This window comes from Protomyctophum parallelum, assembly GCF_964188405.1.
Source record: "Protomyctophum parallelum genome assembly, chromosome: 17".
NCBI lineage: Eukaryota > Metazoa > Chordata > Actinopteri > Myctophiformes > Myctophidae > Protomyctophum > Protomyctophum parallelum.
The window spans coordinates 34974188-35103942 of record NC_139719.1 but is presented as its reverse complement, the minus strand read 5'-3'; the positions used below and the strand labels follow the sequence as shown (position 1 = coordinate 35103942).

Here is a 129755-nt window from a genome sequence, read left to right as displayed (position 1 = left end):
TTGTAGGGTTCAGTTAATGTAAAAAGAAACTTCGTACCACAGGAACCCTCCTGTAGTAACTCTGAGGACCCCTAGGGGTTCCGGAACCCCTGTTGAACACCCCTGGTCTACAGTATTTTAGGCGTATAAAATATATTTAGACAAATCATATCCAACTGCTCAGGGTACCACTAAAACAAATATGGAGTCAAAAATATTCTTGAAAATAGATAATACAAAAAATAAAACATGTATTGTATTATGTATGACCCTAAACTCATATTATGTAGGTGTATAATCTTCTTAGGCCTATGTGCTAAAGGTCAGGTCAAGGTCCCTCTCGCCAAAGTCAAAGTCACCCATTGATGCTGATTGCCAAGCAGGGAGGCTGCGTCCCATTTTTACAGTCTTTGGTATGACTGACTGGCCGGGGATCAAACCCTGACCTCCCACGTATTCCCCTAACCTTTGACATGCAGCTGTTTGTTGTTCAGTTCAGTTCAGTTTTACCCACTGGTGCAAGGATATACATCACATTATTTTCTAACTCAAAATAACTAGAAACCTAGAAACTCCATTCACACTTTTTATAATTCAGCTGTTATTATGTGAACACTCGTTTGAGTAATATTAATGGAGGGGGGTGGGGTGGTTGATCGGATACGTTGGAAGCCTGTTTGATGTTGTCATGAGAGTAAGGATCAGCACTGGTGGAATTCAAAATGACCTTGAATAAAAAGTACAACAGTATTGGCATCAAAATGTACTTAATGTGTACCAAAAGTAAAATTAGCCTATACTCATTATGCAGAATGTCCATTTCTACGTTTTCTAAAATGGTAAATGGTGCATTTATATAGCGCCTTTTATCCAAGGCGCTTTGCATAGATTGTGCATTACATTCACCCACACTCCTAGATGGCGGCGGAAACCATGCAAGGCACCAACATGCACATCAGGAGCAATCAGGGGTTCAGAGTCTTGCTCAAGGACACTTCGACACTAACTCTGGGGGAGCCCAAGTTCGAACTGGTAACCTTGTGGTTGCCATCCAGCCACTCTACCTCTACACTACACTTCAATGCAGCCAGATAAGTCAGCCAGTCATACTGTCATGAAAAATATACAAAAAATAAATAAATGACTAGCGTGTGTGTGTGTGTGTCTGTGTGTGTGTGCGTGCGCGCATCTTTGCAGTGGGGGTTCTGAGCACGGGCGGGGGGCGCGGTGGCTTGAGCTGAAGTTGGATCCATAATAACGCATGTGCATGTATTTAAGTCATCAGCTCGTGCACGCCACCTTTTGGTCACACCACCACGACCACACTGCTCTAGAGACAGTGTGTTTGTTACAACAAGCTGTTTGTTTTAATATTAAACACCTCGGAATGCAACTTTTATTGACATGTAGGCCTACATGGAGTAGGCTTCGCAAAACATTTCAAAGTAAAACTTTCCAGCATGTGTCTCCACAGTAAGCTTAATAATAAAAAGTGTGAATGGAGTTTCTAGGTGAAAGTAATTTTTGACGTGCCAATGTCTGCCATTGAGTCCCATTGTAAATTTGAAAGCACTATATTTCTAAAACTATGAAACATTTCAAATATTCCTTTTCAGGCAAACATGTCCACTGTAAGATGAACCTAAGTAGGCTAGAATAGGGTTGGTAGGTTTACGTATGTAGGACTAGTAGCATGCCAAAGTTTGTGCTATTGCCATAGAGAATGCATTGGGCGTTTAAGTTAAATAACTCAGAAACTATAAAACATTTCAAAGTAAAACTTTCCAGCATGTGTCTCCACAGTAAGCTGAATAATAAAAAGTGTGAATGGAGTTTCTAGGTGAAAGTAATTTTTGACGTGCCAATGTCTGCCATTGAGCCCCATTGTAAATTTGAAAGCACTATATTTATAAAACTATGAAACATTTCAAAGATTCCTTTTCAGGCAAACATGTCCACCGTAAGATGAACCTAAGTAGGGTAGAATGGTGTTGGTAGGTTTAAGTATGTAGGACTAGTAGTTTTTCATCATTTTTGACCATGGGCTATATAGCCCATAGTTTTTTTTAATAAAAAAAATAATAATCCTCGTTTTTCATCATTTTTGAGGATTTGAAAAAAATGAAAAAACGATGGGCAAACGGCGTGCTATAGTATGCCGTACAATATGGGCTATAGCCCATGTTCAAAAATGATGAAAAACTAGGTTAACTTTTTTTTTCAAAATTTCAAAAAACGATGGGCTATAACCCATCGTTTTTTTTTTCTTCATTTTTTTCAAAACCTCAAAAATGATGAAAAACGGCGTGCTATATTATGCCGTATGGTATGGGCTATAGCCCATGTTCAAAAATGATGAAAAACGAGGTTAACTTTTTTTTTCAAAATTTCAAAAAACGATGGGCTATAACCCATGTTTTTTTTTTCTTCATTTTTTTCAAAACCTCAAAAATGATGAAAAACGGCGTGCTATATTATGCCGTATGGTATGGGCTATAGCCCATGTTCAAAAATGATGAAAAACGAGGTTAACTTTTTTTTTCAAAATTTCAAAAAACGATGGGCTATAACCCATGTTTTTTTTTTTCTTCATTTTTTTCAAAACCTCAAAAATGATGAAAAACGGTGTGCTATATTATGCCGTATGGTATGGGCTATAGCCCATGTTCAAAAATGATGAAAAACGAGGTTAACTTTTTTTTTCAAAATTTAAAAAAACGATGGGCTATAACCCATGTTTTTTTTTTCTTCATTTTTTTCAAAACCTCAAAAATGATGAAAAACGGTGTGCTATATTATGCCGTATGGTATGGGCTATAGCCCATGTTCAAAAATGATGAAAAACGAGGTTAACTTTTTTTTTCAAAATTAAAAAAAACGATGGGCTATAACCCATGTTTTTTTTTTCTTCATTTTTTTCAAAACCTCAAAAATGATGAAAAACGGCGTGCTATATTATGCCGTATGGTATGGGCTATAGCCCATGTTCAAAAATGATGAAAAACGAGGTTAACTTTTTTTTTCAAAATTTCAAAAAACGATGGGCTATAACCCATGTTTTTTTGGTTTTTTGTTTTTTTTCAAAACCTCAAAAATGATGAAAAACGGCGTGCTATATTATGCCGTATGGTATGGGCTATAGCCCATGTTCAAAAATGATGAAAAACGAGGTTAACTTTTTTTTTCAAAATTTCAAAAAACGATGGGCTATAACCCATGTTTTTTTGTTTTTTTTCAAAACCTCAAAAATGATGAAAAACGGCGTGCTATATTATGCCGTATGGTATGGGCTATAGCCCATGTTCAAAAATGATGAAAAACGAGGTTAACTTTTTTTTTCAAAATTTCAAAAAACGATGGGCTATAACCCATGTTTTTTTTTTTTCATTTTTTTCAAAACCTCAAAAATGATGAAAAACGGCATGCTATATTATGCCGTATGGTATGGGCTATAGCCCATGTTCAAAAATGATGAAAAACGAGGTTAACTTTTTTTTTCAAATTTTCAAAAAACGATGGGCTATAACCCATGTTTTTTTTTTCTTCACTTTTTTTCAAAACCTCAAAAATGATGAAAAACGGCGTGCTATATTATGCCGTATGGTATGGGCTATAGCCCATGTTCAAAAATGATGAAAAACGAGGTTAACTTTTTTTTCAAAATTTCAAAAAACGATGGGCTATAACCCATGTTTTTTTTTTTCTTCATTTTTTTCAAAACCTCAAAAATGATGAAAAACGGTGTGCTATATTATGCCGTATGGTATGGGCTATAGCCCATGTTCAAAAATGATGAAAAACGAGGTTAACTTTTTTTTTCAAAATTAAAAAAAACGATGGGCTATAACCCATGTTTTTTTTTTCTTCATTTTTTTCAAAACCTCAAAAATGATGAAAAACGGTGTGCTATATTATGCCGTATGGTATGGGCTATAGCCCATGTTCAAAAATGATGAAAAACGAGGTTAACTTTTTTTTTCAAAATTAAAAAAAACGATGGGCTATAACCCATGTTTTTTTTTCTTCATTTTTTTCAAAACCTCAAAAATGATGAAAAACGGCGTGCTATATTATGCCGTATGGTATGGGCTATAGCCCATGTTCAAAAATGATGAAAAACGAGGTTAACTTTTTTTTTCAAAATTTCAAAAAACGATGGGCTATAACCCATGTTTTTTTGGTTTTTTGTTTTTTTTCAAAACCTCAAAAATGATGAAAAACGGCGTGCTATATTATGCCGTATGGTATGGGCTATAGCCCATGTTCAAAAATGATGAAAAACGAGGTTAATTTTTTTTTCAAAATTTCAAAAAACGATGGGCTATAACCCATGTTTTTTTTTTTCTTCATTTTTTTCAAAACCTCAAAAATGATGAAAAACGGTGTGCTATATTATGCCGTATGGTATGGGCTATAGCCCATGTTCAAAAATGATGAAAAACGAGGTTAACTTTTTTTTTCAAAATAAAAAAAAACGATGGGCTATAACCCATGTTTTTTTTTTCTTCATTTTTTTCAAAACCTCAAAAATGATGAAAAACGGCGTGCTATATTATGCCGTATGGTATGGGCTATAGCCCATGTTCAAAAATGATGAAAAACGAGGTTAACTTTTTTTTTCAAAATTTCAAAAAACGATGGGCTATAACCCATGTTTTTTTGGTTTTTTGTTTTTTTTCAAAACCTCAAAAATGATGAAAAACGGCGTGCTATATTATGTCGTATGGTATGGGCTATAGCCCATGTTCAAAAATGATGAAAAACGAGGTTAACTTTTTTTTTCAAAATTTCAAAAAACGATGGGCTATAACCCATGTTTTTTTTTTTCTTCATTTTTTTCAAAACCTCAAAAATGATGAAAAACGGCGTGCTATATTATGCCGTATGGTATGGGCTATAGCCCATGTTCAAAAATGATGAAAAACGAGGTTAACTTTTTTTTTCAAAATTTCAAAAAACGATGGGCTATAACCCATGTTTTTTTTTCTTCATTTTTTTCAAAACCTCAAAAATGATGAAAAACGGCGTGCTATATTATGCCGTATGGTATGGGCTATAGCCCATGTTCAAAAATGATGAAAAACGAGGTTAACTTTTTTTTTCAAAATTTAAAAAAACGATGGGCTATAACCCATGTTTTTTTTTTCTTCATTTTTTTCAAAACCTCAAAAATGATGAAAAACGGTGTGCTATATTATGCCGTATGGTATGGGCTATAGCCCATGTTCAAAAATGATGAAAAACGAGGTTAACTTTTTTTTTCAAAATTTCAAAAAACGATGGGCTATAACCCATGTTTTTTTTTTTCTTAATTTTTTTCAAAACCTCAAAAATGATGAAAAACGGTGTGCTATATTATGCCGTATGGTATGGGCTATAGCCCATGTTCAAAAATGATGAAAAACGAGGTTAACTTTTTTTTTCAAAATTAAAAAAAACGATGGGCTATAACCCATGTTTTTTTTTTTCTTCATTTTTTTCAAAACCTCAAAAATGATGAAAAACGGTGTGCTATATTATGCCGTATGGTATGGGCTATAGCCCATATTCAAAAATGATGAAAAACGAGGTTAACTTTTTTTTTCAAAATAAAAAAAAACGATGGGCTATAACCCATGTTTTTTTTTTTCTTCATTTTTTTCAAAACCTCAAAAATGATGAAAAACGGTGTGCTATATTATGCCGTATGGTATGGGCTATAGCCCATGTTCAAAAATGATGAAAAACGAGGTTAACTTTTTTTTTCAAAATAAAAAAAAAACGATGGGCTATAACCCATGTTTTTTTTTTTCTTCATTTTTTTCAAAACCTCAAAAATGATGAAAAACGGTGTGCTATATTATGCCGTATGGTATGGGCTATAGCCCATGTTCAAAAATGATGAAAAACGAGGTTAACTTTTTTTTTCAAAATAAAAAAAAACGATGGGCTATAACCCATGTTTTTTTTTTCTTCATTTTTTTCAAAACCTCAAAAATGATGAAAAACGGCGTGCTATATTATGCCGTATGGTATGGGCTATAGCCCATGTTCAAAAATGATGAAAAACGAGGTTAACTTTTTTTTTCAAAATTTCAAAAAACGATGGGCTATAACCCATGTTTTTTTTTTTCTTAATTTTTTTCAAAACCTCAAAAATGATGAAAAACGGTGTGCTATATTATGCCGTATGGTATGGGCTATAGCCCATGTTCAAAAATGATGAAAAACGAGGTTAACTTTTTTTTTCAAAATTAAAAAAAACGATGGGCTATAACCCATGTTTTTTTTTTCTTCATTTTTTTCAAAACCTCAAAAATGATGAAAAACGGCGTGCTATATTATGCCGTATGGTATGGGCTATAGCCCATGTTCAAAAATGATGAAAAACGAGGTTAACTTTTTTTTTCAAAATTTCAAAAAACGATGGGCTATAACCCATGTTTTTTTGTTTTTTTGTTTTTTTTCAAAACCTCAAAAATGATGAAAAACGGCGTGCTATATTATGTCGTATGGTATGGGCTATAGCCCATGTTCAAAAATGATGAAAAACGAGGTTAACTTTTTTTTTCAAAATTTCAAAAAACGATGGGCTATAACCCATGTTTTTTTTTTTCTTCATTTTTTTCAAAACCTCAAAAATGATGAAAAACGGTGTGCTATATTATGCCGTATGGTATGGGCTATAGCCCATGTTCAAAAATGATGAAAAACGAGGTTAACTTTTTTTTTCAAAATAAAAATAAAACGATGGGCTATAACCCATGTTTTTTTTTTTCTTCATTTTTTTCAAAACCTCAAAAATGATGAAAAACGGTGTGCTATATTATGCCGTATGGTATGGGCTATAGCCCATGTTCAAAAATGATGAAAAACGAGGTTAACTTTTTTTTTCAAAATAAAAAAAAACGATGGGCTATAACCCATGTTTTTTTTTTCTTCATTTTTTTCAAAACCTCAAAAATGATGAAAAACGGCGTGCTATATTATGCCGTATGGTATGGGCTATAGCCCATGTTCAAAAATGATGAAAAACGAGGTTAACTTTTTTTTTCAAAATTTCAAAAAACGATGGGCTATAACCCATGTTTTTTTTTTTCTTAATTTTTTTCAAAACCTCAAAAATGATGAAAAACGGTGTGCTATATTATGCCGTATGGTATGGGCTATAGCCCATGTTCAAAAATGATGAAAAACGAGGTTAACTTTTTTTTTCAAAATTAAAAAAAACGATGGGCTATAACCCATGTTTTTTTTTTCTTCATTTTTTTCAAAACCTCAAAAATGATGAAAAACGGCGTGCTATATTATGCCGTATGGTATGGGCTATAGCCCATGTTCAAAAATGATGAAAAACGAGGTTAACTTTTTTTTTCAAAATTTCAAAAAACGATGGGCTATAACCCATGTTTTTTTGGTTTTTTGTTTTTTTTCAAAACCTCAAAAATGATGAAAAACGGCGTGCTATATTATGTCGTATGGTATGGGCTATAGCCCATGTTCAAAAATGATGAAAAACGAGGTTAACTTTTTTTTTCAAAATTTCAAAAAACGATGGGCTATAACCCATGTTTTTTTTTTTCTTCATTTTTTTCAAAACCTCAAAAATGATGAAAAACGGCGTGCTATATTATGCCGTATGGTATGGGCTATAGCCCATGTTCAAAAATGATGAAAAACGAGGTTAACTTTTTTTTTCAAAATTTCAAAAAACGATGGGCTATAACCCATGTTTTTTTTTCTTCATTTTTTTCAAAACCTCAAAAATGATGAAAAACGGCGTGCTATATTATGCCGTATGGTATGGGCTATAGCCCATGTTCAAAAATGATGAAAAACGAGGTTAACTTTTTTTTTCAAAATTTAAAAAAACGATGGGCTATAACCCATGTTTTTTTTTTCTTCATTTTTTTCAAAACCTCAAAAATGATGAAAAACGGTGTGCTATATTATGCCGTATGGTATGGGCTATAGCCCATGTTCAAAAATGATGAAAAACGAGGTTAACTTTTTTTTTCAAAATTTCAAAAAACGATGGGCTATAACCCATGTTTTTTTTTTTCTTAATTTTTTTCAAAACCTCAAAAATGATGAAAAACGGTGTGCTATATTATGCCGTATGGTATGGGCTATAGCCCATGTTCAAAAATGATGAAAAACGAGGTTAACTTTTTTTTTCAAAATTAAAAAAAACGATGGGCTATAACCCATGTTTTTTTTTTTCTTCATTTTTTTCAAAACCTCAAAAATGATGAAAAACGGTGTGCTATATTATGCCGTATGGTATGGGCTATAGCCCATATTCAAAAATGATGAAAAACGAGGTTAACTTTTTTTTTCAAAATTAAAAAAAACGATGGGCTATAACCCATGTTTTTTTTTTTCTTCATTTTTTTCAAAACCTCAAAAATGATGAAAAACGGTGTGCTATATTATGCCGTATGGTATGGGCTATAGCCCATGTTCAAAAATGATGAAAAACGAGGTTAACTTTTTTTTTCAAAATTAAAAAAAAACGATGGGCTATAACCCATGTTTTTTTTTTTCTTCATTTTTTTCAAAACCTCAAAAATGATGAAAAACGGTGTGCTATATTATGCCGTATGGTATGGGCTATAGCCCATGTTCAAAAATGATGAAAAACAAGGTTAACTTTTTTTTTCAAAATAAAAAAAAACGTTGGGCTATAACCCATGTTTTTTTTTTCTTCATTTTTTTCAAAACCTCAAAAATGATGAAAAACGGTGTGCTATATTATGCCGTATGGTATGGGCTATAGCCCATGTTCAAAAATGATGAAAAACGAGGTTAACTTTTTTTTTCAAAATTTCAAAAAACGATGGGCTATAACCCATGTTTTTTTGGTTTTTTGTTTTTTTTCAAAACCTCAAAAATGATGAAAAACGGCGTGCTATATTATGCCGTATGGTATGGGCTATAGCCCATGTTCAAAAATGATGAAAAACGAGGTTAACTTTTTTTTTCAAAATAAAAAAAAACGATGGGCTATAACCCATGTTTTTTTTTTCTTCATTTTTTTCAAAACCTCAAAAATGATGAAAAACGGCGTGCTATATTATGCCGTATGGTATGGGCTATAGCCCATGTTCAAAAATGATGAAAAACGAGGTTAACTTTTTTTTTCAAAATTAAAAAAAACGATGGGCTATAACCCATGTTTTTTTTTTTCTTCATTTTTTTCAAAACCTCAAAAATGATGAAAAACGGTGTGCTATATTATGCCGTATGGTATGGGCTATAGCCCATGTTCAAAAATGATGAAAAACGAGGTTAACTTTTTTTTTCAAAATTTCAAAAAACGATGGGCTATAACCCATGTTTTTTTTTTTCTTCATTTTTTTCAAAACCTCAAAAATGATGAAAAACGGTGTGCTATATTATGCCGTATGGTATGGGCTATAGCCCATGTTCAAAAATGATGAAAAACGAGGTTAACTTTTTTTTTCAAAATTAAAAAAAACGATGGGCTATAACCCATGTTTTTTTTTTTCTTCATTTTTTTCAAAACCTCAAAAATGATGAAAAACGGTGTGCTATATTATGCCGTATGGTATGGGCTATAGCCCATGTTCAAAAATGATGAAAAACGAGGTTAACTTTTTTTTTCAAAATTAAAAAAAACGATGGGCTATAACCCATGTTTTTTTTTTCTTCATTTTTTTCAAAACCTCAAAAATGATGAAAAACGGCGTGCTATATTATGCCGTATGGTATGGGCTATAGCCCATGTTCAAAAATGATGAAAAACGAGGTTAACTTTTTTTTTCAAAATTTCAAAAAACGATGGGCTATAACCCATGTTTTTTTTGTTTTTTGCTTTTTTTTCAAAACCTCAAAAATGATGAAAAACGGCGTGCTATATTATGCCGTATGGTATGGGCTATAGCCCATGTTCAAAAATGATGAAAAACGAGGTTAACTTTTTTTTTCAAAATTTCAAAAAACGATGGGCTATAACCCATGTTTTTTTTTTTCTTCATTTTTTTCAAAACCTCAAAAATGATGAAAAACGGCGTGCTATATTATGCCGTATGGTATGGGCTATAGCCCATGTTCAAAAATGATGAAAAACGAGGTTAACTTTTTTTTTCAAAATTAAAAAAAACGATGGGCTATAACCCATGTTTTTTTTTTCTTCATTTTTTTCAAAACCTCAAAAATGATGAAAAACGGCGTGCTATATTATGCCGTATGGTATGGGCTATAGCCCATGTTCAAAAATGATGAAAAACGAGGTTAACTTTTTTTTTCAAAATTTCAAAAAACGATGGGCTATAACCCATGTTTTTTTGGTTTTTTGGTTTTTTTTCAAAACCTAAAAAATGATGAAAAACGGCGTGCTATATTATGCCGTATGGTATGGGCTATAGCCCATGTTCAAAAATGATGAAAAACGAGGTTAACTTTTTTTTTCAAAATTTCAAAAAACGATGGGCTATAACCCATGTTTTTTTTTTCTTCATTTTTTTCAAAACCTCAAAAATGATGAAAAACGGCGTGCTATATTATGCCGTATGGTATGGGCTATAGCCCATGTTCAAAAATGATGAAAAACGAGGTTAACTTATTTTTCAAAATTTCAAAAAACGATGGGCTATAACCCATGTTATTTTTTTCTTCATTTTTTTCAAAACCTCAAAAATGATGAAAAACGGCGTGCTATATTATGCCGTATGGTATGGGCTATAGCCCATGTTCAAAAATGATGAAAAACGAGGTTAACTTTTTTTTTCAAAATTTCAAAAAACGATGGGCTATAACCCATGTTTTTTTTTTCTTCATTTTTTTCAAAACCTCAAAAATGATGAAAAACGGTGTGCTATATTATGCCGTATGGTATGGGCTATAGCCCATGTTCAAAAATGATGAAAAACGAGGTTAACTTTTTTTTTCAAAATTAAAAAAGACGATGGGCTATAACCCATGTTTTTTTTTTCTTCATTTTTTTCAAAACCTCAAAAATGATGAAAAACGGCGTGCTATATTATGCCGTATGGTATGGGCTATAGCCCATGTTCAAAAATGATGAAAAACGAGGTTAACTTTTTTTTTTTTTTTTCAAAAAACGATGGGCTATAACCCATGTTTTTTTGGTTTTTTGTTTTTTTTCAAAACCTCAAAAATGATGAAAAACGGCGTGCTATATTATGCCGTATGGTATGGGCTATAGCCCATGTTCAAAAATGATGAAAAACGAGGTTAACTTTTTTTTTCAAAATTAAAAAAAACGATGGGCTATAACCCATGTTTTTTTTTTCTTCATTTTTTTCAAAACCTCAAAAATGATGAAAAACGGTGTGCTATATTATGCCGTATGGTATGGGCTATAGCCCATGTTCAAAAATGATGAAAAACGAGGTTAACTTTTTTTTTCAAAATTAAAAAAAACGATGGGCTATAACCCATGTTTTTTTTTTCTTCATTTTTTTCAAAACCTCAAAAATGATGAAAAACGGCGTGCTATATTATGCCGTATGGTATGGGCTATAGCCCATGTTCAAAAATGATGAAAAACGAGGTTAACTTTTTTTTTTTATTATTCAAAAAACGATGGGCTATAACCCATGTTTTTTTGTTTTTTTGTTTTTTTTCAAAACCTCAAAAATGATGAAAAACGGCGTGCTATATTATGCCGTATGGTATGGGCTATAGCCCATGTTCAAAAATGATGAAAAACGAGGTTAACTTTTTTTTTCAAAATTTCAAAAAACGATGGGCTATAACCCATGTTTTTTTGGTTTTTTGTTTTTTTTCAAAACCTCAAAAATGATGAAAAACGGCGTGCTATATTATGCCGTATGGTATGGGCTATAGCCCATGTTCAAAAATGATGAAAAACGAGGTTAACTTTTTTTTTCAAAATTTCAAAAAACGATGGGCTATAACCCATGTTTTTTTTTTTCTTCATTTTTTTCAAAACCTCAAAAATGATGAAAAACGGTGTGCTATATTATGCCGTATGGTATGGGCTATAGCCCATGTTCAAAAATTATGAAAAACGAGGTTAACTTTTTTTTTCAAAATTAAAAAAAACGATGGGCTATAACCCATGTTTTTTTTTTTCTTCATTTTTTTCAAAACCTCAAAAATGATGAAAAACGGTGTGCTATATTATGCCGTATGGTATGGGCTATAGCCCATGTTCAAAAATGATGAAAAACGAGGTTAACTTTTTTTTTCAAAATTTCAAAAAACGATGGGCTATAACCCATGTTTTTTTTTTCTTCATTTTTTTCAAAACCTCAAAAATGATGAAAAACGGCGTGCTATATTATGCCGTATGGTATGGGCTATAGCCCATGTTCAAAAATGATGAAAAACGAGGTTAACTTTTTTTTTCAAAATTTCAAAAAACGATGGGCTATAACCCATGTTTTTTTGTTTTTTTGTTTTTTTTTCAAAACCTAAAAAATGATGAAAAACGGCGTGCTATATTATGCCGTATGGTATGGGCTATAGCCCATGTTCAAAAATGATGAAAAACGAGGTTAACTTTTTTTTTCAAAATTTCAAAAAACGATGGGCTATAACCCATGTTTTTTTTTTCTTCATTTTTTTCAAAAATGATGAAAAACGGCGTGCTATATTATGCCGTATGGTATGGGCTATAGCCCATGTTCAAAAATGATGAAAAACGAGGTTAACTTATTTTTCAAAATTTCAAAAAACGATGGGCTATAACCCATGTTATTTTTTTCTTCATTTTTTTCAAAACCTCAAAAATGATGAAAAACGGCGTGCTATATTATGCCGTATGGTATGGGCTATAGCCCATGTTCAAAAATGATGAAAAACGAGGTTAACTTTTTTTTTCAAAATTAAAAAAAACGATGGGCTATAACCCATGTTTTTTTTTTCTTCATTTTTTTCAAAACCTCAAAAATGATGAAAAACGGCGTGCTATATTATGCCGTATGGTATGGGCTATAGCCCATGTTCAAAAATGATGAAAAACGAGGTTAACTTTTTTTTTTTAAATTTCAAAAAACGATGGGCTATAACCCATGTTTTTTTGTTTTTTTGTTTTTTTTCAAAACCTCAAAAATGATGAAAAACGGCGTGCTATATTATGCCGTATGGTATGGGCTATAGCCCATGTTCAAAAATGATGAAAAACGAGGTTAACTTTTTTTTTCAAAATTAAAAAAAACGATGGGCTATAACCCATGTTTTTTTTTTCTTCATTTTTTTCAAAACCTCAAAAATGATGAAAAACGGTGTGCTATATTATGCCGTATGGTATGGGCTATAGCCCATGTTTAAAAATGATGAAAAACGAGGTTAACTTTTTTTTTCAAAATTAAAAAAAACGATGGGCTATAACCCATGTTTTTTTTTTCTTCATTTTTTTCAAAACCTCAAAAATGATGAAAAACGGCGTGCTATATTATGCCGTATGGTATGGGCTATAGCCCATGTTCAAAAATGATGAAAAACGAGGTTAACTTTTTTTTTTAAAAAATTCAAAAAACGATGGGCTATAACCCATGTTTTTTTGTTTTTTTGTTTTTTTTCAAAACCTCAAAAATGATGAAAAACGGCGTGCTATATTATGCCGTATGGTATGGGCTATAGCCCATGTTCAAAAATGATGAAAAACGAGGTTAACTATTTTTTTCAAAATTTCAAAAAACGATGGGCTATAACCCATGTTTTTTTGGTTTTTTGTTTTTTTTCAAAACCTCAAAAATGATGAAAAACGGCGTGCTATATTATGCCGTATGGTATGGGCTATAGCCCATGTTCAAAAATGATGAAAAACGAGGTTAACTTTTTTTTTCAAAATTTCAAAAAACGATGGGCTATAACCCATGTTTTTTTTTTTCTTCATTTTTTTCAAAACCTCAAAAATGATGAAAAACGGTGTGCTATATTATGCCGTATGGTATGGGCTATAGCCCATGTTCAAAAATGATGAAAAACGAGGTTAACTTTTTTTTTCAAAATTAAAAAAAAGCGATGGGCTATAACCCATGTTTTTTTTTTTCTTCATTTTTTTCAAAACCTCAAAAATGATGAAAAACGGTGTGCTATATTATGCCGTATGGTATGGGCTATAGCCCATGTTCAAAAATGATGAAAAACGAGGTTAACTTTTTTTTTCAAAATAAAAAAAAACGATGGGCTATAACCCATGTTTTTTTTTTCTTCATTTTTTTCAAAACCTCAAAAATGATGAAAAACGGCGTGCTATATTATGCCGTATGGTATGGGCTATAGCCCATGTTCAAAAATGATGAAAAACGAGGTTAACTTTTTTTTTCAAAATTTCAAAAAACGATGGGCTATAACCCATGTTTTTTTGGTTTTTAGTTTTTTTTCAAAACCTCAAAAATGATGAAAAACGGCGTGCTATATTATGCCGTATGGTATGGGCTATAGCCCATGTTCAAAAATGATGAAAAACGAGGTTAACTTTTTTTTTCAAAATTAAAAAAAACGATGGGCTATAACCCATGTTTTTTTTTTCTTCATTTTTTTCAAAACCTCAAAAATGATGAAAAACGGTGTGCTATATTATGCCGTATGGTATGGGCTATAGCCCATGTTCAAAAATGATGAAAAACGAGGTTAACTTTTTTTTTCAAAATTAAAAAAAACGATGGGCTATAACCCATGTTTTTTTTTTCTTCATTTTTTTCAAAACCTCAAAAATGATGAAAAACGGCGTGCTATATTATGCCGTATGGTATGGGCTATAGCCCATGTTCAAAAATGATGAAAAACGAGGTTAACTTTTTTTTTTTTAAATTCAAAAAACGATGGGCTATAACCCATGTTTTTTTGTTTTTTTGTTTTTTTTCAAAACCTCAAAAATGATGAAAAACGGCGTGCTATATTATGCCGTATGGTATGGGCTATAGCCCATGTTCAAAAATGATGAAAAACGAGGTTAACTTTTTTTTTCAAAATTTCAAAAAACGATGGGCTATAACCCATGTTTTTTTGGTTTTTTGTTTTTTTTCAAAACCTCAAAAATGATGAAAAACGGCGTGCTATATTATGCCGTATGGTATGGGCTATAGCCCATGTTCAAAAATGATGAAAAACGAGGTTAACTTTTTTTTTCAAAATTTCAAAAAACGATGGGCTATAACCCATGTTTTTTTTTTTCTTCATTTTTTTCAAAACCTCAAAAATGATGAAAAACGGTGTGCTATATTATGCCGTATGGTATGGGCTATAGCCCATGTTCAAAAATTATGAAAAACGAGGTTAACTTTTTTTTTCAAAATTAAAAAAAACGATGGGCTATAACCCATGTTTTTTTTTTTCTTCATTTTTTTCAAAACCTCAAAAATGATGAAAAACGGTGTGCTATATTATGCCGTATGGTATGGGCTATAGCCCATGTTCAAAAATGATGAAAAACGAGGTTAACTTTTTTTTTCAAAATTTCAAAAAACGATGGGCTATAACCCATGTTTTTTTTTTCTTCATTTTTTTCAAAACCTCAAAAATGATGAAAAACGGCGTGCTATATTATGCCGTATGGTATGGGCTATAGCCCATGTTCAAAAATGATGAAAAACGAGGTTAACTTTTTTTTTCAAAATTTCAAAAAACGATGGGCTATAACCCATGTTTTTTAGTTTTTTTGTTTTTTTTTCAAAACCTAAAAAATGATGAAAAACGGCGTGCTATATTATGCCGTATGGTATGGGCTATAGCCCATGTTCAAAAATGATGAAAAACGAGGTTAACTTTTTTTTTCAAAATTAAAAAAAACGATGGGCTATAACCCATGTTTTTTTTTTCTTCATTTTTTTCAAAAATGATGAAAAACGGCGTGCTATATTATGCCGTATGGTATGGGCTATAGCCCATGTTCAAAAATGATGAAAAACGAGGTTAACTTATTTTTCAAAATTTCAAAAAACGATGGGCTATAACCCATGTTATTTTTTTCTTCATTTTTTTCAAAACCTCAAAAATGATGAAAAACGGCGTGCTATATTATGCCGTATGGTATGGGCTATAGCCCATGTTCAAAAATGATGAAAAACGAGGTTAACTTTTTTTTTCAAAATTTCAAAAAACGATGGGCTATAACCCATGTTTTTTTTTTTCTTCATTTTTTTCAAAACCTCAAAAATGATGAAAAACGGTGTGCTATATTATGCCGTATGGTATGGGCTATAGCCCATGTTCAAAAATGATGAAAAACGAGGTTAACTTTTTTTTTCAAAATTAAAAAAAACGATGGGCTATAACCCATGTTTTTTTTTTCTTCATTTTTTTCAAAACCTCAAAAATGATGAAAAACGGTGTGCTATATTATGCCGTATGGTATGGGCTATAGCCCATGTTCAAAAATGATGAAAAACGAGGTTAACTTTTTTTTTCAAAATTAAAAAAAACGATGGGCTATAACCCATGTTTTTTTTTTCTTCATTTTTTTCAAAACCTCAAAAATGATGAAAAACGGCGTGCTATATTATGCCGTATGGTATGGGCTATAGCCCATGTTCAAAAATGATGAAAAACGAGGTTAACTTTTTTTTTTTAAATTTCAAAAAACGATGGGCTATAACCCATGTTTTTTTGGTTTTTTGTTTTTTTTCAAAACCTCAAAAATGATGAAAAACGGCGTGCTATATTATGCCGTATGGTATGGGCTATAGCCCATGTTCAAAAATGATGAAAAACGAGGTTAACTTTTTTTTTTTTAATTTCAAAAAACGATGGGCTATAACCCATGTTTTTTTGGTTTTTTGTTTTTTTTCAAAACCTCAAAAATGATGAAAAACGGCGTGCTATATTATGCCGTATGGTATGGGCTATAGCCCATGTTCAAAAATGATGAAAAACGAGGTTAACTTTTTTTTTCAAAATTAAAAAAAACGATGGGCTATAACCCATGTTTTTTTTTTCTTCATTTTTTTCAAAACCTCAAAAATGATGAAAAACGGTGTGCTATATTATGCCGTATGGTATGGGCTATAGCCCATGTTCAAAAATGATGAAAAACGAGGTTAACTTTTTTTTTCAAAATTAAAAAAAACGATGGGCTATAACCCATGTTTTTTTTTTCTTCATTTTTTTCAAAACCTCAAAAATGATGAAAAACGGCGTGCTATATTATGCCGTATGGTATGGGCTATAGCCCATGTTCAAAAATGATGAAAAACGAGGTTAACTTTTTTTTTTTTAAATTCAAAAAACGATGGGCTATAACCCATGTTTTTTTGTTTTTTTGTTTTTTTTCAAAACCTCAAAAATGATGAAAAACGGCGTGCTATATTATGCCGTATGGTATGGGCTATAGCCCATGTTCAAAAATGATGAAAAACGAGGTTAACTATTTTTTTCAAAATTTCAAAAAACGATGGGCTATAACCCATGTTTTTTTGGTTTTTTGTTTTTTTTCAAAACCTCAAAAATGATGAAAAACGGCGTGCTATATTATGCCGTATGGTATGGGCTATAGCCCATGTTCAAAAATGATGAAAAACGAGGTTAACTTTTTTTTTCAAAATTTCAAAAAACGATGGGCTATAACCCATGTTTTTTTTTTTCTTCATTTTTTTCAAAACCTCAAAAATGATGAAAAACGGTGTGCTATATTATGCCGTATGGTATGGGCTATAGCCCATGTTCAAAAATGATGAAAAACGAGGTTAACTTTTTTTTTCAAAATTAAAAAAAAGCGATGGGCTATAACCCATGTTTTTTTTTTTCTTCATTTTTTTCAAAACCTCAAAAATGATGAAAAACGGTGTGCTATATTATGCCGTATGGTATGGGCTATAGCCCATGTTCAAAAATGATGAAAAACGAGGTTAACTTTTTTTTTCAAAATAAAAAAAAACGATGGGCTATAACCCATGTTTTTTTTTTCTTCATTTTTTTCAAAACCTCAAAAATGATGAAAAACGGCGTGCTATATTATGCCGTATGGTATGGGCTATAGCCCATGTTCAAAAATGATGAAAAACGAGGTTAACTTTTTTTTTCAAAATTTCAAAAAACGATGGGCTATAACCCATGTTTTTTTGGTTTTTTGTTTTTTTTCAAAACCTCAAAAATGATGAAAAACGGCGTGCTATATTATGCCGTATGGTATGGGCTATAGCCCATGTTCAAAAATGATGAAAAACGAGGTTAACTTTTTTTTTCAAAATTAAAAAAAACGATGGGCTATAACCCATGTTTTTTTTTTCTTCATTTTTTTCAAAACCTCAAAAATGATGAAAAACGGTGTGCTATATTATGCCGTATGGTATGGGCTATAGCCCATGTTCAAAAATGATGAAAAACGAGGTTAACTTTTTTTTTCAAAATTAAAAAAAACGATGGGCTATAACCCATGTTTTTTTTTTCTTCATTTTTTTCAAAACCTCAAAAATGATGAAAAACGGCGTGCTATATTATGCCGTATGGTATGGGCTATAGCCCATGTTCAAAAATGATGAAAAACGAGGTTAACTTTTTTTTTTTTAAATTCAAAAAACGATGGGCTATAACCCATGTTTTTTTGTTTTTTTGTTTTTTTTCAAAACCTCAAAAATGATGAAAAACGGCGTGCTATATTATGCCGTATGGTATGGGCTATAGCCCATGTTCAAAAATGATGAAAAACGAGGTTAACTTTTTTTTTCAAAATTTCAAAAAACGATGGGCTATAACCCATGTTTTTTTGGTTTTTTGTTTTTTTTCAAAACCTCAAAAATGATGAAAAACGGCGTGCTATATTATGCCGTATGGTATGGGCTATAGCCCATGTTCAAAAATGATGAAAAACGAGGTTAACTTTTTTTTTCAAAATTTCAAAAAACGATGGGCTATAACCCATGTTTTTTTTTTTCTTCATTTTTTTCAAAACCTCAAAAATGATGAAAAACGGTGTGCTATATTATGCCGTATGGTATGGGCTATAGCCCATGTTCAAAAATTATGAAAAACGAGGTTAACTTTTTTTTTCAAAATTAAAAAAAACGATGGGCTATAACCCATGTTTTTTTTTTTCTTCATTTTTTTCAAAACCTCAAAAATGATGAAAAACGGTGTGCTATATTATGCCGTATGGTATGGGCTATAGCCCATGTTCAAAAATGATGAAAAACGAGGTTAACTTTTTTTTTCAAAATTTCAAAAAACGATGGGCTATAACCCATGTTTTTTTTTTCTTCATTTTTTTCAAAACCTCAAAAATGATGAAAAACGGCGTGCTATATTATGCCGTATGGTATGGGCTATAGCCCATGTTCAAAAATGATGAAAAACGAGGTTAACTTTTTTTTTCAAAATTTCAAAAAACGATGGGCTATAACCCATGTTTTTTTGTTTTTTTGTTTTTTTTTCAAAACCTAAAAAATGATGAAAAACGGCGTGCTATATTTTGCCGTATGGTATGGGCTATAGCCCATGTTCAAAAATGATGAAAAACGAGGTTAACTTTTTTTTTCAAAATTTCAAAAAACGATGGGCTATAACCCATGTTTTTTTTTTCTTCATTTTTTTCAAAAATGATGAAAAACGGCGTGCTATATTATGCCGTATGGTATGGGCTATAGCCCATGTTCAAAAATGATGAAAAACGAGGTTAACATATTTTTCAAAATTTCAAAAAACGATGGGCTATAACCCATGTTATTTTTTTCTTCATTTTTTTCAAAACCTCAAAAATGATGAAAAACGGCGTGCTATATTATGCCGTATGGTATGGGCTATAGCCCATGTTCAAAAATGATGAAAAACGAGGTTAACTTTTTTTTTCAAAATTTCAAAAAACGATGGGCTATAACCCATGTTTTTTTTTTTCTTCATTTTTTTCAAAACCTCAAAAATGATGAAAAACGGTGTGCTATATTATGCCGTATGGTATGGGCTATAGCCCATGTTCAAAAATGATGAAAAACGAGGTTAACTTTTTTTTTCAAAATTAAAAAAAACGATGGGCTATAACCCATGTTTTTTTTTTCTTCATTTTTTTCAAAACCTCAAAAATGATGAAAAACGGTGTGCTATATTATGCCGTATGGTATGGGCTATAGCCCATGTTCAAAAATGATGAAAAACGAGGTTAACTTTTTTTTTCAAAATTAAAAAAAACGATGGGCTATAACCCATGTTTTTTTTTTCTTCATTTTTTTCAAAACCTCAAAAATGATGAAAAACGGCGTGCTATATTATGCCGTATGGTATGGGCTATAGCCCATGTTCAAAAATGATGAAAAACGAGGTTAACTTTTTTTTTTTTAATTTCAAAAAACGATGGGCTATAACCCATGTTTTTTTGGTTTTTTGTTTTTTTTCAAAACCTCAAAAATGATGAAAAACGGCGTGCTATATTATGCCGTATGGTATGGGCTATAGCCCATGTTCAAAAATGATGAAAAACGAGGTTAACTTTTTTTTTTTTAATTTCAAAAAACGATGGGCTATAACCCATGTTTTTTTGGTTTTTTGTTTTTTTTCAAAACCTCAAAAATGATGAAAAACGGCGTGCTATATTATGCCGTATGGTATGGGCTATAGCCCATGTTCAAAAATGATGAAAAACGAGGTTAACTTTTTTTTTCAAAATTAAAAAAAACGATGGGCTATAACCCATGTTTTTTTTTTCTTCATTTTTTTCAAAACCTCAAAAATGATGAAAAACGGTGTGCTATATTATGCCGTATGGTATGGGCTATAGCCCATGTTCAAAAATGATGAAAAACGAGGTTAACTTTTTTTTTCAAAATTAAAAAAAACGATGGGCTATAACCCATGTTTTTTTTTTCTTCATTTTTTTCAAAACCTCAAAAATGATGAAAAACGGCGTGCTATATTATGCCGTATGGTATGGGCTATAGCCCATGTTCAAAAATGATGAAAAACGAGGTTAACTTTTTTTTTTTTAAATTCAAAAAACGATGGGCTATAACCCATGTTTTTTTGTTTTTTTGTTTTTTTTCAAAACCTCAAAAATGATGAAAAACGGCGTGCTATATTATGCCGTATGGTATGGGCTATAGCCCATGTTCAAAAATGATGAAAAACGAGGTTAACTATTTTTTTCAAAATTTCAAAAAACGATGGGCTATAACCCATGTTTTTTTGGTTTTTTGTTTTTTTTCAAAACCTCAAAAATGATGAAAAACGGCGTGCTATATTATGCCGTATGGTATGGGCTATAGCCCATGTTCAAAAATGATGAAAAACGAGGTTAACTTTTTTTTTCAAAATTTCAAAAAACGATGGGCTATAACCCATGTTTTTTTTTTTCTTCATTTTTTTCAAAACCTCAAAAATGATGAAAAACGGCGTGCTATATTATGCCGTATGGTATGGGCTATAGCCCATGTTCAAAAATGATGAAAAACGAGGTTAACTTTTTTTTTCAAAATTTCAAAAAACGATGGGCTATAACCCATGTTTTTTTTTTCTTCATTTTTTTCAAAACCTCAAAAATGATGAAAAACGGCGTGCTATATTATGCCGTATGGTATGGGCTATAGCCCATGTTCAAAAATGATGAAAAACGAGGTTAACTTTTTTTTTCAAAATTTCAAAAAACGATGGGCTATAACCCATGTTTTTTTTTTCTTCATTTTTTTCAAAACCTCAAAAATGATGAAAAACGGTGTGCTATATTATGCCGTATGGTATGGGCTATAGCCCATGTTCAAAAATGATGAAAAACGAGGTTAACTTTTTTTTTCAAAATTAAAAAAAACGATGGGCTATAACCCATGTTTTTTTTTTCTTCATTTTTTTCAAAACCTCAAAAATGATGAAAAACGGTGTGCTATATTATGCCGTATGGTATGGGCTATAGCCCATGTTCAAAAATGATGAAAAACGAGGTTAACTTTTTTTTTCAAAATTAAAAAAAACGATGGGCTATAACCCATGTTTTTTTTTTTTCATTTTTTTCAAAACCTCAAAAATGATGAAAAACGGCGTGCTATATTATGCCGTATGGTATGGGCTATAGCCCATGTTCAAAAATGATGAAAAACGAGGTTAACTTTTTTTTTCAAAATTTCAAAAAACGATGGGCTATAACCCATGTTTTTTTGTTTTTTTGTTTTTTTTCAAAACCTAAAAAATGATGAAAAACGGCGTGCTATATTATGCCGTATGGTATGGGCTATAGCCCATGTTCAAAAATGATGAAAAACGAGGTTAACATTTTTTTTCAAAATTTCAAAAAACGATGGGCTATAACCCATGTTTTTTTTTTTTTTCATTTTTTTCAAAACCTCAAAAATGATGAAAAACGGTGTGCTATATTATGCCGTATGGTATGGGCTATAGCCCATGTTCAAAAATGATGAAAAACGAGGTTAACTATTTTTTTCAAAATTAAAAAAAACGATGGGCTATAACCCATGTTTTTTTTTTCTTCATTTTTTTCAAAACCTCAAAAATGATGAAAAACGGCGTGCTATATTATGCCGTATGGTATGGGCTATAGCCCATGTTCAAAAATGATGAAAAACGAGGTTAACTTATTTTTTCAAAATTTAAAAAAACGATGGGCTATAACCCATGTTTTTTTTTTTCTTCATTTTTTTCAAAACCTCAAAAATGATGAAAAACGGTGTGCTATATTATGCCGTATGGTATGGGCTATAGCCCATGTTCAAAAATGATGAAAAACGAGGTTAACTTTTTTTTTCAAAATTTCAAAAAACGATGGGCTATAACCCATGTTTTTTTTTTTCTTCATTTTTTTCAAAACCTCAAAAATGATGAAAAACGGTGTGCTATATTATGCCGTATGGTATGGGCTATAGCCCATGTTCAAAAATGATGAAAAACGAGGTTAACTTTTTTTTTCAAAATAAAAAAAAACGATGGGCTATAACCCATGTTTTTTTTTTCTTCATTTTTTTCAAAACCTCAAAAATGATGAAAAACGGTGTGCTATATTATGCCGTATGGTATGGGCTATAGCCCATGTTCAAAAATGATGAAAAACGAGGTTAACTTTTTTTTTCAAAATTAAAAAAAACGATGGGCTATAACCCATGTTTTTTTTTTCTTCATTTTTTTCAAAACCTCAAAAATGATGAAAAACGGCGTGCTATATTATGCCGTATGGTATGGGCTATAGCCCATGTTCAAAAATGATGAAAAACGAGGTTAACTTTTTTTTTCAAAATTTCAAAAAACGATGGGCTATAACCCATGTTTTTTGGTTTTTTGGTTTTTTTCAAAACCTCAAAAATGATGAAAAACGGCGTGCTATATTATGCCGTATGGTATGGGCTATAGCCCATGTTCAAAAATGATGAAAAACGAGGTTAACTTTTTTTTTCAAAATTTCAAAAAACGATGGGCTATAACCCATGTTTTTTTTTTCTTCATTTTTTTCAAAACCTCAAAAATGATGAAAAACGGCGTGCTATATTATGCCGTATGGTATGGGCTATAGCCCATGTTCAAAAATGATGAAAAACGAGGTTAACTTTTTTTTTCAAAATTTCAAAAAACGATGGGCTATAACCCATGTTTTTTTTTTCTTCATTTTTTTCAAAACCTCAAAAATGATGAAAAACGGTGTGCTATATTATGCCGTATGGTATGGGCTATAGCCCATGTTCAAAAATGATGAAAAACGAGGTTAACTATTTTTTTCAAAATTAAAAAAAACGATGGGCTATAACCCATGTTTTTTTTTTCTTCATTTTTTTCAAAACCTCAAAAATGATGAAAAACGGCGTGCTATATTATGCCGTATGGTATGGGCTATAGCCCATGTTCAAAAATGATGAAAAACGAGGTTAACTTATTTTTTCAAAATTTAAAAAAACGATGGGCTATAACCCATGTTTTTTTTTTTCTTCATTTTTTTCAAAACCTCAAAAATTATGAAAAACGGTGTGCTATATTATGCCGTATGGTATGGGCTATAGCCCATGTTCAAAAATGATGAAAAACAAGGTTAACTTTTTTTTTCAAAATTTCAAAAAACGATGGGCTATAACCCATGTTTTTTTTTTTCTTCATTTTTTTCAAAACCTCAAAAATGATGAAAAACGGTGTGCTATATTATGCCGTATGGTATGGGCTATAGCCCATGTTCAAAAATGATGAAAAACGAGGTTAACTTTTTTTTTCAAAATAAAAAAAAACGATGGGCTATAACCCATGTTTTTTTTTTCTTCATTTTTTTCAAAACCTCAAAAATGATGAAAAACGGTGTGCTATATTATGCCGTATGGTATGGGCTATAGCCCATGTTCAAAAATGATGAAAAACGAGGTTAACTTTTTTTTCAAAATTAAAAAAAACGATGGGCTATAACCCATGTTTTTTTTTTCTTCATTTTTTTCAAAACCTCAAAAATGATGAAAAACGGCGTGCTATATTATGCCGTATGGTATGGGCTATAGCCCATGTTCAAAAATGATGAAAAACGAGGTTAACTTTTTTTTTCAAAATTTCAAAAAACGATGGGCTATAACCCATGTTTTTTGGTTTTTTGTTTTTTTTCAAAACCTCAAAAATGATGAAAAACGGCGTGCTATATTATGCCGTATGGTATGGGCTATAGCCCATGTTCAAAAATGATGAAAAACGAGGTTAACTTTTTTTTTCAAAATTTCAAAAAACGATGGGCTATAACCCATGTTTTTTTTTTTCTTCATTTTTTTCAAAACCTCAAAAATGATGAAAAACGGCGTGCTATATTATGCCGTATGGTATGGGCTATAGCCCATGTTCAAAAATGATGAAAAACGAGGTTAACTTTTTTTTTCAAAATTTCAAAAAACGATGGGCTATAACCCATGTTTTTTTTTCTTCATTTTTTTCAAAACCTCAAAAATGATGAAAAACGGCGTGCTATATTATGCCGTATGGTATGGGCTATAGCCCATGTTCAAAAATGATGAAAAACGAGGTTAACTTTTTTTTTCAAAATTTCAAAAAACGATGGGCTATAACCCATGTTTTTTTTTTCTTCATTTTTTTCAAAACCTCAAAAATGATGAAAAACGGTGTGCTATATTATGCCGTATGGTATGGGCTATAGCCCATGTTCAAAAATGATGAAAAACGAGGTTAACTTTTTTTTTCAAAATTAAAAAAAACGATGGGCTATAACCCATGTTTTTTTTTTCTTCATTTTTTTCAAAACCTCAAAAATGATGAAAAACGGTGTGCTATATTATGCCGTATGGTATGGGCTATAGCCCATGTTCAAAAATGATGAAAAACGAGGTTAACTTTTTTTTTCAAAATTAAAAAAAACGATGGGCTATAACCCATGTTTTTTTTTTCTTCATTTTTTTCAAAACCTCAAAAATGATGAAAAACGGCGTGCTATATTATGCCGTATGGTATGGGCTATAGCCCATGTTCAAAAATGATGAAAAACGAGGTTAACTTTTTTTTTCAAAATTTCAAAAAACGATGGGCTATAACCCATGTTTTTTTGGTTTTTTGTTTTTTTTCAAAACCTAAAAAATGATGAAAAACGGCGTGCTATATTATGCCGTATGGTATGGGCTATAGCCCATGTTCAAAAATGATGAAAAACGAGGTTAACATTTTTTTTCAAAATTTCAAAAAACGATGGGCTATAACCCATGTTTTTTTTTTTTTTCATTTTTTTCAAAACCTCAAAAATGATGAAAAACGGTGTGCTATATTATGCCGTATGGTATGGGCTATAGCCCATGTTCAAAAATGATGAAAAACGAGGTTAACAATTTTTTTCAAAATTAAAAAAAACGATGGGCTATAACCCATGTTTTTTTTTTTCTTCATTTTTTTCAAAACCTCAAAAATGATGAAAAACGGTGTGCTATATTATGCCGTATGGTATGGGCTATAGCCCATGTTCAAAAATGATGAAAAACGAGGTTAACTTTTTTTTTCAAAATAAAAAAAAACGATGGGCTATAACCCATGTTTTTTTTTTCTTCATTTTTTTCAAAACCTCAAAAATGATGAAAAACGGCGTGCTATATTATGCCGTATGGTATGGGCTATAGCCCATGTACAAAAATGATGAAAAACGAGGTTAACTTTTTTTTTCAAAATTTCAAAAAACGATGGGCTATAACCCATGTTTTTTTGGTTTTTTTTTTTTTTCAAAACCTAAAAAATGATGAAAAACGGCGTGCTATATTATGCCGTATGGTATGGGCTATAGCCCATGTTCAAAAATGATGAAAAACGAGGTTAACATTCTTTTTCAAAATTTCAAAAAACGATGGGCTATAACCCATGTTTTTTTTTTTTTCATTTTTTTCAAAACCTCAAAAATGATGAAAAACGGCGTGCTATATTATGCCGTATGGTATGGGCTATAGCCCATGTTCAAAAATGATGAAAAACGAGGTTAACTTTTTTTTTCAAAATTTCAAAAAACGATGGGCTATAACCCATGTTTTTTTGTTTTTTTGTTTTTTTTCAAAACCTCAAAAATGATGAAAAACGGCGTGCTATATTATGCCGTATGGTATGGGCTATAGCCCATGTTCAAAAATGATGAAAAACGAGGTTAACTTTTTTTTTCAAAATTTCAAAAAACGATGGGCTATAACCCATGTTTTTTTGGTTTTTTGTTTTTTTTCAAAACCTAAAAAATGATGAAAAACGGCGTGCTATATTATGCCGTATGGTATGGGCTATAGCCCATGTTCAAAAATGATGAAAAACGAGGTTAACTTTTTTTTTCAAAATTTCAAAAAACGATGGGCTATAACCCATGTTTTTTTTTTTTTCATTTTTTTCAAAACCTCAAAAATGATGAAAAACGGCATGCTATATTATGCCGTATGGTATGGGCTATAAGCCATGTTCAAAAATTATGAAAAACGAGGTTAACTTTTTTTTTCAAAATTTCAAAAAACGATGGGCTATAACCCATGTTTTTTTTTTCTTCATTTTTTTCAAAACCTCAAAAATGATGAAAAACGGCGTGCTATATTATGCCGTATGGTATGGGCTATAGCCCATGTTCAAAAATGATGAAAAACGAGGTTAACTTTTTTTTTCAAAATTTCAAAAAACGATGGGCTATAACCCATGTCTTTTTTTTCTTAATTTTTTTCAAAACCTCAAAAATGATGAAAAACGGCGTGCTATATTATGCCGTACGGTATGGGCTATAGCCCATGTTCAAAAATGATTAAAAACGAGGTTCCTTTTTTTTTCAAAATTTCAAAAAACGATGGGCTATAACCCATGTTTTTTTTTTTTTTCATTTTTTTCAAAACCTAAAAAATGATGAAAAACGGCGTGCTATAGTATGCCGTACGGTATGGGCTATAGCCCATGTTCAAAAATGATGAAAAACAAGGTTAACTTTTTTTTTCAAAATTTCAAAAAACGATGGGCTATAACCCATGTTTTTTTTTCTTCATTTTTTTCAAAACCTCAAAAATGATGAAAAACGGCGTGCTATATTATGCCGTATGGTATGGGCTATAGCCCATGTTCAAAAATGATGAAAAACGAGGTTAACTTTTTTTTTCAAAATTTCAAAAAACGATGGGCTATAACCCATGTCTTTTTTTTCTTAATTTTTTTCAAAACCTCAAAAATGATGAAAAACGGCGTGCTATATTATGCCGTACGGTATGGGCTATAGCCCATGTTCAAAAATGATTAAAAACGAGGTTCCTTTTTTTTTCAAAATTTCAAAAAACGATGGGCTATAACCCATGTTTTTTTTTTTTTTTCATTTTTTTCAAAACCTAAAAAATGATGAAAAACGGCGTGCTATAGTATGCCGTACGGTATGGGCTATAGCCCATGTTCAAAAATGATGAAAAACAAGGTTAACTTTTTTTTTCAAAATTTCAAAAAACGATGGGCTATAACCCATGTTTTTTTTTTCTTCATTTTTTTCAAAACCTCAAAAATGATGAAAAACGGCATGCTATATTATGCCGTATGGTATGGGCTATAGCCCATGTTCAAAAATGATGAAAAACGAGGTTAACTTTTTTTTTCAAAATTTCAAAAAACGATGGGCTATAACCCATGTTTTTTTTTTTCTTCTTTTTTTTCAAAACCTCAAAAATGATGAAAAACGGTGTGCTATATTATGCCGTATGGTATGGGCTATAGCCCATGTTCAAAAATGATGAAAAACGAGGTTAACTTTTTTTTTCAAAATTTAAAAAAACGATGGGCTATAACCCATGTTTTTTTTTTTCTTCATTTTTTTCAAAACCTCAAAAATGATGAAAAACGGTGTGCTATATTATGCCGTATGGTATGGGCTATAGCCCATGTTCAAAAATGATGAAAAACGAGGTTAACTTTTTTTTTCAAAATTAAAAAAAACGATGGGCTATAACCCATGTTTTTTTTTTCTTCATTTTTTTCAAAACCTCAAAAATGATGAAAAACGGCGTGCTATATTATGCCGTATGGTATGGGCTATAGCCCATGTTCAAAAATGATGAAAAACGAGGTTAACTTTTTTTTTCAAAATTTCAAAAAACGATGGGCTATAACCCATGTTTTTTTTTTTCTTCATTTTTTTCAAAACCTCAAAAATGATGAAAAACGGCGTGCTATATTATGCCGTATGGTATGGGCTATAGCCCATGTTCAAAAATGATGAAAAACGAGGTTAACTTTTTTTTTCAAAATTTCAAAAAACGATGGGCTATAACCCATGTTTTTTTTTTCTTCATTTTTTTCAAAACCTCAAAAATGATGAAAAACGGCGTGCTATATTATGCCGTATGGTATGGGCTATAGCCCATGTTCAAAAATGATGAAAAACGAGGTTAACTTTTTTTTTCAAAATTTAAAAAAACGATGGGCTATAACCCATGTTTTTTTTTTTCTTCATTTTTTTCAAAACCTCAAAAATGATGAAAAACGGTGTGCTATATTATGCCGTATGGTATGGGCTATAGCCCATGTTCAAAAATGATGAAAAACGAGGTTAACTTTTTTTTTTTTAAATTTCAAAAAACGATGGGCTATAACCCATGTTTTTTTTTTTCTTCATTTTTTTCAAAACCTCAAAAATGATGAAAAACTGTGTGCTATATTATGCCGTATGGTATGGGCTATAGCCCATGTTCAAAAATGATGAAAAACGAGGTTAACTTTTTTTTTCAAATTAAAAAAAACGATGGGCTATAACCCATGTTTTTTTTTTTCTTCATTTTTTTCAAAACCTCAAAAATGATGAAAAACGGTGTGCTATATTATGCCGTATGGTATGGGCTATAGCCCATGTTCAAAAATGATGAAAAACGAGGTTAACTTTTTTTTTCAAAATTTCAAAAAACGATGGGCTATAACCCATGTTTTTTTTTTCTTCATTTTTTTCAAAACCTCAAAAATGATGAAAAACGGTGTGCTATATTATGCCGTATGGTATGGGCTATAGCCCATGTTCAAAAATGATGAAAAACGAGGTTAACTTTTTTTTTCAAAATTTCAAAAAACGATGGGCTATAACCCATGTTTTTTTTTCTTCATTTTTTTCAAAACCTCAAAAATGATGAAAAACGGCGTGCTATATTATGCCGTATGGTATGGGCTATAGCCCATGTTCAAAAATGATGAAAAACGAGGTTAACTTTTTTTTTCAAAATTTAAAAAAACGATGGGCTATAACCCATGTTTTTTTTTTTCTTCATTTTTTTCAAAACCTCAAAAATTATGAAAAACGGTGTGCTATATTATGCCGTATGGTATGGGCTATAGCCCATGTTCAAAAATTATGAAAAACGAGGTTAACTTTTTTTTTCAAAATTTCAAAAAACGATGGGCTATAACCCATGTTTTTTTTTTTCTTCATTTTTTTCAAAACCTCAAAAATGATGAAAAACGGTGTGCTATATTATGCCGTATGGTATGGGCTATAGCCCATGTTCAAAAATGATGAAAAACGAGGTTAACTTTTTTTTTCAAAATTTCAAAAAACGATGGGCTATAACCCATGTTTTTTTTTTCTTCATTTTTTTCAAAACCTCAAAAATGATGAAAAACGGCGTGCTATATTATGCCGTATGGTATGGGCTATAGCCCATGTTCAAAAATGATGAAAAACGAGGTTAACTTTTTTTTTCAAAATTAAAAAAAACGATGGGCTATAACCCATGTTTTTTTTTTCTTCATTTTTTTCAAAACCTCAAAAATGATGAAAAACGGCGTGCTATATTATGCCGTATGGTATGGGCTATAGCCCATGTTCAAAAATGATGAAAAACGAGGTTAACTTTTTTTTTCAAAATTTCAAAAAACGATGGGCTATAACCCATGTTTTTTTGGTTTTTTGGTTTTTTTCAAAACCTCAAAAATGATGAAAAACGGCGTGCTATATTATGTCGTATGGTATGGGCTATAGCCCATGTTCAAAAATGATGAAAAACGAGGTTAACTTTTTTTTTTAAATTTCAAAAAACGATGGGCTATAACCCATGTTTTTTTTTTTCTTCATTTTTTTCAAAACCTCAAAAATGATGAAAAACGGTGTGCTATATTATGCCGTATGGTATGGGCTATAGCCCATGTTCAAAAATGATGAAAAACGAGGTTAACTTTTTTTTTCAAAATTTAAAAAAACGATGGGCTATAACCCATGTTTTTTTTTTTCTTCATTTTTTTCAAAACCTCAAAAATGATGAAAAACGGTGTGCTATATTATGCCGTATGGTATGGGCTATAGCCCATGTTCAAAAATGATGAAAAACGAGGTTAACTTTTTTTTTCAAAATTAAAAAAAACGATGGGCTATAACCCATGTTTTTTTTTTTCTTCATTTTTTTCAAAACCTCAAAAATGATGAAAAACGGTGTGCTATATTATGCCGTATGGTATGGGCTATAGCCCATGTTCAAAAATGATGAAAAACGAGGTTAACTTTTTTTTTCAAAATAAAAAAAAACGATGGGCTATAACCCATGTTTTTTTTTTTCTTCATTTTTTTCAAAACCTCAAAAATGATGAAAAACGGTGTGCTATATTATGCCGTATGGTATGGGCTATAGCCCATGTTCAAAAATGATGAAAAACGAGGTTAACTTTTTTTTTCAAAATTAAAAAAAACGATGGGCTATAACCCATGTTTTTTTTTTTCTTCATTTTTTTCAAAACCTCAAAAATGATGAAAAACGGTGTGCTATATTATGCCGTATGGTATGGGCTATAGCCCATGTTCAAAAATGATGAAAAACGAGGTTAACTTTTTTTTTCAAAATTAAAAAAAACGATGGGCTATAACCCATGTTTTTTTTTTCTTCATTTTTTTCAAAACCTCAAAAATGATGAAAAACGGCGTGCTATATTATGCCGTATGGTATGGGCTATAGCCCATGTTCAAAAATGATGAAAAACGAGGTTAACTTTTTTTTTCAAAATTTCAAAAAACGATGGGCTATAACCCATGTTTTTTTGTTTTTTTGTTTTTTTTCAAAACCTCAAAAATGATGAAAAACGGCGTGCTATATTATGCCGTATGGTATGGGCTATAGCCCATGTTCAAAAATGATGAAAAACGAGGTTAACTTTTTTTTTCAAAATTTCAAAAAACGATGGGCTATAACCCATGTTTTTTTTTTCCTTCATTTTTTTCAAAACCTCAAAAATGATGAAAAACGGTGTGCTATATTATGCCGTATGGTATGGGCTATAGCCCATGTTCAAAAATGATGAAAAACGAGGTTAACTTTTTTTTTCAAAATTAAAAAAAACGATGGGCTATAACCCATGTTTTTTTTTTTCTTCATTTTTTTCAAAACCTCAAAAATGATGAAAAACGGTGTACTATATTATGCCGTATGGTATGGGCTATAGCCCATGTTCAAAAATGATGAAAAACGAGGTTAACTTTTTTTTTCAAAATTAAAAAAAAACGATGGGCTATAACCCATGTTTTTTTTTTCTTCATTTTTTTCAAAACCTCAAAAATGATGAAAAACGGCGTGCTATATTATGCCGTATGGTATGGGCTATAGCCCATGTTCAAAAATGATGAAAAACGAGGTTAACTTTTTTTTTCAAAATTTCAAAAAACGATGGGCTATAACCCATGTTTTTTTGGTTTTTTGTTTTTTTTCAAAACCTCAAAAATGATGAAAAACGGCGTGCTATATTATGCCGTATGGTATGGGCTATAGCCCATGTTCAAAAATGATGAAAAACGAGGTTAACTTTTTTTTTCAAAATTTCAAAAAACGATGGGCTATAACCCATGTTTTTTTTTTTCTTCATTTTTTTCAAAACCTCAAAAATGATGAAAAACGGCGTGCTATATTATGCCGTATGGTATGGGCTATAGCCCATGTTCAAAAATGATGAAAAACGAGGTTAACTTTTTTTTTCAAAATAAAAAAAAACGATGGGCTATAACCCATGTTTTTTTTTTCTTCATTTTTTTCAAAACCTCAAAAATGATGAAAAACGGCGTGCTATATTATGCCGTATGGTATGGGCTATAGCCCATGTTCAAAAATGATGAAAAACGAGGTTAACTTTTTTTTTCAAAATTTCAAAAAACGATGGGCTATAACCCATGTTTTTTTGGTTTTTTGTTTTTTTTCAAAACCTAAAAAATGATGAAAAACGGCGTGCTATATTATGCCGTATGGTATGGGCTATAGCCCATGTTCAAAAATGATGAAAAACGAGGTTAACTTTTTTTTTCAAAATTTCAAAAAACGATGGGCTATAACCCATGTTTTTTTTTTTTTCATTTTTTTCAAAACCTCAAAAATGATGAAAAACGGCATGCTATATTATGCCGTATGGTATGGGCTATAGCCCATGTTCAAAAATGATGAAAAACGAGGTTAACTTTTTTTTTCAAAATTCCAAAAAATGATGGGCTATAACCCATGTTATTTTTTTCTTCATTTTTTTCAAAACCTCAAAAATGATGAAAAACGGCGTGCTATATTATGCCGTATGGTATGGGCTATAGCCCATGTTCAAAAATGATGAAAAACGAGGTTAACTTTTTTTTTCAAAATTTCAAAAAACGATGGGCTATAACCCATGTTTTTTTTTTCTTCATTTTTTTCAAAACCTCAAAAATGATGAAAAACGGTGTGCTATATTATGCCGTATGGTACGGGCTATAGCCCATGTTCAAAAATGATGAAAAACGAGGTTAACTTTTTTTTTCAAAATTAAAAAAAACGATGGGCTATAACCCATGTTTTTTTTTTCTTCATTTTTTTCAAAACCTCAAAAATGATGAAAAACGGTGTGCTATATTATGCCGTATGGTATGGGCTATAGCCCATGTTCAAAAATGATGAAAAACGAGGTTAACTTTTTTTTTCAAAACTAAAAAAAACGATGGGCTATAACCCATGTTTTTTTTTTTCTTCATTTTTTTCAAAACCTCAAAAATGATGAAAAACGGTGTGCTATATTATGCCGTATGGTATGGGCTATAGCCCATGTTCAAAAATGATGAAAAACGAGGTTAACTTTTTTTTTCAAAATTAAAAAAAACGATGGGCTATAACCCATGTTTTTTTTTTTCTTCATTTTTTTCAAAACCTCAAAAATGATGAAAAACGGTGTGCTATATTATGCCGTATGGTATGGGCTATAGCCCATGTTCAAAAATGATGAAAAACGAGGTTAACTTTTTTTTTCAAAATAAAAAAAAACGATGGGCTATAACCCATGTTTTTTTTTTCTTCATTTTTTTCAAAACCTCAAAAATGATGAAAAACGGCGTGCTATATTATGCCGTATGGTATGGGCTATAGCCCATGTTCAAAAATGATGAAAAACGAGGTTAACTTTTTTTTTCAAAATTTCAAAAAACGATGGGCTATAACCCATGTTTTTTTGGTTTTTTGTTTTTTTTCAAAACCTCAAAAATGATGAAAAACGGCGTGCTATATTATGCCGTATGGTATGGGCTATAGCCCATGTTCAAAAATGATGAAAAACGAGGTTAACTTTTTTTTTCAAAATTTCAAAAAACGATGGGCTATAACCCATGTTTTTTTTTTCTTCATTTTTTTCAAAACCTCAAAAATGATGAAAAACGGCGTGCTATATTATGCCGTATGGTATGGGCTATAGCCCATGTTCAAAAATGATGAAAAACGAGGTTAACTTTTTTTTTCAAATTTTCAAAAAACGATGGGCTATAACCCATGTTTTTTTTTTCTTCATTTTTTTCAAAACCTCAAAAATGATGAAAAACGGTGTGCTATATTATGCCGTATGGTACGGGCTATAGCCCATGTTCAAAAATGATGAAAAACGAGGTTAACTTTTTTTTTCAAAATTAAAAAAAACGATGGGCTATAACCCATGTTTTTTTTTTCTTCATTTTTTTCAAAACCTCAAAAATGATGAAAAACGGTGTGCTATATTATGCCGTATGGTATGGGCTATAGCCCATGTTCAAAAATGATGAAAAACGAGGTTAACTTTTTTTTTCAAAACTAAAAAAAACGATGGGCTATAACCCATGTTTTTTTTTTTCTTCATTTTTTTCAAAACCTCAAAAATGATGAAAAACGGTGTGCTATATTATGCCGTATGGTATGGGCTATAGCCCATGTTCAAAAATGATGAAAAACGAGGTTAACTTTTTTTTTCAAAATTAAAAAAAACGATGGGCTATAACCCATGTTTTTTTTTTTCTTCATTTTTTTCAAAACCTCAAAAATGATGAAAAACGGTGTGCTATATTATGCCGTATGGTATGGGCTATAGCCCATGTTCAAAAATGATGAAAAACGAGGTTAACTTTTTTTTTCAAAATAAAAAAAAACGATGGGCTATAACCCATGTTTTTTTTTTTTTCATTTTTTTCAAAACCTCAAAAATGATGAAAAACGGCGTGCTATATTATGCCGTATGGTATGGGCTATAGCCCATGTTCAAAAATGATGAAAAACGAGGTTAACTTTTTTTTTCAAAATTTCAAAAAACGATGGGCTATAACCCATGTTTTTTTGGTTTTTTGTTTTTTTTCAAAACCTCAAAAATGATGAAAAACGGCGTGCTATATTATGCCGTATGGTATGGGCTATAGCCCATGTTCAAAAATGATGAAAAACGAGGTTAACTTTTTTTTTCAAAATTTCAAAAAACGATGGGCTATAACCCATGTTTTTTTTTTCTTCATTTTTTTCAAAACCTCAAAAATGATGAAAAACGGCGTGCTATATTATGCCGTATGGTATGGGCTATAGCCCATGTTCAAAAATGATGAAAAACGAGGTTAACTTTTTTTTTCAAAATTTCAAAAAACGATGGGCTATAACCCATGTTTTTTTTTTTCTTCATTTTTTTCAAAACCTCAAAAATGATGAAAAACGGTGTGCTATATTATGCCGTATGGTATGGGCTATAGCCCATGTTCAAAAATGATGAAAAACGAGGTTAACTTTTTTTTTCAAAAAAAAAAAAAACGATGGGCTATAACCCATGTTTTTTTTTTTCTTCATTTTTTTCAAAACCTCAAAAATGATGAAAAACGGTGTGCTATATTATGCCGTATGGTATGGGCTATAGCCCATGTTCAAAAATGATGAAAAACGAGGTTAACTTTTTTTTTCAAAATTAAAAAAAACGATGGGCTATAACCCATGTTTTTTTTTTCTTCATTTTTTTCAAAACCTCAAAAATTATGAAAAACGGCGTGCTATATTATGCCGTATGGTATGGGCTATAGCCCATGTTCAAAAATGATGAAAAACGAGGTTAACTTTTTTTTTCAAAATTTCAAAAAACGATGGGCTATAACCCATGTTTTTTTGGTTTTTTGTTTTTTTTCAAAACCAAAAAAATGATGAAAAACGGCGTGCTATATTATGCCGTATGGTATGGGCTATAGCCCATGTTCAAAAATGATGAAAAACGAGGTTAACTTTTTTTTTCAAAATTTCAAAAAACGATGGGCTATAACCCATGTTTTTTTTTTTCTTCATTTTTTTCAAAACCTCAAAAATGATGAAAAACGGCGTGCTATATTATGCCGTATGGTATGGGCTATAGCCCATGTTCAAAAATGATGAAAAACGAGGTTAACTTTTTTTTTCAAAATAAAAAAAAACGATGGGCTATAACCCATGTTTTTTTTTTCTTCATTTTTTTCAAAACCTCAAAAATGATGAAAAACGGCGTGCTATATTATGCCGTATGGTATGGGCTATAGCCCATGTTCAAAAATGATGAAAAACGAGGTTAACTTTTTTTTTCAAAATTTCAAAAAACGATGGGCTATAACCCATGTTTTTTTGGTTTTTTGTTTTTTTTTAAAACCTAAAAAATGATGAAAAACGGCGTGCTATATTATGCCGTATGGTATGGGCTATAGCCCATGTTCAAAAATGATGAAAAACGAGGTTAACTTTTTTTTTCAAAATTTCAAAAAACGATGGGCTATAACCCATGTTTTTTTTTTTTTCATTTTTTTCAAAACCTCAAAAATGATGAAAAACGGCATGCTATATTATGCCGTATGGTATGGGCTATAGCCCATGTTCAAAAATGATGAAAAACGAGGTTAACTTTTTTTTTCAAAATTTCAAAAAACGATGGGCTATAACCCATGTTTTTTTTTTCTTCATTTTTTTCAAAACCTCAAAAATGATGAAAAACGGCGTGCTATATTATGCCGTATGGTATGGGCTATAGCCCATGTTCAAAAATGATGAAAAACGAGGTTAACTTTTTTTTTCAAAATTTCAAAAAACGATGGGCTATAACCCATGTTATTTTTTTCTTCATTTTTTTCAAAACCTCAAAAATGATGAAAAACGGCGTGCTATATTATGCCGTATGGTATGGGCTATAGCCCATGTTCAAAAATGATGAAAAACGAGGTTAACTTTTTTTTTCAAAATTTCAAAAAACGATGGGCTATAACCCATGTTTTTTTTTTTCTTCATTTTTTTCAAAACCTCAAAAATGATGAAAAACGGTGTGCTATATTATGCCGTATGGTATGGGCTATAGCCCATGTTCAAAAATGATGAAAAACGAGGTTAACTTTTTTTTTCAAAATAAAAAAAAACGATGGGCTATAACCCATGTTTTTTTTTTCTTCATTTTTTTCAAAACCTCAAAAATGATGAAAAACGGTGTGCTATATTATGCCGTATGGTATGGGCTATAGCCCATGTTCAAAAATGATGAAAAACGAGGTTAACTTTTTTTTTCAAAATTAAAAAAACGATGGGCTATAACCCATGTTTTTTTTTTCTTCATTTTTTTCAAAACCTCAAAAATGATGAAAAACGGCGTGCTATATTATGCCGTATGGTATGGGCTATAGCCCATGTTCAAAAATGATGAAAAACGAGGTTAACTTTTTTTTTCAAAATTTCAAAAAACGATGGGCTATAACCCATGTTTTTTTGGTTTTTTGTTTTTTTTTCAAAACCTCAAAAATGATGAAAAACGGCGTGCTATATTATGCCGTATGGTATGGGCTATAGCCCATGTTCAAAAATGATGAAAAACGAGGTTAACTTTTTTTTTCAAAATTTCAAAAAACGATGGGCTATAACCCATGTTTTTTTGGTTTTTTGTTTTTTTTCAAAACCTCAAAAATGATGAAAAACGGCGTGCTATATTATGCCGTATGGTATGGGCTATAGCCCATGTTCAAAAATGATGAAAAACGAGGTTAACTTTTTTTTTCAAAATTTCAAAAAACGATGGGCTATAACCCATGTTTTTTTTTTTCTTCATTTTTTTCAAAACCTCAAAAATGATGAAAAACGGTGTGCTATATTATGCCGTATGGTATGGGCTATAGCCCATGTTCAAAAATGATGAAAAACGAGGTTAACTTTTTTTTTCAAAATTAAAAAAAACGATGGGCTATAACCCATGTTTTTTTTTTCTTCATTTTTTTCAAAACCTCAAAAATGATGAAAAACGGTGTGCTATATTATGCAGTATGGTATGGGCTATAGCCCATGTTCAAAAATGATGAAAAACGAGGTTAACTTTTTTTTTCAAAATAAAAAAAAACGATGGGCTATAACCCATGTTTTTTTTTTTCTTCATTTTTTTCAAAACCTCAAAAATGATGAAAAACGGTGTGCTATATTATGCCGTATGGTATGGGCTATAGCCCATGTTCAAAAATGATGAAAAACGAGGTTAACTTTTTTTTTCAAAATTAAAAAAAACGATGGGCTATAACCCATGTTTTTTTTTTCTTCATTTTTTTCAAAACCTCAAAAATGATGAAAAACGGCTTGCTATATTATGCCGTATGGTATGGGCTATAGCCCATGTTCAAAAATGATGAAAAACGAGGTTAACTTTTTTTTTCAAAATTTCAAAAAACGATGGGCTATAACCCATGTTTTTTTGGTTTTTTGGTTTTTTTCAAAACCTCAAAAATGATGAAAAACGGCGTGCTATATTATGCCGTATGGTATGGGCTATAGCCCATGTTCAAAAATGATGAAAAACGAGGTTAACTTTTTTTTTCAAAATTTCAAAAAACGATGGGCTATAACCCATGTTTTTTTTTTCTTCATTTTTTTCAAAACCTCAAAAATGATGAAAAACGGCGTGCTATATTATGCCGTATGGTATGGGCTATAGCCCATGTTCAAAAATGATGAAAAACGAGGTTAACTTTTTTTTTCAAAATTTAAAAAAACGATGGGCTATAACCCATGTTTTTTTTTTTCTTCATTTTTTTCAAAACCTCAAAAATGATGAAAAACGGTGTGCTATATTATGCCGTATGGTATGGGCTATAGCCCATGTTCAAAAATGATGAAAAACGAGGTTAACTTTTTTTTTCAAAATTTCAAAAAACGATGGGCTATAACCCATGTTTTTTTTTTTCTTCATTTTTTTCAAAACCTCAAAAATGATGAAAAACGGTGTGCTATATTATGCCGTATGGTATGGGCTATAGCCCATGTTCAAAAATGATGAAAAACGAGGTTAACTTTTTTTTTCAAAATAAAAAAAAACGATGGGCTATAACCCATGTTTTTTTTTTTCTTCATTTTTTTCAAAACCTCAAAAATGATGAAAAACGGTGTGCTATATTATGCCGTATGGTATGGGCTATAGCCCATGTTCAAAAATGATGAAAAACGAGGTTAACTTTTTTTTTCAAAATTAAAAAAACGATGGGCTATAACCCATGTTTTTTTTTTCTTCATTTTTTTCAAAACCTCAAAAATTATGAAAAACGGCGTGCTATATTATGCCGTATGGTATGGGCTATAGCCCATGTTCAAAAATGATGAAAAACGAGGTTAACTTTTTTTTTCAAAATTTCAAAAAACGATGGGCTATAACCCATGTTTTTTTGGTTTTTTGTTTTTTTTCAAAACCTCAAAAATGATGAAAAACGGCGTGCTATATTATGCCGTATGGTATGGGCTATAGCCCATGTTCAAAAATGATGAAAAACGAGGTTAACTTTTTTTTTCAAAATTTAAAAAAACGATGGGCTATAACCCATGTTTTTTTTTTTCTTCATTTTTTTCAAAACCTCAAAAATGATGAAAAACGGCGTGCTATATTATGCCGTATGGTATGGGCTATAGCCCATGTTCAAAAATGATGAAAAACGAGGTTAACTTTTTTTTTCAAAATAAAAAAAAACGATGGGCTATAACCCATGTTTTTTTTTTCTTCATTTTTTTCAAAACCTCAAAAATGATGAAAAACGGCGTGCTATATTATGCCGTATGGTATGGGCTATAGCCCATGTTCAAAAATGATGAAAAACGAGGTTAACTTTTTTTTTCAAAATTTCAAAAAACGATGGGCTATAACCCATGTTTTTTTGGTTTTTTGTTTTTTTTCAAAACCTAAAAAATGATGAAAAACTGCGTGCTATATTATGCCGTATGGTATGGGCTATAGCCCATGTTCAAAAATGATGAAAAACGAGGTTAACTTTTTTTTTCAAAATTTCAAAAAACGATGGGCTATAACCCATGTTTTTTTTTTTTTCATTTTTTTCAAAACCTCAAAAATGATGAAAAACGGCATGCTATATTATGCCGTATGGTATGGGCTATAGCCCATGTTCAAAAATGATGAAAAACGAGGTTAACTATTTTTTTCAAAATTTCAAAAAACGATGGGCTATAACCCATGTTTTTTTTTTCTTCATTTTTTTCAAAACCTCAAAAATGATGAAAAACGGCGTGCTATATTATGCCGTATGGTATGGGCTATAGCCCATGTTCAAAAATGATGAAAAACGAGGTTAACTTTTTTTTTCAAAATTTCAAAAAACGATGGGCTATAACCCATGTTATTTTTTTCTTCATTTTTTTCAAAACCTCAAAAATGATGAAAAGCGGCGTGCTATATTATGCCGTATGGTATGGGCTATAGCCCATGTTCAAAAATGATGAAAAACGAGGTTAACTTTTTTTTTCAAATTTTCAAAAAACGATGGGCTATAACCCATGTTTTTTTTTTTCTTCATTTTTTTCAAAACCTCAAAAATGATGAAAAACGGTGTGCTATATTATGCCGTATGGTATGGGCTATAGCCCATGTTCAAAAATGATGAAAAACGAGGTTAACTTTTTTTTTCAAAATTAAAAAAAACGATGGGCTATAACCCATGTTTTTTTTTTCTTCATTTTTTTCAAAACCTCAAAAATGATGAAAAACGGTGTGCTATATTATGCCGTATGGTATGGGCTATAGCCCATGTTCAAAAATGATGAAAAACGAGGTTAACTTTTTTTTTCAAAATTAAAAAAACGATGGGCTATAACCCATGTTTTTTTTTTCTTCATTTTTTTCAAAACCTCAAAAATGATGAAAAACGGCGTGCTATATTATGCCGTATGGTATGGGCTATAGCCCATGTTCAAAAATGATGAAAAACGAGGTTAACTTTTTTTTTCAAAATTTCAAAAAACGATGGGCTATAACCCATGTTTTTTTGGTTTTTTGTTTTTTTTCAAAACCTCAAAAATGATGAAAAACGGCGTGCTATATTATGCCGTATGGTATGGGCTATAGCCCATGTTCAAAAATGATGAAAAACGAGGTTAACTTTTTTTTTCAAAATTTCAAAAAACGATGGGCTATAACCCATGTTTTTTTGGTTTTTTGTTTTTTTTCAAAACCTCAAAAATGATGAAAAACGGCGTGCTATATTATGCCGTATGGTATGGGCTATAGCCCATGTTCAAAAATGATGAAAAACGAGGTTAACTTTTTTTTTCAAAATTTCAAAAAACGATGGGCTATAACCCATGTTTTTTTTTTTTCTTCATTTTTTTCAAAACCTCAAAAATGATGAAAAACGGTGTGCTATATTATGCCGTATGGTATGGGCTATAGCCCATGTTCAAAAATGATGAAAAACGAGGTTAACTTTTTTTTTCAAAATTAAAAAAAACGATGGGCTATAACCCATGTTTTTTTTTTCTTCATTTTTTTCAAAACCTCAAAAATGATGAAAAACGGCGTGCTATATTATGCCGTATGGTATGGGCTATAGCCCATGTTCAAAAATGATGAAAAACGAGGTTAACTTTTTTTTTCAAAATTTCAAAAAACGATGGGCTATAACCCATGTTTTTTTGGTTTTTAGTTTTTTTTCAAAACCTCAAAAATGATGAAAAACGGCGTGCTATATTATGCCGTATGGTATGGGCTATAGCCCATGTTCAAAAATGATGAAAAACGAGGTTAACTTTTTTTTTCAAAATTTCAAAAAACGATGGGCTATAACCCATGTTTTTTTTTTTCTTCATTTTTTTCAAAACCTCAAAAATGATGAAAAACGGCGTGCTATATTATGCCGTATGGTATGGGCTATAGCCCATGTTCAAAAATGATGAAAAACGAGGTTAACTTTTTTTTTCAAAATTTCAAAAAACGATGGGCTATAACCCATGTTTTTTTTTTCTTCATTTTTTTCAAAACCTCAAAAATGATGAAAAACGGCGTGCTATATTATGCCGTATGGTATGGGCTATAGCCCATGTTCAAAAATGATGAAAAACGAGGTTAACTTTTTTTTTCAAAATTTCAAAAAACGATGGGCTATAACCCATGTTTTTTTTTTCTTCATTTTTTTCAAAACCTCAAAAATGATGAAAAACGGCGTGCTATATTATGCCGTATGGTATGGGCTATAGCCCATGTTCAAAAATGATGAAAAACGAGGTTAACTTTTTTTTTCAAAATTTAAAAAAACGATGGGCTATAACCCATGTTTTTTTTTTCTTCATTTTTTTCAAAACCTCAAAAATGATGAAAAACGGTGTGCTATATTATGCCGTATGGTATGGGCTATAGCCCATGTTCAAAAATGATGAAAAACGAGGTTAACTTTTTTTTTCAAAATTTCAAAAAACGATGGGCTATAACCCATGTTTTTTTTTTTCTTCATTTTTTTCAAAACCTCAAAAATGATGAAAAACGGTGTGCTATATTATGCCGTATGGTATGGGCTATAGCCCATGTTCAAAAATGATGAAAAACGAGGTTAACTTTTTTTTTCAAAAAAAAAAAAAACGATGGGCTATAACCCATGTTTTTTTTTTTCTTCATTTTTTTCAAAACCTCAAAAATGATGAAAAACGGTGTGCTATATTATGCCGTATGGTATGGGCTATAGCCCATGTTCAAAAATGATGAAAAACGAGGTTAACTTTTTTTTTCAAAATTAAAAAAAACGATGGGCTATAACCCATGTTTTTTTTTTCTTCATTTTTTTCAAAACCTCAAAAATTATGAAAAACGGCGTGCTATATTATGCCGTATGGTATGGGCTATAGCCCATGTTCAAAAATGATGAAAAACGAGGTTAACTTTTTTTTTCAAAATTTCAAAAAACGATGGGCTATAACCCATGTTTTTTTGGTTTTTTGTTTTTTTTCAAAACCTCAAAAATGATGAAAAACGGCGTGCTATATTATGCCGTATGGTATGGGCTATAGCCCATGTTCAAAAATGATGAAAAACGAGGTTAACTTTTTTTTTCAAAATTTCAAAAAACGATGGGCTATAACCCATGTTTTTTTTTTTCTTCATTTTTTTCAAAACCTCAAAAATGATGAAAAACGGCGTGCTATATTATGCCGTATGGTATGGGCTATAGCCCATGTTCAAAAATGATGAAAAACGAGGTTAACTTTTTTTTTCAAAATAAAAAAAAACGATGGGCTATAACCCATGTTTTTTTTTTCTTCATTTTTTTCAAAACCTCAAAAATGATGAAAAACGGCGTGCTATATTATGCCGTATGGTATGGGCTATAGCCCATGTTCAAAAATGATGAAAAACGAGGTTAACTTTTTTTTTCAAAATTTCAAAAAACGATGGGCTATAACCCATGTTTTTTTGGTTTTTTGTTTTTTTTCAAAACCTAAAAAATGATGAAAAACGGCGTGCTATATTATGCCGTATGGTATGGGCTATAGCCCATGTTCAAAAATGATGAAAAACGAGGTTAACTTTTTTTTTCAAAATTTCAAAAAACGATGGGCTATAACCCATGTTTTTTTTTTTTTCATTTTTTTCAAAACCTCAAAAATGATGAAAAACGGCATGCTATATTATGCCGTATGGTATGGGCTATAGCCCATGTTCAAAAATGATGAAAAACGAGGTTAACTTTTTTTTTCAAAATTTCAAAAAACGATGGGCTATAACCCATGTTTTTTTTTTCTTCATTTTTTTCAAAACCTCAAAAATGATGAAAAACGGCGTGCTATATTATGCCGTATGGTATGGGCTATAGCCCATGTTCAAAAATGATGAAAAACGAGGTTAACTTTTTTTTTCAAAATTTCAAAAAACGATGGGCTATAACCCATGTTATTTTTTTCTTCATTTTTTTCAAAACCTCAAAAATGATGAAAAGCGGCGTGCTATATTATGCCGTATGGTATGGGCTATAGCCCATGTTCAAAAATGATGAAAAACGAGGTTAACTTTTTTTTTCAAATTTTCAAAAAACGATGGGCTATAACCCATGTTTTTTTTTTTCTTCATTTTTTTCAAAACCTCAAAAATGATGAAAAACGGTGTGCTATATTATGCCGTATGGTATGGGCTATAGCCCATGTTCAAAAATGATGAAAAACGAGGTTAACTTTTTTTTTCAAAATTAAAAAAAACGATGGGCTATAACCCATGTTTTTTTTTTCTTCATTTTTTTCAAAACCTCAAAAATGATGAAAAACGGTGTGCTATATTATGCCGTATGGTATGGGCTATAGCCCATGTTCAAAAATGATGAAAAACGAGGTTAACTTTTTTTTCAAAATTAAAAAAACGATGGGCTATAACCCATGTTTTTTTTTTCTTCATTTTTTTCAAAACCTCAAAAATGATGAAAAACGGCGTGCTATATTATGCCGTATGGTATGGGCTATAGCCCATGTTCAAAAATGATGAAAAACGAGGTTAACTTTTTTTTTCAAAATTTCAAAAAACGATGGGCTATAACCCATGTTTTTTTGGTTTTTTGTTTTTTTTCAAAACCTCAAAAATGATGAAAAACGGCGTGCTATATTATGCCGTATGGTATGGGCTATAGCCCATGTTCAAAAATGATGAAAAACGAGGTTAACTTTTTTTTTCAAAATTTCAAAAAACGATGGGCTATAACCCATGTTTTTTTGGTTTTTTGTTTTTTTTCAAAACCTCAAAAATGATGAAAAACGGCGTGCTATATTATGCCGTATGGTATGGGCTATAGCCCATGTTCAAAAATGATGAAAAACGAGGTTAACTTTTTTTTTCAAAATTTCAAAAAACGATGGGCTATAACCCATGTTTTTTTTTTTTCTTCATTTTTTTCAAAACCTCAAAAATGATGAAAAACGGTGTGCTATATTATGCCGTATGGTATGGGCTATAGCCCATGTTCAAAAATGATGAAAAACGAGGTTAACTTTTTTTTTCAAAATTAAAAAAAACGATGGGCTATAACCCATGTTTTTTTTTTCTTCATTTTTTTCAAAACCTCAAAAATGATGAAAAACGGCGTGCTATATTATGCCGTATGGTATGGGCTATAGCCCATGTTCAAAAATGATGAAAAACGAGGTTAACTTTTTTTTTCAAAATTTCAAAAAACGATGGGCTATAACCCATGTTTTTTTGGTTTTTAGTTTTTTTTCAAAACCTCAAAAATGATGAAAAACGGCGTGCTATATTATGCCGTATGGTATGGGCTATAGCCCATGTTCAAAAATGATGAAAAACGAGGCTAACTTTTTTTTTCAAAATTTCAAAAAACGATGGGCTATAACCCATGTTTTTTTTTTTCTTCATTTTTTTCAAAACCTCAAAAATGATGAAAAACGGCGTGCTATATTATGCCGTATGGTATGGGCTATAGCCCATGTTCAAAAATGATGAAAAACGAGGTTAACTTTTTTTTTCAAAATTTCAAAAAACGATGGGCTATAACCCATGTTTTTTTTTTCTTCATTTTTTTCAAAACCTCAAAAATGATGAAAAACGGCGTGCTATATTATGCCGTATGGTATGGGCTATAGCCCATGTTCAAAAATGATGAAAAACGAGGTTAACTTTTTTTTTCAAAATTTCAAAAAACGATGGGCTATAACCCATGTTTTTTGGTTTTTTGTTTTTTTTCAAAACCTCAAAAATGATGAAAAACGGCGTGCTATATTATGCCGTATGGTATGGGCTATAGCCCATGTTCAAAAATGATGAAAAACGAGGTTAACTTTTTTTTTCAAAATAAAAAAAAACGATGGGCTATAACCCATGTTTTTTTTTTCTTCATTTTTTTCAAAACCTCAAAAATGATGAAAAACGGCGTGCTATATTATGCCGTATGGTATGGGCTATAGCCCATGTTCAAAAATGATGAAAAACGAGGTTAACTTTTTTTTTCAAAATTTCAAAAAACGATGGGCTATAACCCATGTTTTTTGGTTTTTTGTTTTTTTTCAAAACCTCAAAAATGATGAAAAACGGCGTGCTATATTATGCCGTATGGTATGGGCTATAGCCCATGTTCAAAAATGATGAAAAACGAGGTTAACTTTTTTTTTCAAAATTTCAAAAAACGATGGGCTATAACCCATGTTTTTTTTTTTCTTCATTTTTTTCAAAACCTCAAAAATGATGAAAAACGGCGTGCTATATTATGCCGTATGGTATGGGCTATAGCCCATGTTCAAAAATGATGAAAAACGAGGTTAACTTTTTTTTTCAAAATTTCAAAAAACGATGGGCTATAACCCATGTTTTTTTTTTCTTCATTTTTTTCAAAACCTCAAAAATGATGAAAAACGGCGTGCTATATTATGCCGTATAGCCCATGTTCAAAAATGATGAAAAACGAGGTTAACTTTTTTTTTCAAAATTTCAAAAAACGATGGGCTATAACCCATGTTTTTTTTTTTCTTCATTTTTTTCAAAACCTCAAAAATGATGAAAAACGGTGTGCTATATTATGCCGTATGGTATGGGCTATAGCCCATGTTCAAAAATGATGAAAAACGAGGTTAACTTTTTTTTTCAAAATTAAAAAAAACGATGGGCTATAACCCATGTTTTTTTTTTCTTCATTTTTTTCAAAACCTCAAAAATGATGAAAAACGGTGTGCTATATTATGCCGTATGGTATGGGCTATAGCCCATGTTCAAAAATGATGAAAAACGAGGTTAACTTTTTTTTTCAAAATAAATAAAAACGATGGGCTATAACCCATGTTTTTTTTTTCTTCATTTTTTTCAAAACCTCAAAAATGATGAAAAACGGCGTGCTATATTATGCCGTATGGTATGGGCTATAGCCCATGTTCAAAAATGATGAAAAACGAGGTTAACTTTTTTTTTCAAAATTTCAAAAAACGATGGGCTATAACCCATGTTTTTTTGTTTTTTTGTTTTTTTTCAAAACCTAAAAAATGATGAAAAACGGCGTGCTATATTATGCCGTATGGTATGGGCTATAGCCCATGTTCAAAAATGATGAAAAACGAGGTTAACATTTTTTTTCAAAATTTCAAAAAACGATGGGCTATAACCCATGTTTTTTTTTTTTTCTTTTTTTTCAAAACCTCAAAAATGATGAAAAACGGCATGCTATATTATGCCGTATGGTATGGGCTATAGCCCATGTTCAAAAATGATGAAAAACGAGGTTAACTTTTTTTTTCAAAATTTCAAAAAACGATGGGCTATAACCCATGTTTTTTTTTTCTTCATTTTTTTCAAAACCTCAAAAATGATGAAAAACGGCGTGCTATATTATGCCGTATGGTATGGGCTATAGCCCATGTTCAAAAATGATGAAAATCGAGGTTAACTTTTTTTTTCAAAATTTCAAAAAACGATGGGCTATAACCCATGTTTTTTTTTTCTTCATTTTTTTCAAAACCTCAAAAATGATGAAAAACGGTGTGCTATATTATGCCGTATGGTATGGGCTATAGCCCATGTTCAAAAATGATGAAAAACGAGGTTAACTTTTTTTTTCAAAACTAAAAAAAACGATGGGCTATAACCCATGTTTTTTTTTTCTTCATTTTTTTCAAAACCTCAAAAATGATGAAAAACGGTGTGCTATATTATGCCGTATGGTATGGGCTATAGCCCATGTTCAAAAATGATGAAAAACGAGGTTAACTTTTTTTTTCCAAATTAAAAAAAACGATGGGCTATAACCCATGTTTTTTTTTTCTTCATTTTTTTCAAAACCTCAAAAATGATGAAAAACGGCGTGCTATATTATGCCGTATGGTATGGGCTATAGCCCATGTTCAAAAATGATGAAAAACGAGGTTAACTTTTTTTTTCAAAATTTCAAAAAACGATGGGCTATAACCCATGTTTTTTTGGTTTTTTGTTTTTTTTCAAAACCTCAAAAATGATGAAAAACGGCGTGCTATATTATGCCGTATGGTATGGGCTATAGCCCATGTTCAAAAATGATGAAAAACGAGGTTAACTTTTTTTTTCAAAATTTCAAAAAACGATGGGCTATAACCCATGTTTTTTTGGTTTTTTGTTTTTTTTCAAAACCTCAAAAATGATGAAAAACGGCGTGCTATATTATGCCGTATGGTATGGGCTATAGCCCATGTTCAAAAATGATGAAAAACGAGGTTAACTTTTTTTTTCAAAATTTCAAAAAACGATGGGCTATAACCCATGTTTTTTTTTTCTTCATTTTTTTCAAAACCTCAAAAATGATGAAAAACGGCGTGCTATATTATGCCGTATGGTATGGGCTATAGCCCATGTTCAAAAATGATGAAAAACGAGGTTAACTTTTTTTTTCAAAATTTCAAAAAACGATGGGCTATAACCCATGTCTTTTTTTTCTTAATTTTTTTCAAAACCTCAAAAATGATGAAAAACGGCGTGCTATATTATGCCGTACGGTATGGGCTATAGCCCATGTTCAAAAATGATTAAAAACGAGGTTCCTTTTTTTTTCAAAATTTCAAAAAACGATGGGCTATAACCCATGTTTTTTTTTTTTTTTCATTTTTTTCAAAACCTAAAAAATGATGAAAAACGGCGTGCTATAGTATGCCGTACGGTATGGGCTATAGCCCATGTTCAAAAATGATGAAAAACAAGGTTAACTTTTTTTTTCAAAATTTCAAAAAACGATGGGCTATAACCCATGTTTTTTTTTTCTTCATTTTTTTCAAAACCTCAAAAATGATGAAAAACGGCATGCTATATTATGCCGTATGGTATGGGCTATAGCCCATGTTCAAAAATGATGAAAAACGAGGTTAACTTTTTTTTTCAAAATTTCAAAAAACGATGGGCTATAACCCATGTTTTTTTTTTTTTCATTTTTTTCAAAACCTCAAAAATGATGAAAAACGGTGTGCTATATTATGCCGTATGGTATGGGCTATAGCCCATGTTCAAAAATGATGAAAAACGAGGTTAACTTTTTTTTTCAAAATAAAAAAAAACGATGGGCTATAACCCATGTTTTTTTTTTCTTCATTTTTTTCAAAACCTCAAAAATGATGAAAAACGGCGTGCTATATTATGCCGTATGGTATGGGCTATAGCCCATGTTCAAAAATGATGAAAAACGAGGTTAACTTTTTTTTTCAAAATTTCAAAAAACGATGGGCTATAACCCATGTTTTTTTGTTTTTTTGTTTTTTTTCAAAACCTCAAAAATGATGAAAAACGGCGTGCTATATTATGCCGTATGGTATGGGCTATAGCCCATGTTCAAAAATGATGAAAAACGAGGTTAACTTTTTTTTTCAAAATTTCAAAAAACGATGGGCTATAACCCATGTTTTTTTTTTTTCTTCATTTTTTTCAAAACCTCAAAAATGATGAAAAACGGCGTGCTATATTATGCCGTATGGTATGGGCTATAGCCCATGTTCAAAAATGATGAAAAACGAGGTTAACTCTTTTTTTCAAAATTTCAAAAAACGATGGGCTATAACCCATGTTTTTTTTTTCTTCATTTTTTTCAAAACCTCAAAAATGATGAAAAACGGCGTGCTATATTATGCCGTATGGTATGGGCTATAGCCCATGTTCAAAAATGATGAAAAACGAGGTTAACTTTTTATTTCAAAATTAAAAAAAACGATGGGCTATAACCCATGTTTTCTTTTTCTTCATTTTTTTCAAAACCTCAAAAATGATGAAAAACGGCGTGCTATATTATGCCGTATGGTATGGGCTATAGCCCATGTTCAAAAATGATGAAAAACGAGGTTAACTTTTTTTTTCAAATTTTAAAAATTTCAAATTTTCAAATTTTCAAATTTTTCAAATTTTTTTCTTCATTTTTTTCAAAACCTCAAAAATGATGAAAAACGGCGTGCTATATTATGCCGTATGGTATGGGCTATAGCCCATGTTCAAAAATGATGAAAAACGAGGTTAACTTTTTTTTTCAAAATTAAAAAAAACGATGGGCTATAACCCATGTTTTTTTTTTTCTTCATTTTTTTCAAAACCTCAAAAATGATGAAAAACGGTGTGCTATATTATGCCGTATGGTATGGGCTATAGCCCATGTTCAAAAATGATGAAAAACGAGGTTAACTTTTTTTTTCAAAATTAAAAAAAACGATGGGCTATAACCCATGTTTTTTTTTTCTTCATTTTTTTCAAAACCTCAAAAATGATGAAAAACGGCGTGCTATATTATGCCGTATGGTATGGGCTATAGCCCATGTTCAAAAATGATGAAAAACGAGGTTAACTTTTTTTTTCAAAATTTCAAAAAACGATGGGCTATAACCCATGTTTTTTTTTTTCTTCATTTTTTTCAAAACCTCAAAAATGATGAAAAACGGCGTGCTATATTATGCCGTATGGTATGGGCTATAGCCCATGTTCAAAAATGATGAAAAACGAGGTTAACTTTTTTTTTCAAAATAAAAAAAAACGATGGGCTATAACCCATGTTTTTTTTTTCTTCATTTTTTTCAAAACCTCAAAAATGATGAAAAACGGCGTGCTATATTATGCCGTATGGTATGGGCTATAGCCCATGTTCAAAAATGATGAAAAACGAGGTTAACTTTTTTTTTCAAAATTTCAAAAAACGATGGGCTATAACCCATGTTTTTTTGGTTTTTTGTTTTTTTTCAAAACCTAAAAAATGATGAAAAACGGCGTGCTATATTATGCCGTATGGTATGGGCTATAGCCCATGTTCAAAAATGATGAAAAACGAGGTTAACTTTTTTTTTCAAAATTTCAAAAAACGATGGGCTATAACCCATGTTTTTTTTTTTTTCATTTTTTTCAAAACCTCAAAAATGATGAAAAACGGCATGCTATATTATGCCGTATGGTATGGGCTATAGCCCATGTTCAAAAATGATGAAAAACGAGGTTAACTTTTTTTTTCAAAATTTCAAAAAACGATGGGCTATAACCCATGTTTTTTTTTTCTTCATTTTTTTCAAAACCTCAAAAATGATGAAAAACGGCGTGCTATATTATGCCGTATGGTATGGGCTATAGCCCATGTTCAAAAATGATGAAAAACGAGGTTAACTTTTTTTTTCAAAATTTCAAAAAACGATGGGCTATAACCCATGTTATTTTTTTCTTCATTTTTTTCAAAACCTCAAAAATGATGAAAAGCGGCGTGCTATATTATGCCGTATGGTATGGGCTATAGCCCATGTTCAAAAATGATGAAAAACGAGGTTAACTTTTTTTTTCAAATTTTCAAAAAACGATGGGCTATAACCCATGTTTTTTTTTTTCTTCATTTTTTTCAAAACCTCAAAAATGATGAAAAACGGTGTGCTATATTATGCCGTATGGTATGGGCTATAGCCCATGTTCAAAAATGATGAAAAACGAGGTTAACTTTTTTTTTCAAAATTAAAAAAAACGATGGGCTATAACCCATGTTTTTTTTTTCTTCATTTTTTTCAAAACCTCAAAAATGATGAAAAACGGTGTGCTATATTATGCCGTATGGTATGGGCTATAGCCCATGTTCAAAAATGATGAAAAACGAGGTTAACTTTTTTTTCAAAATTAAAAAAACGATGGGCTATAACCCATGTTTTTTTTTTCTTCATTTTTTTCAAAACCTCAAAAATGATGAAAAACGGCGTGCTATATTATGCCGTATGGTATGGGCTATAGCCCATGTTCAAAAATGATGAAAAACGAGGTTAACTTTTTTTTTCAAAATTTCAAAAAACGATGGGCTATAACCCATGTTTTTTTGGTTTTTTGTTTTTTTTCAAAACCTCAAAAATGATGAAAAACGGCGTGCTATATTATGCCGTATGGTATGGGCTATAGCCCATGTTCAAAAATGATGAAAAACGAGGTTAACTTTTTTTTTCAAAATTTCAAAAAACGATGGGCTATAACCCATGTTTTTTTGGTTTTTTGTTTTTTTTCAAAACCTCAAAAATGATGAAAAACGGCGTGCTATATTATGCCGTATGGTATGGGCTATAGCCCATGTTCAAAAATGATGAAAAACGAGGTTAACTTTTTTTTTCAAAATTTCAAAAAACGATGGGCTATAACCCATGTTTTTTTTTTTTCTTCATTTTTTTCAAAACCTCAAAAATGATGAAAAACGGTGTGCTATATTATGCCGTATGGTATGGGCTATAGCCCATGTTCAAAAATGATGAAAAACGAGGTTAACTTTTTTTTTCAAAATTAAAAAAAACGATGGGCTATAACCCATGTTTTTTTTTTCTTCATTTTTTTCAAAACCTAAAAAATGATGAAAAACGGCGTGCTATATTATGCCGTATGGTATGGGCTATAGCCCATGTTCAAAAATGATGAAAAACGAGGTTAACTTTTTTTTTCAAAATTTCAAAAAACGATGGGCTATAACCCATGTTTTTTTGGTTTTTAGTTTTTTTTCAAAACCTCAAAAATGATGAAAAACGGCGTGCTATATTATGCCGTATGGTATGGGCTATAGCCCATGTTCAAAAATGATGAAAAACGAGGCTAACTTTTTTTTTCAAAATTTCAAAAAACGATGGGCTATAACCCATGTTTTTTTTTTTCTTCATTTTTTTCAAAACCTCAAAAATGATGAAAAACGGCGTGCTATATTATGCCGTATGGTATGGGCTATAGCCCATGTTCAAAAATGATGAAAAACGAGGTTAACTTTTTTTTTCAAAATTTCAAAAAACGATGGGCTATAACCCATGTTTTTTTTTTCTTCATTTTTTTCAAAACCTCAAAAATGATGAAAAACGGCGTGCTATATTATGCCGTATGGTATGGGCTATAGCCCATGTTCAAAAATGATGAAAAACGAGGTTAACTTTTTTTTTCAAAATTTCAAAAAACGATGGGCTATAACCCATGTTTTTTGGTTTTTTGTTTTTTTTCAAAACCTCAAAAATGATGAAAAACGGCGTGCTATATTATGCCGTATGGTATGGGCTATAGCCCATGTTCAAAAATGATGAAAAACGAGGTTAACTTTTTTTTTCAAAATTAAAAAAAACGATGGGCTATAACCCATGTTTTTTTTTTCTTCATTTTTTTCAAAACCTCAAAAATGATGAAAAACGGCGTGCTATATTATGCCGTATGGTATGGGCTATAGCCCATGTTCAAAAATGATGAAAAACGAGGTTAACTTTTTTTTTCAAAATTTCAAAAAACGATGGGCTATAACCCATGTTTTTTGGTTTTTTGTTTTTTTTCAAAACCTCAAAAATGATGAAAAACGGCGTGCTATATTATGCCGTATGGTATGGGCTATAGCCCATGTTCAAAAATGATGAAAAACGAGGTTAACTTTTTTTTTCAAAATTTCAAAAAACGATGGGCTATAACCCATGTTTTTTTTTTTCTTCATTTTTTTCAAAACCTCAAAAATGATGAAAAACGGCGTGCTATATTATGCCGTATGGTATGGGCTATAGCCCATGTTCAAAAATGATGAAAAACGAGGTTAACTTTTTTTTTCAAAATTTCAAAAAACGATGGGCTATAACCCATGTTTTTTTTTTTTCATTTTTTTCAAAACCTCAAAAATGATGAAAAACGGCGCGCTATATTATGCCGTATAGCCCATGTTCAAAAATGATGAAAAACGAGGTTAACTTTTTTTTTCAAAATTAAAAAAAACGATGGGCTATAACCCATGTTTTTTTTTTCTTCATTTTTTTCAAAACCTCAAAAATGATGAAAAACGGTGTGCTATATTATGCCGTATGGTATGGGCTATAGCCCATGTTCAAAAATGATGAAAAACGAGGTTAACTTTTTTTTTCAAAATAAATAAAAACGATGGGCTATAACCCATGTTTTTTTTTTCTTCATTTTTTTCAAAACCTCAAAAATGATGAAAAACGGCGTGCTATATTATGCCGTATGGTATGGGCTATAGCCCATGTTCAAAAATGATGAAAAACGAGGTTAACTTTTTTTTTCAAAATTTCAAAAAACGATGGGCTATAACCCATGTTTTTTTGTTTTTTTGTTTTTTTTCAAAACCTAAAAAATGATGAAAAACGGCGTGCTATATTATGCCGTATGGTATGGGCTATAGCCCATGTTCAAAAATGATGAAAAACGAGGTTAACATTTTTTTTCAAAATTTCAAAAAACGATGGGCTATAACCCATGTTTTTTTTTTTTTCATTTTTTTCAAAACCTCAAAAATGATGAAAAACGGCATGCTATATTATGCCGTATGGTATGGGCTATAGCCCATGTTCAAAAATGATGAAAAACGAGGTTAACTTTTTTTTTCAAAATTTCAAAAAACGATGGGCTATAACCCATGTTTTTTTTTTCTTCATTTTTTTCAAAACCTCAAAAATGATGAAAAACGGCGTGCTATATTATGCCGTATGGTATGGGCTATAGCCCATGTTCAAAAATGATGAAAATCGAGGTTAACTTTTTTTTTCAAAATTTCAAAAAACGATGGGCTATAACCCATGTTTTTTTTTTCTTCATTTTTTTCAAAACCTCAAAAATGATGAAAAACGGTGTGCTATATTATGCCGTATGGTATGGGCTATAGCCCATGTTCAAAAATGATGAAAAACGAGGTTAACTTTTTTTTTCAAAACTAAAAAAAACGATGGGCTATAACCCATGTTTTTTTTTTCTTCATTTTTTTCAAAACCTCAAAAATGATGAAAAACGGTGTGCTATATTATGCCGTATGGTATGGGCTATAGCCCATGTTCAAAAATGATGAAAAACGAGGTTAACTTTTTTTTTCCAAATTAAAAAAAACGATGGGCTATAACCCATGTTTTTTTTTTCTTCATTTTTTTCAAAACCTCAAAAATGATGAAAAACGGCGTGCTATATTATGCCGTATGGTATGGGCTATAGCCCATGTTCAAAAATGATGAAAAACGAGGTTAACTTTTTTTTTCAAAATTTCAAAAAACGATGGGCTATAACCCATGTTTTTTTGGTTTTTTGTTTTTTTTCAAAACCTCAAAAATGATGAAAAACGGCGTGCTATATTATGCCGTATGGTATGGGCTATAGCCCATGTTCAAAAATGATGAAAAACGAGGTTAACTTTTTTTTTCAAAATTTCAAAAAACGATGGGCTATAACCCATGTTTTTTTGGTTTTTTGTTTTTTTTCAAAACCTCAAAAATGATGAAAAACGGCGTGCTATATTATGCCGTATGGTATGGGCTATAGCCCATGTTCAAAAATGATGAAAAACGAGGTTAACTTTTTTTTTCAAAATTTCAAAAAACGATGGGCTATAACCCATGTTTTTTTTTTCTTCATTTTTTTCAAAACCTCAAAAATGATGAAAAACGGCGTGCTATATTATGCCGTATGGTATGGGCTATAGCCCATGTTCAAAAATGATGAAAAACGAGGTTAACTTTTTTTTTCAAAATTTCAAAAAACGATGGGCTATAACCCATGTCTTTTTTTTCTTAATTTTTTTCAAAACCTCAAAAATGATGAAAAACGGCGTGCTATATTATGCCGTACGGTATGGGCTATAGCCCATGTTCAAAAATGATTAAAAACGAGGTTCCTTTTTTTTTCAAAATTTCAAAAAACGATGGGCTATAACCCATGTTTTTTTTTTTTTTTCATTTTTTTCAAAACCTAAAAAATGATGAAAAACGGCGTGCTATAGTATGCCGTACGGTATGGGCTATAGCCCATGTTCAAAAATGATGAAAAACAAGGTTAACTTTTTTTTTCAAAATTTCAAAAAACGATGGGCTATAACCCATGTTTTTTTTTTCTTCATTTTTTTCAAAACCTCAAAAATGATGAAAAACGGCATGCTATATTATGCCGTATGGTATGGGCTATAGCCCATGTTCAAAAATGATGAAAAACGAGGTTAACTTTTTTTTTCAAAATTTCAAAAAACGATGGGCTATAACCCATGTTTTTTTTTTTCTTCATTTTTTTCAAAACCTCAAAAATGATGAAAAACGGTGTGCTATATTATGCCGTATGGTATGGGCTATAGCCCATGTTCAAAAATGATGAAAAACGAGGTTAACTTTTTTTTTCAAAATAAAAAAAAACGATGGGCTATAACCCATGTTTTTTTTTTCTTCATTTTTTTCAAAACCTCAAAAATGATGAAAAACGGCGTGCTATATTATGCCGTATGGTATGGGCTATAGCCCATGTTCAAAAATGATGAAAAACGAGGTTAACTTTTTTTTTCAAAATTTCAAAAAACGATGGGCTATAACCCATGTTTTTTTGTTTTTTTGTTTTTTTTCAAAACCTCAAAAATGATGAAAAACGGCGTGCTATATTATGCCGTATGGTATGGGCTATAGCCCATGTTCAAAAATGATGAAAAACGAGGTTAACTTTTTTTTTCAAAATTTCAAAAAACGATGGGCTATAACCCATGTTTTTTTTTTTTCTTCATTTTTTTCAAAACCTCAAAAATGATGAAAAACGGCGTGCTATATTATGCCGTATGGTATGGGCTATAGCCCATGTTCAAAAATGATGAAAAACGAGGTTAACTCTTTTTTTCAAAATTTCAAAAAACGATGGGCTATAACCCATGTTTTTTTTTTCTTCATTTTTTTCAAAACCTCAAAAATGATGAAAAACGGCGTGCTATATTATGCCGTATGGTATGGGCTATAGCCCATGTTCAAAAATGATGAAAAACGAGGTTAACTTTTTATTTCAAAATTAAAAAAAACGATGGGCTATAACCCATGTTTTCTTTTTCTTCATTTTTTTCAAAACCTCAAAAATGATGAAAAACGGCGTGCTATATTATGCCGTATGGTATGGGCTATAGCCCATGTTCAAAAATGATGAAAAACGAGGTTAACTTTTTTTTTCAAATTTTAAAAAATTCAAATTTTCAAATTTTCAAATTTTTCAAATTTTTTTCTTCATTTTTTTCAAAACCTCAAAAATGATGAAAAACGGCGTGCTATATTATGCCGTATGGTATGGGCTATAGCCCATGTTCAAAAATGATGAAAAACGAGGTTAACTTTTTTTTTCAAAATTAAAAAAAACGATGGGCTATAACCCATGTTTTTTTTTTTCTTCATTTTTTTCAAAACCTCAAAAATGATGAAAAACGGTGTGCTATATTATGCCGTATGGTATGGGCTATAGCCCATGTTCAAAAATGATGAAAAACGAGGTTAACTTTTTTTTTCAAAATTAAAAAAAACGATGGGCTATAACCCATGTTTTTTTTTTCTTCATTTTTTTCAAAACCTCAAAAATGATGAGAAACGGCATGCTATATTATGCCGTATGGTATGGGCTATAGCCCATGTTCAAAAATGATGAAAAACGAGGTTAACTTTTTTTTTCAAAATTTCAAAAAACGATGGGCTATAACCCATGTTTTTTTGGTTTTTAGTTTTTTTTCAAAACCTCAAAAATGATGAAAAACGGCGTGCTATATTATGCCGTATGGTATGGGCTATAGCCCATGTTCAAAAATGATGAAAAACGAGGTTAACTTTTTTTTTCAAAATTTCAAAAAACGATGGGCTATAACCCATGTTTTTTTTTTTTCTTCATTTTTTTCAAAACCTCAAAAATGATGAAAAACGGCGTGCTATATTATGCCGTATGGTATGGGCTATAGCCCATGTTCAAAAATGATGAAAAACGAGGTTAACTCTTTTTTTCAAAATTTCAAAAAACGATGGGCTATAACCCATGTTTTTTTTTTCTTCATTTTTTTCAAAACCTCAAAAATGATGAAAAACGGCGTGCTATATTATGCCGTATGGTATGGGCTATAGCCCATGTTCAAAAATGATGAAAAACGAGGTTAACTTTTTATTTCAAAATTAAAAAAAACGATGGGCTATAACCCATGTTTTCTTTTTCTTCATTTTTTTCAAAACCTCAAAAATGATGAAAAACGGCGTGCTATATTATGCCGTATGGTATGGGCTATAGCCCATGTTCAAAAATGATGAAAAACGAGGTTAACTTTTTTTTTCAAATTTTAAAAATTTCAAATTTTCAAATTTTCAAATTTTTCAAATTTTTTTCTTCATTTTTTTCAAAACCTCAAAAATGATGAAAAACGGCGTGCTATATTATGCCGTATGGTATGGGCTATAGCCCATGTTCAAAAATGATGAAAAACGAGGTTAACTTTTTTTTTCAAAATTAAAAAAAACGATGGGCTATAACCCATGTTTTTTTTTTTCTTCATTTTTTTCAAAACCTCAAAAATGATGAAAAACGGTGTGCTATATTATGCCGTATGGTATGGGCTATAGCCCATGTTCAAAAATGATGAAAAACGAGGTTAACTTTTTTTTTCAAAATTAAAAAAAACGATGGGCTATAACCCATGTTTTTTTTTTCTTCATTTTTTTCAAAACCTCAAAAATGATGAGAAACGGCATGCTATATTATGCCGTATGGTATGGGCTATAGCCCATGTTCAAAAATGATGAAAAACGAGGTTAACTTTTTTTTTCAAAATTTCAAAAAACGATGGGCTATAACCCATGTTTTTTTGGTTTTTAGTTTTTTTTAAAACCTCAAAAATGATGAAAAACGGCGTGCTATATTATGCCGTATGGTATGGGCTATAGCCCATGTTCAAAAATGATGAAAAACGAGGTTAACTTTTTTTTTCAAAATTTCAAAAAACGATGGGCTATAACCCATGTTTTTTTTTTTCTTCATTTTTTTCAAAACCTCAAAAATGATGAAAAACGGCGTGCTATATTATGCCGTATGGTATGGGCTATAGCCCATGTTCAAAAATGATGAAAAACGAGGTTAACTTTTTTTTTCAAAATTTCAAAAAACGATGGGCTATAACCCATGTTTTTTTTTTCTTCATTTTTTTCAAAACCTCAAAAATGATGAAAAACGGCGTGCTATATTATGCCGTATGGTATGGGCTATAGCCCATGTTCAAAAATGATGAAAAACGAGGTTAACTTTTTTTTTCAAAATTTCAAAAAACGATGGGCTATAACCCATGTTTTTTTTTTTCTTCATTTTTTTCAAAACCTCAAAAATGATGAAAAACGGTGTGCTATATTATGCCGTATGGTATGGGCTATAGCCCATGTTCAAAAATGATGAAAAACGAGGTTAACTTTTTTTTTCAAAATTTCAAAAAACGATGGGCTATAACCCATGTTTTTTTTTTTCTTCATTTTTTTCAAAACCTCAAAAATGATGAAAAACGGTGTGCTATATTATGCCGTATGGTATGGGCTATAGCCCATGTTCAAAAATGATGAAAAACGAGGTTAACTTTTTTTTTCAAAATTAAAAAAAAACGATGGGCTATAACCCATGTTTTTTTTTCTTCATTTTTTTCAAAACCTCAAAAATGATGAAAAACGGCGTGCTATATTATGCCGTATGGTATGGGCTATAGCCCATGTTCAAAAATGATGAAAAACGAGGTTAACTTTTTTTTTCAAAATTTCAAAAAACGATGGGCTATAACCCATGTTTTTTGGTTTTTTGTTTTTTTTCAAAACCTCAAAAATGATGAAAAACGGCGTGCTATATTATGCCGTATGGTATGGGCTATAGCCCATGTTCAAAAATGATGAAAAACGAGGTTAACTTTTTTTTTCAAAATTTCAAAAAACGATGGGCTATAACCCATGTTTTTTTTTTTTCTTCATTTTTTTCAAAACCTCAAAAATGATGAAAAACGGCGTGCTATATTATGCCGTATGGTATGGGCTATAGCCCATGTTCAAAAATGATGAAAAACGAGGTTAACTTTTTTTTTCAAAATTTCAAAAAACGATGGGCTATAACCCATGTTTTTTTTTTCTTCATTTTTTTCAAAACCTCAAAAATGATGAAAAACGGCGTGCTATATTATGCCGTATGGTATGGGCTATAGCCCATGTTCAAAAATGATGAAAAACGAGGTTAACTTTTTTTTTCAAAATTTCAAAAAACGATGGGCTATAACCCATGTTTTTTTTTTTCTTCATTTTTTTCAAAACCTCAAAAATGATGAAAAACGGTGTGCTATATTATGCCGTATGGTATGGGCTATAGCCCATGTTCAAAAATGATGAAAAACGAGGTTAACTTTTTTTTTCAAAATAAAAAAAAACGATGGGCTATAACCCATGTTTTTTTTTTCTTCATTTTTTTCAAAACCTCAAAAATGATGAAAAACGGTGTGCTATATTATGCCGTATGGTATGGGCTATAGCCCATGTTCAAAAATGATGAAAAACGAGGTTAACTTTTTTTTTCAAAATTAAAAAAAACGATGGGCTATAACCCATGTTTTTTTTTTCTTCATTTTTTTCAAAACCTCAAAAATGATGAAAAACGGCGTGCTATATTATGCCGTATGGTATGGGCTATAGCCCATGTTCAAAAATGATGAAAAACGAGGTTAACTTTTTTTTTCAAAATTTCAAAAAACGATGGGCTATAACCCATGTTTTTTTGGTTTTTTGTTTTTTTTCAAAACCTAAAAAATGATGAAAAACGGCGTGCTATATTATGCCGTATGGTATGGGCTATAGCCCATGTTCAAAAATGATGAAAAACGAGGTTAACATTTTTTTTCAAAATTTCAAAAAACGATGGGCTATAACCCATGTTTTTTTTTTTTTCATTTTTTTCAAAACCTCAAAAATGATGAAAAACGGCATGCTATATTATGCCGTATGGTATGGGCTATAGCCCATGTTCAAAAATGATGAAAAACGAGGTTAACTTTTTTTTTCAAAATTTCAAAAAACGATGGGCTATAACCCATGTTTTTTTTTTTTCTTCATTTTTTTCAAAACCTCAAAAATGATGAAAAACGGCGTGCTATATTATGCCGTATGGTATGGGCTATAGCCCATGTTCAAAAATGATGAAAAACGAGGTTAACTTTTTTTTTCAAAATTTCAAAAAACGATGGGCTATAACCCATGTTTTTTTTTTCTTCATTTTTTTCAAAACCTCAAAAATGATGAAAAACGGCGTGCTATATTATGCCGTATGGTATGGGCTATAGCCCATGTTCAAAAATGATGAAAAACGAGGTTAACTTTTTTTTTCAAAATTTCAAAAAACGATGGGCTATAACCCATGTTTTTTTTTTTCTTCATTTTTTTCAAAACCTCAAAAATGATGAAAAACGGTGTGCTATATTATGCCGTATGGTATGGGCTATAGCCCATGTTCAAAAATGATGAAAAACGAGGTTAACTTTTTTTTTCAAAATAAAAAAAAACGATGGGCTATAACCCATGTTTTTTTTTTCTTCATTTTTTTCAAAACCTCAAAAATGATGAAAAACGGTGTGCTATATTATGCCGTATGGTATGGGCTATAGCCCATGTTCAAAAATGATGAAAAACGAGGTTAACTTTTTTTTTCAAAATTAAAAAAAACGATGGGCTATAACCCATGTTTTTTTTTTCTTCATTTTTTTCAAAACCTCAAAAATGATGAAAAACGGCGTGCTATATTATGCCGTATGGTATGGGCTATAGCCCATGTTCAAAAATGATGAAAAACGAGGTTAACTTTTTTTTTCAAAATTTCAAAAAACGATGGGCTATAACCCATGTTTTTTTGGTTTTTTGTTTTTTTTCAAAACCTCAAAAATGATGAAAAACGGCGTGCTATATTATGCCGTATGGTATGGGCTATAGCCCATGTTCAAAAATGATGAAAAACGAGGTTAACTTTTTTTTTCAAAATTTCAAAAAACGATGGGCTATAACCCATGTTTTTTTGGTTTTTTGTTTTTTTTCAAAACCTCAAAAATGATGAAAAACGGCATGCTATATTATGCCGTATGGTATGGGCTATAGCCCATGTTCAAAAATGATGAAAAACGAGGTTAACTTTTTTTTTCAAAATTTCAAAAAACGATGGGCTATAACCCATGTTTTTTTTTTCTTCATTTTTTTCAAAACCTCAAAAATGATGAAAAACGGCGTGCTATATTATGCCGTATGGTATGGGCTATAGCCCATGTTCAAAAATGATGAAAAACGAGGTTAACTTTTTTTTTCAAAATTTCAAAAAACGATGGGCTATAACCCATGTCTTTTTTTTCTTAATTCTTTTCAAAACCTCAAAAATGATGAAAAACGGCGTGCTATATCATGCCGTACGGTATGGGCTATAGCCCATGTTCAAAAATGATTAAAAACGAGGTTCCTTTTTTTTCAAAATTTCAAAAAACGATGGGCTATAACCCATGTTTTTTTGTTTTTTTGTTTTTTTTCAAAACCTCAAAAATGATGAAAAACGGCGTGCTATATTATGCCGTATGGTATGGGCTATAGCCCATGTTCAAAAATGATGAAAAACGAGGTTAACTTTTTTTTTCAAAATTTCAAAAAACGATGGGCTATAACCCATGTTTTTTTTTTTCTTAATTTTTTTCAAAACCTCAAAAATGATGAAAAACGGCGTGCTATATTATGCCGTATGGTATGGGCTATAGCCCATGTTCAAAAATGATGAAAAACGAGGTTAACTTTTTTTTTCAAAATTTCAAAAAACGATGGGCTATAACCCATGTTTTTTTTTTCTTCATTTTTTTCAAAACCTCAAAAATGATGAAAAACGGCGTGCTATATTATGCCGTATGGTATGGGCTATAGCCCATGTTCAAAAATGATGAAAAACGAGGTTAACTTTTTTTTTCAAAATTTCAAAAAACGATGGGCTATAACCCATGTTTATTTTTTTCTTCATTTTTTTCAAAACCTCAAAAATGATGAAAAACGGCGTGCTATATTATGCCGTATGGTATGGGCTATAGCCCATGTTCAAAAATGATGAAAAACGAGGTTAACTTTTTATTTCAAAATTAAAAAAAACGATGGGCTATAACCCATGTTTTCTTTTTCTTCATTTTTTTCAAAACCTCAAAAATGATGAAAAACGGCGTGCTATATTATGCCGTATGGTATGGGCTATAGCCCATGTTCAAAAATGATGAAAAACGAGGTTAACTTTTTTTTTCAAATTTTCAAATTTTCAAATTTTCAAATTTTCAAATTTTCAAATTTTCAAATTTTCAAATTTTCAAATTTTTTTCTTCATTTTTTTCAAAACCTCAAAAATGATGAAAAACGGCGTGCTATATTATGCCGTATGGTATGGGCTATAGCCCATGTTCAAAAATGATGAAAAACGAGGTTAACTTTTTTTTTCAAAATTTCTAAAAACGATGGGCTATAACCCATGTTTTTTTGGTTTTTTGTTTTTTTTCAAAACCTCAAAAATTATGAAAAACGGCGTGCTATATTATGCCGTATGGTATGGGCTATAGCCCATGTTCAAAAATGATGAAAAACTAGGTTAACTTTTTTTTTCAAAATTTCAAAAAACGATGAAACGATTTTCATCATTTTTGAGAATTTGAAAAAAAAAAAAAAAAAAAAACGATGGGTCATCGTTTTTTTTTTTTTTTCAAATCCTCAAAAATGATGAAAAACGGCTTGCTATAGTATGCCGTACAGTATGGGCCATAGCCCATGGTCAAAAATGGGATAAAAAACGTCTAAAAATAGACGTCTAAAACACGTCTATTTTTAGACGTGTTTTAGACGTCTATTTTTAGACATTTTTAGACGCTCGTCTAATAGCCCATACTGTACGGCATACTATAGCAAGTCGTTTTTCATCATTTTTGAGGATTTAAAAAAAATGTAAAAAAAAAAACAAAAAACAATGGGTTATAGCCCATCGTTTTTTTTTTTCTTTCACGATTGCGGAGGATTTGAAAAAAGGTGAAAATCGTGGAAAAGCGAAAGGCTATGGTCCATGGTCTCGGAGGGCATACTATAGACAGTATGTGTTTTTTTACGATTTCGGAGGATTTAAAAAAAAGGTGAAAATCACAGAAAAGCTAAAGGCTATAGTCCATAAGGCTGTCCCCAAACATTCAAGGTTCGAATGTTCGCTCGTTAGGGTTGGCACTCGAATCTTAATTAATGGGTTTGAACCATTCGTTTTATTTTTTATTTATTTTTTATTAAAAAAAATATATATTTTTTTTGTATTAACTCGAAAATATATCTCGGCGAGAATGTGATATGAGCATGTCAAAAAAAGTAAGTTTCTAGTGCATTCCTGTCTATGTCTATCTCCTTGTGCTCCAAAATCCCCTGTGCACATTAATTTGGTAATGGCCTGCACTCCCTGCAGCCAATCAGCCAATCAGCAACAAACACACACACACACACACACACACACACACACACACACACACACACGAGTCGTTTTGTTTGTGAGGGAACTGGAAAGCGCTAAACTACATACATACATGTGTCCAGCTTGTTTATGTTTGGTTTCCAACTTTCCATCCATTGTGTGTATAATTCGACTGCGTTGCGCGGCAGCGCGGCCGATCTACAAGCTCACAACGCGTCGTGCTGCGCCGCGTTGTGAGCTTGTAGATCTGCTCTAATTCTGGAGCGCACGCCTGCACGACACTGCGCTGCTCAGAGGGGGAAAACAGGGGGCCCCACGACAGGACGGCCGGGCGTCGTGTGTGTGTGTGTGTGTGTGTGTGTGTGTGTGTGTGTGTGTGTACACACCCCAGCACGATCGCACAATTTGAGAAAAAGGTTAGTTCTCTCTCTCTCTCGCTGCGCTGTAGGCTACGTGTTGCGCTTCCATCGACAGAACCGAAAGTGCTATACTGTACTTCTCCAGTACAGCAGTGCAGAACCGAGAGAGAGTGAGACATTGGATGTAAACTGCGCAGCTAAGAGCGGGGGAGGCGCGCTGTGCGCTCTGATCGAGACGGTTATTTTTTTAATTAATTAGAAACAAATGGTCCGAATGTTCACTCGGAAATTCCTGCCGAAGTTCGAGTCCTAAAATAAGGGCTAGGGTACAGCCTTAATAGTCCATGGTCACAGAGGGCATACTATAGTCCATCGTCTCGGAGCGCATGCTATAGGGTGCCATTTTTCACGATTTCGGAGGATTAAAAAAAAGGTGAAAATATCGGAAAAGTGACAGGCTATAGTCCGTCGTCTCGGAGTGCATGCTATAGGGTACCATTTTTCACGATTTCGGAGGATTTGAACAATAGGTGAAAATCACAGAAAGCGACAGGCTACAGTCCATCGTCTCGGAGTGCATGTTATAGGGTGCCAATTTTCACGATTTCTGAGGATTTTCTTTTTTTAAATATCGGAAAAGCGACAGGCTATATAGTCCATCGTCTCGGAGCACATGATATAGGGTGCCATTTTTCACGATTTCGGAGGATCTGAAAATCTCGGAGTGCATGCTATAGTATAGGGTTTTAAATCATGTAAATACAACACATTGAGCAGGGCACTGCAGGGAGTTGAACCCTGTTCTGGTAAACCAGGAAGTACCATACCAGTGCCTTAGTTAGTTTTGTTGTAATTTACAGGTCCAACAGCAATCACATTCATTACATTTCAACAGTAGTAATTTACCAATTTGGAAACTGCCCATAGATCCGAAGTCCCGTTAGTCCGAACATGCACTGCTTCCGTGCTTGCGGTTAGGTTTAGGTTTGCTCCCGTGCTTGCGGTTAGGTTTAGGTTAGGGTTAGAGATAGGGATAGTAATTTCGGAACAATGAACCTTCTGACTAATGACATGGCACCAGTAATTTCACAATTTACACTTTAGGCAATAATAACAGTAAATAAAATAATAAATCACAAAGCCAACATTGTCAAATTTTCTAAATATTTTAAATGTACTCTTGCTGACCTCTCACGACTAAATCATTAAAATAAGAAGGTTACCATTTTTCACGATTTCGGAGGATTTAAATAAAAGTGCATGTTATAGGGTAATAAATCATGTAAATACAACACATTGAGCAGGGCCTCTGCAGGGAGTTGAACCCCGTTCTGGACAAACCAGGAAGTACCACACCAGTGCCTTAGTTAGATTTGTTGTAATTTACAGGTCCAACTGCAATCACATTCATTATATTTCAACAGTAGTCATTTCACAATTTACACTTTAGGCAATAATAACAGTAAATAAAAGAATAAACCACAAAGCTAACATTGTCAAATTTGCTAAATATTTTGTACTCCGTACTCTTGCTGAGTAACCGGAAGTTACACAGTACACACACACACACACACACACACACACACACACACACACACACACACAGTGGGCCGGGGCACACCTTAGCGCACAGCCGCGGACAGAAGAAGCTGACGCCACAACGTCATTCCGGATTTTTAGACAGCTGGTGGATGGAAAAGAAGCTCCACCTCCGCGGCTGACTGACGCGACGGACAGATTCCCGGAAACGCTCTCCTCCGCGTCAGTCAGCCGCGGGGGTGGAGCTTCTTTTCCATCCACCAGCTGTCTAAAAAGCCGGAATGACGTCGGGCGTCAGCTTCTCCTGTCCGTGGCTGTGCGCTAAGGTGTGCCCCGGCCTACAGTCCCACACATTGATTCGAACTTGGATGGACAGCGGCACGATATACACAGTTTCATTAATGTAAACACGACAATTGCGCGGCACACAAGCACACACGCACACACAGCAACAAAAGCTTGCTTAAAATGCAATTGTAAACACATGCAGCGTCCAACCGTCTGACGTCCACTGCACGTATCATTAGTCACTAGGTGGAGCCATGGCACAGTGGAAATGCAACAGCTACAATATGTGCTCTGAACACATACAGACGTCTGGGTTTCTGATGCTACTCACTCATTTACAAACAAAGCTCACATCACAATATTAATATTAATAATAATAATAATAATAATAAATAAGAACACAACACTAATAACTATAATATCAACATTCAACAGTACAGAGAACAGTACAGTACGCCCTCCCGCTATTGCCTTCTTCCCATTTGCGACGCATCGCATGGCGCTAGGATGAGCGGGCCGAAGGCCTGCGAAATTCTAGTCGTAAACAAGTGTAATGCTTTATGGTGTCGTTCACAGTTAACAGCTTTGTATTGAGTTGTGCTTGAAGAAGGTCAGTAGACCGAAAGCTTGCTAAATAAATACATTGATTGTGCACAGATCTGAGTGTGTGGAGCTTCCCTTTATTTCCCTTTGTGGCTCCAGCACCTCACTTAAGTTTTTTCAGCGGATGAGCGGTGGTTCTTTTTACATTATTGAGTTGTGCTTGAAATGTACTAATTCTCCAATCTGTTAATACATTCTTCAATCAATCAAAAAAGCCCTGCCCACTGTTAACCTTCTCATAGACGTTTGATTGAAATGCATATTACATGAACATAATGTATACATCTGTCAAGTTTTTGTGGTGTCTTTCACCACTTCCGTGTCCAATTATGCCCATATATGGATCTCCCCGATGTCATAGTACTGACATCAGAGACCGATTATAATGGTTACCAGGATTGATCTTGTGTTCCAGTTTGACCCACTTCTAATTTGAGTTAAAGCATCTAATGCCTTAGTTAAACATACATTGGTAGGCCTACTACTCAGGTCCACACACATTTCACAGTCATGTCTGATCAAAGTGCCTTCGACACCAATGTGGTCACCCTCACTAGGTTTGTTTTAGAGGAAGGCAGAAAGGCCCGGGGTACAGGAGAACTGTCCACCCTGCTCAACTCAATCTGCACAGCCGTCAAAGCCATTTCCAATGCGGTCAGGAAGGCTGGCATCGCGAACCTATATGGCATTGCCGGGAGTACTAATGTGTCAGGTGAACAGGTGAAGAAGCTGGATGTGCTGTCTAATGATCTGGTCGTTAACATGATCAAGTCCTCCTTCACATCATGTGTTCTGGTGTCAGAGGAGGACGAGAGAGCCATTATTGTGGAACCAGAACAGCGGGGCAAATACATTGTCTGTTTTGATCCCCTGGATGGCTCATCGAACATCGACTGTCTTGTGTCAATTGGAACAATCTTCGCAATCTACAGAAAGACTACAGACGATGAGCCTTGTGAGAACGATGCCCTTCAGTCTGGCAGAAACATTGTGGCTGCTGGGTACGCTTTATATGGCAGCGCCACGATGATGGTCCTTTCCACTGGTCAAGGCGTGAACTGCTTTATGCTTGATCCAGCCATTGGTGAATTCATTCTGGTGGATCGAGATGTCAGAATTAAGAAGAAGGGAAAGATCTACAGTTTGAATGAAGGATATGCACAGCACTTCTATCCAGATGTAACAGAGTACCTACAGAAGAAGAAATACCCAGAGGACGGCACTGCCCCATATGGTGGCCGGTATATTGGTTCAATGGTAGCTGATGTTCACCGCACTTTAGTGTATGGAGGAATCTTCTTGTATCCCGCTAATGTCAAGAGTCCTCAGGGCAAGCTAAGGCTGCTGTATGAATGCAACCCCATGGCGTTCATTGTTGAGCAGGCAGGAGGATTGGCCACAACAGGAGCCGTGAATGTTCTGGATGTGCAGCCCACCACCATTCACCAGCGAGTCCCTGTGGTCCTGGGTTCCCTGGATGATGTACAGGAGTACATCTCCATATTCAAGAAACATGCCAAGTGAAGCATTCCCCTCTGTTGAACTTAAGCAAAGTCACAACTATGTTCATGTTTGAAGAGGTATTTGTTTTCAGTTGCTGCTATCTGAACAGATCAATGAAGAAGATGGAGATGGCCAGCAGTATAGTCTGCTAACAGTTTCAACCTCATCTAAATATCAGATGTAGTACACTAATACTCTAGTTAATAGTACACTCTGTCAGTGGAGGCTGCACAAACGGTTCATCTGTCCATCTCTCATTTCCTACCTACCGTACAAGATGCGGGTAGAATCAGATCACGGTCACTTCCGGTGAGACAAGTGAATAGTATTGCCTTCATCTTGAACTTGAGATCTCACCACTAACTGATTCTGTCAGTCCTACACACCCACAGAGAGGACCACAAGAGGCCTTCTCCGTCCTGTTCTGACAGGGACCTCCCACATTTCGGCGGATAACACACAAGCATATGGGGCTGCAGCCCAGGGCAACACATAGGGCCTGCATCCTTCCAGCGGTGCCATTAACGCAATAAGACCTGAGGCCAATTCTACAACTGCCTTCTTTCTATATCAGTAGTTCTCACACTTTCTCAGCTCGCAGCATGGCACTTAGCTTGTATATCTGATATTTTTGAATAGCCAATGCCAAAAATGTAAAATGATAGACGATTTGCCTGCATTCTCCTTTTTTCCCCCATCCCATTGTGCCTGATATCATTGATCATGTCGCCTGTATTTGTGTGTATGTTGTGAATTAGATGTCCCATATGCACAGCTCATGTTAATTCTAACCTTCCAGCTGTCTGAGCAGAGGCAACCAATAGCCTATAGTGCCAGGGCACATTTAGGTCCTCAACGAGGGGCACATAGTGATAAGTAATTATAAGTTATTGATAAGTTATTGTGTTTTGAAAGGTAATAATAAGCCTATGTTAAAGGAGGTTCAATCAGGAACCATGTCATGTCATAATGTAGATTTAACCATTTATTGCAACAAATGGAATACAGGTAAACTTGACATGAATGTCTCTGCTCTTAGGATGTTCCCTAATTTTAGCTAAGCAAAACAAGTATACTAGCCCCTCTCGGAACCCTCCATAAACCTTTTCTGAAATGTTGATGTCGCTTTATTGTAGGGTCCCTGTTCATAACTATATTTTCGTATGGGAATTTTGGAACGCGGACATAAATATGCTCTCTAACATCGTATCTGCTGCGTTTGACGGCCTTTTTTAGTTTAAGTTATTCTGAATTCGTGAACTATAAGTACCTATACAAACCTCTGCGAATATCTCCTGTGGCGTGGAAGCCGTTAAGTACTTTGTTTGACCGATTTGGTCACTTTATTTCTTCTTGTTTTTTTACCGTTTATTGTACCGCCTCCCGGTGTGCGGTTGGCTTGTGCGGCTACCTCCCTGCCTCTGATCTGCTCTGTCATAGCTATAGCGCCACTAGCTAGCCAGATAGGCGGTACAATGAGGTGTCAATAAACAAGGAAGGAAGAGAAGAATCAAAGCGACCAAATCGGTCAAACAAACCTAAAAATACTTAACGGCTTCCGCGCCACAGGAGATATTCGCAGCGGCATGTATGGGTACTTATACTTCACATATTCAGAAGCCCTCACACGAAAACATTTCGTCAAAGAGCGCAGACAGGACGTAAACACGGTGTTTATGTTTTATGTATGTCTGCGTACCAGGTGGCAGGATACTGCTGCAACAGGACCCCATGGTCTGTGTCGTCAAAAATGTCAGAAACTTCAGTACCATTGGGTTCTGCTTGGAGGGCTACAAGTATACAAGAGTGGGCCTAAGCAATACTTTGATAGACTGACTTGAGTCACCAGATATTAAATCAGAACTGTTGGCAGAGTTACTTACTGCACGATTCCAGCGTAAGAACTTGGATCCTGACGGGGGAATAAATAAATATAAATACGGAGAACGTGACTTACTTCACACAGGTCATTCAAAAACTGTCATGAACACACCCAAATCAACTCATAATACACACGGGGACTATAAACTTCACGCCCCCAAATGAGACAGCGTCCCCACTTCTGGTCCGTTTCAACTGTGTACTGCAGCTGCCAATGCAATCCCTATGAGAGGCATCATAAAATACCCTAATTTCACTGGTTCATTACTGAGGCTGTAGTAATGTATTTTTTTTGTGTGTTCTAATAAAGTGTCCCATTACTCCCATTATCCCATATGTTTGATTTGTCCTTTTCAATGTCACATACCTGCCATCTCAATATACATCCTACAATGTACAATAATATTATATTATACTATACTCCATCAGTTTGTGAAAAGTGCTAGCATTGTAAATCTCAAGTCAAAGTGGTCGCACGTATATACGTCACGGTTGCATCCCTTGAGGTTTTCAATACCTATATATTTGTTGTATTTCGTTTTATATGCTTTGCTTATGTTTGTTGAAAATGATCTAAACAGCATCTTGCAAGACTATTTACTCATCTGGAGAATTCACTAGGTAGTTGAAAATGTCAGGATGTCAGGATGCAACTATTCAACAAGTTGACAACGATACTAATTAACACACCGTCGGAGCTCCGCGGTAGAACAACATATAGCATATAGTAAGCCCGTGACATGTTCAAAATATAGACATGAATAACAAAGTCAGTCGGGATCGGGATGTATATTGAGAATTCCACTCTTCAAAGTCGGCACTCGTAGCCTCTTAATTTCGCATAGATATATGCTCGTAAAGGCAGTGACGTCCCTTAAAAGCGACAGGTTCTCTGTCTGCCCTTCTACTCTATGGTCTCCCCCTTAGAGTATAGATATACCTATATACTCTATGGTTTGGGGCCACTCACCATTGCAATCCGTCCCAGAATGCACTCTGTTCCTACCCGGGAGGAGTGAATCCGCCTCATGCGCTTTTGAGCAACTCAATGCAAGTGGATGGGAGGAGAACTCGGGTGTCTTCTCTATAGATATGTATACTCTATGGTCTCCCCTCTGCTCCGTTAAGAGTGGCCCTTTAATGTGCATTGTGCAATGATGTCTTGCCTTGTATTTAGGGTTTCTTCCTGCTTAAACCTTGACAGTCAAATGCACCAATGAAAAAAAAAAAGTCTACATAGTCATAGTGTCTAGTAACTAGTAAGAGAAAGCTATAATGGGAATGTAGCTTTTTCATTGCTCATAGGAGTTCTGGTTTTCTCATTTGTTTGTGAATTGTGTTTTTCACTTCCAGGCCAATGTAATTTCAGGGGAACATGATTGTGACCCGTTCCATTCAGGTAAGAATAGAACCAGAGAGTTCCTTACAAACAGTTTAATTACATTGAAACAGCACAGTAACAACAAAACAAAAAAACACCAATGTAAAGAGAGGAGTTTGTGCACTGGTTTCAGTCTTCCCTCTTAACTGAATGAGTCAATGGGGCCACTGTGGTGATGTCCACAGATAGTCCAGTCACTCCAGTGTGCAGAATAGGCTACCTGTGGGCTCTCAGGTGACAGGCTGGTAACAACACTTGGTCCTGCTGCCACACATTTGTTGATGACTGACTTGTCTCTTCACTGAAAAAACAGTCCAGCTCCATTTGAAGAGTTTCATTCCAAAATGGTATTTACAACATTTGAAAAGGGTGACACCTGGTCTTAAAAAAAGATTGACAAATGACGCACACACGCACGCGCGCACACACACACACACACACATGCACACACATTGGTAGAAACAATGGACAATGGTAATTCAGTCCTTGATTGACAAAACAGCAACTCTTTTAGACTGGATCCATCGATGTTCTCAGAATAATGTGTTGTTAAATGACATATCAAAATAGATGCTTAATATTTGGGAGATTAACCTTTAATTTTCAGTGTTGCAGGTTGACCATGATGGGGGCCATGTTGTGAATATGGTCATAAATTATTAGTGGCAGCTTGTGGATATGCATAGCAAGGGGCAATGAAACAACAAAAGCAAAACTACCTCCCCTTGGCCAGCTGGGGCGCCTGATGGAAGGGAAAGGAACTGGCCGGAATAACGAGTTCCTTTCACATGCTACGTCCGGCCGGGGAAACTCTTTCAGGTGAAAAGAAGCAGCTTGGACTCCTCATGCACAGAAGGAAGCATGAGGTCAGTCCGCCCCCCCCCCCCCCCCCCCCCCCAGGTTGGCAGAGGAAGTGTAGCGCCCAGGATTACATTAGATAATTGACACTGGGTGAAACTAATGGGTTGCAAAATCGTGGGATAAAAATTAAGAAAATAAATAAAAAATAAACAACAAAAGCGACTGTGGCAATATGCATTCAGGTTTATAAGTACTGTAGGTGTTCATGAAAACCACTGGAGCCGAGTTATTCCTTACCAGTGTTGGAGACTATTTCTTTCTCTTGTTCATGCTATTCTACAAGTCATACTGTATCTGCTATAGTTCACAATCATGAAACTTCCAGACAGACAAATAACTACATTATTATTCCAGTGTTGAGACTCCCCATATGTGATTATACTTGAGGATAGCCAGTAACTGTAATCACATATACAGTGTAATAAATTGCAATCCCTAGGACCACAGTGGTTTCAAATGCACTCATCAAATGTTGACTAGATCTGAAAGTGGATTTCAGAAGTGGATAAGTAGATCTTGCTCATCTACAGAGTCCCATCATGGAATGTTTGCAGCCTGGTTACTACTGTATTTGTTCAGCGGCACAAGATGCCACCGTGGTGGAGACGTGATGACAAAAGGAAAGACTATAAGTTTATGACCTCTTGTGGTGTTGTGTCTTTTGCCTAATAACCAGTCTGCGAGCATTCTGTCATAAAGCCTCGGTTTTCCACTATTGGACTGCTGGCAGCATATGAGACGGAGTGAAAACCTGGATAATGCTAAAATATGCTGGATAAATTTAATTATGCACTTAAACCATTTCAATGTGCTCTGTATTTGTTTCTAGAAAGCAGGGAGAAAGGCTTCAATTTGTCAAGGTAGCTTGACAAATACACAGTTAATGCTGCCAGCAAAATTGTGTTTGATAAGCTAAGCTATTTACTGTTTGCTAAACATCAACACAAACATTCAAATAAGGCACTCGTGTTATTCATTCATCACAGAATGTGTGTTGGTCAACAGTACAAAATGATCTCTGGGACTACTGCTGTAGGTTTAATAAACCATGCAGAGCCTGCTGGTTGTTAAACCACAAAGTGATACTCAAGGACAGAGCTGAAAGAACAATTAACAATCACAGAGAAAATCAATACTCATTCCTCTGATTAGAGACAAAACAGACATATTAGATTACCAGCAGGAAAAACAACAATAAAAGAATAGAAATATATATGCAAACGGCTTACACAAATTCTGCAGCAGAATAAAACTATAATAAAAATCATTTACAATTTGAACATACCACCTTTTCCAATGTACAACACGGCATTCATCAAAAATACTTTACAATCTCTGAAACAAAACTGTTTAGAATATTGCACTAAAGAAAGGACAATGTCTTGATGAAACTCACTATGGCATTTACAAACAATAAAGTTCCAGAATGAATGAGCCATTCACAAATGGTCCATATGCCACGACACGTGGCACGATATGATCAACAGGCCCAATGTTCTCTTCGCTTGGCCAATGTCAAGAAATTGTGAAACGTTTGGGGTTCAACGTTGAGAGTTCAGTAGTAGCAATGCTGCATCTCTGTCCAGTTAGTGATCCAAAACTTTTTCTGCGGCTCCTCAAGCTGAAAGCCCAGGTTGAACTGGTAGCGCTCAGCCTTGCGGGTTCTCACCCCCTTATGCTTTGGCATGATTCGATAATAGATGGTCCGCTTGAAGAATCCAAGCTGTTAGAACAAGGATTAGGATTAATGAACAGGGAAATATTTGGGATAATACTCTGAATTCATGTGGTCTACAAGTCAGAGGCTGCGGAGGAAAAGTCAAGTTGTGTTAAAAAAAGAATGCATTAGTAGCCGATGAACAGTAGGAATCGAGTTGTGGATTTATGCTGCATTATCTTGCTTACAAAAAAGCAGAACATTAATGGAATCTATGCTCCTGCTGGTGTCCAAACGTCCCCCAGCTGTGCAATAATTATGCTGTCACAATGGCTACAGCTGTCATAGTCAAGCCAGGCTGAAGGTTAAAGAGCAGACAAGCGAGATAGTTAGTGGTGGAGTAAAAGGCACAGTATTAGGCTGAAAAGGAAGCAGAAAGGGTTTCAGTCAGCCAGGACAAGACGACACCGTTAGCAGTAAGGAAGAAGGTTACAGTAGAGTAAGAACGTGAAATCAGTCATTCCCTGCACTTAGCCCCACTACTAATAACTAAGTAACTGTATCCATTTGATGGAGTCAGATATTACCCAGAGACCCTATCGGTGTGTGCCGTAGGCCCCCACGGTAGAGGGGGGACCCGGGGGGGCCTCAGTAGTCTTCGGTAAGCCTCTCTGTCTCAGAGGGCTGGATCTTCATCTCAGCTTTCTGGGCTTTGGCTTCGTACATCTCCCTCCTGCTTGCTCGCCGGAAGAAACCACACTGGGGGAGGAGGACGTGGGGTGGGTTTGGGGGTGGGGGGGATTGGGGGGTTAAATAGGCAGCTCAACGTGGAGGTCGCAGACAGTGACGACTACATGAATATACAATATGTCATTTTGACTTTACACATGCTCTTGAATCTGCAAGTTCTGAATCAACGATCACAGCATGTAGACCTTGTAGCATTTGGACCCTTTTTTAATCAACAAGAATCATGGCGGTGGTAGACGAAAAGGAAAATAATTAGACAGATGTTTTTTTTTCAGGTCTGCAGTTTGTGACGTCCAGCTACCCACCATGGGTAGCCACCACCTCTCTAGGCATAGGATAAATGAGTGAAGGTATTCTTACCTTCCACAGAATGAGGCTGATGACTCCTAACAAGAGGATCCCTGCTACCGCAGCCACTATGACGATCCACAGTGGAACCTCGTAGGGAGTCTCCTCACCCAGCACCGGGTATATTTCCACTTTGAACTGTGGGAGGAAAACAGAAGTCAGTCAGAAGACTGGCAGCATAGTCCTCCTCCTCATCATAGTCATCTTCATCCAGGGTTTGATTTGCTGGGGGATCCATGTCTCTGATTTACCAATGGAACCCTGATGGTCAGCAGTACGCACCTCTCTGTTCACACTGTCCATCTTGATGGTGGGCTTGTCGGTGATCAGCTTCAGCGTGGCCTGACCATTGACCTGTACCCTCCCTGCATTGGGATAGTCCTGGGAACAGACATTAGACTGATTCACTAAACGCTCCACAACCTGTGGAGTCCACAGGTTCACAGGTAAAAGTCTGTATATTTTAAGTTTGACTTCAAATCAGTATCTGAATTATTTCAAACTTATTTTTGTACGCAAATAGTGAAATAGCGGAGTGGGTTATTGGTTTATAAAATAAACGTGCACTGCTCCAGCCTGTGAGCTCTCTGACCTCTAGCAGTGTGCTGTTCCAGACGCGGGACCTGACGATGACCTTGGCTGAGGTGTTCATGTTGAGCAGAGGGCAGGTAAAGGTCACACAACGCGCTGAGCCCAAGGAGCAGTCCTTCAGAAACAATGCATATTAACACAGTCATATTATGAGTGTTCATTTAACCAAATGTAACCTGTAAGGATTGGAAATCAGTGCCATAAAGCTTTGCTACGCACATGTTTTATCTAAAAAGGTGTGATCTACGCAAAGCCATTTCCTTGATTGTAATTAAATTCTACTCAATGTTTCCTAAAGGTTGACAGACAGCAGTTTTAAACTTCCATTCAGTGCTGCACAATTAATCGAAAAAGATCAAGATCTAGATTCACACATATGCAATCTAATTTCAAAGTTTTAAGCAAGAATCATGCAGCACTAGTTGGCTGTCCAATTAATTTGAGTTACTCTTATGTTTTTGTTACAAGAGAGAGAATTTAAGAGAGGTTTAAGTCAAGCACTTTGATGTTGTCTGCTTAAAGCCACAGTAGTAGGCTCCAGGCACCACATTTTGAATGTAGTAATGTTCAGCAAATACAGACTAAAGACAACAATTCTTGTGGAGGATTCACATTTGAGCATGAATCGTGCAGCACTTATTAAGGCAGTGGCCGCCCTCACCAATTTAATGTCTTCTTTTCGATTTGTTGTCAGTGTGATGGCTGCCTGCGGTTCAAGTATATGTGGCTGTACGTTGTTGTCGCCATCGTCCAATGTGATCTGCCGCTTGGGACGCTTGCGCTTGCCCTCGGTCAACTGGAAGACAGGCGGGAGACAAAGGAAAACAAAGAAACACATGACATCACTGGGCTTGGTGCTAAATAATTGCTGGTTTCGATAAAGACATTATGGTCTTCCCAAAATAGCATTTCCACTGTCTATACGTAAGCCAAACTCAGAATGGTTATCTATTTTTGACCCTGTGAGTAAGCGTTCTTGTCTGGCCGAGGTTTTTCCAAATATTATTTCTGAGAGACGGTGGTTTTGGCACAGAGGAGTTTTCACACTGTACGACCTCGTGCACACTGCTCAGCTTACCGCTGTTCACAGTCACTGACCTCAGAACAGCAAGTAGGAACACAAGGGTAAAGAAAGTAGCCAGGGTGGCATAGTACACCCTGTTTGCTCCATTTACATAATGTTGTGTGTTTATTTATTGTGAGCTAGAATTGCGTTTGCAGTTCTTTTGCCATTTCATTTCATTTCCGTTAATTTTAGTTCAGTTCATGGCCAATACACCACAAAGTTGGGTTAGGTCTCCCAACTCTCTTCTAGACAGACAGCATGAACAGCAAGATCAACATTGTTCCAATTTAAAATACTTTTTTTTGCCTTTCAGGGAAATCTTAATTTCTCTTCATCAGAATATAAACTTCACTTACAGTGAGGTGTAGTGGATTGACAACATCATCACCGGGAACACAGTGTGTCTGTGACGTCCCCTTGAAGACGATCTCCGTCAGGTAGAGAAGCCACTTGCCGTTGGTCACCTCGATAGGCCACTCAAACTCCACAGCCAACGTTCCCATGCTACCTAAAGGTAAACCCAACACTTCCACCTGGTGGGAACAAAAGTCATCACAGTCAATAAATTCATGGATGGGATTCACATGCTGTGTGATACAGTAACTTGCAGTGGAGCTTTGCAGATTGCCTTAAGAGATTGTTACGGGTGAATGCTATGCCATCACGGAAGTTAATAATGGTAAATCACACTGGCTGCTAAATCCCTTAACTGACAGGGCTTATGTCTTATAACATGTTGTATCCGTCTGTCCCTAAATAAATCACATTCAAACATCATTTTGCTCTCTTCTGGTTGAACTATATTTCACACTGGCGTGCCTTGTGTGCTTTTGTTCACTTTAATTGCTGGACTGTGTTCTTTTTTTAATGCTTGTTTTTGGCTGCTATTCCTTGGCCAGGTCTGGGGAAAAAAGAGACATCAATGTGACGTCCTAGTCAAATAAAGGTTAACAAAAAAAGAGACCTTGTGCAACGACCGCCAACAGTAGATCTCGTCTGTGAGCTGATGACCAGACCACCAGACGTAGGTCATCAAATAAACCTTCCCTCGTGTGTAATAGTAAATCTCCCCAGAATAAATCTGCTGATTCCAGCCGGCCGGGTGGGGTTGTTGTGGCCACCGTGGCTCTGTGTACCCACGCAGATGCAACATAAAAGCCCTGTTGTAATGTGGTCTGTGGTGGTGGAGGTGACTCACGCTGAAGGTGTACTCCACCAGGCTGCCCACGTCACTGCTGCTGACCATGGCCGACTCCCCCACCACCTCGCCACTGAAGGAGGTCTGCACCGTTGACTTGTCTCTGCAGGGGAGGGAGGAAGCGAGGATGCTTAGATGTTAAGTGTTAAGGGTATTTGACATACACTATTGGTATACACTTTACGGGGGCTGCGCATGTTTTACTTTTACTTTGATGCCAAGCATCATGCGTTATGGACATAGGCTTCTATCATAATTTATTATAGCTATTACTTTATAGTGATTATTCTGTCAATTACTTCTTCTATAATTTAGCAGTTTCTCTGTAATCGGTTTTATATTTTACATATCAACAAATTGATGTGAAGAAAGTAGTCTGAAAGTGTGGTTAACCAATTAAGTCCTGTTTAATAGCCCATCTACAAACTCGTAGATCTGCTATTTCCATTATATATAATTTTTATAATAATACAAAATTGAGGGGAAAAGTGAAAGTTTGACAATTTCCCAATGATTATTAGTGCTTATCAATTATCTTTTCTAAACGATTAAATGCATTGTTCCAGCCTTGTCATTCACGTGAACTTGTGTACTCACATGGAGAAGGAGGTGAGGATGGTGTTCTCAATGAGAAGCGCCACTGGAACAGCCACCAGGTCAAACTGCTCACTCAGACTGAACCAAGCACACACATCATATTAATATCGCTTCCTCAGTCATATTGAGTTATTATTAGTGACAAATATTAGAAACAAATGTAAAAAGAATTGTTGAGATAGAAACTATATCGATGTTGTTCCATTTCCTCACAATTCCCTCCAATCTACAGTAATTTTGTTTTTGTTTCAATATAGTATGCAATCAGGATCAGTCACATACTGCTTGTTGAACCAGAACTGGGACTATAACAGGATTTTTAAAATTACAATCGTACCTCCGGTATTATCTCTACACAGTAGTGTCTGTATGCAGACATGCTTAGTAATACTTACGTGGACAGGAGTAACTGAGATATAATCTCTTGCGTGTCCAGATTGATCTCTGTTGTCTCAAAGATAAGCTGCAGTGCTACCTATCATAATAAAGAGACAGAGACACAAAGGGAGACTGCTCACAAAATATATTTTAAATAATGTTGTTTAAATTAGTTGTAAAGCTGCACTGAAGAGTTTGCTCACGTACGTTTTGGCAGCGCAAGGTTCAATAATTGAGCCGCTGTACAGCATTTGAAACAGGGATGGTGGGCTAATCTCATAACTCTTTAATCCTTTATGATTTAGACCAGGGGTAAGCAACCTTAGGCACGGGTACCAACCAACATGGGCACAGGGATGATCACTGGCACACTGGCATAAGTGTGTGAGAGGATTGTTCTTTTTAGTCAAAGAACAATGTCAATTAAATGTCCCCTCACATGTGCATGCAGATTACATCCTGCACATCATTCTCCATTCATTCAAACTCTGAACTCTGACTGGGGAGGGAGTCTGGGAGAAAGGTGGAGTTAGTGCTCTCAATCTAATGATCATTATATTCTGATGTGATAGAAAAGTAAATTAAGGTTGTTATATCGCAAAGGAAAATATAAGTATTTAATTTTGATGAGGTGTCATAATTATAATTTTTATAATTTATATACTTTTATAAAACTACAATGAAGAACATGAGATGGATGAAAATATATGAGAAACCAAGCCAAACTTAAAGTGGTACTATGTAACTTTCTTCTATGTATAAAGTGTAATTTTGTCCAATCTTATGCTAATACAATATCATTTATACAAATTGGAATATTTTGTCTCCCTGCTCTTCTTTCTTTTTTTGCTTTTTCTGCCTTTATTGATAGGTTGAAAGTAGACTGACAGGACATGGGGAGACAGAGATAGGGGATGACACGCGGCAAAGGCTGTCGGGATCGGGAGTCGAACCCGCGGCACACCGTCAGGCTGGCTCATCAGCCTAGGTGCCCAGACGGTTGAGATAACCGCCCGGGCCTCTCCCTGCTCTTCTGTTGAGACATTTAGATCCTGTGTCTAGGTGAGACGACCTTTGTCACGACCCCGTTTCTGGTTTGACACAAATTGTGACCTGAAGGTCAAGATTCAATTAATCTTGCGAGGCAAGGCTCTATTAGCTCAATGGTAAAAATGTCAGCACTTGCGCAGGAGACCGGGGGTCAAGAGGAAAGTTACATACAGTGCAGCTTTAACTCCAAATCAGGGAAGACAAATCAATAGCATACATTGTAGTGTTGGTGTGCGATTATGAAAATGTACCTTCTCGTTGCCCTTCAACGGGTTGCCCAGTTCACATGTCAACGTACTGTCCTCAGAATGACACTCAATGACATCACTGGGGTCCTACGTATGACAGAAATGAATGAAAAGAGCAGAAAATGTATGTGAACCCAGTGAGTTTTTGTGAGAATGGTGTCAACATAGGCCACTGTAAAGAAAACTAAAACACTTTATCTAAGCATAAACCAAAGGCTTGAGAAGAAACATTAAATGTTTTACAACCAATCAAGGACACAGTTTCTCAAAGTGGGGCTGAGGTCCGTCAGGGTTAATCTCTCTCTCTCTCTCTCTCTCATTAGCAGGCAACAGTGCAGCACTATCTCTCTCTCAGTTTCTGGCACAACAGCGCCCCTACTGGTACTCATAGTCACATAGGGTAACACACACATAGTCACATACATAGTCACATAGGCAGGGCTGCACACAACTTTTTTGGTCTGGTACTCAGAGGAGCACCTGGAGGAGTTACTTAGTGCTCCTAAAATGCGGCGACCCGTCTCACCGGATGGATAAAAGAGGGATGAATAACTTATAGCAAAACAATATTTATTGGATGAGTGGGGACTGGGGAGTCAATGGAGAGTATTGCAACTCTAGTTGCAAATTGCAGCTATAGGTCCATGTGTATTCCAGGCCAGCCCTATATGCATATTCTAATACAAACTTCTTAATACTTCCTACGGATAATATGAGCATCAAAGCAATATTTAGATACTTTAATTTCTTTTTTTAAATAGCCGATCTACTAGCTCACAACGTGTTGCGGAGGTGACACGTTGTGAGCTTGCAGATCAGCTATTTGTTTAACATACGACACGTCGTACGGCAAAGCATACGTCAGGCTTCCCTTTTGTTTTTAGCCGAGGCGACGTACAGTACACAGTCAACACAGAGTCAGACAGTCAGACACACATGGCTCCTCGGTGCAAAATAAACAGTGTACACTACCCGACTTTACGATAATAGTATGTCGGGACACGCTGTTGTCATGTTGATAAGCTTCATGTTGTGCAGCAGCAGTGCCAGTCCGCAATGCTTTGCACTCCTCCCACTCCACTATTGTTATGTTAGTTATTAATTTTTTCAACTACGTGCTCTTTGCTTTTCTCGTGCTTATCAAAAGCTGGGTGACTGAAATTATTTATCCCTGTATAAAAGGTGCAGTTCTTATCGATGCTCACGACATATTTTGCACCACAACTCGCTGCGCTCAGCATTAGTTTGGAGCCAGCCGACATCATCCAACCACTTTTCCGCAAACACACGTTTTCTGTGCGGTTCAGGTGGTGGTTCCGTTTGGCGTCTCTTCGGAGGCGGTGGTGCTGGAACACCAAAATTGTTACTTAATGGCGCTTGCTTCTTGGACATTTTGACGAGAGTTTGGCTGTAATACTGTAAGAATAATGTGTCAGGTAACTTTCTCCGTAGAAAAATCCAGCAGCATTCATGGTTTGGAACCTCCCTCGTTGGAGTAAGAATGCGCTGTGATTGGCCACAATTGGCCAGTGCACTCTCGCAAGACGTGCTGTGATTGGCCAGTAGCCACTTTGAGTGGCAGTCGGTGGGAAATGCTCTCGCCACAGAATCTACTAGTGTGTAATCTGGCCATAATAATCATTCTGGGCGGCCCCAGCTGTTGGTACGCAGAAGCGCTTCCCGGCGCTTGATTGACAGCGCATTTTGAATTTTGACGACGCATGCGCCGTGGCGCACCACTTATGTGCAGCCCTGCACATAGGTTAACACGGACATTGCTGTTCTTTGGAGTGGTTACACCACTCAAAAACTGAAAAGAATGAAAATGCAATAGTTAGTAGATGTACGCTGCCCTCTTGTGGACGTACCTCGGACCTGACACCAGAGTACCGAAGTGTGTCAGGAATGGTGACGTTTAACATAGCCTGGTGTGCGTCCTCGGCCAGCTTCCCTGGAGCAGGATAGTTGGTCACCTTCACCTTCAGCATGATCTTCTTCACGTTGCTGTTGTAGTGCAGTACCTGGCGCTTGTCTTGTCTGAGCATGTGGACAACCGTGCACAAGTAGTCAGCAAGCAGTAGGTTGTATGGAATTATTAACACGAAGCATCATTTACTTTAATCGATTAAGACCTGAGGCTGATTCTACAAATGTCTTCTAAATAAAAAAACAGCTTTCTGAAAACATATGTTCAGTGGTTCTCAAACTCGTTTCATGTCAAGGAGGACCCCCAAAATGATATGTATTTGGCAACAGAAACCCATCTCAAAATATTTTGTTCCAGGAATCCCCTAGAAGTAAATATATGAGTTTAAAATGTTTGCTTAAAAATATGTATATTCAAAGATGTGCACACATTTTGTACGATTTTTCAAAAATAGCAGATCTACAAGTTCATAGTGACGTGCTATGAGCTTGTCTGCTATTTTTGAATAGCCAAATTATGAAATGACCCAGATGCTTTCCCAGATTGAAAAACAATTTTGTTGTTTGCAACAATTTATTGACAATTGAATGAGAGGGGCCTTCTCATGTACCTGGGGTAAACGTCTCCCTCCGCGCTAGCATATTCAGCTGTCAGCTGCAGGTTGCTTGTGCACTTGTTGTCTAAGCCACACTCCCTCAGGAAGTTAATCTGTGGAAGTTAGCAAAACAGTTAACGAGAAAGTCATACCACACACACACACACACACACACACACACACACACACACACACACACACACACACACACACACACACACACACACACACACACACACACACACACACACACACACACACACACACACACACACACACACACACACACACACACACACACACACACGCTATATAAACTCAGCTTTACAGTATATACCTCGGTTCTTGCTGTGAGTTTCTGCTTCTGACTGAGACTTGGGAAAGAATCCAGGTTCTGGAGGGCGCGTCTGGATTTGGGTTTCTGCTCTTGAAGGGACACGTTGAGCGAAAAGACCACAGGCTCCAGCTTGTCCCTCACATTTGCCTGCAGAATCAACCGAGGCTCTTAGTTCACGTCAAAGAAGTGTCTATAGCTATTAGAGTAGGTCAACACTCAAAGGCAACAGATATTGCCTTTCAATCAGTGTTTGCCAGATCTTGCGAAAGAAATAAGCAACTATATGAAAACAAGCCCAAAAGAAGCGACTAACACATGAGCACTTTAAACCTATATACAATGGCTATTTGAACAGTTACAGTGTTTATGTGTGTGTATGTGTGTCTCTGTTCCTTACCGCCACAGTAAGCTGCAGCACCACACATTTAGGTTTGTGGGAGGGCAGGTTCAGGGTGCCTGTGAAAGTGTCATCTTTTTTTTCTGCGAACAGAATACGAGCACTCTTCCTCCTGTCCTTATCTGTCTCCACTGTGTACTTCACCGCTACGGGGGAGATTAAAAAACACAAGAGAGCTGATCTCTGCTGATCTCACACAGGGATCAGATCTTTGTGTTGGTCATAAATCCAGGAGAAACTATTAAAAAACAATTGTGAAAACATTCTTGAAAGAAAATCTCACAACCTCCTTTTGGGTCGTGAGACACACTGATTGAAGTGAGTACACCGAAGAGAAATTAATAAATGGTCAACAACATGTCCACATCGAATGAAGATTGCAGGGATATTACTGTACATGACTTCAGTATACACGTTTACTGTTTTTTTTTACTTTGATTGTTAATACATATCAAGGGAAGTCTTTAAATAACAAGACTTATACACATACCACCTGTGAATATTTAAAAAAGAAAAGGACACTTACTGATATCTTTCATTCATATAGGTAAAGGAGGACACTTACTGATATCTTTCTTTCATATAGGTAAAGGAGGACACTTACTGATATCTTTCTTGAAGTCTTTGTTGCCATTGCTGAGCGTGTAGCTAAAACACAACTTCGCTGTAATACTGCAAGAGACAAAGGACTTCCATTATACAAACAATATAATGGCAATGATATAGGATGTCATTATCGCAGGTTGCAGGATTTCTACTGTATTTCACAATCTACAAATGTAAGATTAGAGGGATATCAAAAAACATTCATCCCACAAATTTGCAATATTTGCAAACGAGATTAACCCATTTTGACCTGAGATCAGATTCTAAAAATGTCTGTTTGAAAATGACAGTTTTCTGAAAAAGCTGTTTCTATGTCAGTCGTTCTTTGATTTTTCAAAAATAGCAGACCTACAAGCTCGTAGCACGCCACTCGGTGGCGCACTATGAGCTTGTAGATCTGCTATTTTTAAAAAGCTAAAGCATAACATAATGCTAACACCAAAAGGGGTTCCCGCCCCAAAATGGGTTAAGTTGCATCCTGTGACTGCAAAAATCATTTTAAAATTACAGCGATGAATATACACGTTTCCAATCCAATCCACTTTATATAGCACATTCAAAACAACAAAACGATCTATGTCCCCGGGATTTCAGCTTTGTGTTTGCACTGTCATTAACTACTACCAAAATTCACAACCAAATTAAATCAGTTCTCCTTTGCCTCCCTGTGTGGTCTGATGAGTTGTGGTGGTGATTTGTTATGTTTCATATTTATTGTAAACACATTTCCCTTTTGAGAAAAGACAGAATAAAAGGAATAATTGAATAGAATAGATGAGAAAAGACAGAATAAAATGAATAATAGAATACAATAGAATATTCTCACCATGCTGGTTTCCCTGGGGTACACTGGTTGACATCCACAATCGATGGTTCTACAGTGAAGTTCTTGAAGAGATGAACAACAGGGCGAGCTCTGAGAAAACAATTTAATGAATTGGGGGAAAAAATAAAAACGTCCCAATTAAATAATGATTTACAGCAGCAATGTACAAAACACATAATATGATACAGTAGATATTTAACATTCCTGGGCTGTGAATATCTTTTCATAACTACTACCTGAGAAGGGCAATGCGGTCATCCAGGGATCCAACTAGGATGTCTGGGTATCGGTTACCATCCATGTCCATCCCTCCGTTGATGGAGTAGCCAAAAGTCTGGAACCCGCCATTTCCCACTGACTTACCCTCAATCACCTGTAGATGGTGACAAAGCCACAGAGGATGAACACCGATAGCTGAATGCAATGTGAGTTTATATCCACCACAGTGAATATCCACCAGGCTCTTACCTGACTTGGCTCCTCCGAGATTCCCTCCCTACTTCCTGTCCATATATAGACTTTTCCTGTATCATGGAAGGGGGCGCCCACAGCAAAATCTATGTAAAAATAGGGATAGTCCTTAGTCAATGAAACAGAATGAAGGCTGCAGGAAAGACTGCAATGGCAGCCTTGTGTAAGCAGTGTGTCTGCCCTCTAGGTGGCACAAGAAAGCTACTCGGAGAATACCACGATTAGTTGCAATTATAACTTCTGAGATAAAAAGAATTGCTGCATTTGTATTAAATAAACGTATAAGATATTGAGGCAGGCAATAATGTGTCTCTTATTATTATGTATACTATTTGTAAGATTAAAAAAATGCATAATGCACTGCTTTGACTGCTGAATATGAACATTTATCACATGCAATACCTTTGTGCGCAAATGCCACATACACTTTTTCCTGTTAAACAAATCATAATCACTGTGTAACTCTAAAATAATTACTTCCTTTCCATAGTGTAGATAGATCCACTGAGTCCACAAGAGTAAAAGAATGTATTAAAGTGTTTTACAATGATGGATAAATCATATCATAAATCCCACACAACTTAGAATAATAACTAAGTAATTGCTTATTTCCCTTACATTCACAATCAGAGCCACACCTCAAAGCATACGACCTGTATTTTTAACATCTGACCTAAAGAAAATGAGTGATTTTTGTTAAATAGTTCTATATTCTCGTTGTAATCAATGCTGTTTCTTCAGTAACGGGAGTCTCTCCCTGTCTCTCCGACTCTTTAGTAAACAGAGAATGCATTTTTAGGTCAGGATACCAATAGAATAGACCATATTCACATGGCCGCCTTTTTTGGCACTTAAATGCTGCGTTTTTTGGGATCACCACTAGATGGCGCATCACTCCAAGATGGCGGCAGCACGTTCTATGTAACACCTCAAACACACACACATGCATGGTCGCGCACGCACGTGTATACATATACATGCATGCGCAACTGCACACACATGCACCCTGACATTCTGAATGAATACGTTACTAATTTCTGCTTTGATCCATTCATAAATATGATAAATAAATCGAGTAGATCAATAGTAGAATAGGATAAAAACAAGTTTTTGTTTTGTACAGCATGATGTTTCTTTGGTGGCAACGGGGTGGCATTTCATTAACTTAATGGCAAGATGGCCCCCATGTGAATATGGTCCATTGTATCCATTCAGGAGAGAGATAGTAAGGTGTTACTATCAGAATATACCACATTTTACAGTGATGGGTTACGTTGATGGAACCGAATGTAAAAAGAAGAAAAAAAGAATAGTGATGATCCCAATCACTTCCATACCTTGGAATCCATCTTGGTTGACATCCCCAATGGCGGCCAGAGCCAAGCCGAAGCCGGAGTCCACAGGGCCTTTCAGCACAATTGTAGCGGTCTTCTGGAAAGATCCGTTCTCATTCATGAAGACGTACACAGCTCCACCCTCGTATTCATTGCGGTCAAAGTAGAACGGAGCGCCCACAATCAGGTCGTTCCAGCTAGAACACACAAAACACACACTGATTAAACACCCACCTTTTGAATTATAAACAATATATAGTTTGTAACTAATCTTATATCTCAGATGCAGTTACAATTTTCTTTACAGATCCTTAACCCATTCTGAACGGGCACCCATTTTGGTGTTGGCATCATATTATGCTTTAGCTATTGAAAAATAGCAGATCTACAAGCTCATAGCGCGCCACCGAGTGGCGCGCTACGAGCTTGTAGGTCTGCTATTTTAGAAAAATCGAAGAACGACTGACATTTTTTTTAATCTGATCTCAGGTCAGAATGGGTTAATAATGAAACTATCAGGATGTAATAGACATTTTTTTTATCTGATCTCAGGTCAGAATGGGTTAAAAATGTGTTGCTCATTACATGCTGGGATAATGCCGTCTTCATATAACATTGAAACAAATATCCAACCAGGGTATTCATGGGTTACAGCAGTGTTTCTCAAAGTGGGGTCGAGAGACCATCAGGGTTCCTTGAGCCCCCTCAAGGAATATAGACCCTTCTTTTACTCTGACAAGTAAGGGTCCATTTTATTTAGTTCCATTCGTACAATCTCAGAGATATGTGGGTCCTTGAAATTAAAACGTTTGAGAACCAATGGTTTACAGGGGAACATCATGATGTCATCATGATGTCATCATGACAGTACCTTATCGAGGCTGCTGAAGAGTAGCAGCCTCCATCCTCTAATCTTTACATCACAGTCATCCATTCCAACACTACAGACCATAGCTACAGAGCACTGATGCATTAAGATCATAAGATACAGATTCACATAACACCAGATTCCACACCACCCCAGGGAGTGCAGTGCCCGGCCTTGAGTTGGTGGGATACACCGTTGTCCAGAACCAGCACAAAAACCTCTGCCCGGGCTCTGGAAGTGGAAGTGTCCGTCAGATGTATTTCCCCCGGTATTTTTTCGACCAATCACGACACTTATTTCATTCACGGAGAATGTAAACTGATTTGTAAAGCATCAACATAATTTTCTTGAGCCGTACTTCCGCCAAAAATTCCGCCAAAAACTAATGATAGCGTCTGCAGCGTAGGTCAGCGTAGGCCCAGCGACAGCGTGCACTGCTCTAGTAATATCAATGTGATATGACTAATGTGGTAACATACTCATCACTGTTGAGGTCGGTGACCGCCAGGCTGCTCCCAAAGTACGAGCCCACTTGTTTTCCAGGGATGACCAGCGCAGGTATTAACCTGGTGCCTTCCTGACTGCCCAGCGTCACGGAGCCCTTTGATTCGTCCCTGGGAGACCCCGTCACCACTGTGTATTCATCACGAATCAGCAACTTCTTCTCCTCCACAACGGCATAACCTGTGAAACCCGACGTTAAGATATTTTAGAACATTATAGGCCAAGTAAGGTTACTACAGTATGTAAAGCTTATTACTACTACTAAGTACATCGATCGGTTCCAATTCGTTTTCTTCTGGGAAAGGGTCATGTCATATGTGACCAATCAGGGAAGGACAACTGTCCAAAGGTTGACTAACAGAAATATCCCGAACTAGATAAAGGGCACAGGTCTCCACCAGAGCAGGGCAGGTTGTGGCCTCCTGGTGGCGCTATAATAGGCCAATGTGAAAAGGGTGCCATTTCTTCTTACGCCTTGGATAGCAATTGTATGATTTGAGGCATTTTGTTCCATAAAAAGGGATTTGCAAAACTCCACCTTCGGCCTGGTGGAGACAATAAAGTAAAATAAGAATATACACACAGAGGGAAGGGTCTCTGTAGTGCAGATATAGCTACCGCCCCACAGTGGGACTAAAGTGATGATTGACAGGGAATCTATACGTTGTTTCCTACTCATTATAAAAGTGGGGGTTCATGTGACACACTATTTATTGAAAATCGAGTGTATAGATAAACAAGTTTGTTCTGGTTCTCCTTCAGTACAATGAGTACATACAGAGAGTGTGTGTGGGGACCGACATTGCAGTTTTTTTGTATATCATACTTTTAATTGTTACCTTCTTTGCACATACAGTGCAGTAACACTAGTAACACATTAAATCTGTGATTGCTCAATGTATTGTAGTTTTTCAACTATGTAGAGTGAGTCAGAGTGTTTATATACATTTATATACATCACTGGATCCATCCCATTCATCGCAGAAGCTAGAGGAGCCAGAAGCTAGAATACATACCCATGTAATTGTCTTTTTTTCCCATCTGTCCAAACTCCTTATTGTTCACGTCCCACTGGCGTTCAGGATCTGGATCTCTCCACGTTACAAGAACATTACCTTTATAAAAGATAAACCACAGAAACAATGTTATTACTTGCTTCCTACAAAATTTACTGCTTTTCCTAGACAGGGAATGATCCTATTGTTAGAGTAATACTATGTAAGCACTGTAGTTTCCGACGGGTGGTAATCCATGTCTGCCAAACCTACCTATTATTTCAAAGTTAAGTCACAAAACACACACTTTTTAGCTTTATAGACTGCATGCTTGCCGTACCTGCACCATACCTGAGGAATTGTTGTTTATTTGGTGATTACTGATTGGATGTGACAATTAATGTTCAGATAACTGGTCTTATGTGGTCAGGTGACTGGTTGGATGGGATGAGCTTACAGAAAACAATAGTTTTGTGTTCTATTTTTTAGCTATAATTTGTTTCTAGTATGCAACATTGAAGATAGAACTGTAAACTGTATCAGTGCAGAATATATAAAGATTAAGTGCATGAAGGAGGAGCTTCTATAAAGGTGTCTCTGTGGGTAACTCTTTGGTGCCCACCTTGCCAGAAGTAGCTTCCTGGAGTGCCCATGTAGATATCGGTGTCGGTCATGCCACCGGAGATGCCCATGTTGCACATGCCTTCCATCTCAAAGTCGTTATTGGGGTTGCACACCCTGGGCTCATCATCCTGCCATATGTCGCCGGGGTCGGACGTCAAGTCATTGCTCCTAATGTAGCACTTTCCCACCATTCGCCGCTGCTTCTCCGAAACTCCATCGATGAGCTTCACATATCGGTGGCCACATGCCTGTACAGCAGATACGGGTGTATTATTTAACATGCTTTTGTGTTTTACAAAATGACCTATGCCAAATGTGGCTACCTCATGTGGCTGCCACTGCACCAGAGTTGTCTCTCTGTAGTTAGACATTGCACTCTGTCCAATCTGACAACTTTCAGACTGAGATCAATGCAATTGAATTGTAATGGCTTTATTTACTTCCTGTATTCACAAAGTCACAAGACTTTCAACAGGCATCCATGCCTGACCTACTGTATGTGGGGAATATATATACTAGTGTAGTTGATATTTCTCCTTTTTGCAATTCGTTATTTATCCTGCGCAGCTGCACTTGAATGCACTGGGGTTGGCTGTGCACACCAGTAGCCTTTTATCAAAGCATTTCAGCATTACATTTCGTACTGCAGCTTGTGACTTTGACACGCAATACCATAGTCTTACTCCAAATAATACAGTATTTGCACCAAGTAACAATTTACTATTCAGACATTTAGCTCTTATCCAGAGCGACTTACAAAGTGCAAGACTGGAGTAAGTGGCATATGAACCCTAATCAACAAACAACAGGGTAAAGCAAATAAAGTAACTAGGATACCAGGTAAACATCAAACCTAGAAAGTTTCTAAACAACATTCTTACATTTGTGTTCAGGCAAAGTGATTGTCTAATCATGCAACAAAATAAACGAGTGGCATTGTTATCTTCTGAAGAAAGTGTAGTATTTAGTACACATTCCATGTTTTATCCCTTACATATTATTTAATTATAATTCATGTTTGCAGGAATAATGTTGGTAAATTAACAACTTAAACGCTGTATGTCATTGACTGGGGTCTGCATGGCAGGGGTCTATACTTGGTGGAAGTTGGTGCCCTCCTTGTTCCCCTCTACAGTACACCATCTCTTCACCGAAAATAGCCTGTCTACAAGCTCACATTAGATTGGCTATTTTCTCTGATTCTTTTTAGGACATGACTATGACACCATATGGATGCTAGGGAGCATGTGGTTAAACATTATCTCACCATCACCCGTCCCTCTGGCGCATCTCTCTGGCTGGCCACTGTCACTCCGAGCCACATGCCCTCTACCATCTCCGACGGTTCGGCTGCAAAAAATGATATACACTATGAGTTGAATGTTGGTGTGATAGGAGAGAAGCATTATGACAGGTTATCAGGGAACAGCGTACAATCTGCATGATAATGGCAATGTGGTTGATCCTGCTCATTCTCCACTCTGACTAATAAAGTATTCAATCAATCAATCAATCAAAGTGTTCAGTACAGTATAAACCTCTTTCTTCTGAACCAAAACAATTATTTCGTCCTGCAATTCAATATACAGAGTAAACTGAGATTGCACAAATGGACCCAAATGGGTTGAACAATTTGGGGAAAATATGTAGGCTAATCAATTTGTTTTGTTAAAGTAGGGTTCCTGTCAATACGGTTCTGCTTTATGATGAAGATTATGAAGTGTGTGCATCACACAGACATTCTGCACTACATCTAGATAGCACAATGCGATACAACTTCAGTTATGTCACACCATCCATAGCCTCTGAAACCCAGACGTTTTTGAAATAGCAGAGCAACTAAAACATTCATCAAGGTTAGGCTCACTTCATGCTTCCTCATAAGACGGTGTCGCTGCCAAAAAATAGCCGATCTATAAGCTAACAACGTGTTTTTTTAGTTGGCCATGCCATCGTATGACATTAGGTATTAGCATGCTCACACTCACAGTCATTGTAAAGGCAATATATCCGTCATGCTCCATTGAAACCCAGATCATGCCCTGGCAAATGTTCACCACAAAAATGCACGTGAGAACACCGACATCAAACATCAAAAGTGACGGAGAATCCCCTTATTATGGTTAAGGCTTTCAACCTCCGGGGGCTCTATTCACCTGCAGGTAGTAAGGTATATCCCTAAATAACCCTCAATTAAGATGGACTACTCTTTCAAGCCTTTTCTTTCTCCATTGAAAGCATGCTGTAGAGAAAGAGTGAGGATGTGCTGGGTAATATTGCGAATATGAAGTGCTTGCGGCTCTTCAGCTGTCGCCCAAACTCTTACGCAGAAATAATTAAAATAAACTGCAGGGGACTTGTGTCTGATATAATTAGACATCTGCAGACATTGGGGAGGAAGTATAAGTGTCTGTAGATGAAAATCTATCAGGTACGAATTGTGGGTCAAATTGTGGTTCAGACTGTCTATCTGGAACGGAAACCATGGACTTCCTTTTTGTGTTTTGTGGCAGGAATTTAATGCGAAAGGCACAATTAATGCCGCTAGGTTTGCTTTTCACTTCCTTGTTTCTTTGGTTGGCTTGATTTGTGTTGTTTTCTTGTTTGTGTTAAATGCTGAGCCTGAAGGTGTGGAGGCCACGATAATTCCATGAGGAAAACCATAGTTCAATGACCTCAGTAGAGAATGTGAATTGGGGAAAGCCACTAAATTGTTTTACTACAAGTCACTCTCAAAGAGAGACATCAAATGCATAAATGCTAAATACATCAAACGTATATCTTCCCTATCGGGTGGAAACCTTGTATGACCAGAAAATGGGGGAAAACTGTGTTCCAATGTACTGTAGTTATCATTTCTTTTCCCACAAGCTCTTATTTTACTCTTTTTTTCATCCCGTGATTTTGCAACCCATTTTTTCACCCGGTGCCAATGCCTAAGCAGTGAAGCCATTGAACGTGTCGTCTCCAACCAGCTCTCTCTCCATCTCTCACAGAACAACCTGCTGGATCCCAACCAGTCCGGATTCAAGAAGGCCCACTCCACAGAAACTGCCCTGCTGGCAGTCACAGAAGCACTACATGCTGCCCAAGCTGCTTCCCACTCTGCAGTACTGATTCTCCTAGACCTATCAGCAGCATTTGACACAGTGAACCACCAGCTGCTCCTAGACACCCTAGCGGAGCTAGGCATCGGTGGAACGGCACTAAAGTGGTTCTCCTCCTACCTCACCGACCGGACCTACCAGGTTTCCTGGAAAGGTCTGTTATCATCCCCCCGAACCCTCCAAACTGGGGTCCCACAGGGATCTGTACTTGGTCCCCTCCTTTTCTCACTGTACACTAAATCCCTTGGCACTATCATCTCTGCTCACAATATATCCTATCACTGCTACGCCGATGACACACAACTGTTCCTATCCTTCCCCCCCTCTACCACTCAGGTGGAAGAGCGCATCACTGCATGCCTGGCTGACATCTCACAGTGGATGTCCTCCAACCATCTCAAGCTGAACCCAGACAAGACTGAGCTTCTCTTCTTCCCAGCTAAGTCCTGCCCTATGCGGGAGCTAACTATTTCCGTAGACAACGCCCTGGTAACGTCTGTCCCAACAGCCAGGAATCTTGGTGTTATCCTGGACAGTCAGCTCTCGTTCAAAGCTCACATCACAGCTGTCACTCGATCCTGTAGGTTCACACTCTATAACATACGACGAATTAGACCGTTCCTCACCCAGGAATCAGCCCAGCTCCTAATCCAGACAACAGTCTTGTCAAAACTCGACTATTGTAACTCCCTCCTTACTGGTCTACCAGCATGTGCACTTAAGCCTCTCCAGCTGATCCAAAATGCGGCAGCTCGCTTGGTCTTCAACCAGCCAAAATTCTCACATGTCTCCCCCCTGCTCCGCTCCCTCCACTGGCTCCCGGTCGCTGCCCGCACAGAATACAAAACTCTGATGCTGGCATTCAAAGCAACCAAAGGTATGGCTCCCCCATATCTTACAAGTATGATTGAACCCTACAAACCCTCCCGCGCACTCAGATCAGCCAACGCAGGGAAGCTGGAAGTACCCTCACTAAAAACGCCGGGACAACGCTCCACACGTCCCAAACTCTTCTCCCTTCTGGCTCCAAAACTGTGGAATGCACTTCCCATTGCAGTCAGAACTGCAGCATCACTCCCAATCTTCCGCCGTAGCCTGAAGACCCACCTTTTCAGACTCCATCATGGCCCATAGCACTTACCCTAAACCCTTAGATAGCATTTCTGTTGGATTATATAGCATTTGATACAGACTTATAGCACGTTATGTAGACAGCACTGTAATTGTATTGTATGTAGTCATAGCACGCCATAGTACACATGTATAGCATAGTAGTAAAGATGTATAGTTTATATGTATAAGTGTATGTATAGTTTCACTATATAGATATTCCACTGTTACTTTCTTAGCTTACGCATGTTTCATGATAAATACTTTCATGTGATGTATTCCCATGCTTTTGTTTTTGCTCAAATGTAAGTCGCTCTGGATTAAGAGCGTCTGCTAAATGCCTAAATTGTAAATTGAAGCTGGCTGCTACTCTCTCTCTGCCAACCTGGGGGGAGCCCCAAACTGCCCAAGCTGAGCTCATGCTTCCTTCAATGCATGAGGAGTGAGAAGGCCACTTCATATCACCTGACAGGGAGAGTTTCCCCGGTATGACCGACATAGTGCATACTTTTCATATTTTGTGACACTGTAGTATGGCGAAGGAGCTATAGCATTAATTTACAAACAAAAACGTAAAAAGTTGAAATATGGAGATACAAGGTTTCCAACAGACAGCAAAGATATACAAAGCGCATTGGACTGCCTTCTCTTTTTAGAAAGAAATAATAACAGTAAGAAAAAGGAAATCCATTCCACATTCAAATCTTGTGACGGCTAATCCCACAGTTTTGCTTTGGTGTAGCACTGCTTACTTGATGTGACCAAGTCCATTCTGGTACAGTCTGTGGTCTCTGTGGAAATAGGACAGGAGTAGACAGCACCGGTCTCGTTGACGTCCTTCAGCGACATGGATTTCTCTTTGGGCGCTCCCACAAGGAGCCTGGAAACACACACACAGAAAGAAGATGGTCAGATTATATTCAGGTTGAATCATTTCCTATGACCTTAGACCACTGTTTCCCAAACAGTGGGTTGGGACCCATTTGTGGGTCGCAAACACATTGTTATGGGTCCCCTTAGTTTTTGTTTCCTATACATTTGGTTTTTAATTATTATTATTATTTCAAAACATTTTCAAAAAACATTCCCAAAAAACGCTAAACTTTTCATGAATTATTGATGTATTTTCTGTAATGTCATGAAGAAATGAAAGAAAAATCTAAGAAATTAGAACAAAAGAATTAGAACAAATATTTAAGAAGTAGTTAAAATAGCCAATTTACAAGCTCACAACGTGGTGCGAAGCGACACATTGTGAGCTTGTAGATCTGCTATTTTCACTAGTTTGGGTCCCGGGTGAATATCTAATTTCTTGTTTGGGTCACGGGCTGAAAGGTTTGTGAACCACTGCCTTAGACAATACAACACATACTACAGAAGACAGAAAGTAGGGTAAGATGCTAGATTATACATACTGTCCTGTGTGGCCACAGGTAATACCATACGGCAAGTCTAAAAAACAGTATAACTGATAGCGTATCTGACTACGGATATTATAACTGTGACCAGTGTTACAAAGAGGCATAGGGGCCTATGGCATGTTGTTCATGTTCACTGTGCAACAGCTTTTTATCTGCAGCGGTATTTTTCAAAGGAACAGGCAGGAACAGTAGGCCGTAATATCCTTTGATGTGTGTGTGTGTGTGTGTGTGTGTGTGTGTGTGTGTAAATTACTAGATAGTTTTGGAGAAGGCGGGCACTGGTTAAAAATTGAATGACAGCCTGGTGACGTGATGTTACTCAGTCTCAGACAGAGAGAGAGAGAGTAGTCACATGACCTGTGAACTAAAAGATGAGAGTGGAGGAGTCGGAGCGTGAACTGTGGCAAGTCTGGGCACCACAACACTCCCTCTCTCTCCCTCACACACATTATACACACGCCAGCACAGGCGTGCGCGCACACACACGCGCGCACACAGAGCACTGAACCCTGTCTTTTGGCCCACTCATCCAGACGCCCTCTACATCAGCACCTTTTAACCATGCTGACGAACTTTGAAGAAAGGGGATTACTCCCTCTACAAGGCTCTAGTCTGTGGTAGAACATAGCCTTTACTGTCAGCACAAGATTTATTAGCCCTTCTTTGTAGGTGGGGAGTGCACCTATTTGAAGTATAGGGGTCTTATGTCTAGCAGCGTTAGCTACTGTAACATGCTAAGTAAAAAAGAAATCAATATAGCAATCTATAATGCTTTGTTACGGTGCGATTGTGTCGAGCACAATTCAAGCAAACTGAGAATGTTTTTGCTTGGCTAATCAAGCGCCGACATAATTACTGGCACAGGAAAATAGGACAGCCAAGTAGCTTGAGGGTGTAGTATAGTGTATAGTGTATAATCCAGGTGGTAAGAGGATAATTTGGCCTGTAGGGCAGAACGCATGATGGGCATAATAGAGAGCACCAAAGTGACGTCAAAAGACACACGACCTGGGTTATAAAGGTATAGACATTTACAGTGTGTGTGTGTGTGTGTGTGTGTGTGTGTGTGTGTGTGTGTGTGTGTGTGTGTGTGTGTGTGTGTGTGTGAAAGAGTAGGAGTTGGAGTGACATGCAGCAAATCGAACTAGGAACACACTGTCAGGCATTAGATGTGGTATGGGTAAGTGAAAATGTCATTTTCAAGTGGAAAATTGCACACAAAAAAAAGAAGGTAAAAACTAGAAAAATGTGTTCCTCAGAGCACAGGTCTCCAACAGTGCAGTTAGCTTATTTTGGGCCAGCAAATTGCAGCAATGTTTCACGGCAATCGGACACTGCGTTCATGAATTGAGGCAATTTATTATATTATTATATATTATTATTATATATTTTCAAAACGGGCCACTCCTGCAAAACAAATCGGACATCCGTCGCGATCACATGACTATAGAGATAATGTGTACCGATTGCCGTGATATTTGGACTGTAATTAAAAAAAACTTGTTTAGCAAAAATCGGCCACCTGGTGGTGCTATTATAGACCGATGTGAGGCCTTGAGGGAGTGTGCATGCAAACTTTCATCCCGATCGGTCCAACAATGCCGGTGATTAGCTGACGGATGGATGGACACACGGACAGACAGGGACAGAAACATCTGCGCCTTTGGCCTGGTGGAGACAATTAGGCGTCAGATAAAAGACTAGGTTGCCTAGAGACGATGCAGCCAATCAGGACGATAGGTTGTCAGAACAGCCAATGAGAAACGTCTCAACTACAGCAACTGGGCGTGAAAGCACTGCAGAGAGAACATTGATCAGCTGTGCTTTAATACACAGCAGCTGGTAAAAACTAGAGATTTCCCGATTCTGTATCGCTATCGGAAAAGTATCGGATCGGCCCTCATTTGGTCGTATCGGATCATATCGGTATCGGCAAATATGCCACCGATCCGACACAGGGGTAAGGAATTGATACTATGGCAGGTAAATATAATGTTGGGGCATGTGGAGTTTGCTTTCAAGTTGCCCAAACTGCAAGTGCACATTTGAGTGAGGAGTCTGCTATTAACAACACCAGATAAAATAAGTCATTTTCTTTTATTTATTATTATAAATAGTATTCTCTGGTATCGGTATCGGCTAACACAGAAATTGTGGTATCAGGAAAAAAGTGTATCGGGACATTCATAGTAAAAACTACACCAAAACTACCCCAATTAAGCAACTGTCCATGAGTAAGTGTGCCAGAATAACACCAACTACCTCTCGTGAATCAACTGTAAGTTGTTCTAACTTGAAGACGGATCAAGGTTCTCACAAAGTAGGGAACTGCAGGTGCGGGTGATATGCTTGGTTAATATTTGCGAATGTGGAGGGAGGTATGACTAACAGGTTTATAATATTACACTGGGTGAGCCATACCTATACAGAGGCAGGAAGGGGTGTGTGGTGGGTTCTGATTAGAGATAGAGGAGACAGGCTCTACTGACCACACCGACACAGGCCTCAGTGTTTACTCATATACTGTACCCACACACACACACACACAGCTCGCTGATAAATGCCCCTATACTTCCTTAATACACACATGAGTGAGTCAGCTAGGGGCCAGGAAAAATCAACATTTGGCCTTCGCTGTGTCACAATGTATAAACCTGAACACAGAACAGACTCCGAAATCTCGATCTTCTTTCACTTGGGATTCGGTCAAGTGGGTTGGACCTATACCTCTTGTGTTCTTGCGTGCAATTATCACGTTACCATTTCCAAAGTCTTAACCATTAGGGATATCATTTCTGGCATGATATTATACCTCAGAAGCACAAAAATGTCCCAACCACAACTACATCGTTTGAATTACCTTGTCATGATGATTTAAGTTTATCGAGACAGACTTGTGTTGGCTCAGACATTTTTCAAATACTACTACATCAGAAGCACTCACCGGGTGGCTGGTGTAGCCGTCTGGGCAATCAAGTCCCCATCCTCAATGACCTTTGCTGCATGTCACCCCCCCCCCCCCTTCCTGTCAGTCTACTGTTAATCTATCAATAAAGGCAGAAAAAGACCCAAAACATTACTTTAAAAAAAGAACACCGGGGGCACTGACAATGTGCAGAAAATAAAGTGCATGTCTCCCTCACCTTCAAATATATTTTAGTGAACGACAAATGACACACCTTCTGTGTACAACACTTGCAAGGTCGGAGTTACAGACTGTGGAAGCATTCAAAGACTCTAGATGAGTGGCCTGGCTTAAAGGCATAGTTCCGATTTGTTTTAACTTTAACTGTATGAAATCTAGTGGTTGCAACTGTATTCATTGATTGCCTGAGTCCCGTGGTGGGAGTTCTGCTCTGGTTTTGGTGAAATATTAAGTAGTTCCGGTCATTTTGTGGGGGGCACTGGGGCCACGCATTAAAAGTAAATTAATCCAAAAAACTAACGTCATTTGTATTGTTGACCTATTTCTAAAATATTAGTGTAACCTTCGTTCATTTTTTACCCCTCTATCACACGGAACTAGGTTTTTTGTGTCCATATCACTACGACCAAAACATAGTTCCATGTGATAGAAGGGTCAAAGTTGAATGAAAGTTCAACTTTAGAAATAGGAATATTTTAGAATTAGGTCAACAATACAAATGACGCTAGTTTTGTGGATTCATTTACTTTTAATGCATGGCCCAAGTGCCCCCCACAAAATGACCGGAACTACTTAATATTCACCAAAACCAGAGCAGAACTCCCACCACAGGACTCAGGCAATCAATGAATACACTTGCAACCACTATATTAATGGCAAGTATTTCATACAGCTTAAGTTAAAAAAATCTGAACTATCCCTATAATAATGATGACTCAGTCGCATCTATCTCAACGATAGGAAGGAAACGGCCATGACCCAGCCAGGTAATTACTTTATCAATGGATCAATTACACAGAGGGTTGGAGTAGCTGTAGGACTGACAGATGTGTAAAGAGTCGAGGACATGCAGGACGTATGTGTGTACAGCTGGAGTGTCATCAGGACCTTCTGCTGTGTATTATATGTAAGACAAATACACAGAGAAAGTGCACGCAGGTGTGTGTGTGTGTGTGTGTTGGAATATGGAATACGTGTGGAATACATACTGGAATATGGAATACATGTAGGCTACAGTGATGTGCATGTCTCTCTCTGCCAGTCTGTTAAATCAGACATCATGACCATGACCACCCAAAGTGTTATTCAACTGTACACTCACACCAACTGACTCAAAACAAAGATTTAGACGGCTGGGAGAACAAGGCACCATTAGCATGGGGGATTATCCAGAGAGAGAGAGTGAGAGAGTGAGAGTGAGAGTGAGAGTGAGAGTGAGAGTGAGAGAGAGAGAGAGAGAGAGAGAAATGTACTGAAATAGAAATAAAGAGTAGATACATTCATTAAATTGACAAGCCAGTCTGAGAGAAAGAGACAGTGAGCCGGCTCTGAATGTCTTAGCAGCCCTTGAGAAACGGTCAAAGGAACGTTCTTCTCTCTGAACTTTGCACAACGAGAAAAGTAAACAACGCTTGTACAAGCGAGAGCCCCAGACTAATTGTGTCACTGCAAACTGGACCAAGGAGTAGTGGACTGGATTAGAGTCCAGCACTAATCACTGCTGATGAGGACAAGCTCTCAGGCAGACTGCATATTTAAACCAGATTTATACTCTTGTAGTATGACGGTGTCGCTGGCCCAGAATAACTGATGTAAATGCCAATGAGTTGTTCACTTGTCGAGCAGCTCTGTTTTTGCCATTAACGTGGCGGACTGTTTGACCTGATTCAGAAAACACTGTACTGCAAAGGTTCTTCAAATGCACCAGTTCTTCATATTATATGAAGAACTGGTGCATTTGAAGATAATTATCTACTGTTCATGTAAATGCCTAAACCCCAAATGTAAACTGCTTGAGCACATGCCAGAGAGCAAAGGTGAGGCAGGGTTTAGTCTCACCTGATTTGCACGCGCTGCAGAAGTTGCGGAACGATCTCTTAATGCTATATCGCTGGTGTGGAGACGCATGGGTCACCCATGTTTGTTGTGGCAACAAAATGATGACACCAGGTTTTTGATAGACACTGTTTTTACAAGTGTCATAGACTCAAAATAGGATGACATTCTGTGAAAATAGGCAGCTTTAGCCGCTTTACAGCTCACAACTTTATATCTTTTGAATTGTGACGTGACATTTGGTGTAGTAGACCGAAGAGAATAAATGAGGTGGCCAGGGATAGGCTGAGGGGTCCCTGGCACAAAACATTTTCAGAAGTGGGGGTCTGCAGCCAAATACATATGGGGGTCCAGGTCCATGGCACAAACATGTTTGAGAACTACTGATTTAGAAGGCATTTGTAGAGTCTGCCTCAGGTCTACAGTAAATGGGTTAAGAAAGAATCCTACTGTGTGGTTTTAATGCACCGCACAGAGCTCACTTATCAAAGCTGCTTGTGATAGCAAAGCCAACGAGGCCAAACAGAGCATGGCCCTGTCTTTCACACGCTGCTCCCTGCCTGCCCTTCATGTAACAATGTGTGCACTCCTACCACCCTGCTCATCACCTTCTCATAAACACACTGTCAAGGAGCTTGTCTCTGTGTGTGTGTGTGTGTGTGTGTGTGTGTGTGTGTGTGTGTGTGTGTGTGTGTGTGTGTGTGTGTGTGTGTGTGTGTGTGTGTCTGTGTGTGTGTGTGTGTGTGTGTGTGTGTGTGTGTGTGTGTGTGTCTGTGTGTGTGTGTGTGTGTGTGTGTGTGTGTGTGTGTGTGTGTGCGTGCGTGCCTGCGTGCGTGCCTGCGTGCGTGCCTGCGTGCGTGCGTGCCTGCGTGCGTGCGTGGGGGTGGCACTGGCGAGAAGTGAGGTGGAGGATGGGATGACAAGACATCCAGCAGCTGCATTCCAACTGTGGGGACATGTTGAAATTCGCCCCGCCAACGAGAGAGACAGAGAGAGAGAGAGGGAGAGACAGAGAGAGAGAGAGCTCATACACCGAGGCAGAGTTTAAGGTTGAACACTGCATTCTCTAGGTTTGGTGCTGCGAGGCGGGAGCCCTCAGTAGGGGATGAATACCGTTCATATGTACAGTATGTTGTTATGGTGATGATGAGAACATTGAGCACACACGATGAGTCACCTGAATGAATACCAATTTCATGCCTCATAAAGACTCTAATTAAACAAATGAAAGGTATTAAAGGTCAAAAGAGGAGCGAGAGAGAGAAGAAGAAGAGGAAAAGAGGAGAGGTACACTGTAAAGTTCTGAATAATGAGGATAAAATGGAAAAAGAGAGGTTGGAAAAGAGAACCACAACAGAAGTGGTTCTCAAAGAAGGGTCTAGGCCTTGAAGGGGTTCCAAATGGACCTTTACTGTAACAAGGAATATGGCCTTATGGACGACCTTGAAATGTTTTAAACGTTAAGCACCACTGCACTACATCGATCAACAACTAGCCAGACCAAGGCCAGGAGAGAAAGGACGAGAAGGGAAAGCGACACTCCAAGGTCTTGTTTTGGTAAACAGTTGTCGGTCTGTCTGTCTGTCTGTCTGTCTGTCCTATTAACCAAGGCAACGCAAGCAACCAGTCAATTCAAAATGAGTGAGCATAGCCACAATCTCTCTCTCATTCTCACTTCCTCCTACCCAACTCTCACCAAGTAAAGCAAGCAAGTTACCTGGGAAAACCTCCTTAAAAACATGTACTCTGCTCTGCACAAACCTTGAATGAGGCCATACTATTGCCTCTTTTTAGCCTGATGTTTGGTCTGAGCATACGTCTCGTATCTGATGGGCTTTTGCACGACTACTGCTGAGAGACAATGTGCAGAGCCAGTCAGTCGTGTCTGCAGGAGATGGCTGACGAGCCTCATTCGCTGTGCAAGCATGTCTATATGGGCCCAGTCTAAACAGCAGGGCGATAAGACGCACAGCACAGGTCTGTCAGACAGACAATAGCACAGTAAATTCCTGAGTTAATTTAACTCAAGTGAAGAAAATGACCTGCAACTTACAGGCTGTAAGGGTCTGACAGACAACAGCACAGTACAACTCTGGACTGGAAGTCGGAAGTAAAGTAAAGTCTGGAAACATGGAGAGAAAAACGAGAATATACAACAAGAAACGTTATATACCGGTATTACTCAATTTGCTATACATGTCTATGTATTGATTGCATAGGGCCTAAATGGAAACAAGACCGCAAGGACTTTTTTGGTGCTATCCCTTTGAGTGTTTGTACTCTGTTGCTGTTTTTACATTTATGTAAACTATTAAATCAATCAATCAAAACTCAATCAAAATGTAAGATCGAATTTAAGTGATAAAAAAAAACATGTAAGTTCAGATGTGCTGCCTATACTCTTGTTCTTATGCGTTTATGTGTAAGCAAACGTGCCTCAATGACTGCCTGTGCAAGCATGTGCCTGAAATGTCAACCGTGACACTAGTGACTGATCACCTACCCAGATAAGGCTATGGGCAGCCTGTTCGTCACAGGGTGTGGCAGGCAAGCAGCCCTCGGGGTATGAAAAAGTGGAGCCATAACCTAGTTTATGAGGTCTTTGCAGAGCTACAGTGAGTTTCACTAACAGCCATCCAACTCCATGGCGAAAAAACTCAGGAAGGAGACAGACACAGACACAGACACAGACACAGACACACACACAGACACACACACACACACACACACATTTCATACCTTAAACAACATCTAATTCTAACCTTAAATTACCTATTTCTGTTTTCCATTAATAGTCTAGTAGCCCATAGAGCCCCATTGTGAACCCGGACATGTTCAGTACACACAAGGTTTTATGTTAGAAATGTTGAGTATGGGTCCCCAGCATGTAGAAACTGTCGTATGCTAACTTGCATATGTTGAGCAATTTTCATAATTGGCATAATCTGTGACCATACCATTAACAACCTATAGAAGGCAAAATATTAAAAATTTCCTCATGCTTTATGTAGAATGTGACATGTCAAACTAGGGGGTTTTCATGATGCTGAATCCATTCCAAGCATTAGTTTTGCAACAAAAAAAAGCACTCATTGGTGTCACTTGCTGACAGTGACATCACATTTGTGATGACGGCAATGGCTGTTTTTAGCCCAATGAGTGACTTTTTGCTAAACTAATGCTTGGAATGGATTCAGCATCAGGAAAACCCCCTAGTTTGACACGTCACATGCTACATAAAGCATGAGGAGATTTTGAATATTTTGCCTTCTATAGATTGTTAATGGTATGGTCACATATTAATAAGGGCCTTTCTCGGCCCCACCCCTCTCCCATGTGTTTTAGGATCCAAGATGGCCACAGCACCAAGAGGGGGTGGGGCGGAGGTGAGCGGGCGGGGTCAACATATGCCCTTACTGAGCTACATTCAAGACACTTGCCTTGTGTCTGAACACAGCTTTGATGCATGTGTTCTGCTCCACTCCCCCCCATCAAACAAAATGTTTGGTCAAACCATATTGGCTTCCATTGGAAATGCATTGGAGCGGCCATTAAACACAGACACAAGACAAACACAAGACAGGTGTCTTGAATGACTGAATGCAGCCCAGTAAGGCCACCCCCTCCTGGTGCTGCGGCCATCTTGGATCCTAAACACATGGGAGAAGGGTGGGGCAGAGAAAGGCCATTGCTCAACATATGCAAGTTAGCATCCGGCAGTTTCCACATGCTGGGGACCCATACTAAACATTTATAACATAAAACGTTGGTGTACTCAACATGTCCGGGTTCACATTCTGGCTACTAGACTATAATGTGGAGAGTCTGGAGACAGAGCCAATAGGACAAAAAACAAACTCACACAGACACAGACACACACACATACATACACACACACAGACATACAGACATACACACACACACACACACACACACACCTGTGCTACTTCCTTGCAGTACTTCACTACGGTATAATTAAATTATGTTATGGGCAAACCATATCGATTCCAGGAAATACATTGCCACTTGACCCGATTAGACCTGCTAAGCGAATAGATGGGGATAATATTGAATGTGGGGACTCAATTTTGCAGATTCAATTAAGCATTAGTACTAGAGGGGACAAGGGGCGGAATCCATTTATGCTGTTATAATGGAGTAATGACTACTCTGAAAGAAGATGGGGCACTGGCTAATATGTTAGAGATGGTGTGTAAGAAGAGATACAGGGTCTTCTGTCTGGTCTTCTACTACAGCTCTTAGACAGGAAGCACACGTGACCGGTCACACGTGATTGTGTATGTCTGTGTCGTGTGTCCATGACTCCATGAGCTACCCGCCATCATTCATTCATGCCTTTCTCGTCTCAATACACACGTCTTTCAACAGCGCCATGCAATACCATAACTCATTGCGACACTATCATGAACTCACTTACTCACGTAATTTCAGCAAACACCAAACTGTAGCTTTCACGAAAGAATGTGTGGTCCGTGAGCACACACACACACACGCGCGTGCGCGCACACGCATGCACACACACACACACACACACACACACGGCTATCAGGCTATTATTTACCATTAACATGCCTTTGTTAACACATTCACTTTGTGTGTACCCACACATAGCTAGCAGATGAGTCCTGTGTGACGAGGGTCTGTGTGGTAAATCAACCTGCTGCTTGCGGACAAAGACACGCTCACAATATGACTCACAACACCTGCTGCCACAGTAATATCCGCAGTGTAACTCTCTCAACTGGACTGGTCAGGCAGGAGTCTGTGTGTGTGCCACTCAGAACCCTTATGAACACACTCCGTTTCTGAAACGGGGAGAGAGATGGGGGGGAAGACACACAGCAAAGGTCATCGGGATCCGGACTCGAACCCGCGGCACACTGTCAGGCTGGATTCCCAGCCTAGGTGCCCGGTCCTCTAGGCCTGCCTGGGCCCACATTCTATAAACGTATAGTGTTAATAATGTCGATAGACACTATTAATTGCTTTTAATGTTTCATTGTATTGATTGAATGCTATCAGTTATCTTTTTGTAGTTTGTTAATGCACTGCCGTTAAACCGAGTATGACACCTTATATATCAGTTTACAGACTGAATAGCATAGTACAGCCTAATGCAGCACAGGGCTAAGAGGCTATAGTACTGTAGCTGCTTAACCAGATCCATAGATAAGTAATTTAACACCATATGGATGCTAAGGATATGCATTATGCAAACGTTCCTTTTTCATAGAAGATGCATTGGTTCTTCACATTCATATTGAGCAAATGCCCGGAGGCCCGGCCATGAATTGATGACTTCCTCTTCCATGTTTGACAGCATTGCTTAGCCCCGTAATGGCACTTCAGAGTGATCATATCTACTCTGCTCTCTAGAGAGTAGAGATGATATGAGCGCTCCGAAGTACCATCACGAGGCTTAGCATTTCTATGTATGTAAATGTCCTTATACTTTCAAGTGTGTACCATTCATTACCATTAGTGAGTATAATCCTTTCCTTACCAAAGCTGAATGAGCACCAAATGAAAGGTGGTTTGTGGTGAACCATGGGCACACTTACCTACCATTTGTAGGCAATTCTGATGCTAATTTGTGGCTAAGCAATTTTTTCACTGACATTGATACATTGACACATAGGCCTACTGTAGCTACTGTACATGTTTTATCCTGTCATTCACAAAAGAAACACATTCACATTCCCGCCGTTGAGCTGATGCTTTTTTCCAGATAGAACAACCACCACTTTTTTTTCAAATGTGACGGCATTTTACCGATACCCTCAGAGGAACTTTATGTGTGCAACACAAATTTTACTGCCTACATTGCAAAACCCTGTGTCAGTTTAACTTGATAAAAACGTGGCTTCCTGTGAGATTAGGTTTGAGGTTGGGTTTTGGGCAGGGTGACTCATGAATGTAGGCCTGCTAGTACTTATGCACCCAAGAAGAACAAGTGGCATAAGTAAGTAAGTAAGTAAGTAGTAAGCCTGCGGCACTGCTAGGAAGAAAATGTAATGTAATGTAAAATGTAATAAAAATATATTGACACTTTTTTGCATTGACGATGCATCAGCTGATAACATTAAAATCGTCTGAGTGCTCGTCTGCTCGATAGTATATTAGGCTATAGTTAAAACAATGTCATAAGAAAAGCAGAAATCTATAGCTTCCTTGGTTATGTGAAATAAAATTACCATCATACTTAAATACATAAAAAAAAACATATATTCTGCCTTTCATTACACTTGGCAAGATGAGAGTTCTTGCCAAGTATACTGAATGGCCCATCCATCATTTTCAATACGTAAAAGAGAAGGCCTATGACGAAGATGACCAAAAAAAAGCACACAACAGAGAAGTATAAAGAGGGGATATTACACTACAGACTACAGTATACTACACAGATGAACTCAAAACATCTACATTTCAGCTACCTTTCTTCAGGCTTGAAGTAATGAGCTAAAGGCACGAGAAAGAGAGAGAGAGAGATATTTTGTTTGCTTTGCCCTCTCTCTTCTCCCAGCATTCTCTCCTGTGGAGAGTCTCTTTCACGTTGTGGCGCTGCTCAAACACTGTAGCAGTTTTCACAATGATGTCAGACATTTCAGACAGCAAACCGGGAACCAGAAAAGAGAAATGCAGGAAGTGAAATGCACACATCAATAAGATGAATGGTAATTCAGTCTCTGGGGGAGATTGTTTGGTTGACAGAGGAAATGAAGCAAGGGCTGCTTTGATTTCAACCAGATACCGTGTATCACAAGGGGAAATGATGTGGAACGGTGCCATTTATTTTTTCCAATACCATCCAACATCAGCCTGCACCTGCCCTTCGCGCACACAAACACACACACACACACACACAAATCCTCAGTGTTGTTTTTTTCCCTTTTTACTCTGAGAGTGTATAAACTGATCCAGAAATGAGTGTACAATGTTTCATATTTACAGGTGATTTTGGGTCCATTTTTACTATCTCAGCGTTAGATTAACACTAAGGATTATCCTGTACACAGAATACAAACACAATTTCTCTGGGGTATCTCGACTAGACAAACATCCTGTTTGCAGACCACCATCTGCCACCAGCGACACAGTGACAAGAGGGCAAACTCATTTAGAGCCTGTGTGACAGACTGGTAGGTCACCACATGATAGCACACTACATTAAATGTGTTCATTTAACTCTTGGCAGTTAAAAATTGATACATTAACACTGATGAGGTTATTGAGTGATAAACTAGCCCACAGTAAATCATCTTTCCTTAACTACAAAACGAATATGCTTTGTTGTATGATAGCGTCGAAGACCAAAAATGGCCAATCTACATAAGCTCACAACACATCAGTATGAAGTTTGTTGGTAATGCTGTGTCATTAACAACCAATAACATTTACCAATGTAGTGTTTTCATGCAGTGTAGAGAACTGTCACTAAACACCGAGTTAAACCGCAGCCAATGAAGACAGAGACGAAGTAAGATTTGACCATTTACTGTTGCTCTTCCTCATGACATGACGGTGAAAACTGCAAACATAACAACAATACAAACATTTTTGTTTGTTCTTAATTGACATCATTTCACAGTAAAAAGAAAGCAGGTGAGTAGCTAAATGACCTACACACACCAAGGCAATTAGCAGGATGCCCTACACCTGTGCACTCTAGGCTACTATGCTCTGCAAACAGCAGCAAACATTGTTAAATAAATAACTTTCCTCTTACAAATAAACATGTACACAAATTCACAAAGTTGTACAGAAAGTTAACTGAAATCAACACAACAACTTACAGCATTGCCTCTAAAATGCTTCCAAGTGGGTTAGATGGGATTCTAGGCTCACAGCTCTGAACAGCCTGTTCACAAAGAGTTTTCTAAATAAAATCACTGGTAACCGCCTTCAAAATAAAGTACTCAAAGCCCTTCTAAGGTAAACAGAAATTCAACCACGTACCATTAATTAATATACAGAAAAATAGAACATGTGCCTTAAAGGCAACACAACCAACATTTACCAACCAATAACATTTTAAGTCAAGTGGATGGGAGAATTCACACCAACTATTAAAAAAAAAATACAATGCTGGTGGCCCGGGCGGCTGGTGTAGCTTTCTGGGCACCTAGGCTGGTAAACTCGAACTCGCGTGTTGCGGGTTCGATTCCCGATCCCGACAACCGTTGCTGTGTGTCACCCCTCATCTCTCTAACCGTTTCCTGTCAGCCTACTTTCAATCAATCAATCAATAAAAGAGGCTGCCTGAACTCCCCCCCCCCCCCCCCAAATAATGGTGAACGATATAGCCCTTAACACCAAAATATTTGGACACGTGGTACGTGAGTATATATGCACAAGCATGCACACATGCACGCACAGCTGCTCTGTGTCTCGTTCCACATCTCTGGGTGCCCCAGGCCCCCAGCACCTCCCTAATCTTTACAAGGCAACAAAATCAGTGGCCCCCACGTTGAGCAAACCAACCCAGTGCACTTATACTCCACAGTCCACACACTTCCCTCGTAGAGCCATAAAATAGTGGAATTTACAATGCCCTGACATGATCTCATGCATTTTGACCCTTCTTGTTGCTACAGTGCAGTATGGGGAAAGGGTGGGGTGCAGGTGGGTCTGGTTCAGTGTGGCTATAGGCGCTGACAGCTGACATTCTGCTGACGAGTTTAAACAATGCGAGTATTTTTGGAAGGTACCATATTTTGTACTATAACGAGTCTCTCTTCAGCCTGTGGACTGTGTGTGGAGTGGACGCCCTGCTGCTATTATTAACACGGTTTTAACAATGTCCTGTTACAACCCACTGAAGCAGACAATTTCTTGTTATTGTCTTATCTACTTCATCTGTCTCTCTTTTTTACTATCGGTGTCAGTTTTAGGCTGTGCACTCTGACATAGAATACTGTCACTTATAATGGGGAAAACACCACAAAGCTACCTCATATGCACTTTTAAGGATAAAAAGTGTAAACCAATACCTCTGTGTTGCATGTCCTTAAAAGATGAAAAATGACATGCAGAGGCTGAAAGGTATTGAAGCATGTAGCTTCAATACCCGCCTCAATAAGCCCTGAGGTGCAACCAAACTAGCTTCTTTTGCATGCCGTTTCTGTTCATTTGTACAACTGGGCAGTTTGGGGGGCACAAAAGCATCCAGTCCAGGTTTGTTGAGATAGAACCGTCTTCACCGCGGGTACTTCCCAGTGAAAGCCCCGCCAGAGGGACTGTCCTCTGTAGGAGTCAGCAGGGTGCCTGTCCTTCATGCTGTGCTTCATTTCAACATGTTATTAGAACCTGCCATTCATTCCACTGCTACAACAGGCAAGTATGTTATGCCATCACCATCTGATTGATTGGATACAGGCAATATTAAATGCCAAACAGATTATGGCCAATCACCATGGATAACAAATGTAGTTTTATAGTACAAACTATATGAAAAGGCCTTGGGATATTCATTGCATTTAGAGTTGCAACTATTGATTATGTTCTTAATAATTATATCGATTACTTTTTCAATTACTCAAATAATTCACTTTGTATATTTAATTTGAATAGATAATGTATAGTTTAATCAATTAGGATGATTAAGCTTTGTTGTTGTACAACAGTGTCACACAAAAAATATAATAGTGACTAACAAAGAATACATTCTTAGGGAGAGGACAATTTATTTTTTGACATACCCAGACAGTTGAGTCATAAGAAGCAATATCACAAGCTCTTCTCAGAACTGACAAAGTATATTGAGTCATTCATATCATTCTCAGTGGAGTGAAGTCAGGTGTGCCTTGGGATTTTATGATAATCACACATTATTACTACAGTGTATATACAACTATATGAAAGAGACAGAATGTGTTATAGAGACTATCTTTTGCAAGGATATGAATACAGGACAGGTGTAGCTTGAAAATTTAACTAAATATACTGTGCATACTACATACATAGCAACAACAACCCAGAAATGGGTTCCAGTCTTGAAAGGTAAAAACCCCAAAACGGGTTTCCGTCCGAGGAAATGAGCTGAGCATTTCTTCATTTTTCCAAATGTTGTCAACAAATAAGTGTTATCAACAGGGAGCGATAGTTTCCCTTAGCTGACACTTTGCAGCATCAATATAGTAAGAGGAGAAACTAGCCTAATTTAGTGACAACAGCAATCAATATGACTTAAATCTAGTTAGCACCAGTACAGCTACAGCAACTGCCAGAGTCTCTGCACGAGTGCAAAGCAGGGCAGAATCTTAACATGCATAAAATGAGCATTGGAATTGAAATGAGTCTCCGTTAGTTTTTACTCATCAGTGCTCCCTTTGATTGTAGTTCACATCAGGGTATAATGGACAGTGCAGGACTCTTATCACAGTCTTGTCATTTTGCCATGACATTCATACTTTGATGGACCATCTTCAAAGACAACGACCACTACCATCTCTATGACGGAATGTTGGACCACAGCCACGGTCATCCATCCTTCTCATTTGCACTAAGTTGTACTCTAGTTCATATGACAAACATTAGTTCACTCAGCTATAGTGCAAAATGGCCTTTCATGGGCATAATTCCTGTCAGATGGACACCTCAAAATGTTTGTGTTGAAGATTTACCACAGAAAACATTTTTTGTACAACGAATAGTGAAAATAGACAAAAGAGACAAAGGTTTGCTATTTTCTCATTTAGAAAAGTTGTGGACAATGATTTGGTTTTTTTATGACAGTTTTTGCAAATTTCTGCCTAGAATGACATGCCCAAAATAGGGATGTCAGGTTTAAAGTTTTGTTTACGCACGCAAAAAAAGAATGAGATATGTGCCTTGTATACATGTTCCAACAGAATGCTGTATTCGGCTGTGTGTGCATGTCTATAAAATCCCAACCACCACTCAAATCTCCAACTTGCAGGAGAAGGGAAGGCCCCGTCAAATTAAATGGCTGAGTTTCACATCCTCAGGCCATAGCTTTCAGACAGAGGAGATGGCTGAAGAAGGAGCAGTAATGCTTTCCGTAATGCTATATGGATTTGGGAGGTAAAAATAAATCACCAGTAGGTTATTATTCAACACCTTTACAATATTCGACATTACCAAATTCCTTTTTTCCCAAATTAGTTTTAGTTATTGAAAATGTATCAAATTGCACCACGGTGCCCTTAGTTAGTATGCCATTTCCAACCCTGTTCCTTTCCTCTAACCTTAGCACCAATGCCTAAGAGGCCAGAGGAATCTATCTCTATACCAAATTAATGTAAAAATAGCAGATCTACAAGTGTCCTGTTGTGAGCTTCTAGATTGGCAATTTTAGCTAAATGTTTGCCCATTGTTGCCAAATATGACCTTCCCAGAAATAGTCACACTAGAGTTCATGTAGTTATGGCCTTATTATTGGACAAGTGTTCATAACTCTATATTGATGATGCCTGATTGATGGCTGAGTGTACTTGTCTGCACTTGTTCACGCCTCCACTCTTAGTGTATTTGGATTGTGTCATTCCAACATCCACATGTTCTGAAGGAGGTCTTGACTTGTACTAAGCCAATAAATTGATTGTGTTGGCATTACGTGATGCCTGGCGTCTTTACTATGAAATCAAATGAATTAAAAATTTAAAATATTCATAGGTCAGAGGACACGACTCTCTTAAAACCTTGACTATCTTGTTGAGAAATTGCCCATCTCATGAGAGTCTCTTTGGATTGAATGTTGGAGGGGTTTTCATAGGTGTGTGTGTCTCGCCCGAATTCTCCCTAAACTCCTAATTTTCTGCTTGTCCTGTCCCAACCTGCAACCTGGATGGTCTGTGTGCAGAGAAGGGTGAAACATTCCAGGCATACCACAGGGTCAGGGGCCTGGAAGAGCCAATAGATGCCCAGCTGACAGCCTGGTCCCGCCTCCCTGCTCCAATAGAGAACAAAAAAGGCCCTCAGAAGGGGCGGGGGGTCTCAGAGACCTTACATGGTTCATAGGAGGGAAAAGGGATGAAGAGAGGAGATGAATGCCCTGTACAAATTGGCCTCAGGTAGACGCCGGATGAGCAAGGTGCAGCTCTTCCCAACAATATGCACTGTCTGTTCCATAATTGCCAGTGGCCCCCCATTCCAAAAACAGTGTTTAGTGAAATACATTTTTTCACATCACTTCAACTGAGTCAAGATACACTTGGATAATTGACTACGACTTAAGAGGGTTAGAAAAGAGGGAAAAAAGGCATGGTTTTGTTTTATTGCACTGGTAACCCACTGTCTCAAGTTCTTTTATCCTAATGTCTGGCTGACTCATCATGCATGCACATGAGTTCCCACTTTAAACACTGCACATGTCAGTACTGGTTTATATTCCCAGTTCTCACATTTCTCAAATATTCACACCCTTGCATGCTCTGAAAATAAGAGAAATGTGTGTAATGAAGAGCTTTGCGGCTAGCCCTTGCTGTGGTGAAACGAGACAGATCCCGGAGTTACGAGAGAACCAAAACAACACAGATCACGCAGGCTATTGCTGTAAAATACTCAGACACTCTTTTCTCAGCACTGTCAATAATGGATAGTAGGTCTCATAAGCCTGTTGGCCTGCTGGGAGACATTATGTTAAGTGAACGGGTGACTTAACTTTAAGATAAGTGATCACTTCTGACAAATGGCCAGGGACTTCTCATCTTGCATAAAACTCAGACCCGTCTGAACTGAGTGGTTCTGGGTGGTGCGGGTCAAATCATCATGAATGCGGGCACCCGCGGGTCATTTCCCCCCCCCAAGATTAGCATCACTAATTCACAAACACACATTCACACACCGAAGGCACCAACCTGCACAACAGGAGCAATGTGTGTGCGCGAGATGCTGCTCAACAGTGCCATTCACTGGTATTAGCGTGGTGTTTCAGCTGTCCGTACTCAGACAGACAGACAGACAGAGAGACACACATACGGACAGACATTGCTGCGTAGTGCGTATAGGAGTGGCTAGCACCACTCAAAAATACTGAAGACAGACATTTTCCACTACACTCAAACAAAATTGATTTTTACAGCATACTATAGGCAATATTCCAAAGTAAAATGAGAAGTCTTGGCTTGTGACTGATAGGAGCAAGAGATGCTAATGGTAAGTGCATCTCTACACTCTTCCTTTTACAGGACCGATGGGTCCCCAGGCCTCTAGCCTCTTTACCACGGCCATGTGGTCCCCCTTCTAAGGTTGCAGTCTACAAACGGTGACACCATCCCTTCGGGGACGGTTCCCAGGATAGGCCATCGATCATATGTCAGCAGGACACCACCACTATCCCTTCCACCAGTTGGGGAAATCTAAAGCCACATGAATCTGCCACTTTGCAGAGATAATGGCTGCCAAGACTAATATGTGCTCCAAGATAAAGAAAGTTTATTAAGAAGTCACTGGTCATCGCTTCCTCTAGCAACAACATTCAGGAAGTAGGGAGGCTGGCTTTGCACTCTTTCCTGCGTAACTCTTCAAAGCATTTACTGGTGATGGGGCCACTTTCATCAAGGAAACAAATAAGGGAGGCAGGCAGCCAAATGACAACACTGTGGGATCACGGATGGGGAAGGATGAGGACACCACTTTAATTGGCTAAAGGAAATCCTAGACTGACGTAATTTGGAAGACCAGGAACTAGGAAGGCTTCTAACATAATACAAGCCTGAACATTAATCATCTCATCGCCCCTTAAAATAGCATTAGAATAAAGGTCTACTTCTATGTAAAGCTTTGCTACCAGTGTTAGTTAGTTTATTTTATTCATTATAACATGATGATTAAAAAAGGGGGTAAATACTTTTATATGGAAAGGAAGACAGAGGTCAAAATCAATTAAAACATGATGTGCAGGAAAGGCCAAAAAACCCAGAAGGGCTTGTCGAGTGGCCTTCCTAAAAGCTATCATTAACCTTAAATGAAGGTGTCAATGTGTTAACTCTGTGGGTCAGCAGTTATACATTTACTGTAGGTAAGAACAACCTGGAAGTGATACAAATGCAAACCAATGGAATGGAGTCACTTATTTGTGAAACACAAATCCAGTTCTGTCACAGTTGAAAGCAATAGCCTCAGGACACATAGAAAGTAGAATAGGCTACAGCACGTCACACAGCTTTCTATTGCATTCCTGTTGGCTGTAGAACACAGAACAGAATGTGTACATACAGTACTAGTTGTTTGTATTTGTTGATGTATGAATGTGTTAAATTTGTAAGCTATTTTGATGAATTGACATATGTACACATATTGTACATATATGTAAACAAGTCCCCAGGACATTTGTGTTATCCTTTTAGCCTAAATGTCTTACTTTACTGTACCTCCATGCTGTTTACATGCATGCCTAATACAGTAACTAATCAATCAATCAATCAATACAAAGGTAGCACAGATTGATGCAATAGGAGGGCATTAAGGCATGATTGTATAACTCTAAAATGAAATATTTCCCTCATGCTGTAGCAGCCCTGCTTGAAGATAGATTTTCTTATGGGTATATGATTCCTTTTACTGCCTGCACCACAGACTATCTGGCATCTGCAGGGTCTCACCTGACTGGCCCACCTGCAGCCATGACAAATGACAGTCCCCTAGGCATGTAAACCCACCCTCATAAGCCTGCCCTTGAGTCATGTATAACTTAAAAGTTTTTGGCAATTGTTTGCTGTAAGTAGGGTTGCCACCCGTCCCTTAAAATACAGAATCGTCCCTTATTTGAGAATGAAATGATGCGTCCCTTATTGAACCAATAAGGAACGCAGTTTGTTCCTTATTTTCCTAAATAGACCGACCCTACACGTCAACACTGAATTTAACAATAATGAACAAAACAAAACACAGGAAATATTAAAGTCAGCACAATTGTTCTAGCGGGAGGCACACACTACCTAAAGTAGCCTAAACCAGTGGTTCCCAAAGTGAGGTCCGGGGACCCCCAGGGGTCCTTGAGGGAGTTCCAGGGGGTCCCCAGCTAAATTATAGTTTGGAACCAAATGGACCCTTATGGGACTGTGACTCTGAGAGTGTATAAATGGAACCAAATGGACCATCAGAGTTAAATTAACATTGATTTTACAATATGAATTGGGGGTCCCAGAGATAGAAATGCCATTAAATGGGGGTCTGTATACTAATGCATGTCAAACTGGTACTTGAAATTAAATGGGTTGAGAATCACTGTGTAAAAATCTTCTCTTATGGGGGTCGCTGGCATATATTTTATAATGGGCTGCTGATGTTGTTATGCTCATTTGGAAAACAAAATTCTACTTCAAAAGTTGTGGATAGCATACCATAAACAATAAGTTGAAGGGAAACTTCAACTTATTGCTTCGACTTATTGCTTCAACGTATTGCTTCAACTTATTGCTTCAACGTATTGCTTCAACGTATTGTTTCAACGTATTGCTTCAACTTATTGCTTCAACGTATTGCTTCAACGTATTGCTTCAACTTATTGCTTCAACGTATTGCTTCAACGTATTGCTTCAACGTATTGCTTCAACTTATTGCTTCAACTTATCGCCGGCCTTGCCGCACACTCCTGCGCCGCAAGGCCGCGGCAGGCGTAATGAGTATCCCTTATTTCAAGATCTCAAAGGTGGCAACCCTAGGCTGTAAGTGTGATAATAGAATGGTCATTAGCTTATTATTGCTATCTGAAGCCAGTATTTATACATACCGTAGGCTAATAAATAGTCAAAGCAATAAATAAACAAAATAGGCAAACAGAATGTTGTAAGAAACTATAAGGGGGTACATATGAGGACAATCAGGACATATAAGTCAAATTAAAGCACACAGTCTACCCTACACTATACCCAACTGCAATTAGTTGTCACCAAAGTATTTATTATCAATACAAACTCAGGTTTGACAACAGGGTGTTGATCATGATTCATGCCTATTCGGCTCACTGCATGACTACAATTAATCTATTCATTTTCAACTCCAGCAACACAGGTAACGACTTCCGCACACTGAGAGCAGCCTACGTAGACGAATCCTGTTTCAAGGACTGCACACACTTGCAAGCCATTGTTAAGGACGGAGCGGACGGCTCCCTCTCATGTATATGTCTCTATCAGCTGTAGGTAGCTCGACATGCTGTGATTTATAAGAATAGGTTTTTAATAATGCAGATTGCAGATCATATATGGCAATTGGCAATATGGTAAAAGCCCCTCAGGACAAGGACAGGTTCGTTCAGTACAGTAGCCCATACTGCTGCCCCTATAACACTGTGCAGTAACAGCCTAACAGGTGGCTCTGAGGAAAACGTTGATGTAGGTCCGTCTATCGAAATATTCATTTAAAAAGTGGAAACTGAGCCCAAGACAAACTGGCACTGCAAAACACATTCCATGTAAATGAATGGACAGGTGTTGACAATGTGTCATCACCGTGTGCGGGTGCAAATGCATTTCAGTTGCTGTAATAATTAACTTTTATGTAGGTTCCTCGCGTTGTCAAGCGTAAAAGAAAGCCATGTTTGTCCGTTTATAATTTTAAGCTGCCTATATATAGTGTACCTTGTTTCATATTAAGCCAAGTAGCCAACATCTTTAAACTTTAACTGACAAAAAAAAGTGGGACATGGCTGAACAAGCGGGACAAGTAAGGCTGAGATGAGATCACCTGATGCACTGGTAACTTACAGGTATTTGGGTCCCTTCGTCTGTTTATGCAGGGCGACCGAGAGTCCAAAGAAACTTCCCTTCGTCGTCCCTTCTTTGATCACCGGGAACCGCACGTCAATATTAAATCCACTGCAGACCTGAGTCCCGAAAGAGACCGTCAAGAAGAATCCAAATAGCAACAGCCTTCGTGCCATGTTGGAGATTTTAGTTGCCTTCCCGACGCTCGCGGGGTCTGTGTGAGCTCCGCCGTGGCTCCGTCTCCCTCACTGCGGTCCAACAGGTAGACTTCACAATAAGCACCCCATTGAAACGTTAGAACGACCTTCCCCTCTCGCACTCTGTAGTGTAGTGTAGTGGTACTGCCTGTGCCTGTAGGTGTCGGTGCATGCCTCATGCTCTGTCTGTGGTGCTGCAGTGCTGTCCCCCGGCCGATCCCCCCCTGCCATGACCCTCTCCCTACTACACGCCCACACGAACAAGTGAAGTGGAGCTTCACAGGCTGCATTCAATAAAAAACCATGTCGCCTGAAGCCCGATATTCGGCGACTGACAGACACCGACACGGTTGTCGAGCACTTTCTCCAGGAAAGCTGCTATTAGTATTAAGGTGTGTGTGTGGGAGTTGGATGAATAATGGCGAAACATTCTCATTGCAACAATGTTTCATTGTACTGAGGTAGGCTACAAAACAAAGTGAACTATGATTGCACCTTACTGTGCAACTATAACAATATGTTTCATTGTAACAACGAATGTACAAAGTAATTATATGCTGTATAGCTCTGGATGGATTCAGAAGTTGTTGCATCCTTTAGTACAAAATAATACATTTTTGTATTGTTTAATTTCAGACATTTCACACACATCTGTGGCCGGTGACATTTTATTTCAGTAGAGTCTGCAGGTAACTTGCCAGGATACTTGGGAGTGCATGGGACTGTGTGCATTGCAGTAGGTTATTTTGCTCTTTCTAAATGAGTATATTGGCAGTGGCCTTGTGAGCCTCCTGACTCAACTCCTCAGGCCCAGCGTATTTGTTCTCAGCGTGCTCACATGAGCATTCCAATAAGAGCCACCGTCTACATCGCTCTATTGCGTGTCACTTAAATTTCTGGCCTCCAATGGGTGGTTCATTAAACCCTTAATCCCCTTAGAGAGGTCAAGGAATGGGCCAAAGAGGTTTTTAAATGTGTCCCCATCCCTTGCACCCTTCCCCCAATTACCCTTCTTGAAGTCTACCCTAGGGACCCCATGGTGTTGAGGGACTGTGCCCCACTGCGTTATCCCTCACTTTGCTCGTATCTTCGCCACAATGCGTGACCTTTCAACAGGTTGTCTTCTCCTGGATGAAATCTCATGCAGCAAGGGATAATGTAGGCCTAGTGGTTAACACCCCCCTTCACCCACCCACCCAAGAATGCTTCAACTATGCTATCTCTCTATATCAGTTTTCCTACTGTCAGTCCCAAGAAAGACAAAATACTAAAGGGATTGGATGGACCTCTACTTTGACCTCCTCCAGCTGTAGAGTCGAGCTCCCTGCACTCTGCTTCTCCTCACAGTCTGGGAGTTCCTCTTGCTTCCTAAAGTAATCCCTCTGTTGCCCCCAATGAAATAATGAATGCCCTTTGGAGATATACTACTTTACCATGCACATTCCACGGGTTGACAACCAGAGCTCTCCTTTTGTTCAGAGATATGCCCCCTTAGCTATTTGTAAGATACAGAGATAGTGCGGCCGAGTTGGTTAAACTATGTTGTTTACATTTAGAGAAAATAGTGGCTTTAGAAGCTCACAACACGTCAATGCATTGTGAGCTTGTAGATTTTTGTTAGTGTAGGGCAAAAACAGGAGGGGGCCTAGTATAGACTAACCGGAATGTTCACGCCAAAACACACTCGTTCCCATTTCTTTCACGGATTGTGCGCCCACTGGTTCTTGTATTCTTGTATTCGTTTTACTGAGGTTAGGACTAAGTTTAGGTTTTACTAAGATTTAACTGAAGTTAAGTTTCGGTATACGGTTAGATTTAGGCATAGTTTTACTGAGTTTACGTTTAGGAATACCTGGGGCACCCACTGGCCAAGTGGTCCAGGCGCATGCCACATATAGGCTCTGGCCTGACGGCGTGTCGCGTGCTCGAGTGCGATTAATGATGACCGTTGCTGCATGTCTCTCCCCTTCTCTTTCCTGTCCATTTTCACTGTAACTATCAATAAAAGGCACAAAAGCCAAAAACAAATCTTAAAAAAAAAGGAATACCTGGTGGCGAATACCCAGTGTGTTCTGGGGTAAGCGCAGAGCATTCTTGTATTCGTATACAAACCACTGGGGGACTCCGTTCAACTAGTATAATATGGTTGAAGTGGTTAAGCCTTATTTTATACTTTGTACAACTGTGTCAGGCAACAGTATCGAAAATTGTTGATCTACAAACTCAGTGTTCAACAAGTATTGATGTGCTGAAGTGTTGAATGAAAATATTCAACTATAATGACATTCCCTAAAGTGGGACGCCAGGGTGTTTAACATCATCCAGGCTTTTACATTTTGTTTACATGTTCATATTACCTATCAAAGTGTACAGTGTTCAAACCAAACGCACAACATGTCACTGTATACAGTGTCAACATAATTACCAACATCCCATATCAAGTCATTTATCTGGCACAAAAGTGATGTTTAACATGTTCACAAGATCATACACACACAGGCACAGCTTGACCATCCTGACACACAGAAAGAATAACGTCCCAGACAGAGACGTTAGTTAGAGGAATTTAACTCACAACCATAGTGGACCACAGCAACGCGAGCTACGCCTATATCTTGTTCTGTGTGATCGATTCCCATGCATTCATATTGTAATTGTAAGAGCGGTTTAGAGGGTACTTGATCCTAACCCCTCTGGGTCTTAACCCCACCCTTTTACCATGTTAAACTGTGTCCGTCTGGGAGACTGGCAGCTGATACGGATCCTCTCTTCATTATCATCTCAAAAATATATTTTCAGGTGCATAAGGTATATGATTACACTGACGGATGACATGGATGCTCTTGTTTATAGAATAGCCTATTGAAAGAGAACCTTAACTTCCTTTTTAAATCACTGTTAGAAAATGACTTGACTGTACAAAAATAGGTAGCATGCTTCATGAACAGTGCTTACAAATGTGGGAACACTCAACTTCGACAGTTGCAAAGTCGCAAAGAATTCAAAATTAAGTGAAGAAAACAACAACAACGTTATATATTTGATCACATTTTTATACAAAAACACAGGTTAAAAACAGCCCCTTCCAACAATTACCGTAACCATACAGTAACAATGCACTTCCGGCTCTTAGCTGAGTGTTCTCCAGATTCAACTGTAAGCCAATACCAGTCGCTCTGAACTGCAGGGACAAAGGCCCTAATGCAACAGCCACCACCCCCAGAGACCCTTACAGCAGCCCCCCCCCCCCCGTCCCAGTCCCAGTCCCAGCCCACAACACACATGGAATGTAATTTGCAATTTATCTCCCAGTTTCCTGCGCCCCCACCCTTTCAAATCCACCGCCACCCTCATTCCCATACTGTCCCGGAAAAACAGAATTTCCCACATCTCATTATTCCTGTGTTTTTGCTCTCCCTCGTAATATCCGTTTAATTGGGGAGGTTAAGCCTACATACTTTAAGTATGTTTATATGCTGAAGTTTGGGATCAGCTTTGTGGTTTGTCGTGGATGCTGACTGGCTCTCTCCTGGGCATCCCCCTATGAATGCTTTGAAACAGGAGCTGAGGGTGGATGACATGGGTGGGCGGGATGCTATCTAGACTTCCTGATGTAAAGAGGTGATAGAAGGAATGAACTACAGTAGTCATTGAGTCTGTATGTATGGAGGGTGCATATTGTATGGAGTGCACAAGGAGCTAGTGGCCTGCATGCCATAAGTGTCATTATCCAATTAAGTTTGATTAAAGAACTAAATAAATTGTCACCAAAAGGTATATAATTCCATAACCTTTTTCATTGTATTTATATGGCTTCTTTCTACTCTTGACTAGCAGTATTTCACCTTCACTGCAGTTCTCTACCTTTTCAGGCTGTAACCCCTCAAAAAAATCATATTTGAACTGGGGTCCCCCCACCCTGACAAGCACTTGGAATGGTAGAGTTGAGGCATTCAATTTGACTCAGTTCCACAGATAAATATTTCTGTACTGTACTGTACTGTACTGTACTGTACAAGCCCTCCTCCCTGGCCTGTGTGTCTCTGTGTGTTAGGCTGTGCAACAGTGACACTTGGTGGTGAACACGCTATTTCCGTGCTCAGGGACACAGGGACAGACCCATGGACCCAGGCACACACATAGCTGTCTATAGGAGTGGTTGCACCACTAAAAATCCTACAAGCTTGCAGATCTGCTATTTTCCCAAATTTGGCCTCTTTTTATATATTAGTTGGCCAATGTTTGACCATTTTTTAAGTCATAGTTTGTTGATTACTTTTGATGCAGTAATTCATTATTTTTGAGGTATTAAAAACAGTGTCACTCCACCGTCAAGTACCCCTAGGGGTCCCGACCCACAGGTTGAGAACCACTGCCTTACTGAATAATGAAGGCAACTTCGAGTCTTATGCCTAAATCCTTGGAAGATACAAAGTAAACAGTGCAGTAGAACCTTTACATTATCAAAGTAACACGGATAAAAGGGAGCAAAAGTCCTTGAAAGAAGTTCACACGGGTTAACGTTGCGTGGGCGTGAATGCCATGAATATGAATTCAGATTAGCTAGACTGAAGCACATAACACATTCATTTGAGGAATATGAAACACAGCACGCTCTCACACCAAGACCTCGCTGTACATCGACGGCAGAGCGAGGTGTTGCCATGGAGCTGTGGGTTGCTATGTGCCCAGTGTGCTAAAGCGACTGGTGTCTGGGGGGGGGGGAGGGGGGGGGGGGGGGGGGTGTGAAGCTCAGTTGAAGCTCCAACCAAGTCCGTCGCCAGGCTCAGATGACCTTTCACATGGAGAATACGGGATCCACTCATTTCTGGATCTCAACCGCTAGCACTGATTTACTCCAGACATGCAGCACACTCACACACACACACACACACACACACACACACTCACACACACAGACATTAAGTATTATAAATCCACACACTGTGTAACAATATCAAGATTCATTACTCTGTTTGTGTAGCCAGGTAGGCCTGCCTGCTGTGAGAATAACAACCTCTCAAGCGTTGGCTCTTCGTCAACACTTTACATTTTAGAATATCAAGTGAACGTTTTTGCTCTCCCTGGGGACACAAAGGACAATGAACCTCAACACACTCTTCTGCTGAAATCTGACCTATTCGGCACACATATAACCTATTTTTAGAACAAAATAAGAAATAAGAAACACATATCTAGTGTTGTTCACGTGAGAACATTGTTTGAAAACACATGCATGGTAGATTCAAATATGGTACGTTCTGCATGCCATGCACCCAGTTTTGCCAGATTCTGCTATAGAAACAAGTGGCCAGGTCTACGAAAAGAAAACAAGCCCAAAAGAACCGAATAGGATGCACGACTGTCAATCACACAGCACTGCACTTTAACCCTTTAATACATTGGCTATTTAAAAATAGCCAATCTACAAGCTCACAGCACGTTGTGATATGATGGAAAGTCATTGAAACATTTTAAAAACACAAATCCCTGGCCCCTGGCACAAAATATTTTGTCCACGACAAATACAAATTAATTTGGGGGGCCCTTGACTTGAAAATGCTAACAACATATCACACAGCAAGCCCAAATAAGCAACTACACTTTTTGACCCCAATTTTTACAAGTGAGAAAAGTCAAAATAAGTGTACATGGCAACATTGCAGGCACCAAACAGTTGTCTGAACAAGCTAGCGCTCCTCCCAATTTCTTTCTACCGCTGATGGCTTAAGTACTGTTCAAATACACAGCTGTTTGCCAAGTGAGGGGACAATCATATTAGTATTCTGTGCATACGTGTTCAATCTCCCTCAACAAATGTTCATAACAGCAGTGAAACAAATGTTGATGCCTTAACTACCAATCACCATTTGGTCTAATTTAGTACACTGTAAAATATCTTTGGTATTTCAACTATCTAATATTACGTATCCTCCCTGACAGTGGTGGGGAAAGTACTCACTACAAGTACAAAAGTATTGGCATCAAAATGTACTCAAAAGTACCAAAAGTAGAGAGTACTCATTATGCAGAATGTCATATTTGAAGTTTTCAAAAGAAATTTCAGATATACAAGCTCACAATGCGTCACATTGCGGCGCATTGTGAGCTTGTAGGTCAGTAGGTTGGTACCATCTGAGGGGAATAATGCTCATAGTGATTTTTGGCCAGACATCTCTATACACACACCTACATTATATTTGATTTATTGAATTTCATAATACATTTCCTTATGCCATGCTTTCACATATTTAATTTTACGTATACCTTTCCAAAATCACAATGAGAATTATTCCCCCCAGATAGTACCGATGGAGGCCCATGCTGGAAAATCAGCCATAGAGGTGCTTTGCATGTATAAAACCCCCCAAAAAAAACCAATATGACTTGGGGGTTCAAGTCATATGTCATAAGATGAAGAGGTTGATAGCAAAACTTAGTTGAAATCTGTGACAATAGGAATAAAGAATATTCTCCTCTAAACTTCTCTGGAAGGATAGAGAGATCTTGCAGACAAAGGTCTTATAGGTTTGGGGAGAGTTGGAGGAAGAGTATTTCAAGTAGTGCTATCATCTTGGAATGAAATGTGTAATCATTTATCTTGAGGTCTGAGATAAAGCTTCCACACTAGCTGATGGATTTGCCATCATCAACCTCCCCATCTGCCCTTAATGTGTTACAGATGTTCTGTAGATCACAAACGGAGCAAATAGGTCGTTCTTATATGTTATATCCCTACATGCAGAAATATTTTTTTATGACATTTTATGATTTCCGACTTTTCTTTCTTCTCTCTGTGGGTTTGTTAAAACTTCAAGGGGTAATGTTTCATGTGGCCGTGCATGATACATGTTTTCAAACTTCCTTCTTGCAAGCGTGTTACGATATGTGTTTTTGAGTGTAGTGTAGTGTATGAGTTTTTGTCTGTGTGTGTGTGTGTGTGTGTGTGTGTGTCAGGAAGGAAATGCAGGAGGGATTTGGGACCCACACAGCAGCTTGCTGTCTGTCATGTCTCCTATCTGTGCTGAGAGGAGGAATGTATAGCCTGAGGTGAGAGGCGTGGTTCAATCCACTCTCCCACTGTCCGAGGGCACCTGTTTTTTAGCTTAGTTCTCAGTGAGAAGAGAGAGAGACACACACACACACAGAGGCAGACTGAAAGACAGGCAAAGCATACTCGCTCTGTTTTGGAAACAAAACAGCTGGTTCTCAAACTCACTAATCCATACTGTACATTCGTAATCCAGACACGCAGCACAATCCTTGTAGTAACATTTCACAGTTCCTCTCTGACTGCTCCACTGTATGTTCCACTCTTGGATTCGCGGTGAGATAAAGATAGACAGCCAAAGTTTGGCATGCCAGCGATTAATTCACAGATACTGTAAAACCATTCACGTTATCAGACCATTTTAAAATGCGGGAGGAGGGGTGGAATTTCCAAGTGGAATTTATTATTTTCCAAAAATGCACTCTGGGCTGAGCCATTCATTTGTTCTCCTATAATGTGCCTATGCCAACTCCTAAGCAGTATAGCACTGGATGTCAGAAGCAAGGAGACTGCACCTTTTTCTTTCTCGACAATGCTTATTGGAATGATTAATACACAATAAAAGCCTTAGTATTCATTTCAATCTGAGAGAGTAAAAATGTACCCTTGTGGTTCCTTTTTGAACGTTGAAGTAAATGATTTACTAGGGGAGACAAAAAAGAATGAAATTGAAAGACATTGCTGTACAATGGAGTTATTTGAGTGGTGCTTAATCATTAAAAAGGGAGTCACACCAGAACAGCATTCTTTTCTTGGCAACAGATAATCTAATGGGTCTTCTCTGTGAACACATTAGATTCTGTGCAGAGAAGATAAAAAATAAAAAAACAATAAAAAACATTTTGAGGGATTTAGTTTAACCTAGCTTGGTGCCTTTAAGTCTTATAACACACGGCACAGGATCTCACATTGAACGAGAGCAACTGTAATTTAAATTCATAAATCGGTTAAAATCGATTCAAACTGGTGATGATTTAAATAAGAGAAGACATTTTAATAGAAAGAAAATACTGGATTTGTGTGAGAGAAATAATAATAATAAATGAAAATTTGTATTGTGAACCTAGTATCTTGATTTGAATCGTATCGTGAGTTGAGTGAATTGTTACATGCCTAGTAATGAGTGCAATGTAAAACGCATGAAGAATATACATTGTCTCGTCCATCACGTAAAGTCTAGCTGTGTGTATACTGGTGGTGAGTATAAGACCTTGGGGTGGGTCAAGGGGGCTATCTCTCTAGGGAATGACATCTGCTTGACCTTCAACCACACACATCAAATCCAAACCCTGGTTAAGTGGGGAAAAACCAGCAGGGGATTGTTTCTATGAGATTCAATGATCCCATGGAAAGAAGATTGTCTTCCAGTATAGGACGAGAGAAGGCATGTGTCCAAATTTTACCTTATTCTCCAGGGCCACATTACCGCACAAGTTGACGCTTAACAACCTTGTGAAGCCCATGCCATCACTTGTCTGTAATGTTTACCAAAGGGTCAGCTATCTGTCTTTGGAGGCCCCAGACCTAAACAGTCTCCTCATTCATCCTTCTCGGACGTCATGGAGCTGAGGAAGTGGTACATTACCTTTATGGGTGCACACAGGAAGAGCAAAACAGAGGAGGAAACACAGGCATATGTCTGTAGTTTGTCATCTATTATCTCTGTGAAGATATATATGACGAGGGGACAAGGGACAAGTGCCTTATGATTGTCCCAATATGTCACATTATGTGCCGGACAATTATATTCCTTGACTTCCAATAGGTCTGCTATTCTTTAACCTGGCAATTGCGTACAATTACGTAGACATAAAGAGCAGTAAAGGTGATGCATGTGTTCTGAGAACAAGCCTAATGTAATCTTGTGGACAGACCAGTGAATAATGTTACAATGAATCCGACTAGTAAACACAGAAACGTCCTGGAAGTTCAACCAGAATATGTGCAGTTTGCACTGACCACATCATCATGATGACCTGAATTCGAACCCGGATTCTCTCTACCCTGCCTATATAGAGTCTTGTCAAAAAAGGGTTGGTCATGAACTGAATTATTTGTTTATTAGTTTAGAGATAAACCTGCAAAACCAACTAGTAAAAAACGATGCTCAGCAGACTAGCATCCATTGTCTTCTGCTACTGTGGTCAAGAGAGTTGGCACCATTTATGAGCTTTCCTTATAAACCACCTTCCAGTCCATGTAAGCTGCATGGCTCCGTGGTTATTCCCTAGTTAGTCCTCTTCATAAACACACAGTGCACTTCCTCTTTCCTGTTTGCCTTTGATTGTCTGTTTCAACGGCTCCTCTGTGACCACATGGTGTCATTTTGTTTATGACAATTTATATGACCCGCAAGTAAGGATGGGAATATAATGAACATGTGTGTTTGGTTTCAAGAAGCTCACCGTTTTGGTTATATAATATAGACATTGTTTAGAGTGAGTGGGCTGATGCTGGCAGATGGCTCGGATTGGATTGGCAATATTACTGCGGCAACGTCAATAAACATCTTGGTGTGAATATCAGTGTCTGCTGCATCCACAGATTGATAACAGTCGTAACTCAAATATTTTACGCAAATAAAACTTGACAGCCAGACAGCCAGGTTTTATTCATCACGCAAGTACAGTATGTGCAGAGCAAAAGTTTGGTATGGCAGACTCCTCCAGACTGTGCCACAACAATGTTTAACATACAGGTATAGAATAAAAAATCACACCCCCCGAAATGAAGGCATACATTACATTGCACATAGCCTTGAAAAAACAATGCTTGTGGAAAATAACTGCTGTGCAGATGTATTCTTTGAATGGTGCAACCACTCCAAGGAACAGCAATGTCCTAACCTATGTGACTATGCCCTAACCTATGTGACTATGCCCTAACCTATGTGACTACTGACTATGTCCTAACCTATGTGACTATGTTTAGAGTACCAGTAGGGGCAAAAGTGGCGCTGTTGTGCCAGAAACAGAGAGAGAGAGATAGTGTTGCACTGTTGCCTGCTAATTACAGAGAGAGAGAGAGACAGAGAGAGACAGAGAGAGAGAGAGAGAGGCAGGGGGAGATGGGAGTTGCACTACTCAGTTCACACAGGTGTGATTTTTTAATAAAGATTCTGCACTGCAAAAGTGTGTGTGTGTGTGTGTGTGTGTGTGTGTGTGTGTGTGTGTGTGTGTGTGTGTGTGTGTGTGTGTGTGTGTGTGTGTGTGTGCGTGTGCGTGTGCGCGTGCGTACGTGCACACCTTCCTCTTGACCTAGTGTGCAACCCCAGCTGCTCTCCCTCTCTGCAGTGTGTGAATACGGGGTCTGTGCCTTTGTTTCCTACGACAAGAGGAGCGGTGCTCTACAGACCTGCACATTTTCCACTCAATTGAATGGTCCTCTCAGATCATTAAATACCCATTCATTAGCAGGGGGACGCAGGCAGGGACTCGGCAGCAAGACAAACACAAGAGAGGCCTTACTGGGGGGGCACCGTCCCTCACAGTGGTCCTGTTAACACTGTTCTGTGGGTTGCACACACAGTTCATTTAACCCCCAATTCTTACACTTATAACTATAACCACGTGAACCCTAGCATCCCTATTCTAGGGGCGAACATTCAGCAAAACAGCATATTTACCAGCTGACAACGTGTCGCAACGCAATGCATTGAGAGCTTGCAGATTGTTTTGTTTTTTAACTCTTCATTTTTGAATTTCTAAAATATGCACGACACACAAACAAGTGGCACACAAGACAAACAAGAAACAATACATTTTACAGGATTTGGGAATCATTACATTCATAAACAACAGGAAGGATGTAACCCATATTCACAATATATCTGCCCCGCTATCTAAATAATATGTCCATCAGATTATTTATTTTTGACGGACAGACAGACTTGCAAATATCAATCAGATTGGCTCAGCTGCATTTCTAGGACTTTTAAAGGTACTTGGATTCGGTTACTATATCCGACGGAGCATTGGTCCGATCGACAACCTACCTCAAACCCTCACCCTAACCCTAACCTCCCCCGGGGCAGACACCTTAAACCTAACCCCAACCCTCTCCCGACCCCCAGCGCACCTCGGACCATTGCTCCTTTGGAGCATAGTATGCCTCCCCTTGGATTCAGTTCACGCATCCAAGATGGACAGTCATGGTGGAGTCTTGTGTAAGCTAAGGAGAAAAAGGGGTGGAACGGGAACTCCCAGAAACCCTTCCTGCTCAGGCATGCCTAGAAAGATGACAGCCCACTACACAGTGTTAACAAGCACACCAAATAACTAGGTGGATGTCTATCACAAGAACACTGATGTCCTCTAGGCAATAGTTTCTATTAGGTGTAGCCTTCAAGTTGGATCTTCATACAAAAATGAATGGTTGTGTTTTGCTGTTGAAAATTGTGAATAAATATGTCCTTGCTGTCTTGATACAAGGCCATTCTTAGAGGCACAGCTGAATTATCAGTCATTTTTCAAAGGATGGCTAGTGGGTCTTTACATGCCACTACAAAGAGTCAGATCACAAAGTTGGTGTTGTATCCACTCCCTTTGAAATCTGTGTCAGTCATTGTGGAAAAGCCTTTGATAACAGGATCTTTTTACATAAAGAGGACTGCATGCTAGAACTATTTCTGCAACCATGCTAAAATGCAGATTCAGGAATTGGCCATATCAGCCAAGGATGCGTATGTGTCTCATTCTATTCAGCAATGTATGGTACATGCAGTAGTAACCTACATTATGATTAGGATATCATAGAGGATCCAGCGCAGGGCACAGAATGGAGCCGCTAACGTTTTAGCATTTGACTGTATGCTCTTTCAAATATGATTTAGTGTTAGACCAGTGGTTCTCAAACCTTTTAATTTCAAGGACACTCATAACTCTGTGTGTACAAATGTAACCAAGGGACCAAGCTAGGGTCCATTTGGTTACTCCATTTGGAGTGTACATGTGTACACTCTCAGAGATACAGATCTGTAAAGGGTCCATTTAGAACCCCCTCAAGGACCCCTGGGCCCTAAGGGTCACTGGACCACACTTTGAGAACTGTGTTAGGCCAGCAAGTGAGATTCCTTTCATGAACATAAACTATTTTGAACAGTTTATAGGGACAATCAAGGGGTGAAAATCAGGGGGTTGCAGATATATTCTTAAGCCTATTATTGTTGTTTTTTCAAGAAAGAAGCTTGTGCAGTCTACAAAATGTGTATTCCCATAAGATTATAATGAGTATAGGAACCGCACACTAAATGGCATTTTCACCATTACATCACACCTATCTATGGCACCCTGTGAAGTGTCATATATACTGTAACTTAAGCGCAATACATTTGAACAAAATGTGCTTTCATAATAGGGAAGTAAACCATTTGCAATAAGGAATAGTCATACGCATATAGCACATGTCTACATACATAGCACATACAGTATCTACCCACATACAGTTGCACCCACCTCAATATTTGCACACTGGC

At 36.8% G+C, this 129755-nt stretch overlaps 2 protein-coding genes across 4 annotated transcripts; one reads left to right on the top strand and one right to left on the bottom strand.

The window, feature by feature from the left end:
- Positions 1-67241: 67241 nt before the first annotated feature.
- On the top strand, positions 67242-68255 carry LOC310874255 (fructose-1,6-bisphosphatase 1-like; the record flags this gene model as incomplete). Its single annotated transcript, XM_083786984.1, has 1 exon — positions 67242-68255. One exon carries the CDS (start codon positions 67242-67244, stop codon positions 68253-68255), a length of 1014 nt encoding a protein of 337 aa, XP_083643110.1.
- Positions 68256-71534: 3279 nt separating this feature from the next.
- itga3b (integrin, alpha 3b) lies at positions 71535-117347 on the bottom strand. Of its 3 annotated transcripts, none has more exons than XR_014570587.1 (26): positions 117035-117347; positions 94694-94821; positions 90992-91074; positions 89723-89972; positions 89122-89220; positions 88081-88285; positions 86737-86930; positions 85397-85485; positions 85165-85301; positions 84929-85018; positions 84101-84168; positions 83497-83642; positions 83100-83246; positions 82778-82875; positions 82109-82277; positions 80244-80327; positions 78960-79039; positions 78565-78642; positions 77968-78070; positions 77126-77302; positions 76365-76499; positions 75705-75818; positions 75395-75493; positions 75125-75250; positions 74602-74773; positions 73942-74080 (listed from the first exon to the last, which is right to left on the bottom strand). XR_014570587.1 is itself a non-coding variant. In XM_083787748.1 (25 exons), the coding sequence occupies exons 1-25, from the start codon at positions 117208-117210 to the stop codon at positions 73913-73915; spliced, it is 3243 nt and encodes a 1080-aa protein (XP_083643874.1). In that variant the 5' UTR covers positions 117211-117347; the 3' UTR covers positions 71535-73912. The 3 variants fall into 3 exon arrangements, 1 of the variants encoding a protein (XP_083643874.1); XR_014570588.1 differs by having other exon boundaries at positions 73945-74080; positions 74610-74773; XM_083787748.1 differs by lacking the exon at positions 74602-74773 and having other exon boundaries at positions 71535-74080.
- Positions 117348-129755: the final 12408 nt, after the last annotated feature.

Coding starts and splice junctions, on each gene's coding strand:
- itga3b (XM_083787748.1), bottom strand. CDS start 117,210: ATGGCACGAAGGCTGTTGCTATTTGGATTCTTCTTGACGGTCTCTTTC. Junction 78,643..78,959: donor TCTCAGTTACTCCTGTCCAC/GTAAGTATTACT, acceptor TGCTTGGTTCAG/TCTGAGTGAGCAGTTTGACC. Junction 78,071..78,564: donor ATCCTCACCTCCTTCTCCAT/GTGAGTACACAA, acceptor CCTCCCCTGCAG/AGACAAGTCAACGGTGCAGA.